The sequence below is a fragment of the Elgaria multicarinata genome, chromosome 1 (genome assembly GCF_023053635.1).
Source record: "Elgaria multicarinata webbii isolate HBS135686 ecotype San Diego chromosome 1, rElgMul1.1.pri, whole genome shotgun sequence".
In the NCBI taxonomy this organism is placed as follows: Eukaryota; Metazoa; Chordata; class Lepidosauria; order Squamata; family Anguidae; genus Elgaria; species Elgaria multicarinata.
Window position 1 is genome coordinate 27,520,949 of NC_086171.1, and position 138,672 is coordinate 27,659,620.

Here is a 138,672-nt window from a genome sequence, read left to right on the forward strand (position 1 = left end):
CAAGCCTTACTGCGACTATGCAAGTACTACTCAAAGCTTCCATAACAACGTGCCCCTAAGATATAGCTTCTTGTGAATCTCCTAAGGAAGGATGTGAAATTTGGGTGAGATGCAAAGTGCCAAGACATTGAAGGAGATCAAGCATTCCCTTTCCACCCATACCCAGATCCTGAAAAATGAACAATTGTCACTAAAGATGTGTGTGAATATGGGATTGATGCTGCCAACCTAGGGGGAAAAATGAGTTAGAGATCGCAGATGCATTTGAACTTCAACCCCTGACCAAGGGTGCGTCTTCATGGCACCGGGTTGGCACCGCGTCCCATGGAAACCCATGGCTTTCTCTCCCCTGGGGTGGCATTGGAGCACAGGGTTTCTGGGTGGCCATCCAGAGACCGTAGATGCCCCTGCCATCTTTCTGATGGAAGGTGACCAATTGCAGGTCGCCTTCCACCAGGCACTGCCAGGCCACACCTCCACTGCGAATCTGGAGCAAGGCTTTGGGGCTGTCTTGACGTTGTCTTGCATGTCCTCGCCTCGCTCTGGAGAAAAAAGTCAGGGTAAGTCCCTGGCTTTTTTTCTCTGCAGCTTCGGTGGAAAGCCCCAGGGTGGGTGCGTGATTGCAGCTGCATCGTATAATCACCATGCATCCACCCTCGGGCTTTCTGAACATTTAGACAGCCCCCTGACTCAGAAGAATTTTTCTCAGTTATTAATAAGGACTTTAGCAGGTTTCCGGGCAATGTGATGTTTGTTTGTTTCAATGAATTTCTAAATGGGGTGTAAAATGTATGGACTTGGACTTTGAGACAGGGTTTCTTCTTGGAGCTAAAAATATATATGATTGGTTATTTTGCCCATCTGCACATAGCAACAAGTGGAATCGAATGATAATGGAGAAGGTGGCATTGCACAAATCACTGCAATGGGAGACGGGCAGGATCTATGAGAGAAGACCAAGTACTGGTCGGGTGAAGGGCATAGGCGTGCACATGGGGTGTTCTGGGTGTGCCCAGGCACACCCTAATTTCCCAGGGCCACCTCCGCTTTCCTGTGCCCCCCCCACTGCTCCAATTGGAGCAAAGGAGGGGAAAGTGCACTTTTGGGGGTCTCTGGAAAGTGTGTAATCCCCCCATATCACGCTAATGGCAGCCGCTATTAGCGTGGTGGGGGAGAATTGCACACTTTCTGGAGGCCCTGGAAAACATGCTTTGTCACACACACACACACACACACTGCCTCGATTGGAGCAGGGGAGGGGTGAGAAAGCATGCTTTCTCCTCTGCTCCAATCTTTAAGGTGCATACCCTAATGAAATGAGCTGTGGATGCATAGGGTTGGTTTTGCAAGAAGGTGGAACCAGAACACTTGCAAACATATCAACACATATTCCATGGCCTGTCCATAGTAGACAAATGGATTTTGAAAAATGTGTCTCTTTTTGAAGTATGCGCCTTTAGGGTATCTGTAGTTTGGCCCCCAGAATTAAAGCTCCCACTGTGTTCAGAGAGAAAGGGAAGGAGACAGATGGAGGAAGGAAAATGGCAAGACCTTTTTCTTTTTCTTTTTTTTTCTTTAAAAGAAGTGTTTCAAATCCTGCCTAATGTGCCCTCGTTGCCCAAGGCAAGTTATAAAAAGGCAGCTCACCATCTCCAGTCATGCATGAGGACATGTTCCCTGTACAAGAAAATCACTTAGAAGCTTGAGGTTGCAGCTTGGAAAATACATTTCTGCTTTTTTTAAAGGAGGGCAAGCAATAAGGTTGTTTCTCTGTTAAGATAACAGCACTTCAAGCAGCATGACAGCACGGGCATAATTAATGTTTACTTATAATCAGCATCTCTCTGTGCCAGCAATCATGGCAGGCTGAAACGAAGCAGGGGGAAGGAGAAGCCCTGCTGCTTTCAGCTGTCTGGAGCAATAATTACACCGTGCCACAGCACCTCTGGGAGTCTGGCACCATTTATCCTTCCCGCCTCTCCTCATTGGTCACCCGCCACGCGGCAATCCCTAAAACAGCCAATCCGTGCCATCATTTCCATACAAAAGGTGGAGAGAATGGCAGGGCCGGGGTGTGTGGGGTGGGGGGGAGGCCCTGTCGACAGAAAAGCCGGGGCTGTTGCCTTAAATGAGTTTAAAAGGAGCTCCAATCAAAGAGGTAAATAAATAAATAAATAAATACCCATAACAAGGCTACTTAATCTTATATAAATACAGGAGAGATGCAAGTGGAGGAGCAGAGAAGAATCAATGCCTCCTGTAGGGTTTCTCTAGAGAATAATGATTAGCTCGGCACAGCACAGATTGAACCAGTCGCAGGGCTGCTTAGCATTCAGGCCTGAGCGACTGGGGCGCAGAGTCTCCGGCTAATTTGAATTTGTGGGTGGGCTGCCCCCCCCCCTTTTCCTCTCTGTCTGCAGTGAAAGCAGCATCCTTCCCCTGGACAGTGATGGATAAAATCAATAGCCTTCTAATCTGCAGCCTAGATGCCGTTTCATATGTAACGTAACTGATTCTTCAGGCAGAACAACACCCGGTTCATCTTCGAACACTAAATCTGGTTTTGCATGAACAGAAGAACTAACAAGTAGTGGCTATGAAAGATGTGTGTGTTTTCTTTAAGCATAAGAACTGCTTCCCTTCTCACAGGTACTATGTCCTGTCCTCCTTCTGCAGTTAGCCTAATTTACCATTGTGAGTGAGCTAAGCTGGTACAGCCCTGGCTATGCAGGTATCACAAGAATGCCCCCAGCCTCTTCATCGCCAAGGTTAGCACAGTCTCTTCAGAGGAACCAGCACCATGCCGACAAAGACCAGGGATGGGGGCGGGGGGATGTCTCTTTTTTTATTGTGAATATCAACCAAACAGAACAGAAAATACATCGGGAAAACAAAAAGCTTCATCTCACGTACCTGTTTCCCTTGAATTATCTCCTACAGCGCTAAGCTGTTGGCGTTGTTGTTGTTGCTAAATCACACCCCGGGCGGCAGCGCTCCTAAGATCCTTTGCAAAGGGTTTAAGGGGGAAATGTAAAAAAAAATCATTAAAAATCAACGGATGACCCAATCAGATTCAAATATTGTATGCTTAAAGCTCTCCTTAATATCTATTACTGTGCCAATTTTGATGTCTTTATCTTTAAAGCTTACACAGATGTAAGCGTTTGTTTAATTTTTCTTTAAACCTAACAAATCCTGCTCCTGCACCCCCAGTGGCCGCCTGGAAAACAACAAATGATTCACTCCAAAAGTAGTAGCAAAATAGGGCAGGTCTTTTCCCTTTATAGGACAATTAAAACAGGATGCATGGGAGTACTTCACAGTCAACGCAGATTATAAGCTGGAAAACTTCGGAGTCCTTTGCATGCAATTCGCAGTGATTGCACAGTATAACGCTGGTGTGATAAAGCTCAAAAAGAAAAATACACACATGATGTGTATAGCCCTGCCCTCTTTTATATCTGGCCACTCTAGTATAGCTCCTGCAGCTTTGACTGTTGTGATGAAGAGGGAATTTCACCACGTGCTGCATGCATACAAACGACACCTGCTGAAATTCCCTTTTCAATATAACTGTTGAAGATACAGGAGCCTTGTCCCCCTTTCCACATCAGGCCTGTGAAGGTGTTGAATAATGAAACTGCCCTGGCAGATTTGCGCAATTAAACTGTCATGAATCACTGCACCACTGCAACGTCCTGGGTGTTTTCATGTGCAAACTTGATGTTGCTCTAGCCTAGCATCTTGCATATACTGTGCTAACCATAGGATCAGGGAATAACGTTCTGAACACTTAAATCTTATTCCTACTTTCAGGTGCTATTATTATTATTATTATTATTATTATTATTATTATTATTATTTATATAGCACCATCAATGTACATGGTGCTGTACAGAGTAAAACAGTAAATAGCAAGACTCTGCCGCATAGGCTTACAATCTAATAAAATCATAGTAAAACAATAAGGAGGGGAAGAGAAGGCAAACAGGCACAGGGTAGGGTAAGCAGGCACAGGGACATACCAAGACACAACTGCTTTAAAGACTTCCTTCCACAATATAGACTTCTATGGATCAACTCTTCACCTCTGTGAAAACCTGTCACTTTCCCCTTTAGTCAACCAATTTGTCATGAATTTCTATATTACATTGTTAATTGGAATGCAAGGCAACTTAACTAGGGGTATCATCAGATGGGGGGGAAATCGCGTTTCCTTCCCGTCGCTCTTGCTTCCTGCTGCTCTTCCGCTATGGGAGATGAGAAGAATCACACAGAAGAGGAAGGGGAAACAAGCTGCAACCACGCGGCCCATTCAGTGTAGTGGGACAGCACCCTCTAGTGGGCGTTTTATACCGAGACTTCTCTGCACATGGCAGGAAATGGCGACCAATTTCGTTATAACGCAGAAGAGTCCCATTTTGTTTGGACTATTTAACTATGTAAAATATGGCAGAAGGAGCGGGAAAACAGTGGGAGGCACGCAGGAGGCAGACGGTGGCGTGAGAGGGACCCACGGAAATCTGTAAGTGCCCAGCATGCTATAAAATGCTCATCTGATGACACTATAGGTTACTCTTCCCCCTCTGTCTTCTGTCGGGGTATGAATTGCTTCAGATCTTCTTAACTCCAGCAAACAGCATCATGTGCCTTCAGACCATTTATTCCATTTTCCCTTTGAAAATATACGGAACTTTCTTTAAACTTCTTATTTTTCAGCAATAGTAAGGGAGGGGTCAGGCAACCAAAAGTAGGGACAATTCCTGGAAAATAAAGACCTTTGGAGCGTATGCAACATGCTGAAAGGACAATGTCCAAATGTTGATTGTATCAGAGGCCCCAAGAGCGCCCCACTTTGAATTCTGGTAAGCTGCCCTGCCAGGTTTCTGCCACCAGTTTCCCTTGAGGCTTTACTCCAGAAAGCTTCAAAAGGAAATGAAAAATGGCCCTGTTCAGATACTCAGAGAACTTCAGGTTTCTGAGGCATTAAAAGAGAATAATGATGCTGTGAACAACAGCTTAACATTCAAGGTCTGATCATAACCTCTAAAGAAAAGGTTTTGCAGCCTCTGGAGAAACAAAATGGTTGAGCTGTTTTGTGGAGGCTCCTCGAGAAATGACTTTTTCCCAAGAAGAAAAAAATTAATTTATCATAGCCTCCTGGTTCCATGATAGCAATAAGCATATGCTGGTCCAAATCTCTTTATCCAACAGCTCCAGATATATATTTTGCACAGATAAAACCATTAAGATTGCAATTTAGAGACATTTTCTTTACCTGTATTTTAGTACAGTGCTAGTTAGTTACTTCACTAAATGCAAACAACAGGCATGAACAGGACAGCCCATCAAAATCTGAGCAAGTGGTCCATTATTTTGACAGATCTGCATGGTGACGTCACTACAGTTCCTACAGAAACCTTCCCCAATCTGGTACCTTCCCACTCCTGCCATTCTTGATCATTGGTCATGCTGACTGATGGGAGTTGTAGTCCACAACATTTGAAGGGTAGAAGGTTGGAGAAGGCAGACCTACAGAAATCAGGCACTGCTGTTGCTGAGGGCTATAAAACATGCATGAGTGTTATTAGATTTCTAATATGCCTGTTCAAGTGAGGCATGAGTTTTAGCTCTTATATGTTTTCAGTCAAACAAATATCTGCCATTATTCCTTTTCCCCAGCTGACAAAGTTTGGAAAAGTGGTGATTCCTTTTTTCCAGTTTTGGTTTACTGCTGCTCTGTGTTCCTGAGACTGTGACCATGCAAGGATTCTCCGTTTCCTTCTGGAGCAGAGTTCTATATGTTCAAATGGAGCAGAGCTCCTTACATGCTTTGACACCCACCACCACCACCACCCAGATTGAAAAGCATTAAGCCAATAATCAGTCATAGTCAGGTCATCAGGACAACCACTCTGCCTAGATGCCATATATAAGCATATCTAGTTTCTACCCCACAAGCCAATCAGGGGGACCACGAATTGACTGTCAACTTAGATCAGACCTTTCCAAACTTTTCATGTTGGTGACACACTTTTTAGACACGCATCATTTCGCAACACAGTAATTCAGTTTTACTAGCAAACCAGAGGTTAAACTAACCCCTTATAAGAGATACGGACACATACATAAATTGTAATACGTTCGCGCGACACACCTACACGCTGCAGCCGACACACTAACATGTCACGACACACAGTTTGGAAAGCTCTGACTTAGACACTCACAGCCAATCAGTGTGCAAATCATCAGCAGGGCCTGTAGGGGTGAAAGAGGAGCTGCTGCCTTGGTCTTTTGCCACCATTTGCAACAAGAGAATGAGTTTAAATGTTAGTTTTTCTGTGGGGATTTGCAGGAACCAGGAATCCCTTGATGCTCTTTGGCCATGCAAAGCAAAGATTTTGCATGTTCTCAGAACTTGCTGGCCATGCTTACTCCTGAGTCATCCAGTCTTGAGTAGCTACACATAAGATGGGTTTTTGTACTGTGCTGCACACACTTTTACTTCTAAAAAGACATGTCAAGGGGTCGTTTGGGGAAAAACTCTGTTTTTGCTCTGTACAAGCAAAGGGGTGCATTTTGGATGCTCTCGGGAATTGCTGCCAGGTCTAAGGGCTGTTTTCTGTGTGGCTCTGAGGATGTCATCACCATTGTCATCACTATCACCACACACTCAGTTTTATAAGTAGATTCTCTTAGAGTCTCCTTTCGTAATGGATTGCTATAGGGTTCCAAAGACCCTTTTTCTGCATTGCTCTGGGGAAATTATAATAATCATTTTGTGTGCCATAGGACCCATTGCTGCAAGAGGACAGTGTGGGTCAAAAGAAGCACTTTTGTATAGCTGTGTGGATCCTGCTCCCCACACACACACACACACTCATGATCTTAAAAGCTTATGTGCCTCAGTTTCCCCTTTTGGTGCTGGCTGCTGGGAATCCAAAAGACTGCTCCACTTTTGGTGAGGCCTTGGCTCTGCCAGACCAGCCCCAGTGTGCACCACTCCTACTGTCTGTGGTCCTGGGAAGATAGAAATGAAAGCTAGGACTAAATAACCCTGCTGAATCTCCTATATCTGTCAGGTAAATTGCAGAATAAGGAAAGGAGCTGTTCCCATGAGAACTAAGGTGCTGTCAAATCAAATTTGTCAATAGTGGAAATTCTGGATCACAGAATAATGCTGAATTTTCAAAGTCATAGGACATTAATTCCCTTCATGTTTGGGTTGTTTCTTTTCTTTTCTTAACTGTTTGGGAACTATCATCCCAGAGTGCAGGACATGGAATAACAGGCCCAAGTTACACGAAGTCAGATTCCGGCTGGATATCAGGAAAAACTTCCTGACTGTTAGAGCAGTATGACAATGGAATCAGTTACCTAGGGAGGTTGTGGTCTCTCCCACACTAGAGGCATTCAAGAGGCAACTGGACAACCAGCTGTCAAGTATGCTTTAGGGTGGATTCCTGCATTGAGCAGGGGGTTGGACTCGATGGCCTTATAGGCCCCTTCCAACTCTACTATTCTATGATTCTACTTGGTCTATTACCAGCCTGAGTAAAAACAATGGGTTTTTTTTTTTTGGTTTTTTTTTACTTATTTAAAACATTTGTATCCTGCCCTACATCATTAAGATCTCATGGCAGCGTTTGGGCGTTAGGCGATACGAGGCATTTTTGGTGCCTTAAAAAAGGAATGCAGATGTCCATTCAAAAGCAAATTAGAACTTCAGGAGTGTTCTTTTATGACAGTGCTACAGCTAGAGTCGTTAAAAGGTAGGATGCCTACAAAGTAGAACTCACTATTCAACACACCGTGGGTTGGATTCAGACAGTTATACTTAAGAGTAGACCCACTGAAGTCACTACAGGCCCCATCTTATGCATGTTTAGATAGGGGAAAGTATGCTGGGATTTTTAGGACTTCTTTCTGTCTAAACATGCATAGGGTTGTGGCCGAAGTCCAGCTAAAGTCTGTAAAAGACATACCGAGTAGTACAACCAGAATGATGAACTGGATAAAGTGTTGGAAGGAACCAACTGCTGACTTCCCATTCCTGAGGCACTCGAAAGGCCATGAGATAGAACAGACATACCCCAGTACCACCAACTAGGTTCGTTTTGCCAGAAGGAAGTGGAGCCACTTTTAACACCATGCCTCCAGCCCCATTGTGGCTATACAACTCAGAAGGATACAACGTTCGATGGGATTGAAAAAGAAAAAGGGAGAAGTGTCTGAAGATGCTGTGGACAACTTTATTGTGAACAAGCCCAACATGTTTCGGTGTCTCTTGCTTTCTCTTAGGCCTTCTTCAGGGGGTTGTAACAATGTCCGGAGAAATTATTTACAACAGGTTGTCTTCTGTTGCCAGTGTTGTTCACTTTTTCTTGTTCATCTTGGATGCTTACTCGCCTTGCACCCTTGATGGTATTGAAAGGCTACTGAGAAATCCAGGGAAACCAAGAGGGTCAAACTCCTCCCATCCATACCTGCCACAAGTCATCCACCAGGGTAGTCAGGGCCATTTCCGTACCTTATCTAGGATGGAAGCCAAACTGGAATGGATCTAGTCTACATTGATAACACAATGTTTTTTCAAAACAAATTGTAAAATGAACCAGCTGCTATTAATTTTACTATTAGTTCATAATTATTATTTATTTATTTATTTACTTAAGGATTTTTATGCCGCCATTCAGCTAAAAAAGGCTCTCACGGCGGCTTACAAAAGTATTTCTTGACATAATTATCCTTTAATTCATCTTAAAATAACGTTCTGGACTGGCCAATAACTAATTACATCTACAACATTCAATAAAAGGTGCTCATTATTAATAAAATTGACCATTCTAAAAAGGATTTTCTCTTGCTCTTCAAGATGTTAATTTGTCCATGCCTGTGAGAGCCCATATCTTTACAATCCATTCTTTTAAATTTTATAATTTAATAATTCCCCGTATTAGCAGAAATTAGTCTAGCAGCTGTTACCACATAGCTTGTTAATTCTCTGGATTCCTTTGTATTGAAGTTTTTGTATATGTTAAAAGAAAAAGTAATGGATCAAGTCTTCATATAACCCAGTAATATTTTTTTATCTTTCTCTAATAATTTTTTATCTACTACATATGATAAAAAAAAAAATCCCTTACCTTTTAAATGCTTCCAATAATTCAGGTTATAGTTAATATTAATTTTGCTTGTTACTGGGATAACATAAGTTATCATTTCAACATAAGTTATCATTAACCATCCTTTCAAAGCAATTTCTCTAATATATTATTATTATTTATTACATTTGTATATCGCCCCAATAGCCGAAGCTCTCTGGGCGGTTTACAAAAATTAAAACCATGAAGAACATAAAAACATATATATACTTAAAACATATATATTCATAAACATATATATATATATATATATATATATATATATATATATATACACACATAAACACACACACACACACACACACACACACACACACACACACACACACATATACTTAAACAGAAGATATTTTCCTAATGGCCACAGATATCCCGAAATTTGCATTTGAATATTACCTCTAATGTTCTATGCAGATTTTTCCATATATTCGTTCTCTAAACTGTTCAATTTCACATTCAGATTTTAATCAAATATATTATATTGGGTCCAGATTTAATCATACTTTAGAGCAGAACTGTTGAAAGTTGGTCATGACTAACTTGTCACATTTCTTTCAATGGGTCTACCCTAAGCATGACTAATTCTGGATCTAACCCAATATATATGTATTATAACAAGTATTTCTATATTATTACCTTCTGAAATTTCAAAACTGCTCAGTTTGCCAATTTTAAGTCACTCAGATAGAAAAGCCTGAATTTGAAAATATTCATACCACAATGAACTTCCGCAATTCCAAATGCTGTTTTCATTTTCAAAACCTATTATTCATTAGTAGGTCTTTATACCAAAGTGAGGAATTTCTAAAATTAGTATATTTATTACATTTACATCCCACCTTTTTTCCTCCAAGGAACCCAAGGCGGCATACATAATCCTCCTCTTCTCCATGTTATCCTCACAACAACCCTGTGAGGTAGGTTGGGCTGAGAGTCTGTGACTGGCCCAAAGTCACCCATTGACCTTCCATGGCTGAGTGTGTACTAGAACCCAGATCTTCTGACTCCTAGTCCAACACTCTTGCTACTACACCACACTGGCTCTCAGTATACGATACTCTACAAACTGAATACATTGTCAGCAGGATTAGAGAAGTACTAGGGATGATATGTAAAAGGTTAAGGTAAAATGAATTTGCATTGAAAACCTTTCTCATTGGGATAATTGTCCATTCACCCTTTTCGGCAAAGCAAGCTTAGGGTGCAATCCTATGCATATTTAGATAGAAAAAAAAGTCCTACAGCTCCCAGCATTTGGCTTGGGGACGCATGGATGTGTAGGACTTTTTCCCTGGCCTAAACATGCATGGGATTGCACCCTGAAGCACTCTTTACCTGTGCCCTATTGAATATAGCGTGATTAATGTCTGAGTAAACATGCATAGGGCTGGACTCTTAGTAAGACAGACACGCAATCATTTTAATAGTGGTAAATAGGAAAGGAGAATTGTTCCGCATTGAGTACATTTGATCAGCTAAGTACCTCTCGTTTCCAGTCCAGCCTCATTAGAAGGCAACTGCAGGCCTTATTCAAGTCCTTTTTACGCTGTCTGCAGGCAAAGAAGCAGACCTAGAGCGCTTGCCAGGCAGTGCACATTCCTGACTACATTCTCAATGAGGAGATTGTACAAATAAGGAAGCAAACAATCTCCAGTCACGCTGACTTTCAGTGCAGGCGAAATAGCAGGTGGGCGGATGAAGAGATGGAGGAAAATCTATGTGTGCTTACCAAAAATGGGAAAGGAATGAAAGGAGTGGTTCAAAAACAAAAACAAACAAAAACAGTAAAATAAAAGGATCCAAAAGCCGTATCAAAAGAAGTTGCAATGTTTCAACCCAGTTCTCTGCATGTTTACTCAGATGTCCGTACTGCCAAGTTCAATGGACTTCCATACTTTTCATTTCTATTTATATCACTGGGACCAAGTTATGCACACATTTAATTGTCCCACTGAAACCAAGGCCACGTAAAATGGTGTAACTATGGCTTCATTGTACCCTCAGCTGTTCGGGCTGGAATCCTATGCCAACACTTGGGAGTAAGCCCGACTGGACTCAGTGGGACTTACTTCTGAATAGACATAGAACCGTAGGAATCATTGAAGGGGCCTATAAGGCCATCGAGTCCAACCCCCAGCTGAATGCAGGAATGTATAGGTTTGCAGAGTTAGTTGCCTTTCCTGCTGGGATAAGTCCAAATTTATTTCTTCCTACTGAAACAAGTTTCAATTTACTTTTCCGTACATTGTCAGTGAGAACACAAAATCTTGGGAGTCACCTTGAAAGGTGGGTACCTGAAGGATCCATGAGATGAGAAGGATTCAGAAGACGTCCATGGTAGGGGCAGCCTCTAGGTTTCCGAAGAAATTGTCCAGGCTACCCGACTCCATTGTTTCACCTACCCTCATCACTTTTGATCCAAAGATGGAATCCAACAAACAAATACACTTGTTTGCTTTCCAATAAGCTTTTTTTATATAGCACCTCAGCAGTAGCAGAGGGATACAAGTGCTAGAAGCAGCTCCAGCACAGGCTCTCCCACTGCCTGAGGCAAGAGAGCACATGTGCCACTGCATCACAGCCCTCAGCCCTTCCATTACTGCATTGCGCCCCAGACCCACTTTCTCTTGTTGCTCCCACGTTGTGTCACTTCTCTCTACTGCACCACATACACTCCTCCTTCATGGAGTCCTGACTCCACATCATACCCCCACCTCTTCTCGCATCGCACCTTCCACCCCTTAACTTCACTGCTTTGGGTGCCCCCATCCACCGTACCAGAGAGCCCTCCAGATGATCTCCTGGGACAGGGACATGCCTCCCATAATGCCTGGCTCTGAGGAAAGACCCCATAAAAACTGGGCATTAGAGCCCAGATGGCTTTCTAAAGAGCGGCACCAGCTGCTTCCTTGGCTGATGCTCTTCAAACGCCAGCTGTTCCAGACAACCCCACTGGCCATTCTCTTGCTGCAGCAAATGCCACAGTGGTGGAGCAGCTGGCAGGGCTCGCTTGCGTGTCTGCTGGAGGTGGCAGTGATGGGCCCACCTGGCAGTGGCAGGCTGGAGTGGTGAAATTCACCATTCCGCCACCTGAGGTGTGGAGGGCGTCACTGCATCTCAGGGGAGGGCCAGCCCTGAATGAAAGTGCCCTGCGTTCCATATTCAGTGGCTACAAGTTAAATTTGAATTTTGAAAACTACACAGTAATTGTATGCACATATATTTGTGCAAGCACTGTGATTATTTTATACAACTGAACACCAAAACCCATAGATCTTCACATCAACATATTTCCACTCTTATGAGATTTTGGTGTGCCCAGAAAAAGCAATGAAATTCAAGTAAAAAATACTTCAGCCGCTAGCAACATGGATATTATAAAATATGGCCTTCGGTATTTAAAGCTTGCAGTTCCAGAGCCTTGCATCCAATACCTCCCAAGAGGAACATGAAGAAGTGGACGGATTGAGATGCCTCTCACCATGTCTCTAGCATACATTTGTTCTTTGGGATGAATCAATATTGAACTGTTCATTTACAAGAATGTACACATTGTTAGGTTTCTTTCTTTCTTTTTTTAAAGTCATTTGGAAAAAACTGGAGTGGCTTGTTCAATATTCATACAAACAGCTGTGGAAATATCTTGACACTCTGGTACGTTGTCCAGCCATCTGTGTGAACAAATTGAAACAGAGGAATAGTGTTTTGGACTTCAGGAAGAGTTTTCCGTTACTTGCGTATACAGTGGTGGCCAAAATTGTGGACACTTCTTGAAACTTTCATGTTTTGCAACTTTGCATGCTTATGTTCTGTTTCACGAGATTCAAATGTTTATATATTTATTATTTATTTAGGATATTTATATACCGCTCCCCATTAGAAAATATATCAGTTGAAAGACCTGATTCACGTAATACAACAGTCCTGCTTCTTTTCCTGGGTGTCAGATCAACTCTTTTCTTTGGTTCCATTGCTCTATTTATGATGTACTTATGTTCAATTTTAATTTGAGAAATACTTCAAATATTCACACAATCTCCACTTGTGCCTCAGTTACAGAACAAGCAGCAAAACTGACTTTCCCCAACTTGAAACACGATGTATCGCAGCTACTGCTATGTGATTGGCCAGTAGGGTTTGCAATTCCAATCCGTTTCTTCACTCTATCACACCTTGTGTTTGTTTTTAGACTAGAGTAAGCATAACATTTTTGTACTGCAGATATATGCATTGCTTTTTGTATTGAATTCAGCATAAATTCTTTCAATTGATATATAAACATGTGAATTTCGTGAAACAGAACATTTTCTATAAGCGTGCAAAGTTGCAAAACATGAAAATTTCAAAAAGTGTCCACAATTTTGGCCACCACTGTAATCTGTGCAAGTTTGCTGCATCTTGATGCCAAAAAGTTGCACAAGTAACCATGGAGAAAAGGCATCCCTTTGTATAACAAAATACTAAAAAATTCATTCTAGAGCAAGATGTTGTAGATGCAGTTGTGTGCAATAGAAGCTTATTTAGCCTCAGACTACAAACACTGCAGCTTTAATTGCTTAAAGCTCCACCTGCTCTAGCTGGTCCCTAGTAAAGAACCTGTAGGACATCAGTGGTTTCTAAGCAGCTGCCCTCTTAATGCTCACTTTGTGTTACCTCTTGTTCTTCGCAAGGAGCAGGGATAAGAGTATCAAAAGATGGATTTTTGTGTTCCCGAAATCAAAAGGTTTCTTTTGCACGAGCAATTTTAAGAGGCAAGATTAAATGGATAAACACCCTCTCTACAAGCCTGAATCAGAAGAGAAAGAGTGAGCGAGCGAGTTTGTTCTGCATGTGCAGTAATTCTTGCTTTTGTGGCACTCTAAAGGTTACCGCACATCTGATTAGTCCGCAATGAACAATGCAGGTTGTAGTCAAAGCCAAGTGTTGTTGTTTTAAATCAAGCAATTAAATAAATCAAAATGTAAAATTCTAGCACAGCTTTTCTAACTTATTCTCCATAGAGATAAAGAGAATCTCTCTCTCTCTCTCTCTCTCTCTCTCTCTCTCTCTCTCACACACACACACACACACACACACACACACACACACACACACACACAGATCCCTTTCTAAATGGATTGCTTTACAAATGCTCCCTTTAAGCAAAATTGAAATGTAGAAAATATTCACTTAAGCTTCATTATTATGAAGACAGGCTATTTAGTAAGGGCTTGATCCAGCAAAAAAAACAGCCTCAGCAGCTGCTCACACAGCCTTGCAATTGTGGAAGCTCATTAAGATTCCCTGGAGCAGTTCTCTTCTCTTGCATGGCTTTGGAATGCCTCATTAGACATTCAGTAACCGGCCCCTTCTTCAGAGTACTGTGTCCAACTCATCCTAGCCAAAGTTTATGCCGTATAAATTAGTGATTTCAACAGATTGCTGCTCTTTTCTGAAGCTGGTTACTCACACAAAAATGACTTATTGCGTTTAGTAACTACAGAGAGTTCACTCTGGAAAACCTAGTTTAGTTCTGACCACGCAGTTCTTTCTAAGCTGTTCTCATTTATCAAAGTCGGTTAAGGAGTCAGGAATCTGCACAGCCACAATACAGGAAAGGGTGCTTAAAAAACGGAATTTGTATAAGGGGTTTTCAATACTACCGGTGGCTGAAGTGCAGAAACACATAAAGAGATTGCAAGACAATTTTTAAGTGATTGTTTTAAGCAATACAAACACAAGTCAATAGTTAAATGTACATTTTTAAAGTCAAAATAGCATCAGGTTCAGTCTTGTTGCTCGACCTCCACAATAATCCATAGTGACTAAACAAAGTTACTTAATTTGCAAGAGAAGTTTATGTCACTAATTAGTGGCTTCGCTCCCCTCACTCCAAGGAAAGCAATGATGTTATTTCCAACAAAGCAAGCCCCCAGTTAGCAAAACTCATTTGTTCTGTGGCACAGCCACACTTCAGGACTATAGATGCTGATGTGTTAGAGCTGACAGCTTTGATATGTTAATTTCAATATTAGGCAGAACTCGAGTTATTTCAAAACACTAATTTATGCCAACACTTTATAAGTCCAGTTTGGGGCTTGCAAAAGGATTCCCCACCCCTACAATACATCATACATTTATCATTGCTTCCTACTTATGTATTTTAAGAAATAGAAAACGTACATTTATAAAGCCTTTGAGAAAACATAGTGTCTTGTCAATTCCAAATAATAAATTAATTTCTCGCACAATATGCACCAGTTGACAACATACATTAAGCGTTCAGGGATTCAGGCGAACGATTGCCACAGTACAGTGTAGCCTCATATGGCATGTTTCATCATTTCCAAGCCACACCTGTAGTCCATCCAGCTGATCCAGTGCACTGTGACAGGCAATAGTGTCCAAGGTCTCAAAGGTCTATCCCAGCTCCACTGCTCAAGAGCGTTTTGAAACGGCAAGGATTGAACCTGGCACCTTCTGCACAACAAGAATGTTATCTATCACAGTTCTGTGGTCCTTTCCCTGTTGTGGCTTAAGGGGAGAAAGAGGGTAATTATAGGCAGTTGCCCTGAACCAGAATTGAAACAGAATGCAAATTAGAAATGTCTAGTCTCTGCTTACGCTAATTGCTTGAGTCAGATTCAATTATTGTTGTCTAAGAATGCTGACAGAATACATGGAGAAATTTAGCTAACATGGGACCCTTACCTGTCTTCGCTGACTAGGTTAGAGACTGGGACCATTTAGGTTAGAGAGATTATCAGTTGTTCCTCTAAAGGAGGGATTTTGGAGGAGAGTGAGGTGGTGTTTCTAATTAAAACGTTATTGTTTGAGCCAACTGACTCAATTGAGCTTTCTGTAACTTGGGAAGCTGAATGAGCAGCTTCAAGCATATCTGAAGTATATTTCTAAACTCGTTTCTGCCCCAAAGCCTGAATAGGAACACAACTGAAAACATTTAGTAGGGCTGATGGATGAGCTTTTTTTGCACCACAGATGGGGAACATGTGGACCTTCAGATGTTGTTGGACTGTGACTCCCATCAGCCCTCACCATGTACTGAAGGGCCACGTGTTCCCCATCCCTGACTTAAGGGATGGCTCTGTCGATTCTTCTGGATATACCATTTACTACCATTGATCATCAGATCCTACTAAACCAACATGGATAAACAGTGAGTGCAGGGAATTTATTGCATTTACATCCACTATGCCACACTAGCTCTGGCATGGCTATGTTCCACTTGTATCTCACTGGGCAATTTTACATTTGCCATTGCTAGGTAACTTCTTTTCTAAACCCATGGTGGTGATGACTGGCAGATTGTGCCTCTGAGGAGATCTGAACAATTTGTGGATTGGGAATACAAGTTGACCTAGAGAAACAAATTTACAACCTGGCATTATTCCTTGAATTGGCCTTGCTCCTGAATGGCCAGGTAACTGTGGTTAGAAATTATTTTTTCCCCGGACGGACCAGCTGTGCCCTGCACAGGGACAAGAATTTTTTATCGTCATTCATGCCATGTTAAACTAGTAGAATGTTACTATCGTCCACTCCACATGGGATTGCCCTGAAAGACAAGTTACAGGTGGGGCAGAATACTACAACCAAGCTTCGGCCCAGCTAGTTCTCAAACAGCAACACCTAAAACAATGCACAGATACCAAGAAACAGATGATTAGTGAGTTTGTACCCGCAGTTTCAGCAGGGCATAATATTACTCAAATCTGGAGCACCAAATTCCAAAACAGCTAACAATTTTCTTTATTCAGATTCCACATAGCAAATGTCAGATACAGCAGTTAGTCTAGAAAAATACATTTAAAAAAAATCTTCCGCAGACCATGTCTCCTGTAACAAAAATCTTCCGAAACTTATTTTACAAATCAATCTACATTATTAATGTGAAAAGGAATCCTGAAATTTAGCTTTTTCATTATATCCATACATCTATCTATTCAAAAGTAGGCGTTGCTATTTATAGATGTTAGAATTTGTATTACATTTATCTAATGTAGCTCCTGTACATATTAAATAACATCAGAGGCTCTGCTTGTAGTGCATTAACCATGTAAGCAAGCACACTCAGTATTTTCCAGTACCATTTGCATTACAGTTATTTGCATGCAGCTGTAATTAGCATTTAAAAGTGCACAGAGGGTTTTTTCTTTCCAAGTTGCCCATTTCTCTGTGGAAACCAAGAAACCATTTGAGGCATCACAATATGATACACATGATTAGAAATGTAGGGCTAGAAAGTACTCTGAGACTATACAACAGTGTATATAGATATATTTTTTAAAAAAGTTAGGGCTTCAGTCTGTATTTACATCCAAGTTCACTACCACAGATACATACCAAGAATTCAGAACAATGTTAAAATTAACCTTCAAAGTTAGGATTGTTTAAATATGATTTAATTGCAAACAAAGTATAGCCCAAAACATAACCTGAAAAACAAAACAACTTTATTAGTTGAAAGGTCTGGTTCATGACAGACCATGGTATAGCCTTGGATATGTGTACCAGTTCTGCGTTTGAAATAATACTAGTGTGCAATCAAGAGAGCCAGCAAGAGTCTGTGCAACAAAATCAAAACAACAACATAAAAGCAAACCTCGTGTGAGGAATATACACTGGCCACTGTTACCATCTGCTGAAGTCTGTCAAATGAATGTAGAAACCTTGTGGACAAGATACAGAACTTTTCTTACAGGTTTAACATGTAAGCATATCATGTAATAATTCACTAAATGCCCGTGGAGGTTTTCCAAGTCAGTTGATAGGGTTAAACTTCCCCAAAGCAAGTGGCAAACCTAATATTAAAAACCAATTTTAAAATGCTATTCCAGATTATCCAGACTGAGATTTACGCTTAGCTGCTCTCACCATGGAATCCAGTGTGTACATCTATAATAGACCTGCAGTTTAAGTGTTACTAAAATGTATGAATCTTAAAATATTCATAACATTAAGTGTAAAGAATTTCAAAGTTTTAATAGCTTCCACACACAAAAAATCAGCTTTTTTTTTTTTTTAAATCACACTCTTCCCTCTCCCACAAAAGTGCAAAAACATCAGGTTGCTGCTTGGTCCACAAATTCATCATGTAAAAAAGAGATGCAGTTTCTGTCAGAGCCAAGTTCTTCTCCTACTAGGGTCAATTTCATCGGAGAAATTCAGCGTCCAAAGATGGAGTTCAATTCCAGTAGGATTAACTCTACAATCTGGTTCTGATACACAGTGTGCACTGCTATGTTACAAGTCTCTTTCTCCGGTTTTAAGAGGGTTGGACCAAAAACTATGGCTATGCTTTGATAGGTCATTCGGTTCTTCTCTCCATTTTCTACAATTCTAAGAAAGAAAGAAAATGCACTTCAAAGCAAGTTCACATCATGAACAGGATCAGAGTCATCAAAAGAACTTCCCTCATGTCTAGCTTTACATAAATATTCTACACCAGAGGCGCTGATGTGCTCATATATGCACAACTCCAGCCAAGCAATGGCTGGCCACCCTCTTCTGTGTTGTCTCACCTGGAGCATTCCCAGAGCATAACATTAAAAGACAGCTTTCCCACACATCAGCTCCTCCCCTTCAGTGCAAATCAAGTCATTTCAAGGACAGCGAAGTTGCTTAATAATGCTGGCTCCTCCCCATCACCCTCCTGAAATCACAAATTTACACCACCCTGAGCTTAAAAAAATGTTTGTGCTCATTTTTCTAGAAGGTAGATATGAGGGGCTGGGACTGGATGTGTAAGGTGGGCTTTGGAGGAAAACAGAAAATTGTTTTTCTTCATTTGTTCATATGAAATATTGAGTAAGTCACATTTGTTTTCCCTGTACTACTTACCTCTTGAGGTGTCTGAAGAGTACCTGCATGGTATCGTGATTTGGCTTTGGCAACTGTTTAATCAACTCTTTCACAGCATGAACACGTTGTCTAGGCTCTTGTTCTGGACAGGGAAGGAAAAAGACAACTTCTATGCACATTGCTTTTCACTGTTTATGGTAGAATGTGACATTAGCAAATATGCACTACCACCTACTGGTCAAAACTGACACTGCTACTCAACAATAAGATTATTGAGTGATTGTGCGTTGGACTGTTGCAACACTAACTTCTAAAAGTTCTGTAGAATCTTAAAGACTAACCAGTTTATTGAGGCATGAGTTATCATGAGCAATAGTACACTTTACCAGATGCATGAAAAAGGAGATAGGTAATTATGGCCTTAGAAACAGAAAAGAAAGAGGCTGAAGATAAAAATTATATACTTTTTTTTTAAAAAAAAAAAACGAGATTTGTAGTACATGCCAACAGTGGCCTGCTTCCTTTTTACAGAGGCCAGTTTCTAAGCAAGAGAATAAGTGGATGCAATTAAAACATAAAGAATGGTGTCAGAAACCATTTCAATCTCTCAGGACTTTCTGTAGCAGATGTTAAATTAAGCTGCCATATTAGAATCCATTAGCAATTTTGATGCCATAGAACTTGTTTTCAGTGAATCCTGGGAATTGCCAGCTCATCTCAGAAAATAACTGTATCTCTTTAGTGTTCATTTAGACTATTCATCTTGCTATACCTATTCCATTAAAGGTGACTGTTAGTCAGGAGTGGGTCAAACCCACATTGTTTGGATTCCATATTCATTTGGCTGGATTTATGCTCTGCATAATACTATGAACACACCTTCTGCAATCTCTTGAGTTGCTTGATCTTTGGCCTTACTTCGTGAAGAAAAAAGGTTTTTTTTTTCATTTGCCAACATTCAGGGTACATATACACCTACCCACTTAAGTGAGCACTTCATGCAGGTGAGCCATGAATGTATCTGACCATGACTCATTTCACAATAAATGTGTTAGACTTTAAAGTGCCACAAGGTTTTCTGTCATTTCCTTTCCAATAATAGTAACAATGCTTACTATTTATATAGCACTTTTAAGAGTGCTGAAAGCATCTCACATATGTTCCTGAAAGGTGTGTCACTTTTATTCCAGTATTGCAGATGGGTGGAAGGTGCTGCGATTGACAGACTAGGGTTTACTTAAGGCGAGCTAATTAGTTCATGGCCAAGGTGAGGTTTAAACTGCGGCCTTCCTGATTTGTAGCTCAGTCTCTTACTTGTGTACACCCTCCAACACAACTACTGCCCTGAATTTGCTATACAAAACTATCTTAGAGTGAAAGGTTTCTTTAGTAAAGACTTACTGATCGCATTGACAAAGTCATTGAAATGACTATAAGTGAATAGTGGTTCTGGCAATTCTCTAAAAAACATTTTCAGAGCTCCTGTAATGACATGGATATCTTCCCATTTGCTATCATTCAGGTCCAGTTTTTCATCTGAAAGAGATAGAAACATAACTATTAGCTTAGATACAGACACAGCCATTACATCATAATGAACTTCCATAGCCACAGTTTATACTCTTGAATGCAACATCCAGGTATAGGCAAAGATATTCTGAAAAAATATTCAAGCTAAAGATTAAAAACATATGAGATGTGATTCAGTTTCGCTAAGACCCAACAGAATATAGTCCATCTATTTCATAATCAAAATATAATTTGTTAGGATCTGTTTTGTTAAGCACTTATAAATCAACTACATATGTGAACCTTTTGCGATTAGTAACTGTTACGTGCAGAAACTTACCATGGTTAACTGCAAATCTTAGCTTCTGTATTACTGCAAGATTGCCACTAACTCTGTACAATCCATCAACATCCAATCCTAGAACAAATTAAATGTGTGTTCAGTAAGTGATTTTCCTACAGCTTATTAGGACTGACACCATAGATGAAATTCTCTAATATTTAAAAGGAGACGCACAATCGAAAACTTCAAGAAGAAATACAAACTTATGCGTAATACAAGCTAGGACTTAGTTAACCCTGTAGGATAGCTCAAATCTATTTGAGAGCCCGCTTCATTCAGCAAGACCATGGAAATATGGAGGATGACTGCCAGGGTGCTGCCCATTATTTTTTCTCATGGTCTCCTGTTGCCACCAGCTGTTAAGGCTAGAACTCATGGTCTCCTGTTGCCACCAGCTGTTAAGGCTAGAATTTATGAAGGTAGTACCATTTGCATTTGAAACACGTCTCCTCATTCAGGCCATGTTGAGTGAACATATGCTATTTGAATTTGGGATAACAGGAAAAGAAGTTCTCTCACACATTTGCTCACCCAACAGAAAGGAGAAGAAATGGAAAATGGAAAGACATAGTTTTCTAAAGACTCAGGCTCCCAGCACAGAACCATCTCACCCCCAGCTGCAACATCTTTTTGAGACTGGGAGCTTAAGAGGCAGGCTCCTTTGGGGGTGTTATGTATTTTAACCTTTTTTTCTCTTTCTTTTTAAATTTCTTTTCCTATGTTTTAAAATGTATGTTTTAAACTTTGTAATACCGCCTTGAGGCCCAGTATTGGGCAAAAGGCGGAATAATAATAATAATAATAATAATAATAATAATAATAATAATAATAATAATAATAATACACCTCCTCATTCAGGCCATGTTGAGTGAACATATACTATTTGAATTTGGGATAACAGGAAAAGAAGTTCTCTCACACATTTGCTCACCCAACAGAAAGGAGAAGAAATGGAAAATGGAAAGACATAGTTTTCTAAAGACTCAGGCTCCCAGCACAGAACCATTTCACCCCCAGCTGCAACATCTTTTTGGGACTGGGAACTTAAGAGGCAGGCTCCTTTGGGGGTGTTATGTATTTTAACCTTTTTTTCTCTTTCTTTTTAAATTTCTTTTCCTATGTTTTAAAATGTATGTTTTAAACTTTGTAATACCGCCTTGAGGCCCAGTATTGGGCAAAAGGCAGAATACAAATAAATATAATAATAATAATAATAATAATAATAATAATAATAATAATAATAATAATAATAATAAAAATAATAATAATACACCTCCTCATTCAGGCCATGTTGAGTGAACATATGCTATTTGAATTTGGGATAACAGGAAAAGAAGTTCTCTCACACATTTGCTCACCCAACAGAAAGGAGAAGAAATGGAAAATGGAAAGACATAGTTTTCTAAAGTTTCTAGACAAGAACTTTCCAGCAGTTGAGGAGGAACCTGAGCTGAGCCCAACTGGTTGGTTTTTTATAGATCATACAAAATGAATTATTATGCCCAAATGCAGGGGAAGGCAACATGGCACCCACTGGCACCACATCTTCAGACACCTTTCTTGACGCCCACCTCCCACTTTGTTGTTTTTTTAATAACAAAGTTTGTTACTGCGACTGCTTCAAAGCAAAGTGAGAGTTCTACCTGCTTCCATCTTATTTTCCCATGAAGCCTCAGGGCCACATGTGGGGCTCTGAGACTTTCTTAGGAAATAAGGCAGGCTTTTGCAGGCCAATGTTTTCCTCTGCAGTGTTTCTCAAACTGCTAAAAAGGTTGCCTATCCCTGCCCAAATGTGTGTCTTGGACATAGTATTCACATACCCTACCATGTGAAATTTTACTAAGACTTGTGTACTTTTTAAAAAACAACAACATAGAATTACAAAGCAAGAAGTATCTTCCTCCTACCATGTTCTTCAACGTGCTCAATACAGAGCTTCACAAATTTTGGCACAGTGCTGTTTTCTCGTTGACACAAACTGCTTAGATTGCAACCAAATACTTGATCTGAAGAAAGAGAAAAGGAAATATAATTTATAAGCAACTGAGTTGAACTTTTCAGAATGATATAAAATGAGAACTAATGGAAATGTTCACTAAGTTAATGAAAATCACACTCTGCTTTTCTTAAGATTTCTCAGCTCCTAACATTATATTATATTCAAAGTCAGAACCAGCAAATTCTTCAAGTATCTTCCGTGATTTATTAATAATTTCCCACTTGACATTTTATCCCTAAGTCACAAATTGTAGAACAATTAAATGACTGTAGCATTCCCATAGAATCCATTTCTGGAAGAGTTACCCACTGTAAATGTTCAGGGATAGAGAAGTACAATTATTAGAAGGGCTTCAAAACTGATAACACATTTTTCCAACGCACATTTCATATGCTTGTATCAAGGAAAATCTGAACTATCAATAGCATTTCATTCATTTTATTATTAAAACAAGCATGTTAGAAACTCCACTTTTGCTTTCCCAGGTTTTGTGTTCCAAGTCAAGGTGCCCCAGAGGTGCGCAGTGATCAATTCATAACCCTTAAGAACATTAACACTCAACCCTTTTAAGCTTGACAAGGCTTGATTACAGAAATTAATGATAGCAGACTTTTTGTCCTGGACTGTCAGTAGTGATGTCAAAATTCAGATCTCTATGGCATCTGTTTCCACTAATGTCTCCAAAACCTAAGGTTTTTCATTACTTTTTTTCAGCCCTGAGAGAGGTTTTGTAAAGCTTATGCTAGCCCTTGGCCTGCAAGAGGCAACCCTTTCCCTACCAAGATGATATCCTCTTTTGGTCTTGTCCAAAGACAAAAAGGGATATTCAGGTCTGTTTCAGCAACTACTATTTCACTTTCAATCAAGCCAAGAGTTATCTTCCTCTGATGCAAAGACGAGAAATGCTGAATTCATGACAAAATTATGTTGTTGATGAAAACATCCAACATTAGGACACTGACCAGGACTCTGAACATATGGGTAGCTTATAGTATTTTATATTATGGTTTTATACTGTTGTTTTAGACTTTGAATGGTTTTAATTTTTGTGAACCGCCCAGAGAGCTCCGGCTATTGGGCGGTATAGAAATGTAATAAATAAATAAATAAATAAATAGTTGTAGGTCAAACACTAGGCTTGATGGTCTCCTAACAAGAGAAATTGATCTATAAATCAATATGGTTGTTTTCAGAGGGTTCCTGTTCCTTCCATTTTGTGATGGTAGAATAACTATGCCTGCAGAGTTAGGTCATGGTGGATGTTTGTGTATCATTACATTGGTGTCTGTTCCTAACCAGACACAGCATAGAGCCACACAATGTCCTCTTTAGCCCTGTTTTCAATTTTCCCAGGACCTAGGACTCTAGAAAGTCTAAATCTTGTTCTTTCCTGTTGGACAACAGGCATCACAGAATGTTTGTACAGGGACTATGCAAGCAACCCAAGCCACATGGCTAGACGGCCATGCCAGGTGAACAGGGCAGGAAGGCACAATCTCACTAACAGCATGTCACCTCTACTCAGGAAGAGGACTATTCAATATGAAAGAATCAAAATAGTTATTTAATACCAAAGTATATTTAAGCTCAAAATCACTCTACAAAACAAAGATGGAAACATGCTTCTACTGAATTATCCACCACAGGAAGACACTTTCCTTTCATGTTTGTACTTGAAGGGGTCCTGGTTATGTTTTCCTTTGGGATGGATGTAGAGATCACAAAGAACATCTTAGCTTTAAAGAGTACAAGCTTTATTTTTTATCATGAAAATTTTCTCTGTATCTATTTACAACACAGATCTTCAGTGTGCACCTACCCAGGATTTAGAAATATCATGCTAAGGGCCACCACCTCTCTGCCATTTCCTGAGGAAATAGTTATCCTACTCAGACCTATGAAATCAGTATTAATAGACTGATAGCCAAGAGATATTACAAAAACAAAAACAACCCAATGACAAAAATTACCCTTGATGTAGCCCTTTTCCCGGACTGCTTGTAATGTGGGCCTGCGGGTCAAAAATTTCTTCAGTTTTGTTTTGGTCTTCTTCTGTTCTGAACAATCAATGCTGCTAGATAGCTTTATTGCTGGAAAAAAACCAAATGTACTTCATATTAAACAAACATTTTAAGCTAAATATTTTGTCCTAATTTATCAAACACAGCCAGTGCTAAAGATGAAATTGGGCCATATATTTAATTTGAATAAGCTCTGCTTCAGGCTGTCAACTGTACAGACATCCATCTAGACCATTTCCTAATGTTTGTGGGAAGATGCTGAACTCCAACACAAAGACTAACAGCAGAGCTGCAATACTACCCTTTATACAATCTGTTAATACATGTATAAGGTTCACACAGCACAGCAAAGGTGACTAACTGAACTGCACAGAAGCTATTTTTCCATGAAGAGTTATTTGTATATGCATGGAATGCAAATACTCAAAAAGGTATAGCTGCAGCTACATTCATCCAGAAGGAAACATGACAGAACTGACTGTTCCATCTCCCCACTTACCCAGCTGGAAGCTTCGTTCTGTCACTATGCCAATTGACTAATATACTATAGGTAAATCTTTAAACCAGGAACAAAATCACTGTGAAAAACAGTGCCCTTAACCTAATAATCTGATCCAAAAGGACTCTGGGATCAATAACAGCAAAACCACTAAGAAGCCTGGGAGCAACAGAGCCATATTTCCTTTTTCAATCCCCTCACAATAACTGTCAACCAGGCAGCCAAAGCAATCTAAGTTCTGAATCCTGGTCTGAAGATGGACTAAAAAGAGTCTAGCTAATCAGCTTTATCCATGATCACTTGGAGCTGCCTGGCCACTGCCTGCTTGACTAATCTGGTTACAAATGGGACATCTGACACTGGTCTATAACTCCTTAAATCTTGAAGATTAAGAGGTTTCTGAAGAAAAAAACCCTCATTGCTGTCTCCCTCAAACTTGAAGGCATCTTACCCCCTTTCAGATATGTATCATAACCACAAATAACTGGGTTTTTAGCTTCTGCTCACTAGCTGGAAGAAGCCTAGATGGACAAGGGTTGATTAGACAGATTGCAACACCACATCCTCAAGTGTTAACAACTGAATTTCATCATAAGAGCTGGAGCTGATATGGGTGATATCACCCAATTATCAGGTAAGGTTTTCCAGGCACAAAATGCTATACTTACATATAATTCCTCATGGTTGTGAAAAACCAAAATGCGCAAAAAGCATAGATGTTTTACTTTGGAACTGCAACTTACAGCGAAGTTTTTTGGAGTCTTTATGGTCCTTTTCTTTGTCCTGTTTTTCTACCCCAGGAGAATCTGGCACTTCATCATCTAACGCTTCATCAGACTCTATAGTCTATTGAGAGTTAGAAAAAGATTCAATTAGTCTTCTTCTTATGAAGTTTAACAGCTCCCCTAATTAATACACTTTATTTTTAAATAGTAACATTCTTCAAAGAACATCTTAAGTATGATTTCAAGCTGCTACCATATAATTTAATGAAACTGAAATACCATGATCTTGAAATGGTTTTCATTTTTGACAATTAAACATTAACTTTCAATTGCCACCTGATCCATACGGTGCCTGTGAACACCTGCTGCAAGCAGAACTTCCTCTGGTGCAAGCTAGTTGTCATTGTACACCAAACAAGTCTGCCAGACTATAGTACAGATAAATCTTACATTGACTACATCTGTACTACCCTGCAAATGTTATTTAGTGTACTACCCTCTCCTCCCTTTCCCCTTCCTCATCCCATTTTGTGATCCATGGCTACATGGGTGTTGGTATTATTAATATATATCACCATATATAAATATATATAGCATGTACTTGGGTGTTGGTATTATTATTATTTATTTATATATATATATATATATATATATATATATATATATATATACACACACACACACACACACACACACACACACACACACACACATCTATCTATCTATCTATCTATATCTATATCACCATATATAAATATATATAGCATGTACTTGGTGCTGTACAAAATATGAGGACGTATGTGGAAGTGCTTGATCATGTCAGTGTATCAATGGGTAGAATGCGTAGCCTTTATCTAGCACTTAGTATTCAAAGTCCTTCACATACACTGGATAGAGCAGACTCACTGAAATGAGTGGGACCTAAGTTAGCCATGACTAACTTAAGTTTCATTTATTTCAATGGGTCTACCCTACATAGCACGAACATGGAATACGACCCACTATCTCAGTACTCCTTACAATAACCTTGCATTAGTAATCCCTACGACAATCCTGTGGGATATCATCCCTATATTGCAGATCAAGAAGGGAGCTGAGGCAGCATGGCTTGCCTAAGACTATCTAGTGAATTCATTGCATCGGGGTCTTGGGACTCACGCTTTTGGCTCAATATTCCTGTTCTATGGCTATAATACTGTATCAGCTAAAGTGACCTTGTCAACATGGTTGTACTTAATAGTGCCATCTATTCCACAAGACCCCCAATCCTTTCTCCTGTATGTACTTTAATATTCCTTTTCTTGAAGTTCTATTCTGTCCTTCCTCAGAGGAGCTCACAGGAATGTTTTAGACCCATCACATAAGTTAGGTTGTTCTCACTATACCACAGTTGACTGGAATAAATTTCCAGATATTGTTCTGCGACAAAACCAATCTCTCTATTTAGGATACAATAATGGTACAATTAATGCCCTTGCTGTTGCTTCCTACTCTATATAGGGAACCAATATTTGCAAAATTTGGCCATGAGGACATATATAGAAAGACTCTCTTGAGTTCCTGGGAGGAATAAGCACAAACCATGCTAATTTTCTTACTCAAGCCCTCTCCTTCCCCCACAATAAACAAATTTCACAGAATTCTGTGTTCAGCAGTAAACCTATGGTTGTGTGACAGAAATCTGGGTTCAGGAACTTGTCTCTATTTTCAGTGAAGGTTTCTAAAAAAAATGCGTGGTAAGTTCATATCTTTGATGCTAGGTTTTCCACCATTACTGAAAATGTGAAAGCACAACAACAACAACAACAACAACAACAACAACAACAACAACAACGGGCGAAAGGAGGGAGCCACAAATATGGGGTCAGTTTCCGTGCACCTTTAAAAAGAGTTACACAGGTAACATGCCCAGAAAAAGCTGTATCAAACCAAGTTCAGGGGTGTAGGGAAACATACTGGTATGATGTGAGGCTCTATATAAGGTATACACTGATGGTGCATGTTTGACAGTCTCTACAGTCAATAGAAATGGATCTGGAAGGTTTCGCAATCTTATGCTGGACTGGAAATACCTGTTGACAAAAGTCTTTTCAGGCAGAAAGCCAGAGTTCGGCAGTTAAGTCAATCTAACACCATGGCCTGCCAGTCTTTGAAAGCTCTATTCTCTCTGTTAATGTCAGGTATTTAGCTGAATCATTCAGCTAGATGTAATCTGTATTGGCTAGTTTCTCGTGCCAGGTATCAATTCCAAAAGCCACTGGCAGTGTCCCAGTGAGACTATGTACTTGCAACCTGAGGCCTGGGACAGTGTTTCCAGCATATTGCCAGTTTCGTAAAATCCATTTATTAAAGCTACAGTAAATAATTAATATTAACATTAAACATGACTCCCCATTCTTGTCCCCCCCTTCTAGGATTACAAAAATACTACCTTTCCTTTTATCTGTAAAATAGCTCAGTGTCACAGTCCAGTATATATTTACTATATGCAAGTCTTATGAAAATAGTAGCTAGACTTTTATTTAGAAAGATATAAATCAGAAGTAAGCCTTTCTACCCTATCTTATTTCATCCTCAAATCTGAAAACAATGTATACAAGCCCTGAAATTCAGGAGCACTTAGGACAAAAATAGAAAAGAATCATACGGAAGTTTCTCTCAAGGGATTTTTAACAGTATCTCCAACTAATCAGAATTTCATTTTATGATGAACCACATGCAGGGTTTTCCAGAAATAAAGCAGTTCAGATCCTAAAGTGCAAAACATGTCCCTTAGAAAAGTTCTGGAAAGGTCTTTTTTGCCAGTGACTGAAACAAGACCAAGCACAACTGAAGAGCCTATAAGTATACCAAACAGAAGCAATTAGTACTACCATGCCAATATGGTATGTGTAATGTGGTAGAGGTCACTTCCCTTTTTCCCACTGAGACAGTGCTTAACCAATAAACATGAAGTGCCATCACGTAGCTGAGAAGCCCGCTGCAGAGCACCAAAGATGAGACCATGCCTTTAGAATGATCTAAAATAGGGCTTAATGTCCAAACTACATGTTACATATGAAATAGCAGCCCAGTAGCCCCTTTTGGGGCATGAGAAGCCACTTCAAGAAAAACTGTAATGTAATTTTGAGAGAAGAAATAGAGGTCAGAAAAAAGGTTAAGTATAATACCTTCCAACACTTTCCCACTCCCTAACATCATGCTCTCCAAATAGCCATCAGGCTATTATTACAAGTCTTTGCATATACGTAGTGGGTAGCCTGGCCCCATCTCACAGCTGACAAGAGCTTTGACAGGGCTTCTGCACAGCCCCTTGTCCCTTCCCATAGAGCTAATAGCAAGCTTAGTGCTCCAAACATCCACCCAGCTCTTTCCCCTCTACCATTCAATTACCCTGGCTTATAAAAAAAACAAAGTACAGTGCAATCAATTTAAAAGCAGAACATTTATTTAAGTATTTATTCCAATTCCTGAGTGTGGGTTTGCTAGCTGAAGAATATATTTTAGATATGTATTGGTCTTAATCCAGAATTGTGAACCATATTACAAAGGGAGATTGTATCAAAATGTATGCACCCTTCTCCTCTGGTACCAGTATCAAAAATTGCCTCAGCCTTTATTCTGCATGAACTTTCAAGAGCAAAGGCTGAGTCAGTTCTATATTCTGGTTTGCTATTGCTTTAATTGATTGTTTCAGGCTGAAATAGTTGTCACAGAGCCAGCACACATTTTCAAGCATGAGGCAGGAAGGGGTGGGGAGAAGTTAAAGTACATACCTGATTACTGATAGCATAACCGAGAACTTTAAACCATTCAGTAATAGAAATATCATTATCCGATTGGATTAATAGTTCTGTCCCTTGTCGTGTTTTCAGCTTTAAAATAAAAGAAATCTGGGCATTAGAATTAAAGTACATATTTAATAAACCCCATTAGGATTATACTAACACATGTAAACCCCATTACGATACTAATTATATTACATGCCATCTATTCTAAAATTATCAAGACTTGCTTTTTGCCACGATGGTTTCCAGCATTTTACATCAATAAGACAAAACACTAAGGCAAGCCAACAATTGTAAGATTTCTGAAGTTTTATTGTAAACATTTTTCAGAGCCTGACTCGGCAGTTTTCCCTTTCTGTAGTCAAGTTAGCCCCCAAAATAAAGTCTAGCAGAATGTGGAAAAGTCACCTCAATCACGTTCTTCTTACTGGATTTCTCCTTTGAAGCCCATTCAATAAATCCACCTCTGAGATCCACTGTGAACTCCGGCTTAGACTGGTTGACCCCAAACTTCTGGGAGGGAGGAAAAACACCGATGACTTATTTTATTTATTACATTTCTATACCGCCCAATAGCCGGAGCTCTCTAAGGAATTATTTTCTTAGAGGGCTGAGGTATTTTACAAGCATTCTGCCTATGTGATCATGATAAGGCTGCATAATCACCCCAAAATATGGTCTGCAGCATACTATCGCTACTTCAAAGACACATCTTGGTAGCATGGTTTCAGATTTATGGTTTAAACATATTATTTTCTTTATCTTGTCATCTCCTTTGTTCATCCTCTTGTGTTTGCTGCATGATCTCCACGCCTTCCTGGAAATGCAGGATGTGTTGGCGTGCCATGAAATTGTTGCTAGAGAGTGACCAATTGTCAAAAGTTTTCCTTCCTCAAAGAGGACGGAATGGGAGAAACAAGAGAAGAGAGATGTGCACAACACATCTGGGCAGTTAATTTGGTCGCAGTTGTTTCCTTCTCAAAACAGTCCTCCACAGCTCTAAAGTGTTGTGGCATGTTCACATATGGTACACAGAAAATCAAACCCTCAAGATTATAAAAACGTTTACTTATTTCAAAAATTCTACCCTGCTTTCCATTTAACACTTCAAGGAAGCTCAAATTAAATATATTGCAAGCTTCAGTGATCAAGGGACACCTAACTCTAATCAATTACTGTGCTAATATTCCAAGTTCAATATGATCTGTGTTTAGCTGCAGTTTGTTCACCTATGCCCAGTTTGGGTGACATGAGAGTGAGCAAACAATTTGGAGCTGATAAGTGGAAATGCCATGGTCCACCAAAGAGTTGACTAAATGCAAAGGGGGGAAGGGAAGTTAATTAAATACAATTGGTAATTAAAATCTATTATCTTCCAGATCCTGCTTAGAGAGTGAAGAACCAATCATATATATTTTTCTGTCTGAAAGTTATTACATATGGAGTTCATTTTGATTGCAAACCTATGCAAAAGTCAGTTAGTAAAGCACTGGTGTGAATCTAATATAAATTTTAGCAGGGTAGAACTAACAGAGTATCTTGCAGAAGACAAATGAAGCAGAGCTGGATAGCTCCACCTACTTGTACCTGTAAAAAGGAAACTTTATGCTACCAGAGCTAGTGACAAGAGTGCAGGAAGTCTTAGGAACTAGGCACACCCCCTCTTCAAATTCCTGCACCACCAGGAAAAACCTTGCATCACTGCCTCTACTGTGGCCCTGATGCTTCAATGGAATGTAGAGGAACTCACAGCCTTCAGTGGACTGTCTATTTTTGTTTTCTCTTAACTGTCTTTGAGAAGCTTGGACACTTCTGACAACTTATAGAAATGAAATAAAATAAATAAATAAACTTAAAAATGCTCACTAAGCCCTATTTTGAGTTCTCCCATCTTGAAGAGTCACTTACTAGTTTTATGAGTAGTGGAATAGAGGAAGGAGAGAAAAGGCATTGTTAAGCATAATGAAATGGATTCTTTGGAAAATATTATAATCTTCAATGACTTACCCAACTAGTCCCACTTCCTTGAGTCTTGGTGAACAATAATGAGTAACCCTGCAATACAGCCCATGATGACATCCAATTCTTTCTATAAAAGAGGCAGATATTTGCACACAGTCAAGTACATTTATCAAGTGCTGAGATCTACAGTGATAAAGTGCCAATTTGATTTGCTCAATCTATAGGCACGTGAAAGTTACATAAAAACAATGCTAAATTATAAACATACATCACAGTAGTTCCTACTTACAGAACACGTAGACATATACTATTTATTCTCTCTCACACGTTAAAATGCTCAGTTGTAAAGGTAATATCTTTGCTTTTCAACATTGACAGGTATTCTATCAATACCACTGTAAGAACAGTGATATGAATAGCACAGACATCTCATTTCCAAAGAATTGCAATGAAAATTAAACTAGTACTGGGAGTAGGCAGAAACGTAGAACTGTCCTCCTAACCACATTGCTTGGTATAAGCCAGACTGTAGTCTTGAAAATGCTGATCAACTCTATAAATTCCATTGAAATCGTAATACAGGCCATGATGGATTAGACCAAGAGTCTATCTAGTGCAGCATTCTGTTCACACAGCAGGCAACCAGCAGCTGCCCATGGGAAACCCACAAGCAGGACATGATTGCAACAGCACCCTCCCAGCCATGTTCCCCAGCAACTGGTGTACATGGGCATACTGCCTCTGATACTGGAGGAAGCATAAAGACATCAGGACTAATAGCCATTGATAGCCTTCTCCTCCAGTGGTTTGCCCATCTCCCTTTAAAGCCAGATTGTTGGCATTACTTCATCTTCTGGAAGTGAATTCCATAGTTTAACTATGAACTATGCTTTAGCTTTTCTAAATCTTCCACCAATCAGCTTCATGGGCTGGTTCTGGATTCTAGCATTAGGAAAACATCTCCCTATCCACTTTCTCAACATCATGCATAATTCTGTACAGCTCTAACCTGCCTCCCCTTACTTACCCTTTTTCTAAACTAAACAAACTTTTCCTCGTAAAGGAGTTGCTCCACCCCATTGATCATTTTAGTTGCCCTTCTCTGCACTTCCCCTCCCCCCCCAATAAGAGTTTTTTTTAGGTGTGGTGATCAGAACTGTACACAGCATTCCAAAGTCAATGATTTTCATGATTTGTAACATCATTATTTTTTAAAACAATACAAATAAAATAAAAGATGACCACTCTTAGAATATTGTGTACAGTTTTGGTCACCACACCTGAAAAAAAGATATCGTAGAACTGGAAAAAGTACAGAGAAGGGCAACTAAGGGACTGGAGCATTTCCCCTATGAGGGAAGGTGACAACAGCTGGGGTTGTTCAGCTTGGAAAAAAGGAAGCTGAGGGGAGACATGATAGAGATGTACAAAATCATCCATGGTATGGAGAATGTGGATAGGGAGAGATTTTTCTCCCTCTCCCATAATACTAAAACCCCGGGGGTCGTTCCATGAAGCTGACTGGTGTGGAGATTTAGGACAGATAAAAGGAAGGACTTCTTTACACAGGGCATAGTTAACCTCTGGAATTTACTACCACAAAATGTAGTGATGGCCACCAATTTGGATGGCTTTAAAAGGGGGTTGGATAAATTGCTGGAGAAGGCTATCAATGGCTACTAGTCCTGATGACTAAGTACAACCTCCAGTATCAGAGGCAGTAAGCCTGTATACACTAGTTGTTGGGGAACATGGGTGGAAGGGTGCTGTTGCACCATGTCCAGCTTGTAGTTCCCAAATCAACAGCTGGTTGGCCACTGTGTGAACAGAGTACTGGACTGGATGGACCCTTGATTTGATCCAGCATGGCTCTTCTTATGTTCTTATGATCCAGAGTAGTGCTCTTCAACTGGTGAGTTGCATCCCAAAAGTTGGTTTCAAAATCACAACAAAGCTGTTGCTGCCATGTTTGGCATGGGGAAAACTGTGAAAGTGGGTCCAATGTTGCATATTGGAAGTCTGATGTGCATCTCAGGTCTGGACCAGTCGAAGACCACTGATCTAGAGTTTAGGCTATTGGGTGATTTAAAAATGTAATAAATTAATAAATAAATTCATGGTGATACTTGCCGAACTTTTTTCCCATTTTCTGTAATTTTTGTTACATTTAATAATCCATACTTCTCTTGGTCCTGGTGAAGAGAATGAAAAGAATCAGTTACAATAGGAAATAATCTCTCCTCCTCTACAAACACTTTCAAGAAAAGATTAGTGGCATGCCTACTCAAGTCCCACTGAGTTCAAGTCCAACATAAACACAGGATTGCAGCAGGACAGAGAAATTTGAACCCTTGGCAAAAGCTGATTGAAGGAGGTTATGATGGGGTGAAAGTGCCCCTCCGCCAGCAGAAAGGATCTCTGTTGAAGGGGCAGTCTGTGCTCCTGGATGCCTCCAGTACGCTTGCAAAAAGCTCTGGAAGTATAGGATTACCACCAGCAGTAAGCCCCAGAATGGTGTGTTTTGGGGCAGCCTTCAATCCAGTAGACCCAAAGCCCCTCACTCTCCTCAAGACACCTCCTATCTATAGCTGCCTTGAGGTGGCATAGGAAATTTTCCTTCCTTTAGTTTCAATGGAAGATCATTTTTAAAAACATGAAACTCCACCAGAAACTAAAATTAAAACACACACACATATACCACCTCCTAAGATGCTCAACAAGAGCTACCAATTTGGAAGTAGCAGATCACCTGCGACAATGCTGACCCCAGAATAGTTGTTTTAAATGGATATTGTTTTTATGCTTTCAATGGTTTTAAATTTTTGTATATTTGTTTTTAATGTTTACTGTTTATAACTTCTGTAAACCACCCAGAGAGCTTCGGCTATGGGACAGTATATAAATGTAATAAATAAATATAAATAACATAAATAAATAAAACTCCTCAATCCAGCCTATTTAGGATTGATCTGTGACTGAATTCAACCAGCATTCTAAACAAGTTCATAAAGTTACTAGATCACAGTGTTTTTATTAACCCATCTTTCTACACTTACTTATATTCATCATTTGTACCCAAAAAGATAAAACCATTTTTTTTATAGAACTTCTGTGCCTGGTTACCTGAAGGCACTTCTTACATTGGTGAACATTCCAATGGCTACTACATACAAACTCATCCTAAAAATATTCCTTAATCAGATTCTAACAATTAGGCTAGATTTCAAAGCTAAAATCTGAAAAATCATAGTGCATGTTCTAAAATTGATAATGACTCTTCACTCATGTCTTGGGAAACATAATTTATTCATATGAAGCAGTGTTTGCAATCTAAAATTTCTAGATCTACTGCAATCCAGCTATCCACACCTAGTGTTATTCCTCCCATAATTAAGTATTGCACGCTAAACAATGTAGGTACTGAAACTGGGTTTTTTTAAAAGTAAGAAATCCATTAAGACTTGCCACTAATGTTATTTTCCTCATATTAAGGAAATATTGAAGTTTTCACGTACATTTTTACAGAGAAGTCATTAGAGGTAACAATTCTAGTAGCCAAATTCTAATCACATGAGGTGCTTTATCACTTTGCAAAGAACTGATTAACATTACTTCATCTATAACACTAATTTGGAAGGACAGTTTGAAAGACTGAGCCATAAGAAGCAAAACTCTTAAGTACTTGTTCTGCATAACACAAATTTCAAAGTATCTGACACACATTGCTTGTAATTTGTGTTGTCTGCATGGATCATAAGATAGAAAGTAGATTCCTATTGACTACAATATGGGTAGTGTTACATTTACTAAGTATATTAGGGACAAATCCACACTAATACAGGATCACTTGTTGCTTAATTGGGGAATATTGAATCCTGAGAGAACCAGCATCTACCAATGGCTGAACTGCTTCCTCAGTCTTCCACCAGCCTACATGCACACAGTGGCCTGGTTCACACAAAACGACAATCTAGAGCAGCGGTTCTCAACCTGTGGGTCGGGACCCCTTTGGGGGTCGAATGACCCTTTCACAGGGGTCGCCTAAGACCATCGGAAAACACATATTTCCGATGGTCTTAGAAAACTGTATTGACTGAACTATGTCAAGTATCATCTTTTGTATTATTAAAGCTATTGTTATGTATTATTTTCATTAGCAAACCATCCCATGACAATGGATCGTGTAGAGAAGAACGAAAATAATTTTATGGTTGGGGGTCACCACAACATGAGGAACTGTATTAAAGGGTCGCGGCATTAGGAAGGTTGAGAACCACTGATCTAGAGTATAGGTCTGGGTATCGTTCCCACCCAAAACACCTCAGCTATGGAAGTTTCACAAACGAGACTCCGCACAGGCGCAGAGGCCATAGGTGTGATGCAGAGACTACGAAGAAGAACCCATGGTTTGTGGTTGGGTTGTAAATTCTACACTGTGGTGAGCAAGACATAGTGCAGATTTGATGCGTAGCAACAACCAATACTCAACCTGTATAATGGGTTGTCATTACATGTGAACCAGGTCAGTGTAAAGGAGAACAGTGCTGCTAAGAAGTTACTTGCTTAACCAAAGCTGAAGCCATGACTAAAGCTTGTGTACCTTGCAAGTATTCAGAAGATATACACCTTCTACTCCTCTAGATTTGTCTCAATATGCTGAACGTTATATATGTTAAAGCATTTATACTGACCACGGCTTGATGCTTTGGTGAGGAAGGAGATGACTCATTTGAAGCAATTGGAGAATCCTATAAAATAAAGATGTATTTAAGAAATAAAGGAGAAAATCCTTAAGATTTACATAAATTAGACATAATGCTAGAAAAGGTGCACAATACAATTATGTACAAGTTAAAAGAACTGACATTATTTTTTGTAAAGGTTTTTCTTGCACAGGACAATGACCTACTAATATTATCTATAAATAAATCATGTTTCAGATACTAACTTGCTCCTGATGTGTTGGGAACAAATATGCAGGATTATGCAAGAGAGGTTCAGAAGAATTAGTTGACAACTGTAAAGAAATACAAAAACTTTAATATATTACTGTTTCATAGACTATTGTCAGGGATGTTTTAAATTTATATAATGTGTTATAATCAAAACTAATATGCATCCTTTACAGATAAGTAGATAAGACATTGTTCACTACATGTTAATTTGTCCTCTGTACAGGGGCCCAAGAGAGAGATTCCTGAAACACTTGTTAACACATGGATATAGGAATGCCCTTGCAGAAACGGTTTTCTTCTGAGTGATACCATGAGTGATGTGACACATAAAGTGGCTTTGTTTGCTCTGACAGCAAAAAAGATTAGGAAGAGAGAACTAGACAAAATTGCCGTAAACTGCCATGGAGATTCAGACTGCTGAGTGAAAGCTGAGTTTAGTTATGGCAAATTCTAAGTTATCTGTATAATTTTCTACTGTTTGAAATATTTATATTACTGTATATATGTATAAATATTTCCTTTTGATGTTTTTGTCATGGCCTTTGGCTGGAACAATAAACGTTGAACTTGGTTGATAAGCTATGTGAATTAAGCATAAATTATGCATCTCACCCCACAAAAAAACTGCTACTTATCAAAAGATTACAGAAGCTGGAAAAAAAATTTAAGCATTTTTACTGAAGGCAGCCGATGATCACTCTTCATTAAAAAGCAGAACACAATTTCATCAGGGATAGCTGATATAAAAATAAGTGCTTTGTGGTTATATATTTTTTCTTACGTGAGTTTTTTCCAGTGCTAATAACCATTTCATTACAAGAAATCCTCTCAGAGTTTGATGACAGATAAAGTGTTTCTGAAATTCATACCCATCTTCATCCAAAATGCTTGTTTGAGTACTAAAGCACTTCGTACATATAGACCTCATTTGCACTATTACCGATGCTTAAACAAGCCATAGTGGCTTGTTACTTAGTCAGACCATCTAGCCACGTATTGGCAACAATAACTGGCAATGTCTCCCCAGGGCTTCGGAAAGGGGTTTTTCCCTAGTCCTACTTGGAGGTGCCAGGGATTGAACCTGGGACCTTCTGCATGCAAAGCATGTGCTCTTCCACTGAGCTATGGCTCCTCCCAAAGTCATCACCACCAAACTAAAGGGATGGCAAGAAACCTGCCTTTTCACTTTAAGACAAGGTACGCAGGGTGTGTGTGTGTGTTTAATACAAATTCTTGCTCAACTCCGCTCCCCCCACCCCCGGGGCTTCCGGGAGTGCAATCATTATTTAAAACAAGGTGTGCATTCCCCATGGCTTGTTTTAAAGTGAAAAGGTGCCTTTTTTTGCTGCCACTGAATTTTGACGGCTTTGACCTAATGCGTTTAGATTATTTCACATTGTTTTAAATCTTGATCTTGCACACACTGCCTTACGATGAAAGCGGTATGTGAATATTTTCCAAAAATAACTTCTTATAGTAGTCATTGGCTTCAGGGGAAGAAAGAAAAGCAATCGCCTCATTCCAAACTGACAATTCTATTACCAGAGATAGAAGACAGATTTGCCCCCATCCCAAATATGTCCTCAACCCTAGCCACTTTATTTTCTTCCATAAAATGAATAGTTTCCATTGACTTCTACTGGACAAAGCAAATACAGCCCATCATAGTGAACTATGTCCTATCAACTGCAAATGTGAAGTAAATTAAGTTTCTGAATCTAACACAAACTAAAAAAAATCACATTCATCAGGAGAATATATATATACCCTATTTCTTCGATTCTAAGACACACTTTTCCCCCCATATAAACATCTCTAAAAATGGGGTGCGTCTTAGAATCGCGGGTGTGTCTTAGGGTTTCTTTCCTGTTGGTGGTACTGAAATTAGTGTGCGTCTTACAACTGATGGCATCTTAGAATCGGTATGATGAAATGAGCTTGCAGAACACATAGTTAAGACAACGGCTGGAATTCTATGCCTATTTACTTGGAAGAAAGTCTCACTGAAATCAATGAGATTTCTGAGTAGACATGTACAGAATTGTGTGGTACAAGGATCAGCAGCTAGCTAACAATTTGGCACCAGTGATTCTGAATATTTAGTGCACAGTTATGATTGAAGGATATACAATGCCGCAAACGTGACAATAGAATAGTTCAGTGTGTTCTTTAGAACATTCCTACCTTGTCATTTGTGTCCAACATAATTGAGCTGTGCCTCCATTTTGTTAAAACTATTGGTTCTTGTAGCCTTCTGTCCAGACTCCTGCTTTTAATTATCTCCCTTTGCTGTTGTGGTGAAGCATTGTGCTAAAATGAAAAAAGAGGGAAAGCCACACACTATAAGTATAATCAAAGCTGTACTGACAATAAAAGCCAAGTAAAGTATTATAATCCACTAATAGCTATTTTCACACTATATACAAAACTGCAGTAGAGGGTCTATATTTCCCTCGTTTCATTTATATTCTTTTACTTGGTCAACAAAAATCTGCCTAGTGACCTGGGACTTTAAGTAGTCTTAAAATTATTCTACTGGTTGACCATAAAGGCTATGAATAAAACCTTGGAAGCCCAGATGATGCCTGATTTGAGTATGGTACAGCTCAGCCTCTGAAGGCACAGGACCACCCACATGAAGAAAAGTAGGTTTCCCAAATTACCATCAAGCTATTGAACATGCAACATTAGCATTTACAATACAGGTCAAAGGGAATCTAGATTCAAAGCAATATCAAGGTATGTCTGGGTTGGTCAGGAATGGAGACACATAAGGCCACTTTTGCATTCCATCTCCAGTGGACCTTATTCAAGTTTTCATATTCCCAAATTTAATTTTAAAGGAAGCAGGTTTACAGAACTGATGACTGCACAGTTAACTTTAAAAACTTGATAGAAAAAAGAACCCAGCTCTTGCAGTTGCTATGCCTACAGATAGAGGCTGACAGACTATTTTATTTAACATGTGAAGGTAATAGTTTAAACAGTACAGAAGTGAAGCAATCTTGTAAAATTGTAGTAAGCATGCGTCATATGCATATACAAAAACATGTTCATTCAATTTAATGTGCAAGGTGCAGTTGTACAGCTATATAAATTTTAGATATGCTTTCTGGTGCTGAGGAATTTGTACACACACACACACACACCACATATAAATTAGTGAAGTTGATGAGGCCTTGATAAACCTTCTTGCCTTAATCAACTTAGTTGAATGAAGAATTAGAAAGAAAACTGACACAGTGACATAACCTAATGAATAGATTAGATTGGCATGTATTATAAAACATACATTAAATTAGTTGCAAGACAACAGAATACGTGAAAGCAAAATAACAGCTTTATCAGCCAACACCAGAAAAACCTAGTGGCCTGCTAAATGAATATTTATTTGTAGCATACCACTATTACATTCTAGAGCTTCTCTGTTTTAGAACAATGCCAACAGCAATAATTTAAAGACACATATCATAGTAGTGAGATATACAAACTCTCTGTACACATCATACCACAGGATGAATTGATTTAAATCAACACGATTCAAATCAGCAATGAAAAAAGCTGTTTAAATATTGATTAAAATTATGTTTCCCATTAATATTCTTCATATACTTCCTAAGCTATGGTGAAAATCAGACCACTAAATCATGTTAATCTATAGCCATGATATTATTTACTCTGTGCCGATTTGCATGTCACCATGGGTTACTCTAGGACTATCTTGAGGGGTCGTTTAACCCTCAAATAACCCACATTACCCAGGTTTACAAGACACGACAAGCCGCTACACGCCCCTACCATGACCTGCATATTCAACATTGGCACAAATCTCCAACCCCAAAGGTTAATTATTGTGATGTGCAAACCAACCCAGTGCTTAATTCTTATAACCAGGCCTTGGAGCTCTTTGTCACACTGTATACATTTCACACACTTCCCTTTTTAAAAAATATAGCTTATATATGGACTTTAAAATAGTCCCTTGAATATTCCCATATAGTGCCTTTCTATATATTCCCATATAGTGCCTTTGTTACAGGTTGTAACAGTTTGTGGGTGTGTTTTAACCTATTCAGGGAAAGTCTTTAAAATATTCCCTTATAGAGCCTTTGTTATGACCAGCACCCATAACAGTTTGCACACTGGACCATTTTCTTGTTTCCAATGTTGCTCCTTTGACTTCAATTTGCCTTGGCTCAGCCCCAACCTCACAAAAACAAAGTAACAAACAAAAATAAATGTCCATGACTGATAGATCGAAGCAAGTTCACAATGGTTTAATAAGCTGCACACAGTAGTTTATTTTAGTAGTCCACGATGCCTTGCCACATGATGTGGGTTCAAAAAACTACTGTTCATAGCTTATTAAATTACTGTGCCTAATCTGATCCATCCACTTCCCCCCGTCCCTGTCCCACTGCAGTCCTCCCACCCCAGCAGTGACACTGTTTCACCCATTCATTATATCACAAGATGGACTACAAGGAGTGGAATCCCGGGGGCACCAAAAATGGGAAGGCAAAAATACACCCTTGGAAGTTTGCAGGATCAGGACCATACAGTCTCTCCTAGTCGGGAGGCACCTGATGCAATATCAAAACCCTGCGCAATTACATCCAGAGGAGAGAAAATCCCAGATGTACCAAAAAGAGGGTGGCACAAATAAAGCCTCGGAGGGATGCCAGATTGGGACCAAACTTCACAGGCTGCCTCCCCTAATTAGGAGGCACCCGATGCCCCTCCAAACCCTGCATGACTGTGCACTTTAGATATTGGGCTGGAGGGAAGAAAAAGAAGCATTGCCTTTTTTAAAGAAATTGTATAGACATAGCACATTACTGCTATGTCATGGAGCCACTGTTTCCCTGTTTCTATTAGAGAGAGTTGCCCGGCAGCAATCTGAAGCACTATTGCCAGGTGACTCTCTAGGTGAACCAACCCACTGTGCTCAACAGATGGCATAACCCATGGCGGATTAAATAACCCACTCTGCAGACCGTGGGTTATTTCAGGGAAATAAGCCACTGTGGGTTAAAAAAAATCCTGCCAGACGCACAATAGCCCACAATGGGTTAAATAATCGGGTTATCATATCATCGAACCCAATCTCAGAGTAAGGAAAGTAAAAACAACTGAGATACTTGAGCCCTGTACCACTAAGAAGCCCAATATGGTCATTGTGTATCTAAATAGCCATCTCTGGCTAGTTCGATTGTCACTCATTGAGAGAAATGGAGGAGTTTGTAGATCTAAAGAATCTTATGCACTTTTGCAAAATGACTGACCACAGTTTCAAGGTCAAGAACTTTTAATAGTTTTTTCCCCGCAATTGCGTTTGGCAATGTTAGTTATGTATTCATCACCCATGCTACTCGTCAAATAGGTTTGAATTTGCCAGAGGCATGAAAATGTTCATTCACATCCAGTACTTGATGGGAGGCATTGAGACAGTTTCAGTTCTTCTTGAAGAGAAGACAGTTAGACAGTTTCAGTCCTTCTTGAAGACTAAGCATTTGGTTCATTGTGTCAATTTTTATTTATCTTTCTCATTCATACTTCTCTAGAAATTTTGGAAAAAGACTGAGTTCTGCTTCAAGTTCATTCATGTCATTGCTATCATGTCTTGCAAATGGTCTGATTTTTTTCTGGTTCAAGAAAGTAATAGTATAGAATTGAAAACACTACCCCATTCAAAACATTGCAATTGTCTATAAATCTTCTCTTCAGTGCACTAATAGTGCAATCAGCAACAGGAAGAAACATCTTAATTCTAAAATCATGGTCAGTTTTTGGATAAATACTTTCTGCTGTGTTTATTTCAGTAACATAACTTTGAAATTGTTTTGAGATACAGCATAATTGATTTTGTATTTTGAATAAATTTTCTTCTGCAAACATCTTTACATCTGCAATAATTTTACTGATTTTTTTCTCCTGATACCTAAGATCTTGCAAGTTAAATCAGAGAATTAACAAGGATACAAGCTTGAGCCATGTCACAATTTGATTTTTGCAAATAATGTGATAGCACTTTGAGTTCAGAAGCACTTCACTAAAACGATTCAGACAGAACATTAAAAAAAACTATTTGGTTTAGAATGCCACAAACCTCTACACTTCTTTATTTGAGAAATTACTGATTATATTCAGAAGAAATTGCAGGAAGTATTGACTTAGAAGCTAAACATGATGCAATCGGACACACTCAGTGAGTGTCTGACAATCTTTTTAATTCAATAATTCTATTCCTTGCAATTCAAAGAAATGTGGATGCACATAAGAACAGGATAGTAATAGGTCTGGTTGTTGATGAAAGAAGTTTGCAACAACATCTATATTCATGCACACAGCAACAATAATTAAGTTCAGCCTGTGGTTGAATCAATGAACATAAACTTCTTGTGGCACTTTGTTCAGGAACAGTGCCTCTACCCCATTGAGTTTTCCACTCACTACACTGGCACCACCATAGATTGTGTTATGCAGAACTTGATATCTATGCCACAACATGCTTAGATGGTCTTTTCGTAACTCACTACCGAAAGAGCATTCAGTGAATGACATGGATGGAAACCAACAAAACATTTATATATATTGCCATTGCAGCAATTGTGGATCTCACTACTGACATTTGTTACTGTTTAAGTGTATTCCTAGTTTCATGAGCAATTAATGTGAAACCAGCTTCCTTCAATTCATGAGAAATTGACTTCCGAACCATTCTGCATATATTGTTCAACAATTCATCTTAAATGGAATGATGTGTGTGTTTTGCATTTCGAGGAAGTGTATCTATTTTAGGCTGGATTTTGGGACTGTGTTTTGCAACTACATGCAAGAATTTAAGAACATTTCCCGTTATCGCTTGTCTCACTTTCCCAATGTCTATGCTGCACAATTTTTTGTATGGTAGTGAACAAAATAATTTCTGTTGAAGTGGCTATATAATGCCTATTTCTTTATGATTCTTTATAATGACTTCTTTATGAGCATTACTTAATTGTGCTAAAACGGAGCCTCCTTAGAATTTTGTTTCTAATGTAGTCATTTTAATAGAGAGTTTGTTTGTAACTCTCCCATCCCAGCCTTTGTGGACTGCATTTCTATTATCTGGCCTTTTTCCTGTTGTTGTACCCTTTATGAGTAAATGCATTCTACAGTACAGGAACTATTCCAGTGAAATGGAAAGAAGCAAAGCAAAACACAGCATTTTCATTCACACTCTATTCCAATCAGGAGTAGAGTTTGTACCACACAGAGTTAAAAATTCTCCATGATTGGCCAGATTTTGTTGGTGGAAAACCTTTTAGCAGTGGTTGAATTGGACTTCTTTCTGTAAGCTGTGCCATGTCACTTCTACCAGGTATCTTTTTTTTTAAAGGAAGGCATTAACTCAACCACTAAACCAGCCCTGAAATACTTTCCCCTTCAGAATTATCTACTGTATTTCACAAGAATTGGATTTACTACTGTCAGATAATTCCTCCTCCCAGTCAATTTCTGATTCATTGAGTCTTTCTGAGGAACGCTGTGTTTCTGTAACATCAGACTTTTTCCTTACTTCTGTTGGGTTTGTGAAGTTGTAGTCTAATGATCCAAAAGATGAAACTCTGGAAGGTGAAGCACATTAAAATAAGGCTGGGTATTTTTTATTGCAACCAATTTCCTTTGTAATATAGAATAAAAGGAATAAGAGGCCTTGAACATGGTGGGCTTAGTTGATGAGTAAACATTCATAGGCTTGTACTGTAAGTAATTCTACCCAACCTACTTTTCTTACCCTAATGCTCTGAGGAGAAAAAAAAATAGACCTGAAGAAGATACAGATCAATTCTTTCTTCCCCCTCTCATTTTCCAAATGCCATGGAGGGAGGGGGGAGGAAAAGAACCATGGATGAGGCAGATTAATTCTTCCTCCTTTCCAACTTCCAAGTGAGGCCTTCCTGGCCCTATTAAGTCCTAGAAGGTAGCCACAGATACCCAAAGGGGCTGCAGGGTCCCTGAAAGTGTGAAAGGTAGACGAGAATGGGCTACCTAATCTTCTGGCATTACATTCACGATGCTTCTGTCCAACAACACACTGAAGACTCTTTGGTATCAAACAGGCCTCTTTATTAAGATGACTACATTAGAACACACCAACATCTTAGTCCTCAACAAATACACATACTAAGAGACAGACCCCACCCACACAGGCCACAATGGGGGTAAATTAAATTAAAATCTAACTAGCTTTCTTCACAGGGACAACACTAACTGCCCTACTATAGTCCATAGCAACCTGTTCTCTTTCTCTCCAAGCCTGAGGTTGTTCCTTTTTGGCTGAGCCTCTTGCAGCCTCCTCCATACCCTCTGTTCACATCTCTCAGGAGCTACCAACTCTCTTCACCTCTCTTCATGCACCTCTAAGTATGTGCGTGCTGCACAGTGTAGAGGACTGGATCAGGTGCAGGGCTCCTGGATTACAATAGGACTGCCTGCAACTGAGGACTGCAATACTGCCCATCCATTGGCCTCTAGTCAGCTCCCCAAATTGCTCCATTTTAGATGTTCCCACCACGTCACTGCATTTTTTCCAACTTCACTTTACGTGAAGGATCTTCATTCTACCACCCCTACACTCTTTGTTTGAGGATGCATAGGGCCAATTACAAAATACTAGGGAATTCTTCAACAGAGGTTGAACTTGAAGGTTCTGATTTAAGTCTCAGCTCAGCTATGCAGATTATTATTATTCTAATCTGCCTCCCCCATTTATTTTAAAGACTTGCAATTTTTTTAAAATGTTTTTTATTTTTTATACAATGTATGTTTTAAACTTTGTAAGGCCGCCTTGAGGCCCAGTATTAGGCAAAAGGCAGGATATAAATAAATATTATTATTATTATTATTAATAATAATAATAATAATAATAATAATAATAATAATAATAATAATAATAATAATATGCATTCACTAAGTGGCCTTAGCTGCCATCTTTCAGTCTAAGCTTTCATTTTGTAACATGGGAATAATAAAAGTCATTTATGTTGTAAGTATTACTGAGCTGAAGTATGTGAAGCACTATATAATGCTTACTGTGCTTTTTCTGGTACAAACTGACAGATCAGTATTACTACTCTTCCTTTGACAGATCGGTATCAATTTGCTTACAAAATAGGAAATACCATGCATCTATATGGATTTCAAATCATGCAAAGATGGGTAGTAAACATTCTGTGAATTAATTCAACCCATGCAACTGTCCTTGCATTATTATTCATGCCCTCAAAAGATTTTGGTTAGGGAAGGGTGTGGGAGATTTTTACAAAGAAAGGTGTATACAGATGTTAGAGTGCCTATTTCCAAAAGGATATTTGTAGTCAAATTAAGAACTGGAATTTTAGGGAGCCATGTATATTTTACAGTTTGTAACAAAGTGAGTATCCTGCTCTTATGGATCCTGCTCTTATTTACTTCAGTGGTACTGAACCTCTTCCAGCCCAAGGGTCAAATTCCATTTAGACAAGCTGTTGTGAGCCACATTCGTGGTGGGTGGGTGGAGGCTGAGGGTAAAGGGATCAGACCAAAAATTGCCGCATATTTTGGCATAAAGCTCTTACTGCCAGGAACTAAGCCTTGGAAGAGGCATTTCAACCTTTTAGAATTGGGGGGAGATGCACAAAAGCTAGGAAACTACCTGACAATCTATGGTTGAAGGAAACAGGTGGAGCTAGAAGAAGGGGTCATGGCTATCTGGGGAACTCTGGAGGGGCAGGTTAGGACACAGGTAGGTCAGATTTGGCCCCCAGACCTTAGATTGTACACCCTTGCTCTACTTGGCTGATGGACCAGGTCAAGGATTTTTTTAAGGGAGACGGGAATGCTATTTTACACCTCTCTTCATTTTTGATAGTGAATAGATTATTGGGTAAGAACTCTTGACTCACCTGTCTGCAGTATGCAGGGTGTGAATTCCCCTCCGTTTTTCCCCCAGTGGCAATTAGATCCATAGCTAATCCTCTCCCTCAGCTGAGAATGGCTGCAGAAGGTAGACCGAATATGAGCCTATGGTACACACAGAAGATACCTCCTGTCCATGCATTGCTCGCCCAAGCACTTCATCAATTCTGCAGTGAGCTCCCACAGAATGACAATGACAGTCAAGTCATATTAGGTCTAATTACATTTGGTCTAAGTAATTTACATACATAGTAGACCAAGGCTGTCAAGACTAAAATGGAAAGTTTGACATTCAAGTATTTTGGATTACTGTTTTAGAAAGATAGGATGGCTCCTTCTATAGCAGAATTCACTAATGCTACCAGAAGTAAAAGATAGGAGCAGCAATAGAGATCTTATACAGTGGGAAAAGTTGAGGTATTTAGCCCAATTATAATAGGCTGCTACATGCTATCGTAAGTCATCACTAGAATCCCACTGTGATACAAACCAAGCTGCTCTATAAACCATTTTCCTCACCAGATAGTTGTTCTCTACTACAGATTTTTTTTTACTAGACTTAAACCACTCAGAGAGCTTCGGCTATCGGGTGGTATATAAATAATAATAAAATAATAATAATAAAGATAGTCCAGTGAACTTTCACTTAAAATAGAGGCATATATAAGAAGGCTTTTGCAACATTTCTACAAGTGTATGAAGATTTTTCTATTTCCAAACCTACTTCCAAAACCACTGGTGACTGCAACCAGTATGAACAACAGAACTAACTGTAGAAGCTGTTCTCATTCTAAAAGTATCTAGCACAGATGTTTCAGTCTTGATAGTCAGGGAAACCTCTCTACCCTCCTTCTCTACTGCTATTGATAATTAGATTAAAATATTAAAGACTGTCTGCAAATTAGTGTAAGGGGGAAATGGATATTTTGAATGGTTTTCATGGATTTAATATGTGTAAACTGCCCAGAGAGCTTCGGCTATTGGGTGGTATAAAAATGCAATAAATAAATTAATTCAAACTTTTCCATTTCATTGCGAAGAAAAATCCCTCATGTGCCTCTTTAAGAAATCAGCAGTTGCCAAAGAAAACTAACCCTTGTATATCTTGAGTCTCATCACTCGCAGGGACAGTAGTATAAAACCCATCAGTTGACTTTTGAAGAGTTTTAGTGTGACAGTATTTCATCAAAACACAAGGCAGCTGTACACAGAGATGACCAATATGCTTTTCATAAGAAAAAAAATGTGGCTAATACTGAGATTGACCCTTTTGCACAATGTCCCAAAACACTTAGCCAATAGCAAATAGCCTAAGATTTTCAGAATGACACACAAACATTTATTTCCAAAGCTCACAATTAGTAAGCTGAAAAGAACCAAAACCAATATATGTGGGGAAATAGATAGATGAAGAACAGGTAAACATGGTATTAATATTTCAGAAGACTGAAAAAGGCCTGAATAAGCATGACTTTAGTTCCATCTTTGAAGATAAACAATTCCAGGTCAGGCCAGAACCTGGATGGGAAACCTCTTGAGGAATGTATGCAGTTCTTGACTCACTTAAGGGATGAAATAAAGTGTATCAAAATAACAAAACTTCAAAGCATTGAATGACCATTTACTCTCATCTTCCAAAATCGGATATTTAACAAAATGGTTTGACCAGTTATACTTACTGACATGCCTTCAATATTAACCTTTTCATGATATAGCTACTTTTAAAACTATGTTGTCATAAAAAAAAATTTGGGTCATATTCTATCCTCAATGCACATCTCAGCCGAATAGATCAGAAGCTCAAGGTCATCTCCTACAAGTTACGTTCACTTGTTTTGCAATTACAGGGTTGAAGAATGTTAACTTGCCGAAAAATGCAGGTTGCTTACCTGTAACTGTAGTTCTTCGAGTGGTCATCTATGCATCACACATATGGGCTTTGCGCCTGCGCAGAGACCAGACCGGAATCTCCAATAGCTTAGGGAAACGCTTTTGGGCGGGAACCCCTCCCCCACGCTACCGCGCATGTCCACGGGGTTCCCGCCCTTCCCTCAGTTTACAGGAGTCCGACATCGTGCCCCCATAAACATGAGTGTAAATCAATAAATAAGATAAAATAAATCTATAGTCAATTATGTCATTATCAAATATCACACCACCAAGAGGGGATGGTGGGTGGGTTGTGTGAATGCATAGATGACCACTCGAAGAACTACAGTTACAGGTAAGCAACCTGCATTTCTTCATCGTGGTCTCTATGCATCACACATATGGGCGAGTAGCAAGCTCACATACCTTGGAGGTGGGTTGGTGTACTATTTCAACACTTCCGAGAGCACCGCCCTTCCAAACGAACAGTCATGTCTGGATCGAGTGTCCAAGCTATAATGCTTGACAAATGTAGAAGGGGTGGACCAAGTCGCAGCCTTACAAACGTCCTGAAGTGGAACACCCCTGCTGAAGGCCACCGACGTCGACATCGCTCTGGTTGAATGAGCTGTCACAGGTCGATGTATCTCTAGTTTAGAGATAGAGTAGGCAAGTTCAATTGTCTCTACTATCCAGCGTGACAATCGCTGGCATGACACCGGGAGTCCCTTATAAGGCTCACCATAACATACGAATAGTTGTTTGGATTTTCTAAATCCTTCAGTTCTAGCTCTATAGAAAGAAAGAGCTCTTCTAACGTCCAGCATGTGGAGAGCAGTGTCTGCAGACGTTGTAGGGTTTGGAAAGAAGGCTGGCAAAATAATGTCCTGAGCCAAGTGAAAGGGTGTCACGACCTTGGGTAAAAAGGATGGGTCTGTTCGCAACACGACCTTGTCATTATGGAAAATTGTATATGGCGCATCAATTCTTAGAGCTCTAAGCTCACTTGCACGCCTTGCTGAAGTTATGGCTACCAGAAACACAGTCTTGAGAGTCAAGAGTCTTAAGTCCGTTGTAGCCATGGGCTCAAAAGGTTTCTTTATCAATGCATGGAGCACCACCGACAAGCTCCACGATGGTACGATGTTTCTAGTAGTCAGTATGGTGTTTTTCAAACCCTTTAAAAATTCCTTGGATGTAGGATGGGTGAAAGGCGAGAACCCTTCTACACCTTCATGAAAAGCAGTGATGGCAGCCAAATGGACTCTGATGGACGAAAGTCCTAAGCCTCCTTGGAACAGTGAGAGTAGGTATTCTAGAATCACAGACATGGGACAAGCCTCAGCGATGTGATTCATTTGCACCGCAAATTTAGAAAACCTCTGCCACTTAGCCGCATATGATTTCCTTGTCGAAGGTTTTCTCGATGCAGTCAAAATACTCTGTACCGTCAACTGTTCGATACCGGAGGTTATGGCAGTATTCTCCATGCCGTCATCTTGAGTGTCGAAAGGTCTGGGTGTCGAACTCTGCCTTGGTGTCGAGACAGAAGGTTCGGTATCGATGGTAGCTCGATGTAATCCCTTTTCGACAGCCGAAGAGCATGAGGGAACCATGGTTGTCGAGGCCACCACGGCGCGATCAGAATACAGTTTGTGCCGTCTGTTCTTATCTTGGCCACGACTTTTGTCAGTAGTGGGAACGGTGGGAAAATGTATAGTAGTCCCCCTGTCCAGGTTCTTGCGAAGGCGTCTCCTAGCGAGTTCCTTCCGCTTCCTGCTCTGCTGCAGAAGTTGGTACAAACTGCGTTTTCTGCAGTGGCAAAGACATCGACAGACGGATCGCCCCAATATCGAAAGAGGTTGCTTCTTACTTCGATATCGAGCTCCCATTCGTGATCGACGTGGAAGGACCTGCTTAGGGAGTCCGCTACGATGTTCTCCTTCCCCGCTACGTGGATCGCAGTCAGGTAAGTTCGTCTCCTTATGCACCAATTCCAAATCCTGAGTGCAGAGCGGGTTAAGGGGTATGACCTCGTTCCCCCTTGCCTGTTTATGTAACAGACAACAGTGGTGTTGTCTGTTGCAATCAAAACGTCTTTGCCCTCGATGATCTGGGCAAACGCCTTTAAAGCATTTTCCACAGCCAAGAGTTCTAGGTGATTGATATGATCCCCTTTCTGCAGAGGGGACCATCGACCTTGGACGGTGAGCGAATTGCAATGAGCTCCCCATCCATCGAGAGAAGCGTCTGTCGTGATGGTAAGCGATGGTGCTCTTTGCTGAAAAGGAATCCCTTCCAGGAGGTTTCCCATCGAAAGCCACCATCTCAACGACGCCCGGACCTGACTCGGTATCGAAAGGTAAGTCCTGCGAGCGTTGCGTCGAAGATCGAAGGTCTTCAAGAACCACCCTTGAAGAATCCTCATTCGCAATCGGGCGAATCTGATGACAGCGGTCGTCGCCGCCATCAAACCCAGCAATCGTTGGATTGTCCATGCCGAAGGTCTTGCCTGGGTTTCGACATCGAGAATCAGGTCTCGAAGTGTTTTTGCCCTCGCAAGCGGGAGGTAAGCTCTTCCATCTCGAGACGACAGAGTCACTCCTATGAAGTCTATCGTCCGCTGAGGAGTCAGTATAGATTTTTCCTGATTGACCCACAGGCCAAGGGATTCTAAAAGTTCTAGAGTCGTGGCTATATTCTCCTGGAGCGTGTGACTGTCCTCCGCAACCAGGAGCCAGTCGTCTATGTATGGATAAACATGTATTTCCTTCTTCCGCAGGTGGGCACACACAACAGCCATCACCTTCGTGAAAACCCTCGGCGCCGTCGCGAGGCCGAAAGGAAGGACGTTGAATTGGAACTGCTCGACGCCGATGGAGAACCGTAGGTAAGTTCGATGCGACTTCCTGATGGCGATGTGGAAATACGCATCCTTCAGGTCTACTACCGCGAACCAAACCCCTGTATGCAACAGTTGGAGAATAGAAGTGACTGTTGTCATACGAAACTTCCTTGGGGTGATATATTTGTTCAGTTGTCTTAAGTCCATGATCGGTCGAAGACCTCCATCTCTCTTCGGGACCGTGAAGTAACGGGAGAAAAATCCCTGGTTGAGCTCCTCTGTAGGTACGGGAGAGATGGCTCCCTTCGATAGTAAGGTCTGTACCTCGAGCAGCAGAGGAGGGGATGGTGCTGTTATCTTCACTCCCGAAGAGAAAGGAAGGGCATCGAATTCGATGGCGTAACCCGTCTTGATGATAGTGAGCACCCAGGAGTCGGATGTTATGAACTCCCATTGATGGTACTTGGGTGCTAGACGGTCTGTAAAGGGTAGTAGGCCTGGTACGGAGAAGTCAAAGCCGCTGCCTCTTTGAGAAATCCGGCTGATGTCTGCTTTGCTGGTATCGACCTTGATAAGGTCTCTTTCTCTGCATCTGTTGTTGCTGTTTTGGAGGTTGCTTGTCAAACTGGGGACGCTGTTGGATCTGCTGGTACGGTTGTCTAGTCCAGCGCCTTTGCTTTAATTGTGGTTGGGGTTGTGAGAAACCCATCTTTTTGGCGGTCGTACGAGCCTTATAAATCGAATCTAAAGACTCGTCGGTTTTGTTGTTGAATAGCCCCTCTCCGTCAAAAGGCAGGCTCTCTATTCTGGTCTTAGTTTCGTTTGTCAAGTTGGCTGATCTCAGCCAAGCATGACGTCGAAGGGCTATAGAACCCATCATTGATTTGGAATGGGAATCCGTTTGATGTTTTGCCGAGTTTAACTGTAGATGGGCTATTGCCGTTGCCTCAGTGTGGAAGATTCTCGCTAACTCCCGTTTATCTTCAGGCAGATGGTCAGATAGAGAATTCAATTTTTCCAGGATGAATATCTGGTACCTAGCCATGGTAGCCTCGTACGCAGAGGTTCGTATTCCAAGAGAAGATGAAGCATACACCTTCCTGCCCAGGTAGTCTAACTTTCTACCTTCTCTGTCAGTGGGGGCTGAGTGCACCTTCTGGGATCTTCCCTGAGCAGATTCCACAATTATGGAATTCGGTTTCGGGTGCTGGAATAGGAACTCGGCATTGGCTTCTTTGACTTTGTACATTGACTCTAATCTTTTTGATGTGGACTGAGCTGCGCAAGGATTTTTCCATGAGATCTGTGCAGTCCTTCGTAGTGTAGGAGGTAAAGGAATAGCTATGGTAGAGCTAGACTCCGTTCGAGACACATCATAGATCGGGTCATCGTCAATCTCTGTTGGCTGGTCGATATCGAGGCCTAGAGATTTTGCCATTCGGAGTACCTGATCTGAGAATTTTCCCACATCTTCAGATGCAGAGACAGGCTCATGAGCATTTACAATGTCATCAGGTGAAGGCATAGATGGGGCTACAGATACTACGGAGTCTGAGTCAGACCTGTAGTCCTCATCCGGAGAGTCTTGAGCCGCCCGCACCGTCTGATGTGCTGGCTGCAAGACCAATTCTTGCTGAGGTGAAGGAGCGACAACCGTAGCGGTCGGTATCGAACGATGCTCTATTCGCCCAACCCTACTATCACGGCTGCGAGGCGTATAGGATCGAGGATCTGGAGGAACCTGCAGGACTCTCGAATTCGGAGGAGGTTGTGCAAAATGTTCATATCGTCTGTGGTCAGATGGGTAATAGTCCCGGGGCCGATAATACTCCCAATCATAAGGGTAGTCACGTTGGTGTTCAGAGTATTGAGATACTCGATCAAAATCCGGACCAGGAGATCGGTGCCGTCGATCAAAAACCGGGCCAGGAGATCGATGTTGCCGATGTGGAACAAGCCTAGTCGACTCTTCCAGCTCAGTCGTGCACGGTACCTGAGCCGATGGTATGGATACAACCGATGTGGAGTCCCGAATTTCACCCTCCGACATGGAGCTCCTCGCAGTCGGTAAGGGTACTGGTAGCGGCAATTGCGTCGATACCGAGGTCGGCGCCGACCCGGTAGGCTCAGCGGGTATCGAAGATAGGGTATCGACCCTCGAGGTGGAGCATTTTTCAGCGTCCTTCCTCTTTTTCTTCTTTTTCTTAATCTGTTCCGCCGATTTAGGGGTCCGAGCCTTTTTCGAAATCTTCTTGGCTGCGGAAGCCGCTAGGGATCGGCCTGGCGTCAGGGGTATGGCCCTGTTATCCGCCATCAACTCCTCACCAACCACAACCGATTGAATTTCTGGGCTAAGGGATTTTTCCATTGCCCTCGAGGAGTGTTGTTCCTTACGCTTATGAGGCGTAGGTTCAGTTGCCTGCAGAGCCTTTTCCCACAGTATAGACCGCAGTCTATCTGATCTATTTTTCCGTGTTTGTTTGGTAAACGCCATACAATGGTGGCACTGTTGGACTTTATGCGCCTCGCCCAAACACAACACACACAGCGAGTGACCGTCCTTAGGTGGCAATTTAGCGCCACATTTCACGCACTTTCTGAAGGGGGCCCTTACGGCCATGCGCCTCAGGCGCCTCAGGCGATCGGTGATCGTTGGAAAAAAAGTAGGAATAACAGCAATATATATAGATATAAATATAAGAATTTTTTTTTTTTTTTTTTTTTCAGGTAAGACAAGAAAGAGAAAAAGTGCAGAAGAGAAGTCAAAAGCGAGGTAAAAACAGTAAGTAGCAAACAAGCTGGAGAGAACACGGTTTCTACGTCTAAGCACGATGGCGGACGACGAAGAACTGAGGGAAGGGCGGGAACCCCGTGGACATGCGCGGTAGCGTGGGGGAGGGGTTCCCGCCCAAAAGCGTTTCCCTAAGCTATTGGAGATTCCGGTCTGGTCTCTGCGCAGGCGCAAAGCCCATATGTGTGATGCATAGAGACCACGATGAAGAACTTGGTCACAGTACAAAGTTTTCAATTCAAATGCCTGGCCTTGCAAGCAACTTTGAATGTTTACGTCAAAGATATTGCTGGCATGTACAACAAATGGGAAAGAATTCAGGCATGAACTTTGATAGGAAATGTTTACAACGCCTTCAAGGACTTTTGACCAATATTTTGAAAACAATGAAGTGTAAAACCTATCGTTTTCAACTTTCCATTATATTTCATGCTTTTTCCAAAGTTCAGAATATCTTTGACACTAAACGTTGCTCAAATCAGCTCTCCCACCCACGCTCCAATATCTTAAAAAGTTTCTTCTTTACTTGTACTCTAATTATGAATGCATCAATACTCTGAAGAAGGAATATACAACACAAAACTAGTTCCAAATCTCTTAACTTCAGTTGAGAGAGACACCTGCATCACTTCTAGGAGTAGGAAGCAAATAAAAACAATTCTTCAAACATATCCTTGAATCCATAAGCATATTACTGATGACTATATTTTAAGTGAAAGATTGTGCCTTCACATATGGGACACCAACATAATCATTGTTTATGCTACATTAAGATTTTGGTTTCCCTGAGAAATAGGTCCTTAGGAGTCCAAGACATCAACTTAAAGTGCTTGTAACATGCCAGAGTATTATCTGCGGTTTCTCTCCTTCTTGAGCAAACACCACATTACAAAGACCCAGTTCAGGTTTAACAAACCATAACTTTATTATTACAAGCATAAGCCTGCAGCAAGACTTGGGCTCACACACTCCTTCCACTTCTCCCCCGCAGCCTTTGTATACTAGGGAAAGAGATTACAAAGTACAAGTGGAGCTCCACAACAAACGTTGCAACGTATCCTTGTTGCAGGAGGAATTGAGAATAAAACTGCCACTATCATACTGCCTTTATACAAATCTACGGTGCGACCATACTTGGAATACCGTATAAAAAGTGCAGAAAAGGACAACTAAAATGATCAAGGGACTAGAGCATCTTCTCTATGAAGGAAGGTTACAACAGCTGGGATTGTTCAGCTTGGAAAAAAAGAGGCTGAGGGGAGAGAGGTGTACAAAATCATCCATGGTGTGGAGAATGTGGATAGGGAGAGATTTTTCTCCCTCTCCCATAATATTAAAACCCCAGGGGTCATCCCATGAAGCTGATTGGTGGGAGATTCAGGACAGATAAAAGGAAGGACTTCTTCACGCAGCGCATAGTTAACCTCTGGGATTTACTACCACAAGATATGGTGATGGCCACCGATTTGGATGGCTTTAAAAGGGGTTGGATAAATTGCTGGAGAAGGCTCTCAATGGCTACTAGTCCTGATGGCTAAGTGCAACCTCCAGTATCAGAGGCAGTAAGCCTGTATACACTAGTTGCTGGTGAACATGGGTGGGAGAGTGCTGTTGCACCATGTCCTGCTTGCGGTTCCCTGGTCAACACTGGTTGGCTGCTATGTGAACAGAGTGCTAGACAAGATGGAGCCTTGATCTGATACCACATGGCTCTGCTTATGTTCTTCAAAACCATTTGCTCTTTGATTCTAGGAGAGAATATGAAGTACATGCTAAGATGTCTCACAAATTAAAAACTCATTCTTTGGAAAATTTGTCATATTTTAAATGCTAAATGAATGGTCCTTGCATCTTACATTTACTTTTTAATCACTTAAATATAAGACCTTTGGGATGACCTTTATTCAGGCTTTCTTCCCAAGAGAGAGAGAGAGAGATTCCCTGGATAAAAAGCTTGTATTTTTGGTATGACCTGCAGTGAGATCCATCTCTTGATCAAGAGTTAGAAATACTGTTGTATTTTATCTTGATTACTTACTTTCGGCAGTGTCCATTCTGATCGGGTTCCATCTGCATTGTAGTAGTATGACCGACCTTGTTCATCTACATGCCTTATCCACTACAGAAACAAGAATTAAATAAAATATTTAATACAAAACAACGAAGAACTACGGCCTTATATGTTTAGTTTATAAGTTTGTCAACTATGAGAACAAATGGAAATACTTCTAATTCTTTCAGTCAACTGAAAACGCACACAGCAAAAACTTCTACCTTTACTCCTCACAGCATGACACTAAAGACTCAAACCCTTTTTGATACTGTAATTGAAAACCTTTTGCCTCAAGTCTGAATCCTGTATTACAGAGGTGGGCTGACTTCAGCCTTAAGTACAAAGCAAGAATGCACACATAGCTACAGACATAGCTAACCATATTAAATTATCTTGAATATGCACTACTGCTTAAGTACATGAAAAGGGACTTGACAGATTGGATCAAATTCTACCTGGCCCAACATTCATTGAGATTCACAGAAACCAGCATGCATTAAGTGATGAAGCAAAAATGTACCACTGCCTATTCCTGCTGTAATAGAAAACATACCTATATTTCCAAGACAAAGTCTTCAGTGAAGCTCATTTGGACAAAATGTTAATTGCATCACCATACTTATAACATATTTAATAGGACACTGCATTTCATGAGATGTCATTGAAGGGGAAAGGAGTTTTCCTAAGGCTATGATTCTATATGTGTTGATTTAGAAGTCCAATTACGTGTAGTAGTGTTAAGTGTAATGATGTCTATCATATGATCTGGAGAAAAGTAACACTACTGTAACATATTAAAAGAAAAACCGTATGAAAATTTCATTCTTGTTGGTGGCAGTAGAGGAGTTTACTTTGAAATGAAAGTCGTACTACTACTGCTATACACAAAGACAAAATAATTTCCTGAACAAGAAGTAGAGGAGCAATCTCCCTCCTCCTTCCCAGAATAGTTATAACCAAGCTAAAACACTAAACACTCAGCATCATGAATGCATAAAAACAACTATTCTAAAAAGGACAGGAAAGAGAGAAATCCATTACAGTTCCTAATTAAGAGCCATATGATTATGAGTGAGAGATCACTCAGAAACATTTTGCAGCAACTTCCCACTAAAGATTGCATTTGACATATAATGCCAAAAAAATATGAGTAAACAATCTGCTTTGCATATCTCACTTGTAGAGCCATTTGTCCTGTAAGGCAACCATGTTTGCTTCTGCCCTAATGGAGTGTGCTACAATCCCCAAGGATAAGATCCTCAATACTTTTGTTGTGCATACTTCTGCTGTTCAATTTCTTAGGCCCCAATCATTTCTAGAGATTTTCCCTATTCATCAACAGAAAATACAGGCTTCCTTGTAGCCAAGCAGGCTGCTATACGCATTCTCTCCCCAACCATTCCTTTAATTCCCTAGACAATTGAAAAGCTCAGGAAGGAGAGAGTGGAGTTGCTCTCAGAGCCCCATGCTGGCATGTGATTCTCAAATAAAACTTCCGAGGAACCCATCATTTAAATGGAACGCAGCTAATGCCCAGTGTACTTTCTGTTCCTCTCCCTTTGATGGAGAAGAAGAAGAAACCATATCTGCTGAGTGTAACTGGGAGTGGGTTAGTTTCTGCTTTTTCTCTCTTCTCTACCCACAGCTGGGGAAAGATTCAAGTCCTTCCAAATAGATCTCTGTAATGCAGAGTTCTATTTTTAAAGGGTGCAGGGGAGAGCAACCCCCAGTACTATGCAACCTTCAGAGCAGATATTTATTCTGGAAGAAGGTTGTGTAGTCATTTCTTCCTCCTTTCTAGGAGGAGTCCAAGAGACAAGCAGCCTCACACATTGCTTCAGGAATTACAAAACAATGGAATGCACACAGGTCTGTCTTGCCTGATTGCCAGGAGGCCAAGGGAAATTGTTATTTTCAAGGTTGATCTGGTACCAGACCAGAGAAACCTGTCACATTTTTTTCTTTTAAATTATGCTTTTCAAATTCAGATATAACTTTTTACACATATAACATTAATAGGCCAGTAATGTATTACTGCCAAAGGGAATTATGTATCTCCTTCAAACACAATTACTCTTATTAAATAAGCAGTGCTCCTGTAGAGGTAAAATAGTTAATGCAATGTTATTCACAGTCCATAGATTAAGAAACTGATGGAATTGGTTTCAGACTTGCCAAACAAGAATGAGTTGGCAACATGTATTAAAAACTAAGATTTGCTACTGATTCATAAGAAACTTACAGGATATACAATGTTTATTTATTTATTTATTGCATTTTTATACCACCCAATAGCCGAAGCTCCCTGGGCGGTTCACAATAACCAATGATAGCTCTAAATAATATTATTTTCAGGACAAGTAGAAACTAACACAATACTATAAGAGCAGTTTCTTACGCAGAAAAAGAATAGTGGCTAGAAACAAGCATGAATTTTTAAAGGGGAGTGGGAGGAAGTTGGCACTAATCAACACTTTTCCACTACCAATGACATAAAATCACACTTATCTGAGTTCTTACCTTCTACATTTCTACCAATTTAGAAGATAAGTGATGAAGAAAAGTGTGTACCTTTTCATTAGTATAGTCACTGGTATATAGCATTTGCCCATGTTCATCCAACTCTTCTGACCACCCTTTGGGAGGAGAACCATACTGACTATCTGACTGGCTGTTACAACAACTGTGGGAGTTTTCTTGTGATGAAAGACTCTACAAATTATCAAACACAGAGAAGTATTGAGAAGTGATATTAGTTCAGATTCTGGAAGATGTTAGAAGTTGTCTAGAAGTTAAAACTTTAAATGAAAATGGAATTCTAATTTTACAGGGAGAAAGTGGAAATAGGGAGGAAGTGGAAACATACTTTCAGGGGGGGAAATATCTGATTACTGCTGACTCAGAGGAGATTCTTATGCCTTTTCTGCACATCAAGGTTAAAAAAGATTCATTTTAACTTAGTATACACTTAGACTGCAATCCATATCCTAGAAAAAGTCAACAGCAAAACTTACAGGCTCTACCAACTGAACTTTGCTATATTTCACTCCAATGACCCACATGGGTACAGGTACGCACTTTCAAAGGAAAATTAGTGGATGCAGTGATGTGTTTAACTCCCCACCTTTCCACCAATTTTTCTGTGCAAATGGCATCCTCACACCATTTTAATATTTCTTCTCAGCCATTCTCTCAAATCTGTAAAGTTTGTTTCTATCCTCAATTTTTTCCTAAGAGAAGCTAGAAAGAAAAGAGCAAGTTATTTGACAATCTCGTTTCTTAAATCTGATGTATGTATTAAGTTATCACTAACACTGCAGAAATTCAAGACTGTAATTTAAGCAAGACCCCAGCGGTATTCTGAAAGGCCCTTATGATAGAGAAGAAAAGGGGAAATAACCAAAAAGAAAAAAGGATGCAGTTCTCAATGGCTACAGACAGAAGAAAGCAGACTATGGTCTGAAGGCAACATAGGAGATTAATGAAAATTAAAAACTAAGATGACTCTAGGGATAAATGGAATAAACTAGATGATATACTGATGGCCCCAATATATCACAAAAGCATACAAACTGAAGCAACATAAATAACTGATCTATTGATAAAGGAGAAAGGAAAACTAAAATAATCAGGAGATAATGAATACTGAGGATTAGTGCTTCTAAATGCTGAAAGCTCTTCACATACAATAACAATCTCAAGAACTGATATACGAATCAGATGGTATTTGAATAATGTAGGGGAGATGGACAACTCACTTGAATTCAAGCAAAAGAACTCAACCAACACCTGACTCCTAAAATATTTGGAAGCATGTTCCACTGCAATCACTTAGTCCTCAACAGTGCCTGTGAAGACATGTACCACTCAATCTGTCTTTGGAAAATACACCTTATTATCCTTTCTGTAAAGAGTCAGCTCACCCACAGATTGACCACCAACTCCAGTAGCTATTTCTCTTCAGAATGTTACACCAGATAATGCAACAAGAAGCATACCAGCAAAGCCTGGCCTCCAAAAAAGGAAAAGGCAAAATGTTGTGCATAAAAATAAACCCTATACTATGGCTGAGTTGCAAGAAAGAGCCAGCATTAGCTACACTGAACCTAATCATCAGGGCTCAACCAGTATGAGCAACTAGCCATGGAGCAGTCACTTCATGGGAGCTCACTATTTAAAGTAATGAATCTCGATATGCCATGATTCCCCAAGTGAAGGGTCAGAGGCACACAAGGAGGATGCATTAGTTTCCTCACTCAGATCCCTTGTGGGTCAGAATAACACTCTCATCAGCCCCAACGGGAAAAAGATTACCAATTTCCAAGGCTAGGATGGGGATTAAGACCAATCCAAAGGGCTAATGAAGATCTGATGTGTTTGGTCTCAGGGTACCAAGCTGATACCAAAACAAGTACAGTGACCACTATGTCACTGATTTCACAGTTGCCCCCTAAAAGTTCGATATTAGTGAAATTCTAAAAAAATCTTGCTTTCTGTTGCTCTATCTTGACTGAGTTCAGTGCACCTGTACTTCCTGCTGCCTTGCAAGAATAATACTACTTTGATTGATACTGAATGTAATTGACTTAAATTTTAAATTTTGGATACTGTTCTTTTTGCCGATACTTTAGTGATATGGATTAGTTAAAAGTGGACTTTTAGTAATAATTGTTACCAAGATACCTTTTACCTTTTATATATATATTTAGGGGGAATTTAATTTTAGTTGAACACTGCAAGTTTTTTGTAAGATGCTCTGGGTAGGCATTCCAACAATATTCCAAACATAACATATTCATTCAACATAATTTCAAGAAGTATCACATCATCTCTCAGCTCAAACACTCAAAGATTTGTTAAGTGAGGTTTAATTTGTTTTGACTTTGGTATTAGGGAACTGAAATAAAAAGCCCAATGATATAGTTAATCAACTGAGGTAGAAAAAATTAAGACCACCTGGAACATTTCCCCAACGTTTGTCCATTATTTATGCATATATATCATTCACACTCCCTTTTACCATTAATTAAACTTACCTCTTGATCTACTTGGTTCAGAGAGTCTCCTTTATTTATGCTTGGATCCCGAGTCCAACGTGGGGGCTTCCAGGTTCTCTCCTGTGTTCCTTTGTTGTAATAGTAACAACGCCCTGTTGTATCTTTATGGGTCTCCCATTCCCCATTAATCTGGATTGGGGGAGTCGTAGGTAAAGGCGGGAGTGCAGATTGAGATATTTTCAGTTCTTGCAAGTTAGCATAAACTGGTGAATCTGGCCTTCCTTGGCTTGGTGGTGTTGTTGGCTGTAAAAAAAATCAATTGTAAATGACTTAAATGTTATGAAAGTATAACAGAAATAAACACAAACACTGAATATCTGGCATGGAACATGCAAAGTAAAGATTTAATGCTTTTGGTGAAGAAACATAACAACAATGAAGGGGAGTTACAATTTTAAAGCTGGTTTGTTGTTCAATATTATAGGCAATGTAATATAGCCAATAAATCTGTAATCTTACATGTCACTACAAGAAGTCTTGCTATAGCACTCAAACAGCTTATATGTGTTTGTCATGAAAATCAGTTTCATATGGGGAAAGCAGAACGTTTATTGCATAAAATGGTTTAGCATAGGCTGGATATTAGTGCCCAAGATTATGCCAGCATATGCTGCAATATAACATGTTAAGTTATTTATTTCACTTTAATTTTATTTAATTACTTCATATAAGTTTGTGCCAGATAAGTTAGAGAGAGTGTAAGAACACACCTAGCAAATATGCAGTAAGAAGGTGTGATTTACTAAAGATTTCATCTTAACTTTACCCATAATATCTACTTCTCTTCCCATAACATCTCCTTCAAAGTTTTGTGAATTGTACAATTACAACTTCCATGTATGTTCACTAACGGAAAATAACTGCTGACTATTGAAACAAACTTAAACTTAATGTTTGTTCTTGGTTCTAATAAAAGAACTCGCAAAGTGAGGGTGCACTTGGTGAACTCCTAATCAAAGGAGGAAATGGAAGTAAAAGCTTAACATAATTAGATTTATTTCTATTTCTCCAACATTAGCTTCTGACAGTTACTATGGCAAAGCAATCCAAGAAGACCCAAAAGCATGCATAGGTCTTTGTTCTCATAAGTTACCAGATGCCCCTGGAGTCCTAATGAAATTGTTTCTGGAAAAGGGAATGCCTTGTTTGTCCTCAGCAATACTAATCACAGAAAACAAATTCTGGATGTAGAATTCCCATCTTTGTTATTATGTCTTACAACCACTTTCCAAACCTATCCTGCACCAAATTGTATATGGAGTTTCATTTACACCTCCATGTTACTACAGCAACCCCCAGCATCAAATCAAAATATATTTTTAAATGGCAGCAAATTCTGCAAACACGTTATCAATGATAAATCAATCATGTTTTGAAGTTCTTATTATAATCCTATCCTACTCATACATGGGGCTTCCAGAAGTTTCCCATCCAATTTACTGATCAAGTCTGTATTCACTTACTGCAACTCTGCAACATCAGATACAGACAGATCATTCATTAGGCAGAATTTCAATTACCTTTATTTATTTATTTATTTATATTTATTTATATAGCACCATCAATGCACATGTTACTAATGGTTTTCTGATTAATTATTTAAATTAGACAGTGTGCATTTGCTTAATAATCAACTGACTGTAACCAATATAAAATACAGAACATTCTTCAAATACACGATTTCTTTAAAAATACTTAACAAGTAGGAGAGTCTGACCACTAGATGTCACTGTGGAGCCCAATACATTCACCAAACACTAATTCAGTTCTATTTTTATGTATGATTTGATCAGGCCTTAGTTTGATTACTATTTATTCAAACTATACAAAACCAAAATGAATATTTTCTGAGATTTTTTCAATAAATTGTCGGCTCCACTTGCAAAGCCAGTTGACCATGAATCCAAGAGAACATCCTAACAATTATAGTTATGATGCAGACCTACACTGCTGTATTCAACCCTGACCATACCAGAACAGAATAGAAACCACAGCGGGAATGGTTTCCCCCTCCCCTCTGCCACGCCTCCCCCTACCCCAGCACACCCCATCAAATCTGCTCCAGGGAGTTCAGGAACCCTTTAGAGCAGATTTAGAAGGTGTACAGGGGCCTACAGTGGCAGAAGAACAAAAAGATGTCAGCTGATGCAATGTTGGCTCACTGTGAAACATACTTTGCAAAATCAGGAGCCAGGATCAAAGGCATTCAGTGTCCCCATCCTCTCACCTTGTCAGTGTTAACAATTTGTAGAGTTACATGCATGCTGCTGATAACCAGAATATGCAACCCCCCAAACTATAGTTATGACAGTATGTGGTTAGCATATATCTCTATGAGAACTTTTAAAATCAATTTCCAAAGCACTACATACTCTAGAAATATAAACGTTGAAAGCAACTACTTTCTTCAAACAGGCAGGAAAGCACATTTTCTACCACAGAAATAGATAGCTTTGAGATTTAGATTTCTGATCAAAAATATATAAATCAATACATAAAGTGCATGAACTAATTGTGTAATTGCCGTAGTGGGCTACGCCTAGCATCTCCCAATTCCCTGCTCTCCTCAGCAGCTGAAGAATGCTGTGCATGTTTCTCTTTCTTATGCTCATTACTTCATATTAAAGGGGATGTCTCACTCCAGAGAGAGGAGGGGGATGGTTTGTTTTTTGTTTTACTTTTTTGATGCCCCAACATGTAGCAGAACTGGTTCCAGCCTCCTCTCAAGGGCTAGGTAGCAAACCTGATGCTGCCATACAGATGGACCCAGGTTCAGTCCCTAATATCAGAGGTCGCTGTGATAGAGACCTTGCCTGCCTGAGACTTTGGAGAGCTCCTGCCAGCCAGGAAAGACAATAAAGACTGGGCTGGATGGACCACTTTTCTGACTTGATTTAAGATTGTTTCATATATGGAAAGCATAAGGGTTTCAAGTTCTGGACAAAGCAAATTTGTTATGAAAAAGCAACAGCAGCAGGTATTATGCCTATTACGTGTTAACCCAGTGCGAATACTGCACTGATAATTTTCTTATACATATTCTCATATTTTTTCTACTATAAAGCCACAGATAATTTGTGGATTCAAAGGTAACAAATCAAGCCCAACATCGTTTTTTTAATGTTAGGAAATGTACAGATGGAGAAAGACTGATAGGAAGTGGATGGGTGTAAACCTTGGCTAGTCATCTAATCAAAGCTATCTGGACCCTTATTTCTCACTCACTAGCTTTCACAGCTGTAGTATTTTAACAGAAAGACTCATCACTGGTTTTGCTAAAATGAATGACAGAATCTGAAAGTTACTATGTCATTTTCCCCCCAAAATACACGATATAAGCCACCTTTTGAAGATTTGTTCTAAAAAGGTGGGATATAAATAATCCTACTAATAATAACAACATGCAAAATTGTTGGTTCTATTGCCTTCATCATTAAGGAAATGCATCAGATCAACAGTACCCCATAGCTGAGGTCACAAGTATTAATTGTTTAAAGCTGACAAAGCAACATGCAATAATTGGGCATTATTCACACACATTCACGTGGCTCAATTATAAAACCATGCTCAGCATTCAAAGGATCAGCTAAAACAGCAATTCTTTGGAGAACATTCTCAGTTAAAACCTGTAATAGGATAATAAAGTAGCACAGATCCCCCACTCATTATAGTGCTTACAAGATATACACCACACACATACTAAAATGTGTTCTGTCTATGCATGTTATCAAACAGCAAAACTGCAAATAAAAGGGTCCCCATTCTAGAACACATCAGTGAAAAAAGCTGAAGACAACTATCCATATCATGTATTACAGTCTAAAAGTTCTCTTCAGCAGAAAAAAAATGTAACAATTACTAGTTCCTTCTATAAGGCAGCAGTAGAGAAGAAGAAAAAAAACCATTAGTTCCTCTTTTAAGTCAAATATGTTTAAGGGTTTGAACATTCAGCTGAATATTGAAATGAGGAAAATACTGGGGTTTACTGAAAGCTGAAATGTAAGTTTCCTGACAAAAATCCTGACAGTGGCCACATCCTTCTTTCAGCTGATAGCTACTCTCTTATTTGGGACTTCTTTAGGAAAAGGTGATATATGATTCAGTTGTGAATGCTGAAGTATATTAGAGAATACTTATGCTTTTAAAACTGCACTTTAAAATTCCTAACTGTAATTTATTTCATCCATACATAATTACACAAACTACGTTATTGCTTGATATATAAGACTAGCAGTACAACTATATTACAGCCAATACTTGGCTGCAATATAGTACCGATTAAACGTTGAAAAAAATTCTCAGCTTTTAGGTGCCCAAATATTTTGCTTTCACAAGAACAGCAATCTCCTCCCCCTCCCTATAACACATTATTTTCATTAAACATATATTCACTAAATGTAAGTTTAAAACTTGTTATTTTTAGTAAGTTCAATATGCTATGTGAAGAACGCGACCACCTGCCTCAGCCATTATGGTCTTGTGCTACTTAGAAAGGTTTGGTAAACAGTACTTAGTATTTAGTAACAACTGCCGTTATTAAGCCTCAACAAAGAGGAAACTAAAACTCCCATCAGTGCAAAGTTTTGAGTTACTTTAATTCACTTTTTAAACATATACAATGTGCTTTTAAAGTTAGAAAGCACAATATTTTCTAGTGCTGCTATCAGCATTCATACTCTGAATCACCCTTCCCAACCTTGGAAGCCTCCAGTTGTATTCGATTGCAATTCTCATAATTCCTAGCTAGTATGGCCTCTGGCACTAAATTGGGAAAGGCTGCCCTAAATAATCTGTACATTATAGTGCACAGTAATAAAGTCCTATAGCTTAACTTTTCAACTGCAAGTTTTACAGTCAATGAGTTCATAAAAGAGCATGGAATATGTATAGCTATCTGGGAATGAAACATGAATATGCTACAATCTATAGAAACTGTATGGAAATGTTGAGTTTGAGAAAAATGCAGCTCAATTTAAAATGCTCAAATATATCTGACTCTCCTTTCAAGCAGACTGATACATAATAGCCCAGTTCACATGACATGCTGGGCTCACTGTGGGTTATTTAACCCTACAGCAAACCAAGGGTTATACAAAGTTATGTTACTGTTTAACTTCGCGTAACTTTCAATGGACAGGTTCGCCAGACACACCACAGTCCCACTGGGAGTTGTATATTCAAAATGGCACCCGGCACACATTACAGCTTATCATGGGTTAAATACCCCACGGTGAGCCCACATGTTGTGTGACTAGAGATTAATGATAGCTTACTGGAGTCCCCTTAAAAATATACCATTATGTTTCCTAGGGGTTAGATTACTATTGGAACTTCCCCTTTCCCCCCTCAAATGACATTTAGCAATGTACCTTATCAATTACCAATTTAGCAAATTTTAAAGGTTTATAAAAAAAAACAATTAGTAAATTATTAGCTAAAATTGTAAGTATATTTGAATTAAATTCAGATTTAATTTTAAACCAGACTGGATTTTTTTAAAAAACACACACACACAGATAAAGACTTACTAAATCAAAATTTTAAAAGAATAAAATCAGTTATAAAACAGACCTGATACTTAAAACCTTTTTTGATCTCCTCTGTCTATTCTAAAAATATTGTTTACTTGGCTCATTTTAATCTAGGTTCTCTCCTTCAAATGTCCTTTCTCTTACCTACAGTAGATCCATCTAATTGATTTGTGTTGGACAACAAGGACATGAATTTCATTTATATCAGGCATAGCTCTGCACAATGACAATAACCTTTCTGTGTGCTAGGCCCATCAGCACAAGCAAAATATAGAAGTAGCTTAAATTTGCAGTCTGCTCACAAGCAAATTCCTGCAATCTGTTTACACAGCAACTTTAACAAGGCCTTCTGATCTTTCTTTTCTCACACCTAAAACTATAATCAACCTGTAAAGCTTTTTTTCCCCTTTAGTGTAACATACAGTACTGAAAACTTTATATTTGCTAGAGAGCAATGAACTTTTAAACTGATTAAAGAAATTAAAACTGTAAGAACTGGAATTACTAATAAAAGGGAAGAATGGATGATTACAGTCCAACGGCTTTAAACCTTCTTGCCGAAGTGCTGACTGAATAAGAGATTAACACATTACATTTGCTTTGCCCCCTTGCAAGTTCAAATCTTCACTTTCATTCAACATTGCCAGTAAATCCTTGACTACATTCCCCAAACTGCTGATATACCCTGACAGAAGCTGTCACAAATGTAAGTCTGCAACCATGACTGGGGAGAAGCATACAGATCTAATAAGCACTCCTCCTCCACAACTTCATCCCTACCAGTTACTTTTTCCAATACTGTCTTGCAGAAAGTAGGGTCCAAGGGTTTCACAGACTGTGGCCATAAAATTCCAGTAACCTACTGTTGTTCTTGTCTTGGAAGTTTACTAAAGGCCAGAATTTTGCATGCTAAGGGTTTTTCGCCCTTACAAGCCTTACTCGTCCGCACAATTGCTTAGTGAAATAGTTCAGGAATTGCCACACTGATGTGCGAATTGGGTCAGTCACACACACCTTTTCACATACCCTAGCAGACTGGCCTGGCTGTTGAATCTTTCTTCAACAATGCAACAGGACAGAATCTTTCTTCAACAATGCCGCAGGCCAGCATCCTTCACTACACCCAAAGGCAATAGGCTTGTTTAGGGAGTAATACATACAGCTGTGTGCTCCAACAGAGTGCAATGCATAGGGAGGGAGCTCAGAAGCAGTGGCAGTGGGGCGCTGCTGCTTCCCCCTACCCAGCAGCCACCGCCTGAAGCAGCCACCTCACTGCCCAATGTTATGACTGGCTCTTACAGTGTTACAGTTCATACAATTATTTAAATATTAAAATTATTTAGGGCTAGAAGCAAAAAAACCAGAACAAAAAACTAGCACTGACTACAAAGTAGAATACATTTGTTAAGCTATATCCTTCAGCAAAGAACTTAGAATGGCTGGTTCAGTTATATCAATATCACAAGTACCCTTGTGAATACTTGTAGAATCCCCACTTGCTATTTTCCAAAAGGTGTTCACAAAACACCATTATTTTCCCTGTGAAAAATAAGCTGGCACTTTTATGTTAATACAGATATGATATTTATACGGTTAGTGCTTATTTTATATATTCAAATTTACACAAGCACATAGACAGAATCCCACAATCTGCCAGCCTGCCCAGCCACAACAGGAAGTTTGAACAGGAAAACTTAGTCAGCAGACTTACTTGAATGCTTTGCATTTCTAGCATTGCTACATCTTCCTTTTTCATCTTCATTCACTTATTGTTGAGCCAAAATTTCCTTCTGAATACACAAAACAAATGTTACCTAAAGAAAGCACATACGATAGAACGAATCTACTCCTAATAATGAAGCAAGAATCTATTTTGCTGGAAGAGAAATACTGGCGCAAAACTAATTATTACCCACATAGAAAGCCAAAGTTCAAGAAGTCCACTCCTTGGACTCCAACATAAAATCAACAGGCTACCTTTGGTATAGCATTTTAAAAACACTGATACTGAGAGTAGCCTATTATGTTCAGCCTCTTAAAGAAGTTACGAAGAGCTTGTGTCTGGCTAGCCATAATAAAATAATCTACAGATGTCAGCAATTTTCCTTTTACCTCTAGCCTCAATTTTCCTTGTACCTCTAGCCTCAATCTCACATTCAAGCCATAAGAAGCCTCTGAAATCACACAAGACAACTTATTTTTATAGAGTCAAGATTTTTCCGTATTGAATAAGACCTGTATAGGTTATCTTATTCTAATCAACAAACGCTGATTAGTATGATTAAAGTACCTAGAATTTTAACTATTGTACACAGATAAGTCACAATCTTTTAGCTTTGAAAACTGGACTGCTTTTGCTATATCTACCTCTCTTTGGTTAACTCAACTAGATCGCTTAACAATAAGGAAGTGTGCTAGTTATAATCTAGGAAACAGACAGGAAAGCCTTCCTTGTTAATGTAGTTACAATAGAAAAGCATAATCACACTCAATGAACATCTGCTCAGCAAAAAATTAGGCTAGCCCACTTCCTCATTTCCATCAGCTTAACTTCAGTGAGTCTGTTAACACATTAACTGTTTTCCTATCCACACATCTGCCTGGTTTCATAAACAGTAAATTTGTCACAAACCAGAAAATAATGAAAAACAGGTCATCTACTGATGAGTAAAAAAAAATACCTTACAGAAGATTTCAGAGCATTAGTATGTAAGTTATCAAGCAATGCTGTAATAGACTACGTCAAAGGAACAATCTAATGTTAATCTACAAATATAAACTTCATTCTTAGAAGTTCCACGTAACTTATTCCTTACACTGAAATTAATACATTTACAAACACATCAGCCTCAGTGTGTGCTATTATATTTGATGACAAGATATTTTTCCTAGCATGAATTTGTAGCTGAATTTACAAAGCAACCTATGAATAATTAAACATTCACAGAGATGTAAAATTTCCAGAAATTTTGATGCCATGGGGAAAAAACATTGGTTTCTGAAAAATTGAGGGGGGGATGCAATATTAGCACTTTTACAGATTGAAAGTCACTTTGTTACTTTAGGAACATAAAATGTAAGTTGGTTTGGCATAAAATTATCTCATTTGGTATATTAAAAGTACAGTGTATTCAAACAATTATTACAAATTGAATTTTATTTTTTCCTCTTTTTTTTGGTAACAAATGGAGTTGCAAGCTCCTGAACTGTAAGAAACCTCTTTAGTTTTGCCAGTTTATGAAGAGCTTGCAAAAACAATTTAAAAACAAAACAAAAACAGAAGAAAACATTAGTAACAAACATTAGTAACGTATTTCTTCGGTTCTAAGACACCATCGACTGTAAGACGCACACTAATTTCAGTACCACCAACAGAAAAAAAGCTTTGATTCTAAGAAATAATAAACGCACCCGCGATTCTAAGACGCACCTCGTTTTTAGAGATGTTTATATGGGGGGGGGGAAGTGTGTCTTAGAATCGAAGAAATACGGTAACAAAGAAAATCATTTATGTCTCTGCTAGTCCTCCACAGTTGTCAAGCAAATATAAAGCACCCATTCATTCCCATAAAAACAACTGAGAAAAAGGAAGGACCAAGATTCAATGAATATGCATGAAATTTAATCAGACTCATTTTCTGACCTATAGCTATCACTATCAGTTTCAGTCTCTGCTTCAATGGCAGTGCCCCCAGAGGCAGAAATGCATCTTGCTCTTGCATGTGAAAGTTTATTTATTTATTTATTTATTATTTGAAAGTTGTAGTCTCAGGCCTTAGGTAGACCTAAGGTTTATCCAGGGATCGTCCCAGGGTCATCCCTGTTCATGTAAATGACACACAGGATATCCCGGAGGCAGGCAGGGACGACCCCGGGATAAACCTTAGGTCTAGATAAGGCCTCCGTTTGCAACCTAGGACTTGCTTGTCCTCAGTGCAAAGAAACTGCAATAATCTGAACCTGTACATAGTTTTTAGAAATCATTTAGAGAAGTAAATACATGAACACCTTGTCTTAAACATTTTACTCATCATGCTAAAATAAAACATCCCATAATCCATTTTTTCTTCATTTTTTTTTCAATTTTTCCAATTTTGGGAGGGGGGACAAAAAAGGTTTCAGGGAAAAAACTGAGAAAAAATGTCCCCCCACAAAAAAAAAATCCAGTTTTTTTCCATGCCTTCACATCTCTAAGCATACGGGGCCGGTTTGGACATAATGGCAAAACAGAATTTTTTACAATTTCATCTTATCTGGCATGAGCAAACATGGTGGTGCACCCTATTCATGGTTGGTTTAGTGTTACTTCTGAACTGGAATACCTGATTTATTGCTCTCCTAACAAGCCAGAATCATAAACCAGGGTTTGTTCTGGGCTAACAACTGTGGCTTGTTAGGAAAGGAACAAGCCAGGAATACTGGCTCAGACATAACATTAAACAAAGCATGCAAGAAGGCTTCCTGGCTTGTTTAGCCTCTAGCAGGAAAAGCCAAGTGGGAGCAAATGAACACCATGCACTAACACACTTGCTTGTTCCCAGTAAGTCAGATTTTTTAAAAATTCTGGATTATGATGTCCGAACCAGGCAGAGCTCTTTTCTGTAGCTTCAATTTAACTATGTACAAATACACTTTATCCATAAATATATAAAAACCTAAATAAGTTAAAACAAATTAACTGAAGTGCCTCTTTAGTTCCATTTTGTCTTAGATAACAATTAATTGAGACTCTTTCTTTGCATTCCCTACAGAAAGTCAAATAACTGCAGAAGACAGAGTAATAAAATGGAACAAAAACAGTAAAGAATGCAGCTGAGAATCAGGGATTAGTAATGAGATATGGAATCTCTCTGCTTTCAAATCCATCATTTTTATCCATAATATTATTTGTGACAGAAAGAGACTACCATCTGTCACTTGATACAAGATAAGGATGGTTCCCATCTCAGTTCCTCAAAGCCATATGTCAGCATTAACAGTTTTGACCATAATTAGCATACTTGCTTATAGAATAAAGAACAAGACCTTACCCATATCTCAAATATAAAAAGGAACATATCCACCCAGTGATATAGAAAGTGTATTGATTTTCATAAAATATCAATATCTCTGTGAACTGTTAACAAAGACATATTAAAACAATTCATGGTGAGCATGATAAGCAAATTTAGCTGTGTGAAATGTGATTACTGAATATTAAGATTGTAATGCCAGCATGACAAATGTGTCATTCACAATGCTCAATACCTTAAAAAATTGTTTTTGTATCTGACAAGAATTCTTAAGGCCTGTCTAACAAACCTACTTGTCTCTCTGAAGAACTCTGAGTATACGTTCTACCTTTATACTCCAATTCCCTCCCCTCCACCACTTTATTCAGCGACAGAACAAGCTAATCTTGTATAAGCTACAGGGCAGTCATTACCAGAGACCTATGAAAAAAGTCACTTTGAGAAATTCACATTTCAAACAAGATTTTATTTGAGGAGATAGTCACTCAAAAAAGAACAACGTTGAGCACACATATAATTAAGAAATATTTACAGTGTTATCTGCAAGGCTCTATAGGTAAACGTGCAGGGGCAGTAAAAAGTCTATTTCCAAGATCATTATTACCAAAATTCACCAAAGCAAGATATAGGCTTCCTAGTGATAATCCCTTTTAGTGCTTCACAGTTTATGCAATAGTCAATTACTAAATAGGATGAAAGGCAACAATCTTTGCATATAGGTCAGTGTCTATATTTGTAATGACTAAGTGAGCTTTCTACTAATAGTAACTTTTCTATAAATGGGAAAAGGTAATGTTTTAGCATGGTCTATGGGTAGATCTTACATAAGCATAGGTAAGCACAAGACAAAATTAGGGATGGGCAGACATTTATTTCAATTGCATGTCTTCATTCTTAAGTCAGTGCTATCCTGTTTCTTCATCATCATGGTTTTGTTGTTTTAAATGAAAATATACATTTTATTCTAAAAATTTAAAAATGGTACATTTCTTTGAGCCAAGAACTGCATTACAAAATTCAGAGAAGCGCAAAAACTGAAGGGATAACTGTGTTCCAATCCACATATTTGTCCAGCAAGTGGACAGTAGGTTGGCTCACTTAAAAATGTGGACTGTAAAAATACTCGAACATCTCTAGACAAAATATGGGTTACATACTACCAAAACATCTGTGTGGCACCAGGTTGCCTATCCCTGCTCTACATTGAGCAAATTAACATGAATTTCTGAAGTGACTGCATGTACATCAACATGACAGGTATATTCAAAACAAACATAATTTTAAAATGGAATAGGATAAAATAGTCTAGATGTAATGGTAGCCAAATCTTTGTTCAGATATCTGTACCATCTGTATTGATAAAGAACAGGTGACCATAAACCTACCTGCCTGGGGCAAATGCTAGTGGTTCTCTTGCAAGAAGGCATTCTACTCTCAAACTCTCAAACATACTGCAATTTGAAAGCACCAAATACAGCAGGAATATTTTACACTTTCTTTCTTCTCTAAATCTCAGGATATGTGAGTTGAGACTCCCCCTTTCTCCCTTACTGCACACACAGACTGGGTTTGGACAACACAAGAGACAACGGTTGATTAAATAGTCCACAGTTGATTAAATAGTCCACCATTGACTATTGTGTCGTCTGTCAAGCATTTTCCACACAACAGTGGATTATTTCCCAGGAATAACCGACGCAAATAATCAACTGTGTGCAGAGTTCACTATCTGCACAACCATTGATTACTGTGTTGTCTGGCGGGCTCTGCTGACTATTTCATGTGTCTACAGAGTCGCGAGGCAAGAGGGGCACAAACCCCTCTGTGCCATTCTGATATCCACAAATGGATAGTGTAGAGTGGGGTGGCGGACCAAGACATTTGCCCGACGCTGTCAAGGGCAGCATCAGGCAAGCATCTCCCTCTGCCTTGCTCTCCATTTCTGGATATCGGCAGAGGGCAGAGGAGACGCTCGCTGTCTCCATTCATGCCATGCCAATATCCACAAATGGGCTTCAGATATCAGGCTGGAGAGATGTATGGATCTGTCCTGCAGCTGTAACACCAGACCTCAGGAGAAATCCATCCATGGTTTGACGTTACAGCCGCAGGACAAATCCATACACACCTCCTCCGCAATATTCAAATGGATATTGGGGTGGAGGGGGGGATTTCTCCCATGGTTTGACGTTACAGCCACAGGAGATATCCTTACACTCCTCTGCCCCAATCTCCATTTGTGCACGTCCCAGGAAGCACATGGGGAGCCACAGAACACAGCGCCCCCTCCCCAGGCCCAGGATGATCAGTGGCTCCCCACGTGGTGCTGGTTCCCATGAGAATCCACCTTTGTGTCGGGTCCTCCCACCATCAGAACAGGAAGGGAAGAGTGTAGGGCCAAGTACCTTTCAGGGTGGGGACCTGGCACGAAAGAAGATTCCCATGGGAACCAGCACCACCACTTGGTGGGGTGGGCAGAGTCTTGTATGTGTCTTATATCCAGTGTAGTTCAAGTCAGGCCACTGACCCATCTAGCTCAATGTCATCTATACTGACTGACATCAGCTCTGCAGGGTTTCACACAGGAGCCTTTCACGGCCCCAACTGAAGATGCCACGGCTCTACAACTGAGCTATGGTCCTTCTCCAGAAATGTAAGGAAAGGGGATTTGTAAGGAGCACAAGCAGAAGCAAAGCCACTATTTGTGTATCCCATACAAGAATACATTTTAAATAAATCGATTTTTTAAAAAATAAAATAAAATCATTTCTATCTATTTCTGTATGAGAATTCAAACATTTCACCAAAATGACAGATAAAGCACAGCTAATTACAATTTATCGAAATCCAAAGGACAACTAAATCCATTACCAAACTGAATCATAATCAAAACCTAAAAATGTACTCAAAGAACAGCAAAGGGGTCTTGCCAAAGTCAGCAATTTTCCTGGAACACCCCAGGTAAGAGACTAGGGCCTGGGCAGATATAATGCTGATTCTAGGTAAACTGTAGTTTGCAAAGATGGAGCCAGCCTGAGAGACATACACTTCCATCCCAACACACTCTCCCAACTCTCTCAAAGTTAAACAATTTTGCCTCAATGTGCAGAAAACCAGTTATGTAAACCACATTTTTTTCAAACCATGGGTACAATCTGATTTAAGGGGGAACCATGGGATGTTGTGTCATTTCCATGTAACAAAAAATAGTTAAAATGTGAAACGGAGAAAATAATTGTAAGAGTTGGGATATGCTTGTTCATGTGGGTGGTTCCCAATTTACAGTTTGCTAGACGCTAGCTTTGCATCTGCACCAGACCAGAACATTATTGAGGTTTTATTAATTAATTTAAAATATATATAAAGGGGTGTGGGGAAAAGATGTCACTTCTAGCCAGTGCCATGACACAGGCTCTGAACACCAGACCCGGCCGCAGCTACTCCCTGCTCAAGCCAAGCACCACCGCTTGATACGCCTGAGGCAAGGGATAAAAACCACCTTCCTCCAAACTATGTGGAGAAAGGGCTTTAAATGGAGAAGGATTTTAATATATAAAATAAAACACTGGAAGTTATATATGTGCTGAGGTGAATGATTGTCAGAGTGGGTGCTAAATGTGTAAATTTCAAATGATAAATGTCAGACACGTGGGATTTTTGTGGTAGTTAAAAACAAAATAATTAAAATTTATTTTTAAAAGTTCACAAGCTTTGTTTCAAATAACAACACTTAAAAACCTTTTTGAAATCTTTCATCCAATCCTTTCACTCATTCACATACACGCTTTCCTTTTTCTCACACAATCAATCTTGAACTTTCTTTATTATCAGTATTGATTAATATACATCAACTATGTCCACACCACACTCTGAAGACACTACTCTTTACACTGACCCTCAAATTTCCCAGAATTTAAGTACCCTAAACACAGAGAGCACTAAAGACTCTAAGAGTACCTAACAAGTCCCTCACAATCCCCTCAGTCATTCCCTTACATATTACTCCTCCCCCTCCCAAGATATTCTAACTCCACCCATTCAGGCCAACATTCTAAACTCACCACAGACTTACAAACTGCAGACATACATTTGGGAACTGACTTGTGGGGTGTAACGCCACAGCCAGGTTTTGTGTTCTCTGGAAAATATGAATCTGCACACCTTTCCAGAGCAATGATTATTGACTGGTGAACAATCGGAATTCCGTTCTGCCATTGCAAAAATCCAGACTAATTTAACATAACATTAACGTACACCTGAAATTTTAATGCTGTTCCTGCTTTTTCCTTATTCTTCCAACAGATCTAAAGAGAAACTGAACGAATGATGCCTTCATACAAAAAATCTTGCTGCCTCCAAACTTTAGTATGCAAGGTCTCAAAACACCTCAAGAAGTAGGTGAGTGTTTATTCCTATACTGCTGAGTTACTGAAATTGAAAATAAACTTGTGAAAGTTCAGATGAGACTGTATAGCAAAAAAAAAATCTTCAAACGTTATTTATTATGAATTCTCTTTACAAATGTAAAACAGAAACTAAAAGCAAGCAACTTGCTCAAGATCAGATAACAAAGCTGTGACAGTAAATCTTCACACACAGGAACAAATGTGCAGCAGCACTCCATACACATTCCTCCTACTGAAACACAGACTGGGTTTGGACGAAACAATAGTCATCGGTGCCCAACTCAACTGGCAATTTAATATGGCTGAGTTTTAACATAAGATTACGTTTTCTTTTCTAGCATAAAAAACCCAATGCTCCAAGTGTTTACCTGTAAATAGTAAACTAATTATTAAAATCTAAGAGATTATTTGTTGGGTCAAGCAAAGAAATTAAAGAAATCTGGTATATATTTATACTAAATATAATAAGCTATAGCATGGCCTCTATGTATGCTAAAAAAAAAAGTATACAGCAAACTGTTCTGCTATTTTTCAAAAGATTCCAGATACTTTTTGATGCAGACTTCAGACTGTGCTGTTATGTCACCAGTTTTATTTATTGCATTTTTCTACTGCCTAATAGCCGAAGCTCTGCACACGAATTGACCTAAAACACAATCATCATCTGCAGTTCACTGTACAGTACACACACATTTGGCTTAACACTTTCAAGGCAAGAATATCCAGCCTGGAACTTCATGTTCTGGCAACAAACCATAAGAACAGCTTGCTAAGCCCTTAATTTCTCCACAGCTGATTTCTGCTAAACAATGGTCATTATTGAAAGATTTATCAAAAATGCGAGGGCTGTTCCAGTGAATCTATTTGGCACTTAAAGCACTAGGTCTGCTTGATCTAGAGGAAACAAGTTTGCTTACTCTTATTCTGACCTAAGTCTGAATTTTTCTTGTTAATTCTTTCTGTTCAAATTGATCTGTTTCTTGCCTAGCAATATAGAGAGACAGCATTCTCAAGCTAGATACTCATTTACGTTCACCCCCAAAGTAACTCACATGACATAATTTTCATAACAATTGCCATCTGAGTATCCATTAGTAAAGCTAGGACCAGGAGCCTATCCAGACTATGAACATGCTCTGTCAGGGTGTGCTATTTGAGAAGAACTATTTGCCATATTTGGTTGTGACCTATTTGTACCTACACAATTCTTCTTGAATTGCATATGGATCAGTTCTCACTGAACTGGTAGTCTTCATACAAGACATGTGCATGTAAAGTCCCATGGCTCTTGCCTTTAGGTTATCAAATCCTGTCAAACTTGTTCATGACAGATTCCAAACACTTTTATTTGGAAACACCAATATAAGCCAAAACCATTCCGAACTGGCTGATGAGTAGATGTTTTTTATGTGGTACTACTAATATGTTTTATTTGATCAGTTAATTTGAATTAATAAAATAATTTGGGTTGCAAATTAAATGCATATGTTCAGTATTCAAGGGACCCATTCACACAATGGCGATAAATTGAGGGTAAATTAACCCACAATTTGCTATGGTGTGCACTGCAGGGTTTTTTTTTTTACCATTCAACCTCCAATTGGCCTGATTGGAGGTTGCTACGTGATGTCTGAACTCGGACACTCTGATCCAATTCACATGATAAAAATAGCTTACCATAGTTTATTGAAGCCACAGTGGGTTGCTGGGCATGTCAGGTGGGATTTGAATATTCACTACCCAGCTGTGGCTTGTTGTGTCATGAGAACCTGGGTGGCAGGGGTTATGAAAGGGTTAAACTATTGAAATAAACCATGCTGAACTGTTCAATCATGCGAATTGGCCCTCTAGGTTAATAATGAGATAAACAACCCACTGTTAACCTAACTAAAACTTTATCAAAACCCTCTTAGGGAATTATGAACTCAAACAGTGTCAACAGTTGATGGCTGCCTAATGATAGCTGGTGATGGCAGTCTGATTCTTTTAAGAAATAAGCTGCACTCTTTACAAAGGTTCAACTTCAAGGTTGTAAACCGCCCAGAGAGCTTTGGGTGTGAGGCGGTATATAAATGTAATAAATAAATAAAAAAGGGAATGACACTGTCACTACAGAAGGGCAGCTATTCCCTCCATAATGTAAGCCTGTGCCTGCTATAGGATATTAATGGTTTGCTATGTCTTCATGACCCCATGTGGCTGAAGCCTACTTATCAGAACAGCTAGTTTCAATTCATAAGATGAAGTATATGTAGTATAATAAAACTGCTATTTTATCTTCACCGAAGATAGCTCTACAGCTCAGCAATATAGCTAAGGGCAGAATTATATATTACAAGGCAAACAGAGTTCCAGTCATGTTTTGCCTCATCATGCTAATGCAGGGCAAAGATGTTTGCAAGAGAGGCGCCTAACCCTTCTCATACCTGCATTCCCATTTCAAACAGCCTGGTGCCCCACATCTAGCTTGCTCTTTCCACTAACCTTGCTCCAAGAGTGAAATCAGTAAAACTGATGGTGGGGAGAAGTCAGAGGGGTACTTACAGGGTAGAATCAGTTAGAACAGGAAGGATTAAATACCCTGTCCTCCTGTACACCAATTCTCCCCTACAAGTGCACCCTCCACTCCTGTGTTACCAAGAAATTATAGATTTGGGAACATGCATTTGTCAAGGCAATGTGCAGTTTTGCTCTAAATTCGTCTTATAGATGGTTTTGGTAAGAAGCCTGTCTTTGACCTGCTGCTACCCAAGCTTTCTATCCTTCCCTCCCATTTTTTTTATTTCTGCTTTGATTTAGATATTAGCATTCACAATAATGTCACCAGGTTTTGCTCATAATTAATCCATAACTCATAATTAATCCACTAAAGCTAAGGGTATTTTGCTGAATTAATATAGAATGACCCAAACAAGTATGACCCAAAGCAGCTAGAATCTACTGCATACATTTTTATCAGTATAGTTTGGAAGCTGCTCCTGGAAGGTGGTAAGAACAACATCCAAAGTACCTTGAGAATAAATAAAACACGTTTTCCATCAAGCCCAGAGCCCAACACTGCCCACTGACAGATGCTACAGAATGTCAATACTTCATACTTCACTTTGTGTTGACCGTTTCAAATTTATTGGCAGTTTAGGATGACCTTTCTGGCAGTTTTAAAAGCAAGGAGGATATTTACTTAACCATAACAAGAAATGTTCCCTAATCCTTTCTATCATTTATTTATTTATTTCATTTATATCCCACCTTTTTTCCTCCAAGGAACCCAAGGCGACGTACACAATCCTCCTCCCCTCCATTTTATCCTCACAACAACAACCCTGTGAGGTAGGTTGGGCTGAGAGTCTGTGACTGGCCCAAAGTCACCCAGTGGGTTTCCATGGCCAAGTGGGGACTAGAACTCAGATCTCCTGACTCCTAGTCCAACACCTTAGCCACTACACCACATTGGCTCTGTCCTCTGTTAAACACTCATCAGACCCCTGTAAAACACAGATTTCTAAGAAGGGTTAATTTCCTAGAAATCATAATTTAGGGGTTACAGAATTCTACTTTCTTGGTCCCTACATTTGAAATTAAGAATTGAGTGTGTAAATAGTAGCTTATTACAGAAATGATGTTTCAGAACTTTGTTTTAAAGAGAAAAGCTTGTATTTGAAAAAAGAAAAAGAAGAACATTTACTACACTGCATCTCAACTTACCTGCACTTGTTCTGTGGAACTGCTGCTAAGTTCATCTCCAGATTCTGAATCTTGGTGGGTTTTTTCTGAGCTTTCTCCGGCTGAGTCACAGGATTGTTCTTGCAAGAAACTGGTCTTTTCTATTTCCATACATTCAGAATAAGGAAAGTGGGACACAGAAAAGGTCCTGTTCTGATTGGAAACTTTGGGTAACTGTAATTCAAAAAATTTCCCATTATTTTGGGCAAGGTCCAGGCTCAGTCCAGTATTCTGTCCTGGGCTACTGCTTGGTCCCAGATTTTGATTGGCATCCCGAACTAGGCCAGATACTTGAACTGGAGGTGTTTTTCCAAAACTAGAAAGTTCTGGAGACTTATTCACATTTTCTGTTGACCTCTGTAAGCCATGCATAGCTTTTAGAGAGCTGTTTGGCAGTCCACCTAATTGCTTAATAGGTGGCATTAGTGCTTTGCGAGTTACTTCTTTGACATATTGTGCTGGCACATAGAAGGGCTTGGAAATTTCATCCTTTTTAACTTGCCACCAGTCATCATTAGTCTTTTTCACTAAGATGTATCTCTCCCCTTGTTTTATCACAATCCTTTTGTCTTTTGCTTCATACTCATAGTCATATTCAACTTCAATGTATAATGGACCTGGAAGAATTTTTCCACTCTTGTCGGCCATCTTTTTTAGAAAGCTATATATTCACCTTTCCAGGTGAAAGGTGAGCCACATTGTTTTTCTTCCTTCTGTCTCTTAGCAGAGCTGTAAGAAAAATACAACATATTACCAGACAATCACTTCATAAGTTTCAGCTACAAATTATTTATTGACCAATCTCTTATTTTGGATATACAAGCTAACCAAATTTTGCACGCAGCTCTTTTGCAGAAGATCCCCACAGTTAGAATCAATGATGTTTGTTGTCAAGAAAATTTTGAATAGGAAATTTAACTACCATAAATCAATGGAGATTTAATCTAGCATATTTGATTTACATTTATTAAACAAAAGTCCTGTTAATTTTACACTGCATAAATACTTGGAAAGTTTTTCCAATAGCCAAAAGTAGTTGAACTGAAATAATTGATAGGGGTGTGGTAATCAATGAAATGCACTTTTGTGTGGCTTGAATTGCAACATCCAAACAGATTCAAAACTTTACTTGAAAATTATTTTACTGAACATTATTTTTATTGGAATAGTTGTAAATATTTTAAGACATGGCAACCCAGTAACATACGCTTGCTTTACATTATTTAGACTTTAAGAAAAATAAATAAAAGCACTAACTGTTAGCATACTGATTTTAGCATGCCCAAAGAGTGCATATGCGTGTGGTGGTGCTGCAGAGGGAGGGGTCATGGACTGCAACTTTTATTTTACATGCAGCTATTATTATATCCATTCCAGTTGCTCGATCTGACTTATTTTATGAAACAATGCATTTCTAAAATTGGGGCAATTTTCCATAGAGAGTGGGGGAAAGCAGGAGACAAAAAGGCCATATTTCATCAACTGCCCTGTGCGAAGGATACTGATAACTTGTTATGTTTTGATATTGTTTACTTTTATTTGAAAGCCACATTGGAAGCATTTGGCTCTCCCACAGAGGCAGCTGGACAACCATCTGTCAGGTATGCTTTGGGGTGGATTCTTGCATTGAGCAGGGGGTTGGACTCGATGGCCTTTAGGCCCCTTCCAACTCTACTATTCTATGATTCTAAAAGGTGGAATATTAATTATATTAAATGAATATTTCCGTGGAAAATTTTCTACTACACATCAATTAGAATCCATTTTTAGATCCATTCACCCACTTATTAAATGTTGAACTATTAGATCTGCTCTAACTATATTATCCTTTGTTTTGAGAACCACCGCATTCTAATCGAAGGAATCTGATACATATGCCTCCGCTGAAGTGGTGCACAGGACTTTTTTTTTTTTTTTTTGCCCATGAATCCTGTAGGTATAATATAATAGTTTAAGGGCGCAATCAGTATGCATGTTTACACAGAAAAAAGTCTTACAACATGTCTGTCTGGGGAATGCAGGTACTGGTAGGACTTTTTTCTATCTAAACATGCATAGGATGACGCCCTAGATGATGTAACAACTTTTCAGGAAGCACAAGTAACAGCGAAGAGGCTAAGCCTATTGTTTCAGTTACTTAGCAAAATGGATCAGGTCTTTTTTTAGCTGAAGACAATCACTTGCTTACGTAGAGGATTTATTTACCTCAGGTATTATTAAATCTTGGAAAAAAGAATTGTTTTGCTTATTTTTCCCTCCCATCATCTGCTCGCAGGGTTTCCTTTAGTGCACTTTTCTGAGTTTATTAGTGACTAGACCTCTTTCAATAACTTCACTTCCTCCATCAATATCACAGATCATTACCAAAAATATTGGACTTCTGTTATCCAACTTTATCATTAACATTTCCTGGACCTCTATGATTCGTAACATACCTTCTTTAACCATGCTTCCACACTCAGGAAACAGCATTAATGGGGTGACATTGTGCGATATTGACACAATAATCATTTTCAGTATGTGCTTTTTCAGTATCTATGATGCTAGTAGATACAGTAGCACATAGCTATATATAATGTCCCCAAATCTATATGTAACTTCCCAAAATTCTGAAGTAATTCAAACTGTTTTAACAGTGGTTAAAGATTTAAAAAATCTTATATGCAAATCTACCGATCCCCAGCTGCAGACATTTGCTGAAATTGATGGGTTAGGATCTGACATTTAAGACTTTAGAAATTCCAGAAATATTTATTTGCCAATTTTCTTACATGTACCTTGAGGTGGTGCACATACAGCTCCCAGGCAGTCTCCCATGCACTCAGCACACCCAGATCTGTTCACTTCAGCAATTTTCCTCTATCACTGGGGTCAACTAGGTGCCCATGAAATATTCTCTTGGCATCTACCAGGCTCCTTGACCTTTTCTGATTTTTTGAAATAGTTTTATATGTCTTTAACTGGGAAGCACCGGCATCCAGTGCCATCTTTATTTCCAAGAATGCCTCTAAACCCCATGTGATCCCCAGAGACATTCTTAGAAAATAAAAATGGCAGGTGGCTGCAACCAAGTGCTGATCCCACCAGCCATCAAGAAAAAGTTAAAAAAATTAAGCTAAAGGGAGCAAGGGGTAGTTATTTTGCCTTTGCTCTCTACATTTTGCTTCATTAGTGGGGAGGGAGTTAGCTGGTTTTGTTTCTTTGTTTTAGTGTGTTTTTGCTTTGCCCAAATTGTATGGATAGGTGGGTGGGTGGGTTTTACAAGGGGTATATGGGATGGGGGAGAGTATATTTCTCTGAGCATCACCATTTTGCCTTCTGCGAAATGGGTATTTTGTTGTGCTTTGTAGATGAAAATATGTTATTTGGCATTTGTAATTCAGATTCTCTTCTGTCCTGTACTCGGTTTCTTGGCCAAGTTAGTTGTCTCTGAGCCTCATTAGTTTGCCTTCTATGAAATGGGTGTTGGAGCCGTAAAGAGTACATGCAAAATAGCTTTTTTGTGTTTAGAACTGAGACCCCAACTCTACAGGGTACTTAGGTTCTCAGGCAAGTAACTTATGTTTCAACCTCACCAATTTATCTTATGGAAAATGGGTATTTTGTGACTGGCCACAGCCACCATGGCAACCATTCTGTGAGTGTCCATGATTACTATCAAAATTCCAAATGTGCTCATCAGCTCCAAAAAACTGGGGACCCCTGTGCTTTGACAATGTTTATATATTAGATTTTTGTCCCAGTATTCACTACAAAGATTACCAGGATGGTTAACCAAATCAGTAGACTTAAACCAGCAATGAAACCAGTTAAAAATGCTCAGCCAATAAAAGTCCAAGAAATGAAAAGGTTGATCAAGCCAACTTCCCTGAAATAATGTTTCATAAGTGGGTCACCATCACAGAGAAGGCCTTCTCCCCAGTCACTATCCACCTCAACCCTGTCAGGAGAGGCACATGGAGAAGGGATTGGGATTCCTGCATTGAGCAGGGGGTTGGACTCGATGGCCTTGTAGGCCCCTTCCAACTCTATTCTATGATTCTAAGGGCCTTTAAAGATTATTGCAGTACATGGGCAAGTTGTTATGAAAGCATATGGTCCTTCATGTATCCAGGTCCAAAGCCACACAGGGCTTCATGATGAGCACCAGCACTTTGAACTGACCTCAGAAACAGACCAGCAGACAAGGGGGATATCTTGACAATGGCACATTGGTGCCGCGAGCCCCCAAAACCCTGTGCTTGTCCCCACGCCAAGGAGTGAGCGTGGGGTTTGTAACCATGGGAGGGGAGGGAAGTGCCACTCTGCAGCACTAATGCAGGAGCCCTGTTGTGCCTCAGCTTTGCCCTCCCCAGTTCCCCCCTTACCTCATGTGATAGAGTTGGGGGAAGACTTCGACCTTCATTCCTCCTTCTCTCCAGGACGCACGGAGGCGTTTCAGCAGCCATTTGGCTTGCTGGTCCACCTCCTCCTCCCTGACCAGCCAATGGGAACCTATCATGGGTCGCCATCTGCCAGAACATACCTCCGTTGCAAGTCTGGAGCAAGGTGACAGAAGAAGATGTACCATTGTCACCTTGCTCCACAGAAAAAAATTAATTCGGAGCTTCAGGGGAAAGCCCTAGGACTAACTGCAGTTTCTGGACCATCTTCAAAGAAAGCTGTAATGCTTGCCCCTAAGAACCTTGGAATGTGGGCTGGGTTAAGTGGAAGGGGCATGCAATGAAGGGAGGAGAGAGTAAAATGCCAGCTTGAAAAGAGGAAGACGGTTGGTGGCTCAGAAGAAGAGGATGTAGCAGGAGAGTGGAGGAGGAGAGTGGAGAAGGAAATTCGGGGAAACCTACAGCATGGTGGTGAAGAGAAAGGAACAGATAAAGCAGCCTGCAGCTAGAAGAAGAATGCACCTTCACAACAGACACTGGCAACAAAAGACTAAAAAGAATTGGGACAAATAACTCTAGCAACAATGACACTGCACTTCACAGTGAACTGTGGCTTAAAGTTAGAGCTGTTCATATTTGGTTTATATCTGTTACTTGTTTTCTTAGCATTGTTATTTATCAAAAAATCTAAAATTAAGTAAATATTTGTCTCCAAAATTATTGAAATCTGCCCCTCCGCATCCTAGTTGCTGAAACATTACTCAGCCACACATACAATGCATTGGAGTTGTCCAATCTGGAGGTTACCAGAGAGCAGATAACCAGACTGTGGTTATCTAACAAGGAGTGCCTGCTCCTGAAAGAGCAGCTTCAAATGGGATTTATCAAGAAGCCACAATGCACTATGTGTCGGTTTGCCCAGGACTGTCCAGAAGCTTCAGCTAGTAAAAAACATAGCAGCCCACTACTAGATAAAGAAACACATTAGTTTAGTTACTTCCAATTGCATACCAGGCACAATTAAGAGCTTCAAGACCTTCAAGATTTTGTTTTTAAAAATGTTTTTCAGGTCTGAGTTGCTAATTATTATTCCGCTGTTAATAGTTTTTGAGGCTGTACTTTACTTTTTAGGATGCACTGTTGTATTTTAATTATAATACTGTATCTTAATATTGTATTTTACTCTGTTTTTTGTAAGCTGCACAGAGAACATATGTTGATGGACATCCATATAAATATGATAAAGTAAGTAATATAGATAAACAAACCAAAGAACACATTCTTAAGTGTACCATCTGTGTACCAAATTCAAACATAGAGAGAAGCATTCTTGGTAACTTCCCTATAATTATGAACTCCTATCTCTTAGAGATCTTTCAAAACCCAAATCTGACAACCTCCAGTAATCCTGCAAGACAATGTAGTCATATGACACAACAGCCTACTGTGGCTTAATTTACCCATGGGGGCTGTTGCATTGTGCCGTGCACATACAAATGCCCAACTTGCCTTGGCTTGTCACATTGTGCAAACCCAGACAGCAGGTGTTGTTTGAGAGTTACACAACCTTGAAATAACCCATAGCTTGCCTTAGGGTTAATTAAGGATTATCTAGCCTTCAAACAACCCCTGCTGCCTCAGTTTGCATGATAAAGCAAGCCAGGCACCCAAGGGTGCCATGCAATGGTGGACTACCAAGAAAAATCAGACACACCAAAACAGCTCTAGACAAATAGGAATTTCTGTTCCATGATGAAAATGCACCGTTGAACATGCATTTAATTTTTATTTACTTATTGATTTATCATGACAGTTACATCCCACCCTTTTGCTCTTGCAGAGAATCCAAGGCAGCTTACATGGTCCTCCTTTTCTCAATTTTGATCCTCATAATAACCCTGTGAGGTAGATTGGGCTGAGAGTCAGAGACTGGCCCAAATCACCCAGTGAAATTCATAGTTGAGTGGGGAGTAGAACCTAGGTCTCCCAAGTCCCAGTTCAACACTCTAATCACTACACTACACTGGCTCTCAATAGACAAGCAACATCCAAGATGCACCTGATTTTATATATGCAGTTCCTTAGCCAGCAAGTGATATGCATTTGGAAGCTTGCTTGTCAATCTCTTGGATCGGGATACGACTTTTCAATAAACCCACTTTGTAAACTTTTAACATACCACTAGAGATGCTTGCTTATGCATCTGAAAGACAGCAATCATAAGCTTCATAAACTAGTAAGACTAGATCTGGACCATGAACCAGAGATGAGCAGGGGACGATATGCCAGTGAACTGGGACTCCCTATCTGTACCTTATATTACTAGCTCTTTATTTTTAATTCTGTTTTGCACTGAAAGTTCCTTTATTTTAAAAAAAAAAGTATCTTCAACAGGCAAATTGTGATATAGTCCAGAGGGAAGAGAATGTTATAGGAAGGAGCACTGCACAAGCACAACTCATCGCATTTCCAATTGAACGCATATTAAGAACCTTGCTGAATTGTGACCAAAATTTGCAGACTTGGGAGTAAAAAAGCTCTGGAAATAACGCATCTGTCTCCTATGAAGAAACACTGTAACATTGTGGGGCATCAATAATTAGTATTTTAACCACCATCTCCTTTTATAAATTATTTCTTCCTGTCATTTTAACTCTTCTCCTATAATCATAACGGATACTACAGAAACAAGGGAAACAAGTCCATCAACAAATTCCACATTTGACTAGCTGAATGAATTTAAAGTCAAATGTTAAGTAGCTTCCCCAAGGAAGAAACACATTGGCCATGTTTGCACTTTATAGTAAATCAAAAATCTTTGCTTAATAATCCAGAAGATACACAGCAACACACAAGTACACTCCGCCCCCTTTCCCATGTGTGGGAAAACTAAACAAGCCACAGTTAGCTTTTGCTTCTCATTACACACAGACAAGAACTGTATTTAAATGCTCCCAAATAAACCAGGATTCATAAACCAGTTTTAAACCATGGTTTGAAGCTGCTTATGAAACATGGCTTGCTTGGGAGCAGTTAACCATAGTTCTAATTCGCATATAGCAGGAACCTACAGATAATTGCAGCTTCTTTGTTAGTTTTCCTGTTCATGTGAAGGGGGAAGCAAAGGGACTATGTTCATCTACACACTTCTCATGCATAACAAAATATCATACATATTCTTGTCTTAGCATTGAGAATGGGAAATTTGGGAAACCAGTTTGTCAATAAATGTCATTGACTTGTCTATTTATTCTGCTGTTGAACACAGCCCTCTTTCTGTTTGCACTTGTGTTATTGAAACAGTCAGTACCTTAGCCAGTGTACATGCGCAAAGAGCATGTAATTTCACAGGTTTGAAGGTGCTATCTAAGTCACAAAATGTATCTCTTACATGTTGCTTCTTAAAAGCCTTGTTTTTAGAACACTGAAGAGAGTATCACAACCTGTTGCCAAGTAGTAGAAAGAGAACTGAGGGAGGGGAAATGGGAGAGAAAAAAAAAAGAATTGTGCTCCATCAATATTATGAGCATAATAAGGCTGTAATCCTAAATCTCTTAATTTCAGAAGTAGTTCCAATTGAACTCCATGTAGTTTTATTTCTGAGTAAGCATGCATAGAATTGTCCTGTAAGTATAAGAACCCTGGTTTTTTTAATACAGAAAACTGCATTATATACTAATTTGCACATTTCAAAGAGTAGAGCTAATGTAGGAGGCAATGAAAGAAAAGTACCATGACATTAAAACCCACACGCTTCACTAAACTAATGCAAGTCAAGGAAGGTGGAGGAAGGTCTGAAATTAGTATTAAAGCCCTACTGTTCCTCTGATTTTTAAAGCAGCAACAACTTAGCACACACACAAAAAGTACAAACATCTTTGACATGTTGAAGAATACTAACTCCAGGGATTCCAGGATGAGACAGATTATCAAGATCCATTTCAATCTGGCTTCAGATCTGTTTATGGAACAGAAACAGCTTTGGTCGCCTTGGTGGATGGCCTATGCCAGGAACTGAACAGAGAGAGTGTGACCCTGTTGGTTCAGGTGCTTTCAATACCATCAGCCATGGTATCCTTCTGGCCTGCCTCACTGGGATGGGACTTCAACGCATTGTTTTACAGTGGCTCCATTCATTCTTAGAGGGACTTGTTCGACTCCTTGGCTATTGACCTGAGATGTTCCTCATGATTCCGTTTTGTTCCCCATGCTATTTAACATATACATGAAACCATTGTGGGAGGTTGTCCAGAGTTTTGAAGTTCAGTGCCACCAGTATACCGATGACACCAAACTCTACTTCTCCTTTCCACCCAATTCCAAGAAAGTTGTTTTGGTGCTAAACCAGTGTCTGTCGGCAGTAATGGCCTGTATGAGGGCAAACAAATTGAAGCTTAATCCAGACAAGTCAGAGGTGCTCCTGGTCAGTCGAAAGGTAGATCAGGGGAATAGGGATTCAGCTTGTGGTGGATGGGGTTACACTCCCCTGAAGACACAGGTTTGCAGCTTGAGTATACTCCTGGATTCAGCCCTGAGCCTGGATGCCCAGGTTTCAGTGGTAGCCAGGAGTGCATTTGCATATTTAAAGCTTGTGCACCAGCTGCGCCTGTTCCTAGAGATATCTGATCTGGCCATGGTGACACATGCCTTAGTTACATCCCATTGGATTACTGTAACATGCTTTACGTGGGGCTGCCTTTAAAGAGTGTTCAGAAACATCAGCTGGTTCAAAGAGTTGCAGTCAGACTGCTGACTGGGGCTGCTTACATGGGGCATACAACTCCCTGACCTGTTACAACAGCCCCACTGGCTTTCCGTCTGTTTCCAGGCATAATTCAAAGCGCTGGTTACAACCTATAAAACCCTATTTGGCTCTGGTGCAGGTTATTTGAAAGACCATATTCCCCCTTATAAGCTTGCCCATGCCCTGAGATCTTCAGGGGAGGCCCTTCTCTTGGTCCTGCCACCATCACAGGTATACCTGGTGTGAACATGGTAGAGGGCCTCCTCGATGGCTGCACCAAAGCTGTGGATTTCCTTTCCCAGGGAGGCTAGACTGACTCCCTCCTTGTTACACTTTCGGAGGCAGCAAAAAAAAAATTGTTTCAGCAGGCCTTTGGATAATAGTCTGGACCTATTAAGGCACTTATGTGACATTTGTCTTTTAATCTTTTAAATGTTTTAATGTTATAAATGTTTTAAATATATTTTTAACTTTTGTAGATTTCTATTTATATATTTGAACTTATATGTTTTAAATTTTGTAAACCTGCCTTGAGTCCCAGTATTAGGGAAAAGGTAAGATACAAATTATTATTATTATTATTATTATTATTATTATTATTATTATTATTATTATTATTATTCCTTCTCCGTGAGCCCCTGCCAAAGGAAGTGAGGCAGGTGGGTACTAGGAGGGCCTTCTCTGCTGTGGCACCCTGGCTGTGGAATGAGCTCCCTAAGGAGGTTCGCTTGGCACGTACACTATATTCTTTTAGACGCCAGGTGAAGACCTTTTTATTCTCTCAGTATTTTAACAGTCTATAAATTAATTTTAACTTTGCTGTTTTAAATTTGTATTTCTGCACTGCTGCTGATTTTATCCTGGTTGTGCTTTTATATTGTATTTTATATCATGGTTTTATACTGTTGTTTTATACTTTGAATGGTTTTAATTTTTGTGAACCGCCCAGAGAGCTTCAGCTATTGGACAGTGTAGAAATGCAATAAATAAATAAATAAAACTATAATAGTCATATGTGTATGTCAATTGCATTTTTGGCTCCCTCCCTAGAAACTCTTTAAAATATAATTTAACTTCATTTCCTCAGTTAATGTAATGTTAATCAAGAAGCCTAGGTTAAAAAAACAGAACTTTACATTATGTTTAGGATGATCTAACTTCAGTCTTGTGAAAATTGAAAAAGAATTACTACTATTTATGTAACCCAAAACAACACAATCATTTGGTTCTTATACCACAGACTCTTGTGTTGGCAAACATTATTCCCTACAGCTGCAAAGAACACATTAATGATGTTGTGAGACAAACAAAGTTAGTCATTGAAGCCGTATTGGAGGACATTTAGATCCCCGCTGTCATAAGTTCTTACCAACTGAAGGCCAGATGAAGTAAAAGCTAGCCAACTGTCCTCTACACAATAGATGTTTTCTCTTACGTTGTGACTTGTCAGCATCTCAGGAACAAGCTTTAATTCAAGCACATTTCCATTAAACCCATGATTTCTGGGTATATTAACATATGGGAGCAAAATGTACCCATGGCATGACAGCTTTGTCCTAAATTTCTACATATTGTAGTCTCACTTCAGGCAAGGATTTTATTCAAAAGAGGAATGCAAGACAACTTTAATATCAAAATTTCTGACAAGCATCAAGAACACAGGAGTCATCTGGAAAAGGAACAGCAGCATTTCTAATCACCATGGCAGAAAAGCAAACATGCCATGCAATGCCAAGTCCATGATTTTCATAACATTCCCTTCACATTTTCTCAGGGAAATCAATTTCACACACTAAAATTTCATCAGAATAATTTTGCTTGACAGCTTGTATGACTCATTTGTACTCAATTTTATATGAAATAGTTTCAAAATAAGCATAAAGATAAGAAACCCACAGATGGTAAGCACAGACAGTAGAGACCCGTTACAAAAAAATAATCTAACCCTCCCTGAACACCCCACACCTCAAAAATGTGGTCTTCCCTTAAATAAAAGCCAAAGTTTACCTTTAAAAAATTCTTGAAAGTTAACTACTGCCTCAAGTTTACCAACTTTTGAATGCACAGCACGATTAAATACCAAACAACTTTTAAAACCTATTTTTAAAAACTAAAAAAAAAAAACTAAAAAAACAATTAAGGGCATGCAACTTATCAGCTTCTTGCCTCTCTCTGCTATTTTGTTAGGGTGCTGACTACAATTACCAACTATAAATAGCTAGGAAAAATCTGTGGCTAATACACTATTGTTGACTCAAACAAACAAGATTGAGTCTAAATCATTTTAAGGCCTGTACAGGCAGTTGCTGGGACAGCAAGAATGCAGAACTTCCACTCAAATTAGTAACTAATATCTTCACACACACACACACACACACACACACACATCACAATTTATTGTAACTAGTGAAATGAAGTTACTTGACACATTCTTGCTTTGCCCTCTGTGTTTATTATTTGGCAAACTATACAGAGGTATGTAACAATCATATAAACTATGCATATACTATAGCTTTCCAATTTTGGAACCCTTCCTCACACAGGAAACTTTTCAAGATGAGTTGGGGAAAGGCAGCGGGGTGGCATCCGATCCGTGTATAAACAGCACAAACATTAAGGCTTCCGGGCATAAACCAACCATTGGCTGATAAGGCAAAAAGAAAGACGCCCCGTGGGGACGTCTTAGGACTTCGGTTCTTACATATTTCCGGAAGGAAGCAGGTTGCACTTGTCGAAGAAAACAATCAATTGAAAACTGGGCCTAAACCAGGAGACCGATGGGAATATGATTCTTTTCACCTTATGTTTTATACACATCAGATAATTATAGAGAATCAAAAGTCAACACACACAAGTTCAAGAAAACTTTGCTAAAATTGTCCAATGAAGATGTGGCTATGCCTTGAAGACACACCTCAAGAGGAATTTGATTTTAATCATTAAACCTTTTCAGTCATAACCCAGCAAGTGTTGCCATGGGGAACTTGACAAGAGCACCCAGGCCTCCACCCACCCACCATCAGAGACACTCAAGTATCACGACAAACGGGCTATTGCGCGCGCGCGTGCGATTGACACATTAGTTACCCTTTAAACGCGCCTGTCGTTCATCCCACCAGGATAATTAAAAGGTGGGTTTACACACACACACACACACGTTTCAATACTCCACTTATGGAATGGAGCCTGTCTTAATGACGGGAACACGGAAAGGGGGGAGAGCTACTCCGGTTTAATTAACACAGGACACGACAACAGTGTGATCCTGAGGAAAAAGTGGAGCGGAGAGAGAGAGGCTAGAAGGAAGTGGTTGGGTCTGTCCTTCCACCCTCACGCAAACAAACGGACCTGAGGGAGGGGAGGTTCGGCGTGAAGCTAAGCAGCGCCCCCTCCCCACAGCGCAGCAGAAACAGGAGGGGGCCGAGGACACAGCCTTCGCCTCAGAGCACTCCGGTCAGACGCGCCCCCCCTCCCGCCGCCCCAACCGTGCCCGCCCCCCGCCCCCTAACTGAAACAGTGCCCCCCCCTCACCGAAATTGGGAGGTCCGGGTCGCACGGCGCTGCTCCGACACCCAACGCGGCGGTTATACGACAGGCTCGCGCTGCTTCCTTCTCCTTCCGCTCCGCCTCTTTCCCTCCGTCCGTGCGCTCGCTCCCCTCCCAATTCCCCTCTGCCAGTCCCAAAGCCCCGCCCCCTCAGCTCGGCGCCGAGTGTCAACTCCAGGGCACCGCGCTGCCCGGCGTCAGAGGTCCCCATCACGTGCAGGGGTGGAGGGCGAGAGGCGGGGCAAGGGTGAAAAGGTGGGGGGAGGGGAAATAGGCGGGAAAAAGGTGATGGTCTTCTGAGGCAAGAGGGAAACTTGTTTGTGTCTGTCTGTCAGTCAGTCAGTCACTCAGTCCAGGCTGTTTGTGGCCAGGAATAGACGAATGTCAAAAAGTAAAGCCCAGTCGAAAACACGCACAAAACCTTCTCGGTGTTGTTGTCCTCTCCCACACGAGATGATACTAAGGCTCAGCCAAAAAAAACCCTCAATTCTAAGGAGGGAAACAAATCTCAAATTTAATTCCATATATTCCCTAGGTGAAGACCTGTTGCTCCGCTAAAGCAAAGGCGAAGTTTTGTGGCACCTTAAAGGTGCAATTCTGCGTATGTTTAGACAGAGAAAAGTCCTACAACTCCAAGCATGGCTGGCTGGGGAATGCTGGGAGTTGTAAGACTTTCCTGTCTAAATATGCATAGGATTGCGCCCTAACAGATTAACAGCGCAATCCTACGAGCTCACTTTTTCAGAGACATAATGGAGTCTTTTTCTCGGTATACGGGGGAAGTTGTAAACGGTGCTATGAAATGCAAGAAGTATAGCCTGACATGCCCAAGCTAGCCACCGTCTTTTGCGCAGCTGCCTCGCGGTGTCACGGAGCGAAGGGCTGGAAATTTTAGGTAAAAACTTCCCCGCTTTACAAAACATCAACTGCCTTCCCGCAGGGCTACACAGGCTCAAGCCTGTAGTTGAGCAATCCACTATACATTGCTAGTCAGAGTGTGTTGACTTCAAGCCTAAGGATACAAGCATACCACAAATCACTTTATGCGACTTATTTAATGCCTCTTAGGATGAAATCCTATACATACTTACGCAGAAATAAGCTCCACTCTGTTCAATGGGGCTTACTCCCATAGTAAAGGCATTTTAAAGGGTTTACTGTTTTAAATGTTTTATTGATTCAGGTTGTATTGGTTTCAGTGGGTTTTTTTTAGCATATAACGCAGTATATAAATGTTAATAATAACGTTGCCTTAGGCTGAAATCCTATGCACATTTACAATGGAACTTACTTCTGCATAGGATTGAACTGTTAGGCTATGATCCCATACCCATTTATCTGGGAATAAGACCTCTTGGATTTAATGAGGTTTACTCCTGAGTAGACATTATAGGATTGTTCTGTTACTCATCTTCTTGTACTCACAGTTTTAATCAATGTAGTTCAACCATGAGATCCTAATCACAAATAGTCCCATTGCTTGGGATAACATGGTTAAAGCAGTCTAATTTGGTTATTGGAACTGAGATAACTAATCCACATTTATTGACTAGAATGGGATTTAGGAAGTAAGTTCTCTTTGATGCAAATAGATTTACTTCCAGGCCAAAGAGCATTTAACAGTGCAATCCCATACATGTTTATTCAGAGGTAAATCTAATTGTGTTCAATGAGAGTTTACTCTCTAAGAAGTATGTTTAAGACTGCAGCCAAATATGATATCTTCAGTCTTTCAACACAGATTTATAAGTGAAAATTCTAATCTTAATGAGAGTGAGGATAGGATCTTTGGAGTTAGTGTTATTTAATAATTATCAGTTACTTTGATCTTATGTATGTGGCTTTAAATAGACTAGGATTGTTCTGATAGTATTCAGTGATTTGCCTTTTTTGTGCTGTTACAGATGAATAATTCACTTCTTTCGCTTTAGACATGAGTTTATTTATTTATTTAAAGTGTTTTTATCCCGCACCTCAGCCAAAAAGGCTCCCAGAGCTGCTTACAATCAATCAGTAAAAAAGACAGTCCCTGCCCTGAAGCTTACATTCTAAAAAAAAGACATAACACAGGAGGAAAGGGGGATGGGGAGGGAAGAGGGGGGAAAGAAAAAGAAATTAAGGAGGCTGTTTAGCAGGGGGACATCTACACAGCGTTCCGAAGGCGCCCCGAAGCCCCTTGAGGGCGCCCCGAAAACGCTCATGTAGTACGTGCCTTAATCGTCCCCAAAAGAGGAGGAGGAGGAGGCGTGCTTCGGCAGCGCAGACTGCGGGCGGGCTGCTCCAGGCTCCGTTTCCCTTTAGCCAGCAGGCCCTGCGAGAGCTCCCAGCAGCGGGGCTGGGGCGTGGGAGGGAAGAGAGCGGACGGGCGAGGAAAGGGGGAGGCCCCTGCGTGGTCCCGGGGGCGTGGGAGGTGCCCTCCCCTTTCCTCGCCCGTCCGCTCTCTTCCCTCCCATGACCCAGCCCTGCTGCTGGGAGCTCTCGCAGGGCCTGCTGGCTAAAGGGAAACGGAGCCTGGAGCAGCCCGCCCACAGTCTGCGCTGCCGAAGCACGCCTCCTCCCCCGCCTCTTCTGGGGATGATTAAGGTACGTACTACACGAGCGTTTTCGGGGCGCCCTCAAGGGGCTTCGGGGCACCTTCGGAACGCTGTGTAGATGTCCCCCAGGACTGATAGGAAGGCCCTGCTCCCCCCTCTCATCTCCCAATAGAAGGCAGACCAACAGCTCCTTGTTCTTCCCCACAGGGGAAGCCCTGGGGGGGGGGGGTTCCAACTGAAGCGGGCCCTGATGTTCTCTGCCTGCTCCCATCTCCCTTGCTGCTGCTGCTGCTTCCCCACAGGGACAAGATGACTGTTAGCCGGGGGGGGGGGAGGGGTCCAACTGAAGCAAGCCCTGAGTTAGAAGAACTGTGCGTAATTTAGAACTAATTTTTACTGAGGTCACAGTGGTAAACTTGTGAGTTGTACCACATTAAACTGTGAGGCTCATATGACCGAATGCTCCCACATACAAAACATAAAACCATAAGAGCCCAATCCACTTGTTCAAAAAGTGTGTTCGATGAATGTGCCTAGGGAGGTGGCATAACCTACAGGTATTCATTGAATGCCTGAGCAGATCCATGTATGTGGGTGATGATCTATGTGCAGAAACATTTTTGCATAGTGCAGCATCCCATCATGTGAACCATCACAGCCCAGACACAGATATACCACCTCAGTAAGAATTAGGCCTTAAAGAGAAATTGGAAAGGGGTCATTCATAAAATATATCCTGCACCAGGGGGTGAGGGGAAGACAGTGAGCAGAATTGTGATATGAGGAGGGAAAGGAGCGTTGAGTGAAATTTAGATTTTCCTTTTCTGATGCACAGAAAGAAAATTAGTTGGTGCCAGTAGGTACAATTTGTTGGTTTCCGTTTTTCTCATTTTTCACTTATGTGGTCTGAGAACATACAAGCAGGAGGAAAAAGCAGGAAAGAAGTGTGAGAATCTCTTAGGCATTCTTTGTGCTGTTTCTTCTCAATGCTTTCTACATTCTGTGGGCTGCACAGTGTTTGAGTTCTTCGTTCATGTTTACTTAAGCTGGTATCGTATCACTGAGGATGTGTTCACACCTTCCATCTCAAATAGGAACAGTTGGTTCCAGCAATAACATCAGCAGTGAAGAACTCTTCTGTTCTGTTCTCACTTCCAGCTCACTGTGGAATAAACTACTCTTGTTCACTATGACATGATGGCATCTACCAAGTTTAAGTACTTTACTGCTTTTGTTACCACTGGTGTACTGTTGATTGAGAGGGTAGATGCAAATGTACCCTAAGTTAAATGAGACATAAGAAGCTTAAATGCAAATGTATGGATATAAACAGCTTTTGAATTGCATTGTTTTCAGCACTAGGCAAAGGCTTTTTTTCTAATTTATCTAGACTTTTGATGGATTATTTTAATGCCACAAATTCATCAGCTCTTTTATTCTTTTGTGGTTTTATGATTATTTTTAGATTTTATTGTAACTGTTTTATCTGATATTATATCCCACCCTAGAAAGATATATACAGAAGCACCAGATATAAATTTATGAAACAGATAAACAAAATGTTCCCCAGATTATTGTACTAGTACCCCAGACATACACAACACAAACCCAAAATGTCTTATATTGGGTCATCATAATAAACATGTTGATGTTCCATATGGCCAACAATCCTATTCTTTAAAGAATAGGCTTCCTATTCTTTAAAGAAACAATTTTTTTCTAGTAATTTGTAAAGAATTCAGTTACTGTGCTGCACAGAGCTCTCAACTTTTCTGAAGCCGTCTCAGAGCTCCATCACACCAACATTTTATCACACTCTCATCATGCCTGGTTTGCAGTTTTGCTGAGCGGGACTCACATGACATTGTGCCTGTCTTGCAGTTATCCCGTCTCTTCCCCTCCATTTTTCATCTTTTCATAGAGTGGGGAAAGTCTGGTTTATTTCTTCCAAGTGAGATTAAAGCACCCTTCTGCCCCTGTGTATAGGCGTCCTCACACTATGTCCTTTGTTGGGTGGGTGTGCTTTGAACGTGTGCTTGCTGATGAAAGAGGAGGGCAAGGTGGTGGTGGGTCTATTCTTTTAAAAAAGAAAGATCTGTAATTGTGGTTGTTTGTAAAGCCCCCTTTATCTCGCTAAAGTGCAGCTGGTTGGTATAGGGAGCTCAGCTTCCTCTTTCTCTCTCTCCCTCCCTGAGACAAACGTACAGACAGATAGAGGAGGGAAAGAGTTGGGAGCCAACACCGGACCATGGATCTGCTTCGTCCCAGTCTGTGAGTCTTTCTCCCCTCCCCCACCCTGGCAAAAAAGGAAAGAAAGCCAAGCCCTCATCAATGCTAAGTGAAATTTAAAAACCAATATTTATTTATTTTACTAGCCGAGATCTTGGTCGTCCTTTCTGCCACCACCAGCCTTTCCTTCAGATGCTGAAAAGGGACAGATTTGGGGCCGGGCATGGGTAGTGGTGCTTGTGGAGAGAAGGAATCATGTGGATCAGAGTGTAATTGCTTTGCATAGGGTTTTCGGCTGTGTCTGTGTGTGAGTGATAGAGAAGTGTGCTTAACTTTTCAGTTTGTGATTTGGGGGGGGGCTCATTACAGGCAGGCAGATGATGAGCTGTAATGACTAGACCAAGTTCAAAAGTCCAGAGTGGAGGAGGGAAGACGCCCACGTCCATCACAATGTCTATCAATGACAGGAACCAATGAACTAGAAGGGGAAGGAAAGGGATAGGGTGGAGTGGGAAAATGAACAAGTGAAAGGAGGTTTCACCAATACAATGGCGATGCCACAAACGCACGTGAAAGGGATCATTAGCTTGCTGCACTAATGAAACGGAGGTCAAAATCGTGGGTGCATGCCAGGAAAAAAAAGTAGGTGTGATGGAGCTCTCAATCAGATAACATCAATACCATATTTCTTCGATTCTAAGACGCCATCGATTGTAAGGCGCACACTAATTTCAGTACCATCAACAAAAAAAAAGCTTTGATTCTAAGAAATAATAAACGCACCCGCGATTCTAAGACGCACCCCATTTTTAGAGATGTTTATATGGGGGGAAAAGTGCGTCTTAGAATCGAAGAAATACAGTAGATACACAATAAACCTTAAAGAGACAATGCACTTATTCCCACACTCATAATCCTCATTCTTGACTGTAACCGTGGTTTATGTATGTGTGTAACAACATTTGGCCATAGTCTTCCTTGTCTCTCCCCACCTCTCTCTTTAAATTCAATTACAGATAACATGTTTTGCTTGCAAAAGTTCCTGGGTTCAATCCCTGTCATTTCTAGGCAGGGCTGGAAAGGACTCAGATTTGAAATCCTAGAGAGCTGCTGCCAGTCAAAGTGGATAATACTGAGCTAGATGGGCCAGTAATTTGCCTTAGTATAAGGCAGCTTCCTGTGACCTTCTGTTATTCCCTACTATCTATTTTAGATTATAAACTCCTTGAGAATAGGGACCTGTCTATGTTGGCTATGTAACTCTAAGGTACTATGGTCATCCTCATCATCAAGGTGAGTTTGGGAGCCCTTTTACACAGAGCTTATATCGTGCAGTGAAGACTAGCTGCCCACAGAAGTTTGTGGGTCCTTTACACAACGTTGTCAACCTCCAGGGCCCCTCTCTTGGTTTATGACCTTTATCCCACTTTCAAAAAGATTGGAGATAACAAGATAATGGGCTTTATTCCAATCGATCTAATGTGTGAAATGCTAGCATTGTGCTATAATTCAGCCACAGATGGTGTTGTGTAATGGAAAAGATAGCAAAAGGAAGATTACAATTCAATTCAACTCAAATCACGTGTCCACTGTATAAAGGAGCCCATCGTAATTAGGGATGCTACACGTATCCGACTGGGTCTGGGAGTCTGGCAGACCCCCCACAAGCACCACGTTTGGACCCAAAACAAGTGCGGACCCCTGCCTGAGCACTCACCAGGCCAAGTCTTAGAAGTGGTTCATACAGCCTGATGAGCAGGGGCAGGCAGCGATGGGGCACGTGCCTGCCAAGTCAAACACAGGTGTGGTCGCTTATCCCAATTGTATTCCCAGAAAGAAACCAGAAGCAGAAAGCCTCAGTATGGATATGGGATTTCAGCCTCTTGTGATGAACCCCTGTGAAGCAGGACTGGACTTGCTCTTCTGCCAATGTGTTACTGCATCAATTGTGGCCAAGAATTCTGAGGAAAGTGATTGTTGTGTAACTCAGGTCCCAGAAGGCCTTACGTTTTGAGCAATATATGGTCAGTTGCCTCAGGTGTCCATTCCCTAGTTTGTTCATTTTCCTTTCAGTTTTCTTACCAATCTGCCTTTTGTCTGTTTCCCCACTCCATTGTTGAGTGTTGCCATCTCATCTGCTGAGAGATCATTCCACTTCTAAACTTCACATGTGCCTTTCTGCATGAAAAGCCTTACTCACCGTGGTTAAAGCCATGGTTTAAGGTGTCTTCTGAATACGGCCCAGCTTTCTGGCTTAACCACTGTGGTTAAAGCTGTGGTTTAAGGTGTCTTCTGAACGGGGCCACTGAGGAACAGAGGCAGGGGATTGTGAAGACTATGTGAAGAGAGTCCACGTTTTAAGAAACAGAATATCCCTGACAGCAGAAATCTGAAATGTGTTTTCCCTCATCCCTCCGTGAAATTCTGCTACAAATCTGACCTCCAAATGCTAACATTCCCTTCTCTTCACCTCCTCCTCTTTCTTTTTCATTAAATTTCCTCCTACTCACATTCTCTGCTCTAACAAATTAATTTAAGACTCAGCTCTTCAGTAACAAGCATCCTATTAGAGCCAAAACCATTTAAAGCAACCCTTTTCACACACATCCATTATGATTTCTGAACAGTTCCCGAGGAATTTTACCTTTTTGTATACTTTGTTTCAGCAATGTAGTATGGCTATAAGGACATTTGATGATATGATGGTGCAGTTTTGAATCTGTAGGGAGGGTTATATGGGAGTCCTTTCAGAAATGTGATCCTTCACCAGCATTCTGAAGTGACACAGCCCCAAGAAGTGTGCCATGTGAATCTTCTGAAACTGTAGATTAATGTCTCTATCGTCTTCCAACATGCTCCTAATGCTACAGTACAACAAAATATCTTACTTGTACAGCTGGCAGTACAACATATTAATTGAATATTTATAACTATTGCTATAATAAAAAAGGAGGAATGGAAATGCCACCCTGGAAATGCTATCAGCTACCAATAGAAACGCAACACATTGATGGTGCTATATAAATAAATAATAATAATAATAAAATACCTATGACTGTGTATCTATGTGCACTTTAGAATGTTTTTAGGATGTTTTAAGGATGTTTTAATCATGTATGGTATGTTTTTAATCAGTCTTTAATGTGTATTTTATATCATGTTTTTATACTGTTTGTTTTATACTTTGAATGGTTTTAGTTTTTGTGAACTGCCCAGGGAGCTTCGGCTATTGGGCGGTATAAAAATGATGATGATAATAATAATAATAATAATAATAATAATAATAATAATAATAATCAGCTCTGCTAATAATTAGGACTCAGATACTGAGCATCATCACACAGGGGGAAATTGTGTTTCCTTACTGCCGCTTCTGCACCCCCGCTTTTGTCCCTCATTACTTTCTCATTCTTCCCGGAGGGAAAAGAGGAAGTAAACAAAGACCACGTGGCCCATTCACGGTCCATTGGTATCACGCCACTTTTCCTGCACACAGCAGGAGAGCGAGGCACATTCTGTTCTTTAAAAAATAAGTCAGATTAAAAGGGGTCAATTTTGCTACAGAAATAAGAACGGAAGGAGCAGTAGGCAGACAGTGTCGTCTAAAGGGCGCTCACACATAAAACACTCTTCTGGTGAACCTCATCATCTCAATATTGTTATCCTGAAATAACAACTGCTGTATACACAAACATGAGGATTCACAAAGTTTCATCATCAGCCTTTTACAGACTATCCTGGGCCATTCACAGGTCTCTGTTTCTTTGTTGAAGCATGAACTCCACCCAGCACAGATAACAAGCACATTATTTCTTACATGCCCATTTATCCCAGGGCAAAATAGAGATGAACCAAAAACCATTGATCTTGTAGTTGACGTTCATCAAGGATTAGTATCCCAAAATAAAGGATTGTATAAATACACTTCAATTACTAGCTTTCGTTTTCTATATTTACAAATGCATTAAAATACATAGAGCACATCTGCTACTACAAGCTACTACAACCTTAGAAAAGTTTTTAAATTGTCATTGTTTTGAATCTTTACATCACTACTTGGCACAATGCCCCTCTTCCACCACAAATTCCCACTGGGGTCTATTTTCCCTTGCTTCTTGACCTGAGTTGACCCTGTTGTCCTGAATTATCCTGGACATGGCTGTCTACTTTTGCTGCCTTTTTACAGGACATATATAACATTTTTTTTATCAGATTTGCATGAGTTTAACTGCCATAGCTTCCCTCCACGAAAAAAATCATGGTAACTATATTTTGGTAATGGATATTCCTTGTTAAGAACATAGGAAGAACCTTGCTGATTCAGACCAAAAGTCCATCTAGTCCAACGTCCTGTCTCTCCCAGTGGGTAGCCAGATTCTGCACACAAAAATAGCCCCAAACAAAGAAGTCTTTCTTCATTGAGAAGGTGCTCCAGTACTCTGCTGACTTGGTAGCCCTTTTCTGCACTTATTCCAGCTCTGCAATCTCCTTTTTGAGATGGAGAAACCGGAACGATACACAGTATAGTATTCCAAGTGTAGCCACACATTTGTGTCTCTCCCCGTCCGAAAGATTAAAAGTCCCCTGGGAAGATATAACACCTATTAAACCACAAAGCAAAAGAAGCCTTGCTGTTCCATAAGCAATAATCTCAAATCCATAGTTGAGCAAAATTCACCATTTTGTGACATTCCTGTTGGTCCTAATAAAGGTATGGCCAACAATGGATTTTGGATCTATTAAACTAGTTTATGTTAGAAGTATAGATAATCATCTAGTCCTGCTGTAATGATGAACAATGGTTGATCATTGCACACATAAGCATCATGCTTCTGCTCCTCTGGAGCAACCCTGAAGAGACCAAAAGCTTTCACTTCCAATGTCATTAACCACCGTTTAGTATTATGTGAGCCCAAACCCTAAACAATAGGGTGAAATCACATTTTGCATATATAATGTGGTGACTTTATGCCATACTGCAGCCCAATATATTTGACATTGTTGTATAATGTCTCTTCAGCTAGAGCAAACTCAATAATAATTTTTGACATAGGAAGTGAAAGAGGATAGAAAAATGAATAGTGGTTTTGGTTAGGAACCAAAACAAACCACTGAGTAGTTTCAAGTTCAACATTGAACCAAATAATAGTGCAGAGCTTTCAAACACCACAATCTTGGTTAAATTATAATTATTACTCTACCTATAAATCTACTGTTGTTGGGGAAATTGCTATTGAAACTGAATTTTGTATTACATTTGTGGCATGCTCACGTTGGAGCAGTTAAATATTTATACTGCCATTTTTCAAATAGTATGGTGCAGTAAAAGATCTCCAACTTACACTGTCCTTATCACAGAATCAGTTGTATTAACTTCAGATTTCCCAGCTTATAATTTTAACAGTATATGATGAGGCCAGGAGAAATTGGGTAATATTCTTTATAAATCATAGGTTTCCTCAATGTCACTTGGAGGGGGTGACAACTTTGAATTGATTATAGTAGCAACAGTAGTAGTAATGCTTTGATTCATCTATTTTTCAAGTGTTTAGACTGCATAAATTAAAAATCATTGCGTTAGATCCAGACCCCATCATGTTTGGAGTATACCCATTAAAATCGGTGGGACAAACAAGTAATGATTGACAATTCACATTGATTTTAATGGGTCTACTCTAAGTATGACTAGCAGGGAGACTTCCCCTCCAACTCCTTGCTTTCCCTTCCCCAGGATGGTGTCAGGTAATCCCTGACGCCAAGAAGGGAGAACAGGGTTTCTGGGAAGCCATCCAGAGACCGGAGCCACCAGAGACCGGAGTCACAGAAAGCCTGGGTAGACTTGGGCTCGCCAGCTGAAGTACAAGAGCAATTTGGATTTGAACTTCAAAGTCCATAAGAAACTTCTGTTAAATTAAGCCGCACAGCTATGTTTTCGTTATCATAATCTTTCTAATGGAACCTTTTGGTTCCAATTATTGGTTTGGTTTGGTTTTAAAAAAAATACTTCCAATGTTAACAGAGAGATAGACCCTGGCCCTTTCTACACCTAAGGATTATCCAGGAAAATGGAGAACTCGTCCCTGCCTGCTCCCAGGATCCCCTGTGTGTCATTTGGATGCACAGGGATGATCCCAGGATGATCCCGGGGGAAAAGGCAGGTGTGGAAATGCCCCCTATTGCTGATAGTATGTGATATTTGCTCAACTGTTGTGACAGGCTAGGCAAATCCTGTGTGATGTGTATAATTAAGGCATGCTGCATATTATGCTTGCATATTTTTATACTGATGTTCTTTCGTATCATCAGATTTTAGATATGTAGCTGAAAAGACTAAAATCGTATTGATCATTTAAAGCGTGGAGTTAGAAAAATGGGTGGCAAGTTAAGTACAAGAGCTTTCAGATAGTTAAAGCAATTAAATTAAAGGGGTTGAACTGTACATGCTCCATTAATCTTATCATACCTTCAATAACAGCATTAACATCTTAATTGCTCTTGATCACTAATAAAATAAGGAAGAAAGGAGACACAGAGGGCACTGAGGGTAACAGCTGTGTCTTGCAAAAGGCACTGCCAAGAAGAGATATGTGAAGTTGGGAGACATAATCAGTTTGCAAAACAGAAGAGAGAAAGGGGGGAGGGGGGGACACATCAATTGTGAGGATCATAAGTGTGAGCACATTTTCCCAGTAAATGAGTCCTATAAATTCGATCTCGGAAAATAATAAAATACCTATTTAACTTCTTCATATACATTCTTATTTTCTAGCTGCTCTACTTAGTACAGATGTTCCATTGACAATTATGCAAATTGAGTTCTGCCATGAACTCAAGTTAAAATCTTTGTTTATCTCCACATATTGTTGGGTTATTGTGCCAGAACTTTTCTCCTTCTGGAACTCTGTTTGTGCTCAGAAACAAACACACATCACGCAGGTCTTACACAGCAGAGCTGGTTTATTTCCTTCAGGCTTCTGTGCAGTTCAATTCAGATCAGTTCAGATCAGCACACTGAGGCATACACAGAGAGCAGTGATCATAGAGCAGTGATCAGTAAGCAGTGATCAGTAACATTTTACACAAGTGAGAAACTATATACAGATCTACACAATTCTTATCTACATTACATACAGCTGTGATGAGGCTAACTTAGAATCTTGGCAAGGTTCCCAGAACAGCCTCTATCTCAAGGTAATTGCCCACAGATAGACTTTCTCTGTTTAACCCTGAGATAGCCATACACACACAATTTTAATGACTAAGCAAGTATTTCTTTTCATATACTTAACAGTCCTCCTCTTGCGCATGTTGTTTAAATTGTGTTACAATCTGAGACCCAGCTTTAAAAGCATCTCTTTGTGTTTTACCATTGATACGTTCCACCTGTCCTTTCTCATTTTGTTTTACTTTGAATACCCATTTACAGGTAATGGCTTTACGACCTTCAGGTAAAGGTACTAGCTCCCACGTTTCATTTTTTTCCATTGCTCTGATTTCCTCTGACATTGCTTCATGCCAGCCCTGAGCTTCTGTAGGTTCCATTTCCTGAATTTCCTCAAATGAAGTAGGTTCATAGGCTATTAGTAAAGCTCTATGAGAAACCTGTTTGCTTTGGTATTCATCTGAGTAACGAATTGGAGCTTTGCGTTCCCTTTCTGATCGTCTTGGCATAGTTACAGGCATAGTTTCCTCCTCTACAGTTTCTTCCCCCTCCCTCTCTTGCTGAGATTGTTCAGGAATTTCTTCTGTTTCTACAGCTTTCTGTTCTACAGGCAAACTTACATACTGTTTTGTTTCCTGCATTTGTTCATGAAAAACTACATCTCTGCTCACAATTACACTTTTGTGATATGGAGACCACAAACGATAGCCTTTTGTTTGTGTATCATATCCCAACAGTTTACATTCCAAACCTCTTTGAGCTAGCTTTCCTGGTCTGTTTTCTTTCTGAACATGAGCAAAACATTTACTTCCAAAAACCCTTATATGTGACACTCTAGGTTTTCTTTTGTAAAACATTTCATATGGGGTTTTTTCATGTACAGAGTGGTAAAGCCTGTTTAACAAATAATTTGAGGTGGACAAAGCTTCTGCCCAGAACAGATTAGACAATCCTGACTCTTTCAATAGAGCTCTTAACATGTTCTGCAAGGTTCTGTTTTTCCTTTCTGCAACTCCATTTTGAAATGGTGAATATGGAGCAGTAAGGTTATGTTGTATACCCTCATCACTGAGGAATTTTTTAAATTGGTTGCTAAGAAATTCACCTCCCCGGTCTGTTCTTAGATTAGCTATAGGTTCTTTAAATCTATTTTTACTCCACTTAACAAACGCTTTAAACTTTCCAAAAGTTTCACTCTTCTGTTTTAACACATACACAAATCCAAATCTACTGTAATCATCAACAATAGACAAGAAAAATCTGTTTCCTCCTTGACTTGTCTCAAAAGGACCTGCAAGATCTGCATGTATTAATTCAAAAATTCTTTTTGTTGTTCTCTCACTATGTTTTGGAATGTTTGACTTATGACACTTGGTTTCACTGCATACATTACATTCTACATAGTTAGAACATGGTTTGATTTTCACCCCTTCACACAATTCTGGAATCTTAGAAATTATTTTATAGTTAGCATGACCAAACCTTTTATGAGTTAAATGGATACACTCTTGGTGTGGTTTGCAATTGGCTATTGTTTTTGTTGTGACTTTGCTGGCTACAACTTCATTTTCTGTACAAGTATTAATCACATACAAAGAATCTTTCATTATTCCCTGCACACACACCTTGTTTCCCTGTTTTATAGTACAATTTTCTTCAGTAAAACAAACCTCATACCCCATTTCTGTTAACTGAAACACACTTAGAAGGTTTGTTTCCAATTCTGGTACATATAAAACACTTTGTAGTTCAACTCCCAGACAATCAAAATATACATTACCCACACCACAAATCTGGATTTTTGTTCCATTTGCAAGGGTAACACACTTTTGCTCTGAAGTAGAAGTTTCCAAGGTAACAAATGAAAGTTTGTCTTTTGCCATACTTATTGAAGCCCCAGAGTCCAAAAACCAAGGATTCATTGTCTCTTTGATTCTTGCTAGAAGACACTTCTTTGTTGATTCAGCTTCATTCATGTTGTTTTCTTCTCTCCACTTTGCTGTCAACAGCTTTTTCTTCTTGTTGTTGCAATCCCGCCTTAAGTGTCCTGTGGAACCACAGTTAAAGCATTTCCTTGCCTTTAATGCAGCCACCACATCAGAAGTTTTATGGCTTTGTTGAAATTCAGCCACAGGATGTTTAAGGCTCTGTTGTTTTGAAGCTTGTCTTCTTTCATAGGTTTCCAGTAGTTTTCCAGCTACATACTCGAGGGTTAAATTTTTCTCCTCTTGACTTTCCATCATGGTGACAACCGCGTCGTACGATGAATCAAGACTTGACAAAATCACATAGACTTGGTGTATAGTTGTAAACTCCATCCCTCGTGCCCTGAGTTGATTGAAGATTTCTCTCATGCTTTTCAAATGGTTTGACATAGACTCCCCTGGTTTCAGCTTCATTCCATACAGCTTCCGGGTTAGAATTATTTTACTGCCCGCTGTTTCTCTTTGATATACAGCTTGTAGCGCATTCCAGCACTCTTTTGATGTATTCAAAAACTGAATGAAGGAAATTTGAGAGTCTTCCACAGCTAATGCAATAACTGCCATTGCTTTTGCATCGTCCTTAAACCATTTAGCATTCTGTGGATTTGCTCTATCTGGTGGATCCTCTGTGACTACATACCACAGTTCAGCCTGAATCAGATACATTTGCGTTTTGTAAGACCATAATGCATAGTTAGAGTCATTCAGCTTTTCTAACAATTGATGCAAACCAGACATATTAGCTCCTGCCATTTCCTCTGCTTTAGGAATTGGTATCTCACCGTCCTCCTGCTCAGAGTCCTCCTCAGAGTCAGCCGACTGAGATTTTTCCTCACTTTGCAGCACTGGCTTTAGCTTGATGTCTTCCTTCATCAACAGTTTTCTGTTTTAGCAGACTCCTGGTTCTGATACTGCACCGTTCCCATCAAGTTCTGGTTCTTCTGCCTGGATTAGGCTGGCGTAGGCTGGTCTAGGCTAGACTGGCTCTAGGCTGCCTGGACTGGACTGGGCCCATAACCTTTGTTGGGTTATTGTGCCAGAACTTTTCTCCTTCTGGAACTCTGTTTGTGCTCAGAAACAAACACACATCACGCAGGTCTTACACAGCAGAGCTGGTTTATTTCCTTCAGGCTTCTGTGCAGTTCAATTCAGATCAGTTCAGATCAGCACACTGAGGCATACACAGAGAGCAGTGATCATAGAGCAGTGATCAGTAAGCAGTGATCAGTAACATTTTACACAAGTGAGAAACTATATACAGATCTACACAATTCTTATCTACATTACATACAGCTGTGATGAGGCTAACTTAGAATCTTGGCAAGGTTCCCAGAACAGCCTCTATCTCAAGGTAATTGCCCACAGATAGACTTTCTCTGTTTAACCCTGAGATAGCCATACACACACAATTTTAATGACTAAGCAAGTATTTCTTTTCATATACTTAACACATATTTGGTTTGTACTTGGCTTCATACTTTTGTCTTAAGTCTCCCACGTCTAATACTATGGGCCATACTACGTATTATATTAATCACATTTTTAAAAAAGAGTGCTTAACAATGCCACTTTTATTTTGAAAGAAAAGCAGCTGTGGGGCTGTAATCCAGTACCATGCTCCCAGTCTATATCTGGAGGCCACGCTGGTTTCTCAATGAAATTTACCCCCTCCACTATCGTGACCATATGGAAAGGAGGACAGGGCTTCTGTATCTTTAACAGTTGTATAGAAAAGGGGATTTCAGCAGGTGTCATTTGTATGCATGCAGCTCCTGGTGAAATTCCCTCTTCATCACAAAAGTTAAAGCTGCAGGAGCCCTGCCCTCTTTTGTATCTGTTCAAGAGGGCAGGGCTGATGCAGCTTTAACTGTTGTCATTAAGAAAGAGTTTCACCAGGTGCTGCATGCATACAAATGACACCAGCTGAAATCCCCTTTTCTAGACAACTGTTCAAGATACAGGAGACCTGTTCTCCTTTCCATATGGGCACCCTACCCTCCACTGCTAATTGACTTCCAAAGGTGGTGTTTATTGCAAATAACAGTTTATTCTGCTTACTGAATACTGGAATAGCAAGCGCTTTGGTTTAGAGAGTGGACTAGGATGTGTCTGGGAAGATATAGAAAAGGTGGGGGAAGGAATATGTGTGGGGGGAGAATGATTTGTTCATAGCATGTAAGGAAGGCATATAAGTCTAAATTAAAATGCTTTCTCTGCCCACCCGCCCCAATTGTCCTCTTGTATTTAGCAATAGGAAATCTGGTTTTGGTCTTCCCTGGGGAAGCTGAAGAGAAGATGACCTGAATCCATGCTAAGAAGCAGTTTATTAAAATAAGCTGTTGAAGCCTAACCCTTAGTTAGAAACAACTTTCCTTATCTAATCCCTGCAAAAACTGGTGCCTTTTGAATTTTCAGTGGGCTGCCCTAGACCAGGAAGAATATGAGGCAGATAGGCAGGTGGCAAGAGAGAGATCAAGTGCAAGACTATTTATTATCCAGCCTTACAGTAAATGACTAACACAGGAGTTGCAGGATGTGGTGCCATTCTTTTCCAATCTGTACACAAGACAGGAGGGTTGAGACACACATTACAACTGGGCACATGTTGAAGCTCACCAGGACAGTGATTCAGTGCACACTCGGGTGAGAAAGGTTTGCTCCGCTTACTTAAGCCGCTGATGAGCAACCGGTGATGGTGAAGCAATCTAGCAACCACCTTGCCACATGTGTCTGCCTGCAAGATATGTCTGCTTGACTCTTATGTTTGGCTAAACGGTGGGTTGTGGGAATTGGCCCTTTAGGAATTATTGGTAATTGTTGCTGAATGCACCAGAAGATATGTACGGAACCTCAGATTCACATCTAAAGATTCCAGGGTATGTTCAGAAATCAAATAAGAATCCACCAAGCTCTTTAGCATGATTTTGATGTTTGTGCAGACTTGGAAGATAGAGACCAAGTAGCTAAGTCCTCCAGTAGGGCAATGGCAGCAGGATTCGACCCATGCATAGTCTACAGGTATGCTTTTCCATAACAATCGGTGAATCCTGCCTACATATAATATTTTATTTATTATTGCATTTACATCCTGCCTTTTTTCCTGCAAGGAACCCAAGGCGGCATACATAATTCTCCTCCTCTCTACTTTATCCTCACAACAACAACAACAACCCTGTGAGGTGGGTTAGGCTGAGAGTCTGTGACTGGCCCAAAGTCACCCACTGGGTTTCCATGGCCGAGTGGGGACTAGAACCCAGATCTCCCAAATCCCAGTCCAACACTCTAGCCACTACACCACACTGGCTCTATAATATTGCTGGATATGTATAGTACATGCTAAATTCTTCTCCAATTCCACTTTCATAAGCATTTCTCTAGGTCTCCCAGATATTTTGGTGTTTGCTTACCTTTACTAGCACAAGAACAGTTACTGAATCACTCATAATCAAGCCAAACATGCACACGCACAAAAGCAATGTATGATTACTGGCATACATCAGTGCTGGCCCAACTAGAAGCCCATGGGCCTATATCCAGCCAGCTATTCTCACACTACTCTCACTGGACAGGTCCCCATCCCAACAAGGAAGGAGAGGTCCATGAGCCTGGAGGGGTGGGGCAGACTCTGCCCAGTCAACCTGCTCTGAAAGTGAGAAGTTGATGTTATTGTTGGAGGTCTGATCGCTAAGTATCTTGGCTGGAGAAAATCTGGTCTTCCAGCAGGGGTGTTATTAGGTTTGGGCCTATGGGGCCCAAGCCCTGGATCTGTTTCCCAGGGGTCCGGATCTATTCCACAGAGCCCTGAATGTCCATTGGTTGCTTTTCTCTTAGCTTAACTGCCATGGGGGGGGCGCAGCTTGGGAGGGGAGGGCTTTTATATTGTATTTTATATTATGGTTTTATACTGTTGTTTTATACTTTAAATGGTTTTAATTTTTGTGAACCTCCCAGAGAGCTCTGGCTATTGGTCGGTATAGAAATGAAATAAATAAATAAATAAAACACGCCCCCTACCTCCCATCTTCTCCTGCATGGCAATTAAGGTTAGTTTGGTTTGGGATGAGCTGGCTCAAGGTGCAAATTAATGGAATAGTGTGTTTTATTTAAAATTATTTCAATAAGAAATGAATGGGCTGGCTTTGCATCCTGTGAAATTTAAATAAATCCTGGTCATTATTTCTAAATTGGCATATATGCAATAATTTATTATTATTATTATTATTATTATTATTATTATTTTATTTGTATCCCGCCTTTTGCCCAATACTGGGCCTCATAATTTCAATTGCATAAATTAACTCATGTAGATTTCATGCAGATCTGCGTCCTATGAACAAGGCCTGCTCTCTCATCTCACACTATTGCCCCGCTCGTGCTCTTCGCTCCTCTGATGCCATGTTTCTCGCCTGCCCAAGGGTCTCTACTTCCCTTGCTCGGCTTCGTCCATTCTCTTCCTCTGCCCCTTACGCCTGGAACGCTCTTCCAGAACATTTGAGAACTACAAGTTCAATCGCAGCTTTTAAAGCTCAGCTAAAAACCTTTCTTTTTCCTAAAGCTTTTAAAACTTGATTTTGCTCTGACTTTATACTGTTAGTTTTACCCTACCCTGTGCCTGTTTGGTGCATTCTCTTCCCCTCCTTATTGTTTTATTGTGATTTTATTAGAATGTAAGCCTATGTGGCAGGGTCTTGCTATTTACTGTTTTACTCTGTACAGCACCATGTACACTGATGGTGCTATATAAATAAATAAATAAATAAATAATAATAATAATAATAATAATAATAATAATCTTAACCGCCTAGCAGAGCCTCTATCCTCCAGGCTGAAAAGATCAGCCATCCTGGCTTTATGGTGATTACACAGTCACAATGGGCCTGATATTACTTCTAACTCATTTTGCTTTTCTGCAGACAAGGAAGCCACCATTTCCCACCAATATCAGTGCTTTCCTGGCAGGGAATGTCTTCCTTAAACCCTACTGGTGTGGCATAACATATAACCTTCTAATTTCCTGGCATTTCATGGAAACAGCTCGATAAAATAATTTTACAAGTGGAGAATGACTGCCAAATTCATTCTTCAGTTCTGAGTGTTCCTTAACAAAAGGAAAAGTGATTCAGGTTTCTACACCCAGCGATTTAATGCCCTCAAACCTTTTACATAACTCCCACTGCTATTGTATAAATTAAATCTAAAACCCTTTGGGATGAAAAGCACTGCATAAATGAAAGGTGGTGTCATTTTGAAGGTTATAAAGGATCAGATACAAGATTGCAGTAGGAGGTCTACTGGGATATCTTTATAGAGAATTTTTAATGACATTTTGTCTATTTTAAGATTTCATGTTAACTTTCAAATGACCTGATTCCTTTCCCCAAAACATAATGTTCAGAAAGTACAATCTCTAGTTGACTTTGGCGATTTGCTTTCCTCCCCTTTTTATCTCTTTATGTTGTTATCTCTAAAATTCCAGCCTTGGGCCAGGTTTGAGAACTGGGAGCAAAAGGCTAAAATTCAGAACTGGGATCCAGCTAAAGCAGGGATGAGCAGCCTGTGGCCCTCCAGATGTTGTTGGACTCCAATTCTGATCATCCCCACCATTGGCCATATGGGCTGAGGCTGATGGGATTCTGGAGGGCAGCAGGTTGCCCACCCTTAAGCTAATGACAAAGTCTAAACAAAGAAGTCAAGTCCCAATCAGACTCAGCACAGCAACAGAAATCACAATGGGTATTAATGATCAGGATCAGTGCATACGCAAGCAAGACCCAAAGCAGAAGGACTCCAGACTCAAATGCAACAAGAGAAATACAACAAATAGTCTGTTGCAGCAAAAACAACAAAGATGTATTGTGACCCAAATTAAAGCCGAGTTATTGATACAGACAGGCTCATTGTAAAAAGGATTTCCATTGCTTACTTTTTCCAGGAGAAGTCCCTTTCTTACTGAGAATCAGTGAATGACAACAGAATCCTACATATGTCTATTCAGAAGTAAGTTCCATTGCATTCAACAGGGCTTATTCTCAGATAAGCGGGTCTAGGATTGCAGCTGGAATCAGTGATTTCTGGTCTGTTTAAGAAGATATGATAGGACTTTAACACCTCATTATTCCCAATGCCAGAAATTGAATCAGTGCCTGGTAACTAATGGTAACATGCTGCTTAAAACAGAGATATTACTAATCTTAGTCGATATTGTACACCTTGTGATCATTTTCCCTAAAAAGAAAGTCTCTGGCTGATCACTCTGTGACCTGATGCAAGGTCATCCAGTGAACTTCTGAGCAGGGATTCGAACCCAGGGCTCCCCAGTCCAAGAAGGTCCCCAGTCCACTGTATTCAGTTGTACTTCTTCCTAGGTAGATTTCCTAGACTGCAATCTCACTTATTTTTAAAAAGCTGTCTAGTAAGCTTTAGATGTCAATATAAGAATCTCTGGGGCCAACGCCTCTCCACTCTGCTCAGTTCGTTGGCAGCTTCTTCCTACTCACCTCTTTATAGCATTACTTCTGCCACCTCCACACATCAAACAATACAATCCCCTCCTCCTCTTTCCCTTTAACAGCCCAAGAAAAAATTCTGGTTAGAGAACACAAATTCTTGAGATTTTCAGCAGAAAGTTTTCAACTATTTCCTTTCCTGCCATGTCTATCAGATGAATAGTTTTAAAGTGTATGTACCCCTTTTTTGGTCACAAAGAAATGATGTAATTTGTGCGTGCATGCATGCGCAAAGTTAATCCTCTGTTGGCCATCACAGGACCAGAAGAGAACCGAATAAGATAGAATGAGTCCTCTAACGCAGGGGGCATTAGAGGACTCACACCTTTTTGGAGTGTGAGCACAATTGGAAATTTGAGAAACTGCTGTGAGCACCACCACAAAATGGCTTCCATGGAGAATGTGGCTAGTCACATAATGGCTGCCGTGGGAGCCTGGCTAGCCAAGAGGTAGGTGTGTGTGTGTGTGTGTGTGTGTGAGAGAGAGAGAGAGGCTAGAGGCTGTGAGGAAGGGGAAATGGAGAGAGTTGCTTCCTGGCCGACCCAGTCTTCTTCCATCCACACAGACCTCTCCTCTTTGCTCTCCCCCCCCCCCCTCTCTCCATTCCTAACCTCTAGCCTTGCTGTTTCTCTCTCCCGGCCACTTTCTTCGCCATTTCTCCCTCTTCCCCATCACTCGCCGCCTTCTTTCTCTCCTGCCCGCGCCTCCAGCCTTGCTCTTTCTCTCCCACCTACCCCTTTACCTGGCTGCTTCTCTGCACTCCCGGCCTCTAGCCTCGCTTTTTCTCCCCTCTCTAAACCTCTGCCTTCCTTTCTCTTCCTGCCTGCAGAATAGCTGATCAGTGTGGCAGGTTCAAGAACAAGGAGGAGAACCTGGCACCCTAAAGTTTTTCCATTTTTAATTAAAAAACCTTTTTTTTTTTAAGGAGGCAGGGAGTGAAGAGCTTTGTGGGGTGTCACTGGGGTGCCTCTGCACATTGGGAACCCCTGCTCTAATGTGTCCTCCTTCAGCTGAGTGGGGAACTCGGAGCTCTTGGTCTAATTACATGAAGCTCTCAATGTCACCCACCTGTCTGGATGCTGTGGGCCCAAGCTTGGTCCAGGCCACCCCTTTGAAGATCGTTTCTTCTGGTGTGTGTGTGTGTGTGTGTGTGTGTGTGTGTGTGTGTGTGTGTGTGTATCACACAAGAGAGAATGAGGTAGAGAAGGGGTGGAGTGGCACAGGGAAAGAGAAAGCTATGCAGACTGTAATGCTTCAAATTCCACCCAGAGTTGCCAGGCATTGAACCTGGGACCTGCTGCACTGCAAGGCATGTGCTCCACCACTGAGGCCCCACCCTACCCAGCAAGGAGGAGGGGGGGGAGGGGGAGGCAAAACCAGGTGGCTGATAGCAAGGGAGGCCAAGCAGCTCATGCCATCAGTCCCTGTGGCTGAGACAAGCCTGTTGTTGCATTGCTTTGTCTTTTGTTTATTTCTTTTAGCAATTGAGATTGTAAAGTACCCTTGAACGCCTTGGCCTAAAGGTGGCACAGAGATGCAGTACAAAAGGAAGAAGGAAGGTGTGGCTGGACGTAGAAGAAGCGAGGGGAAAAATAGGAGGCAATATTGAAGAATATGTTATTTTGTTAGAAGAAGGAAAAACTGCTACGTTGTCTCCTTTTGCTCTTTACTCATAGGACAGAAGGAGATGCAACAGATGAACGTGCTGCTGCTGAAATTGGCAGCCTGGTGTCAGGGCTGGGTTGTGGGCAGCAGTCTGAGGTGAGCCAGGGCTTGGGAACCCAAGGCTAGTAATCAGGATCAAGGAAGAAGCCAGGAGTCACAGGACCAGGAGTCACAGGACTGAAGGATAACCGAGGATGCAGAAACAGGCCAGAGATCAGGAAGACCATGCTGCTCAAGCAAGACTCATATGGAACAGGAAAACATTTATGCTTCCTGCCCAGCAGGGCCAGCCCTGCTATTAGGCAGAGTGAGACAGCTGCCTCAGGGGGAAACACTCAGGGTGGAGATGAGGTATTGGAGGACAAAGCTGTGTGGGCCATGTAGCCTGCCCTTGCCTTCCAAGCTACCTTCAAGAGGACACTGTCCCATACCAATTCTAAAATAAAATCCTGGCCAATCAGCTCTAAACATGGAAATGGGAGGCACCATCTTATCCTTTGCCTCAGGCAGCAAAATATCTTGGGCCAGCCCTGCTGCACAGAAGGATTCAATTCCCTTTCAGCCTAGAAACTGCAGAGAGAAATACCACTGTGTTCCTCTACTATTGAGACACAACCACACCTTTGTAATACCAGCAGCCATTAGTATAATCCCTACCCTCATGCCTATTTGCATGTCTAATAACCAACACATTTCACACTGAGGAAAGGGTTAAAGACTGCCATATCTAACTGACCGGGAAGAAGGAGATCAAGATAGAATAGTTATGAGCCTATAGAGCTGAGCAACAACAACACAACTTTTCCACATGCATTTCCATAATTTCATGGGTATTTTACACATTATATACATTAGTTTATAAATGTACATATACATACATCTGCCCAAAGTTTAACATGGGTTTGGGAGGTGCCACCCATTGCAAATACATGGTTAATAAGTATCTCGATGTAGAAGTACATATTGGGTTAGCGTTAAAACCATAATTGATGGAGGCAGCTCAGGGAAAGCCTCTTGAATCCATAAATTGTGAAATCTCTTCAGGTTAAATTACCATCCCAAAGTATTTACTAGGATTTCACAGCTTCTTACTAAGACACTGCTATGTGAATTGTTACTAAAGTTCATTTTGTGTGTAAGTCCAAAATGTGCTTAATTCATAAATCTGCAGTAGCTTCTCTTTTTCTCATCTCTTGGACTAATCCAAGTAATTTGGTTTCCTCGCCTTGTTGACAAACTGGTTTCACTGACCTTCATTTGTACTGCTTGACATTATTTACATAAAGCACTTTGAAATTCTAAAAGGGAAAATGCCACAGAAGTGCAGTGTATGAAATTTTGTTTGGTACAGTATTAGCGATCCCAACTCATCTGTGCTGAATCAACACAGTAAACAGCAAATCTTGCAGGCCTTATTAGCCCAAACAATAAAATAACAGGAAGCAAGGCAGCTTTAGCTTGGTGAAACTAGTTTACTTACTTCTCTGTATTGTGTTGTGGGAACAACAGAAATCATCTAAGATACTTCAGGGCTTGACTTGGAACTTTTATTAAAAACTGTCTAGATGTAAGATATAAACTTACAGGTGCAAAACAAAACAACTAAATGCCTATCTTAACTCAACTAGTCTTTGTGGGCCCAGTTCTGTCGTAGCCTTGAGCTTAGAGCCAGAACCTGATTATTGCTGTATGTGTATACACACACCAATTTCTCCAAGCAGTGAGAAATTCCAGGATGCAGCACTTACCTGAGTTTATTCTGCAGAGACTTATGGTGATTTGTAATATTTGGTTTTTTTTAGATATATACCAGTTGAGAAAATCGGTGGAGGTGTAGCTTATACACTCCAACAGTCTACTGCTTCCACATCAGGTATTTCAGAGAAAGCCAGAAGCCGAAGATGGTGTCATCTCTGCAGACAACTCTGCTTCTGTCTTCAATCTGCCTCAAACAGCAGTTTTCTCCTTTTGAGCAAGCTAAACATAATGGGATTTTTTCTGAGTAAACATGCATAGGGCTCTGTTGTAGAACAAACTAAAAAAAATCAGAATAAAATTACGTTTCAAATTGCACAACAAGATTCAATTTTGATTTAATTTATTCTTTTGAACCAACTTTTCTTTCCATGGCCACACAAAATGACTTACAACCTTAAAAACAACACAACACTAGAATTTAAGGATCGATAACAAGCAAACAATTCAAGCTAGCAGATAAAACCACATCTTACACAGCAGACTAAAAAAACAAGAGGAGGAAATTAAACAAGCTTGGTGCCACTACTGAAAATGTTCTGTCACAGACATCCGGATATCTAGGTAGGATCTACACTGTTTTAAAGCAGTTTATAACAGTATTGATAACTGTTGAGGCCCATGACACACTCAGTTTACAGTTTTCAAACTGATTTTGAATTTTTTTATCCTGCTTGATGTAGATCTGGCACTAATCTCACATGAGGGCAGGACCATGAATAGAAGCACTGATGGCGATCTTAACAGCTGGGCAGGCTCCTATGGCAGCAGACGGTCCCTGAGGTAATCTGACCCCATGCTGTTTGGGGCTTTAGAGGTTAAAACCAACAAGTAGAGCCTGGAAACTGATTTGCAGAGGATGCAAACAATATGAGTGCAACAAACACAAAAAACTAACATTACACCCTGAAGGTCTGACAAAATACTTCAGCCTGCTTCCTGAAAATGGGCAAGGCAAGAAGCTAGACCTAAGGACTGGATGAGAGAGCATTCCACGAAGAGGGTGCCATTGCAGAGAAGGCCCCACTCTAGTCTAATGGATGCCATACATTAAACAGTTGTACATCCTTTTACTATGTATGGGCAAGAAACCGAAGAAGCATGTGCGAATAGGCTGGTAAACCAACCAGTCCTGCAGTACTTGAGGCCATAATCCTCAGCCTGTTTGCGAAACCTCTGTGTTCCAATGGACTTAAAATGGACTAAAAACATCCACAAATGTTGAGGACTGTAGTCAAAACAATTGAATGTTACTATTGTTTTTTTCCAGCTGAAATAAATCAATAATGAGAGAAGAACTGCCCTTCAAAGGCTGAAGTTGTTTTGCTTCCTTCCCCAAACGAATTTTGTTGGCAAGTTTTTTTTCCCTGAATTGTTTGGGAAAGGCATAGATCTTTATGTCTAATTTTTAAATATATGTTTTGTCTAAAGGACAAATACTTCTAGATCCCTTGGTGAGCAAATGGTAGCAAAACTCTGTTTTGATATTATTAGTGGTTGCATAAGGAGACCTGTTTTGGTCTAATCACAAAACTGCACGTACAACAGAATATTAAAAACAGGAACTTTCCATGCCAAAGAAGACTAAAGATGTAAAATAATGTCTTTGGTGCCTTTGACGCACAGCTAATCTAAGCGTTAAAATGAAATTGAAAATGAACTGACTTGCTAGTGGAGCCATCCCCAACCAAGGGCTATGCTGGCTAGGGATGTAGCCCGACACATCTAGAGGATGCCAGGTTGGAGAAGGCTCTGGCAGTGCGTCTCTTGGTTGCAGTATGGGTGTTTAGTCGTGTTTTTCCCTTTTCTGTGCTCAGAACAACACATTGGCTTACCTAAATAAACATCAATGATTCACAGTTTATATTTTTCATTTTATTTTATTTAAAGTGATTCACAGTTAATGAAGCTAAGTTCACCTTAAATGGGGTTTCAGCTTCGAGGGTCTACTTCAGACTATCAGCACCACCCATGACAGCCAAATCCCATTCCTGCCTTTGATGCTGTGATCCTGTGGCTTCCCTAGAGCCCCGGTGAATCCTTGCTGCCGGGCACTGCTGCTCCAGATTAGTGGGCACAGGCATATCTCTGCCCTGCACAAGGGGACATTTATTTGCACAGCACTGGTGTTGGTCACCTGGTACCCAATTTTATGCTTTGTTACAGCTGCACAGCACAAGCTGTTAGCGATGTGATGTTTGTGTACAGAAGCTACACATGGAACAGCACAAATTAGAGGAACCCCTGCAGGAGTCCTACTTATCATAGCTCTGATGCATAATTCATGTTGATGTTATCATAGCTCTGATGTATAATTTATTTTGCTGTTACTTTCTCCACTAGGTTTCCTTGTGCTTCTGCTTGGTCACTTGTGTAAATAATAATGGCTCTCTTCCTCATATCTAAAATAGGAAAGACGTCTTTCTACTTGTAGCACTTGAGAAAATATTTATTTAGGAGGCAGGGTGGCTAACACCATTCCTCTACCAATAGGTTTTTTTTTTTTTCAGAAGGTGTTATCAGAGTGACGCACAGGTTTGTGGTACGGTCATACAGCAAGGACATCACTTGTGGACTGCAGGGTGATGGAGATCACAGAGTGCACTAGCTATGGCAAGCATGACCAGTATTGCAGTCATGTGCAGTGCTCCAGTATCTTCCTCTTGTCTTAGGGTACTTTTGAGTCCAGAATCTGGCTCCCTGCCTTGGAATCTTAGATGGCTATCTCCACATAAAGCCATGTTTTATTTAGTAGGACATGCACCAGCAGATTACCTAGAATAGGGGCGGGCAATAATTAGATCTCTAGATGTTTGGGACTTCCATTCCCAAAAGCCCCTGCCAGCATGGCTAATGGCCAGGAATGCTGGGAGTTGGTCCAAAACATCTGGAAACCTTCTGCCCAGCTCTGACTTAGAAGACTAGTCGACCAATTGTCCAAGACAGGAAAAACAAGAGTTTTAAAAAGGTATGCTGAAGTAGCTTGGGATCCAGTAGTTATTTCATGTTTCTCAATATTCTATACCTATCTATCTATCTATCTATCTATCTATCTATCGAGTAGCTGAATATATGGAATGAGGATATGGGAGACAAGTAGCCCAAGTAAAAGAAGAGTGTCAACATGTTCAGATCTGGCTGTTAAACAAAGGCAGTTGTTAAAAATGCGTCCAGCTGAGCTTTGCTCATTGTTGTCCTCGAAACATCCCATTTAAAAATATAAAATATGAAGCTAAAGCTTTAGTGCCAGAGTAGAGAACAACAGCTATCATAATATTGCAGAGGCACCTGTGAACATTCATTCCCACTAGGCCACACAGCTGGCTGAACATTCTGACAATGTTCTTTTTTTTATTGTGGCAGGGGAAGAGGTTGTCTCTTACATGTAAAAAGATGCACTTCCTAAGACTTGCAGTGCTGCTGTCCATGCAATATGCCTCACACATGTGTACTTTTTGTAAAATAGGCATGCAAATACTCTTACTTTTTCTCTCTGTTCTTGTTTATTGTTCTGCCAAAATGTGTTTTACAGTTTATTATTCCAGTTTTGTTTCTTCAGTTCAAGCAAACATGCCTAATCTCATAAGGGAACAAATCGGGCAGTCTGCATTGAAAACCAGGGCTACACATTTTAGAACACATTTTATAAAATACTTTTCTCAAACGTAAAACATTCCGTGCAAAACATTGTGTTGATTGGTCTTGCTGTGCAAACATTCTCATCACACTTTTGAATTGAAAACTGCACTAAAGCCAATGAAGTAGCTATGAAAATGTGAGTGCCCGTAGTTGTCTGGGGTCAGCTTTGTCAGTGTGGGTGCTACTGCCAATTCCTGCTCCCCAACTTGCTGTTGATACTTGTTCACCTGTCCTGACCAAGCTTCTACTCTGGATCCACTCCACCCTCAAGTTGACTGTGTCGGATGATGCACAGGCCTCTCTGTAGCGAGCGTGTTTTTTACCCTAAATCTGATTCTTTTTTCCAAACTCATTTTCCCATCACTGCAGATTCAGTGCAGTTTGGGAGTCCAGGTGACCTCAGCTGGCTTCAGCACGAGTTGGTGGAAGTGGGTGCTGATTGGTCAAAGGGAAAGTTGCATGGGGCTGAGGTGTGGAGAACAGGGAGCTAAACATGGCTACCTGGAACTAACACGGCTACCCAGAATCCTTATTGGGAGCACCTTGCGCAAGGGTTCCCCAAACCTGGAACAAACAGCGATTGTTAGGATCACTCTCTCCACAGTACGTCTTCAGGTGGCAACAGGCTAAAGGACAAGATTGCAGGAGGACCAGCCAACTGAGTTGAGTAACCACTGACATACTGCCAAAAACAATGCATCACCCGCTTAAAAATAACAAAAGGGGGTGCAGATTTGCATAAAATGTGCATATGCTCATACATCTAGATGAAAATTTAGATACAATTGCTATAATTTTGGGGGTATCCACTTTGTGTGGCTATTTTGTGCACTGCCTTGAGAGAGTTCCACCCTTAAAGGCAGCCTAAAAATAAATAACTTAAAGAGAAAACAATATATTTCACTGGAGTGGGGAAGACCATGACCAGGTGTCCATCATCCTAAAACCTCACAAGAGAGCACCTTTACTTGAAGGCCAGAGCAGGTCAGGCGGCACTCTGTGACTCCTAGAAAGGCTTGCTTGCTGACCTAAGCAACCAGGTGACTCAACCCCTGCCCTTGTTGGCAATGGGCCACCTTTGGACCACCGGAGGAGAAGTCTTGCCTTTGGCTTGCTTCATCCCACTCCAAACGTAATAGAGTCTGGGCCCAACAACAGATCATTAGGAATTAAAAAATCATTGCAAGAATACTTTTAAGGTTTAAAAATCGAATCTACAGCATTTTAAAATTACGAAGAGTCTTGTGGCATCTTAATGACTAACACGTTAATTATGGCGGAAGCAGCTTTGCATCTGATCAAGCTATTTCTTTTGTTGTTTTTCCTGCAAACAACTATCTGAATAATTAAATGAATAATTGTTCAATTTTAAATCCAGCTCAACTGATAAGTTTTCTTCCAAAATGCAAAGTATTTAAAAGAAATGTTAATTCAGTCAGCCCAAGTCTGGACTGTCAGACTCTAAGAGAGGAAGCTTTGTGGGCTATGAGTTCACAAGGCTATGTGTAAGGCCTGCATATTGCTATTTCTCAATCAAGCGTATTTTCCTTTCAGTCCTGGGTCTGTCAGAATCCAGCTTTGTAGGCTGGTGTTGTGCTTAATCAAGTTATCATGCTTTAAATATGCAACTCAGCTCGCCAGAAATACAAAGGATAATAGCTAGAAGTAAATCAGCCTGAATCTGGGGCATTTGGGTTGCATTACTTGTAGTTTTGTATTCAATATGACACCTCAAAAGTGTTTCCTGTATGAAAGTCAATACACCACATCCTGGCAGAGCACCTGGCATTCTCTGTTTTAATGCAACAATGTCTTATTTTTATTTTATTTTTTTGCTCTACATCATAAGCTGTCCGGAGAAGTGCTCTTAATATAAATAATCTAAATTATTTATAAATAATCTATAATTTAGAAATAATAATCTATAAATAATCTAAATAAAATAATGTATTTTCACCCTTTCTTTCTATCATCTAGGTAGCTATCTTAGAGATAGGATAGATTTACATATACACATTAGAAGTTTGTAACAGAGACCCATTAAGGAAGACTTTAGTATGCCATTAGGAAAAGAGAAGAACAAACAAAAGAAAAAACACAGGAATAGTCGGTTACATTTATTAATTGGATGTTGCCATAATTGTTGTTAAGAGATGTTGTTAAGAGAACAGCAAGATTCTTACAAGGCTAAGCTGTGTGAAATCTGGGCTGAAGGAGCACACTTTACCCTGGATGAATCACACTGGAGACTCTGAGTCAAAGGAATAAGAAAGCTTGCATTTTATTGCTGGAAATACATATTGGATAGGAGAGTTCCCAACCCAGGATGGAGGGAGACCCAAAAGATGTCTCCTGTCTGAGAGGCAAGAGCAAGAAGTGATATCAGCAATCCTAAGAGTACCAGTCTAGTAATAGAAGGATGTTCAGCACAGGTCAGAGGATGGTCTCAGAAACTTGAAGGTCCTCTCTCTATTCTCTTTGCTTTCCCTTTGAAGCTACCTGAGTTGCACCCACACTTCCAATAACAACTATGGTCATCCCCTTGAAGAGAAAAGACCAGGTCATGGGTTGCCACTTACACATTCCCAAAAAAGAGCACACATTTTTGCATAACATTTGTGTATTCTAATCTAGATAGATGCAAATTTAGAAATAACTACTGTAATGTAAATAAAAATAAAAACTTTGGAATTATTCATCATTTTCTCTGATCCATGTTTAATGTGCTCACTTTTTCTTTTGTAATACATTGGATATTTCTTCTCTGTTGTATTGTGATGACCTAGTGTTATAAACAATAAAACTGAATTGATTGCTTGATTGAAAAATACAATACATTTCAACGTACTGGGGAAGACCATAACCAGGTCTCCTGTATATGCCTGCTCAGTCTGCTGTCCAAAGGGGTATCTCTATACAACACCGTTTTGATAGCTGAATCCCTTTATCAAGCAACAACCCATGCAGGTGCTGTTATACCCACAAACACCTATTGATTAAAGAACAACCTGCCACGAAGAACTATCTTATGGTACTTTAAGCTTGTGATGCATTTTACAACCTTTGTCATACATCTTCAATTAGTGCATCCAAAAATATTCAAAGACCAGTATAATTTAGTATTTTGGACCCATTTCCCTAATTCTCCTGCAGTTCTCAAGTGAAAGCAGTCTTCTCCAAAGAGCAGCAAACATACACACAATGAATAACATGAACACAAATCATATTTTGCAGGCTCTCTAGATTCCCCCCTCCAAAAAAATAATAATAATGTGAAAACGCATTGTAGATTCCCATCTTTTGTTCCGGTTTAAAAGCCAACAAGATGGTGAGAAACCTGCCTAGTCTAAATCCCATCAAGAGGATTATAGATGAATTATGCATTCCTTCCTTCCCTGGTACATGCAGGGCTCTAATAGTTTTCATAATCAATTATTTATTATTTCTGTATCGCAGTTTCTCCCAGAACGTAGCTTTTCTTTTTCTTCTCTCCGCCCCCATTGCTGCAGTAGAAGCTCATGGTTTCATTGTAAAGTTCACACCCTACTCAGACACACCATTAGAACATTCCATTTGTCCTGCTCATCCACTATGACTTATTGCCATCTGCCGGAAAGACATGGCCGAATAACATGTAATAGCTTCAAGATTCCTGGAAGTCAAGTCACAAGAGCTCAAACAGTAAACAGAATGAATGCATCTCTTTTTTCCTGTCACCCAGGTTTCAAAATACAAATATTGTACACTTGCATGTGCGTGCACCTTTCTGCTGGATTCCAGTTCTGTGAGTTGCCGTTCACAAGTCAGCGACTCACGTATCTGGAATCCCAACAGAAGGGTGCAAACTCAAGACTCTTTTTTTTTTTTTTTTTTTTTTTTTTTTTTTAGGCAAAGGCTTGGCAGCAGATTTCATCTGCTCTATAAACCAGGGGGAAAATATATGCCCTGCGGGACTGTGAGTGACTCACAAAACACCCATATTGCCAGAGTGATGGGCTCATTACGTGATTTTTTCATCACAGTCCATTATGATTTGAAAAGGGTGGAAGGCAGAAAATATTTTCTCTCAAAGCTCTTTTCCCCAAATTATGTAAGCATTGTGAAAGTGCCCCAAACAATGTAGGTTGGAGAAATATCGCTACCATTAAAAACTCATTCATTTTGGCTAGAGGAACACTTTGTATAATGCTTCAAACACAATACATCCATTATGTGTAGATTGGAATACAGGGGCGAGTGGTCCTTCTGCAACACCCAAACACCCCAGTTGTACAAGCATTATCATATTTGCACACAACAGCCAGCTTGTGGGATGAGTGATTGTACGTTGGCATTTTGGAAAAGGAGAAGGGGTGCACGCAAATTTAATAGGAGACATGGAACAAGCAGCTAGATCGAAGAAGCAGTTGTTGGTTGCATTCAACATTAAATTATGAAAGCACCATCTATTGTAGGACTCTCTGATTTTCATGCATCACTGTGATTTTAGTACTGTGGTCACATTCAGCCTTTCCTCTAAACTTGTGGCCCTCCAGATGTTCCCCATTGGCTATGTTACCTAGGGTTAATGGGAGTTGCAGTCCAAGAACATCTGGAGGGCCACAGGTTGCCCACTCCTGCTCTAAATCTAGGATAGGGAAATATATCCTGCCTACTAGAAATCACTACTCTGGCTGTCATGTCAAGACAGCACTGTTGCCAGTGCTGTCAGATGGTGGCTCACTTGGAAAAAGGGCTATATCTCAGTGGTAGAGCACCTGCTTTGTATTCACCAGGCACCGGAAACAATCTCTGGCATCTTCAGGTAGTGCTGGGGAAGTCCCTTCTCTGAAACAATGGAGAACCACTAGCCAGTCAGTGGAGAACTTTGGAAGGAAGCTTCCTGCATGCCAATACTATTAGTAACCAACAAGGAATGGATCCTGCAGGAAAACACTAGGTCTGTACTATCCAATCTGTGCTAACAGGACTGTATCAGATATTTTCTAGTGTGGAATATGCTAGACAATATGAAGCAGATCAAAAGCATTTGGCCACTATTATGAATTAACTTTCTGTATTTGTCTTACAGTGTTGTCAACATGTATTGTTTTCTATCTGCCACACATTTTGTCTACCACGGGAGTCAGTGCCTCTAAAATGTATAACGAGCCTCTGACCTATACCCTGATGAAACTGCTATTCAGAAAATGTTGCAATTTTGATTGCTGATGAAGCTTGGAAACGGCATATTATCCGGAATTACCGTCTAGTTATAATTAATGGAAGCTTTCTACATTTTCTCCTGTCTACAATTGCAGAGTCATAATTTATGAAAGCCTTCTATCTTTTCTTTGGTTACAATTGTTAAGGCTTTTTCAATTCATATGTGTATGCTCTATTCTTGTTATAATTGAGGGAGGGAGGAAGCAGCAGCCAGGCACCTCTCCACCGTACCTGGGTCCAGCTCCAGCTGAGAGCCCCCTCCCTCCTGCTACCAACTGTCACTGCAGAGGCCACCAGTGAGGGCGGAAGCAGCAGCCAGGCACCTCTCCACCGTGCCTGGGTCCAGCTCCAGCTGAGAGCCCCCTCCCTCCTGCTGTCAACTATCTCTGCAGAGGCCACCAGTGAGGGAGGAAGCAGCAGCCAGGCACCTCTCCACCGTGCCTGGGTCCAGCTCCAGCTGAGAGCCCCCTCCCTCCTGCTGTCAACTGTAACTGCTGAACTTTGCAACTAAGATTGTAGTGCCTGAATTTGCTTTCCTTTTCCCCCTCCTCCCTCCCAATCCCCTTTCCTTTTGTGTCATGTCTTTTAGATTGTAAGTCTGTGGGCAGGGACTGTCAAGAAATACTTTTGTAAGCCGCCGTGAGAGCCTTTTTTGGCTGAATGGCGGCATAAAAATCCTTAAATAAATAAATAAAAAATAATTAATGGAAGTTTTACGTCGATTCACAACTGTAAAGGTTCTTTCCAACTGCACACGTATTTAACTCATGGCACTACACTGTGTAACAAGTCCTAATGTTATGTAACCATTGGATATTCAGGCAGATGATTATTGTCTGAGGTAGAATGTAATGTTATTATAACTCCCACTGATTTATTAAAGGACTATTTTCCTTTAGATCTGCCCCATGTTGTCTAGCATATCCCACACTAGAAAATATCCGATACAGTCCTGTTAGCACAGATAGATAGTACAGACCTAGGGCTCTTCCACACCTCGTACTGAGGGCGCTTCCATGCGCCCCCAGTGCGACCCCAAAGCGATCGTGTACTTGCCTGGCGAAGAGACGAGGAAGAGGCGTCCTTGCTGCCGCCGCCTGCCACCTCCCTCCTCGCTGGCCGGGTCGGAGAGGTGGTTGGCGGTGGCGGCAGCGGCGGCAAGGACGCCTCTTCCTCGTCTCTTTGCCAGGCAAGTACACGATCGCTTTGGGGTCGCACTGGGGGCGCATGGAAGCGCCCTCAGTACGAGGTGTGGAAGAGCAACTAGTGTTTTCCTACAGGATCCATTCCTTGTTTGTTCCTTCATTGAGGGCTCCTCCCCTTATTTGTAGCATAATACTATTAGCAAGGCTCCTATCAAGTATGAGCTGCTAACACGACATTTTATGGGCTGCTAGCGCAACACTGATATTGCCCAAAATACGATTACACTGCTTGTTCAACTATAATTCTTCCACTGCCATAGTTATATTTAAGAGCCTTTAATTACACACACACACATTTTAATGGATGGCTAGAGCTTGTTAGGTTTAGGGAAGAGGCCTAGTAAATCATATTTGGAGAGGGGTGCTATTCCTAGGGGCTGTCTTGACAGCGGCACATTGGCGCTGCGTCCCCCCCCAAACCCCATGGCTTTGCTTCTCCTGGGTTGTGCCAGGCAATACCCACACCAAGGAGCGAGCACGGGGCTTACAGCCGACCCCCAACCCTCCCTGGCTTTCCCTCGCTTACCCCCTTTAAAACATTTTAAATCGGAATCGCAGAAGGCTCCTCTGCAAAAGGAAAACTCTTCTCCCCATGCCAAAGGCAGCATGGAGCTTGCTGTCCCACCCCATGCCCTCTGCCCAGGCAGACAGTGACCAATCAGGGGTCACCATCCATGCAGCCATGGCTCCACATCAAGGATGGAGTGTGGTTAGATGGTTGAAGGGCCGTGCTCGCCTCACTCCATCCTGAAACGTCGGGGTAAATCCCCAACATTTAGAATGCAGGGCTCCTCTGGAAAGCCCTGCGATGGCTTCTAGGTGGTTGCTGTGCTGTATAATCAATGCAGCACCACCGCGGAGCCGCTTCAGGGCTGCTAGAGTGTATAGACAACCCCCTAGTCTATTGGCCTTGGCCATGATTGGTCAAATTCGTCAGAACGTTTATAGCCCAAGGGAGCTGCAACAGCAAAATGAGTCTCTCTTATGCACCTTATTCTCCAGGAGCTATAGAAGTGAATCTTTACTTGGTAGGGTATGATTTGAATGGTTATACTAATTAGTCCCTCCAATTACGCTAATGCCCCACAATGGAGTATAGGCCAGAAATATAAGCATTTCTGGACAATGAACATATCAGATCTCAAACAGGAGGAAATTACCAGTCCAACAGGTTCCCAGAACCACAACTGTGGAGAATTGCAGCTTGCCCACCAATGCTTAAAATGCAGGGATATTTAGACGAGATTTTTATATCTGCAAATCATGACAATTCCAAAGCAGTGAATCCTTCTGAGTATGCTGGAGAGCAAACCAGGATGGAAATGATAGCGATGTTACCTCATAAACTGAGAACGTTCTCCAGAATCTTTCATAGTTGATGAGTCGCAGCAGGAGCTGAGATCCAGATCTTGCTTTTGACAGGTGTTCATTAAGAAATCCAGCATTCACTAAAGGCCCCCATTTAATTCTACAATGCTCAGATATTTGGCACTTTACTAGATAATTGGCACAAGGGGAGCACAGCTGAATGCAGCCTTCAGCATCTGTACATTTGACTCAGCAGCAATTCTGCCAGTGCACTAAAATGGCAAATTCAGTGAACCAAGGCCTGTTCGGACTAGTATTGCAAAGACAAATCCAAGGGAATGTGTTACTTCCTTTAAAAATTTGTAATGTTTTAATGTACTTGCTCAAAAAACAAAGTTGAGGGTCTATCTGTTCTCCACACACTCCCTAACTTCAGGTTTACAATTTCTAAAATAAAGCACACACAAAAAAAGGACAAATAGCCCATTCAAAAGTCAGCTTTCCCAGAGTATTTTCCCTCAACATCTGTTCTCATTATCTGGCACTTATGTGCAAACGTTCTTGGAACCTCACAACTAATTTTTAATCTCCATGAAAAGCAGCAAGGAAGGAGGCTGGGAGAGAGACATTTATGAAGAGAAATGGAACTCTTTAAGTCATAAGAATTTTGCTTCTTAACAGTTCTATTTTTGCTCACTGGGGTGGCAGTTGGAGGGAGGGGAGTAGATGAATTAAATTATGGCCTCTGAATGGGAGGGCCTGGTTCTCCACTGTTTTGCAACATACGCCCATATGGTATTCTTAATTGGGTACTTGTGATGGCATTAACCATTAGGCTAAGTCAACCAAAGAGTAAGGGCACAGCCAAATTAGGTTTTTTGATGTGATGCAATTATCTGGGAGTTCCCCAGTGTGTTTGAAGTGTGCCTTTCCCTAGATTCCTGGAAAATTGTCTGAAGGTCATAAAAGAGTAAATACCTTCTAGAGAAATTAAGTGGGTAGTAAGTAAGAAGACTGATATATATTAGAATACATCCATGCTATTTGTACTGATGAAGGATTTAAGGGCAGGGCAAGATGCTATTGGCTTTGAGAATAAAGGCATCTCAACAGGGCAGAGGATGGGAAAACATGAAAATGAGTCAACTGGTCACTTGTAATTTTTAGGTTAGTTGTTTTGGAATTTGTAGAGCAGCAGGTTTTTGATTTGCACAGAACCCTTCTTATGGTGGAAAAGGAAGCGGGTCTGGGAGCATTTGTAAGAGTCATGTACACAAATCCTGGCAGAGGGACTGAGAGAAATCCCTGGGTAGGGACACTGGTAGGCAGACCACTGAAGGAAAGCTAGTGAAGCAATACTTTTCCAAAGTAGTCCCACGGTGGTTGTTTGAGTCCCAAGTAACCTTTCAAAGTAAGAGAGACAGGATTTTATTCCTAGTGTTCTAATAAATAAGCATGCACTTTTCTTGGGCCTTCAAGTATTTAAAGCCTTCCACATGCTCCATCATTGTAATCTTTACAACAACTCCATCAAAGCAAGGATGGCGAATGTCCAGGGGGCTGTCTATATGTGGGGGGAAACCTCATGATGGCTGCGGATCTGCACTGAGTCAGTTAGATGATGCAGGCTCAGCTTCGCAGCCACCACGGGACTTTCCCATGAAGCTGCAAATTGAAAAAGTCAAGGATTTACCCTGACTTTTTCAATCAGAGCAACATCCAATACAGCTCTTTGGCCATCTGATGTTGCTCCAGGGTCAATTCAGGGCAGTGGAAGGTGATTGGCAATTGGTCACCTTCCACCAGGAGGAGGGCAGGGGTGGCTCCGGTAGTTGGATGGCCACCCAGAAACCCCACGCTCCCTCCTTGGAAAAGGGAAACTGTGGGGTTTCAGAGGGAGGGAGTGCCAACCCGGCGCAGTGAAGACAGCTCCCAACCTGCTGGCCAAATCAGGCAGACCAGGTCTTCCAATCCAGTGTACAAAGCTCTCCCAGCTGGACAAGGCCTCTGTTCTCACCATACAACTCTGCCTTCCCCTCACACTTTTGATCATAAATTGACTTTTTTTCCCTTTGAAACAGATATTGCTAGAATGTGATCTGTAATCCTCCAAAGCATTCTTGTCCTCGTCACAGGGATACATTTTTCTCCCTCTCTCATAATCCTAGAATCCAATAGGGTCATCCCATGATGCTGATTGGTGGGAGACTCAGGACAGATGAAACGAAATGCTTCTTCACACAGACCAGAGATAAACTATGGAATTTGCTACAATGTAGTGATGGCCACCAGTTTGGATGTCTTTAAGATGGCTTTAAAAGGGGGTTGGATAAATTGCTGGAGAAGGCTACCCATGGCTACTAGCCCTGATGGCTAAGTGCAGTATAGCAAATCAAAAACGGAAAATTAGAAGCATGCTATGGTCAGTGACTGGCCAGGTCTTAGTTTAGTGTCAGCCAGGCCTCCAGCGGAAGGACGTTTAAGAACTGGGGTGCCACACCCACGTTCTACTCTCGCATTTCCACATAACACACAACTCCCAACGATGGGAAGCAGAGGAGAACAGATCTTAATACTTGGGCAGATGTTCTTCTCCCTGCTCTTATTTCACAATTATTAGGCAACTGGGCAGAGCCTTTGAAGCAGCAGGTAGCACTGCCATAATTTCCAAATTGGGGGGGGGGTTAATAAATTTTAGCTTTATAAAATGTACCTAAAAGAATCAACCAACTGCCTATCATAGACAATAAACACGGTAAAATTTAATTTGGAAATATACAAAAATTATCTGCCCCATTTGAAAATGAGTAGTTGTCAATCTAACAATGGGAGGCAAAGCTCTTGTTGCTAAGAATAACAACCATGTCCCTTCTACTGAGTTTCAATATACAGACTAAATATACAGACTACAGAAAAGAGGCCATTATCTGGCACTGTGAGAAGATTCTCCATGATGGTGAAGGAGAAAAGCTAATCAGAGAGGCTCAAGCCTGTTACTTTCCTTTCCTCTACCTGAACACAGTTATGAGCCTCTTCAATTAATTCAAACAGAAAGCCAATACTGCCCAAAATTTGCAGTTCCCTATTCCTTCCTTACAGTTTTATAAGCTGCGACCTCAAAATGTATAACCCAGCAATCTCCCTGCCTGAGTTACTGTATAGGACAATCCGTTGTTCTCTCTTCACTCTTATCTATAATGCATTCCTGAAGGTACAGGACCTATATAAAGAAATGTATCCCTGAACTACCTCTGAACTCTGGCTTAGAATTAATTGCAAGGTTCCTTGACAACATGAGTAAGTAACACATGGGGATTTGATAGCGTTGGAGCTAGATAAATATGGTTTGGTTGAAGAGCTTTATGCTACATGCGTAGCAGAATCAATGGAGAGGGTGTAAAAGGCAGGTCTTGTGATATATCTGCAGGGCACCCCAAGTGCAAATTGTAGGTTTTATCAATCCTGAGACATCTTTAGCTGTGACAAAGGCTTGGAATACATTAAATTGTATTCTTTGCAGCTTGGCACAATAGCCAAAGATGCTATGATACAAATAATATGCAAATAATAGCAAAGATGCAAATAATAACCACGGAGTCTCAAACATTATATAAAATTATTGCATTCAATTCTGAATTATAAAAGATAATAGCAAACCCATCAGTCACACACATATCACAAAATAATATTTTGGAAAAGAAAATCAATATTAAAATACTCTAAAGTTGCAATCCTATACACACAAACTTTTACAGTGTATAGGATTGCACTGTAAGAATTCTGAGTGCATGACTTCAGAAGATCCTACTATACACTTTGTGATCACTTCTATGTTAACTTTAGAGTTCAATGCTCACTTTGTTTTTAAAGGCTGTATGAGAAAGCTCATCCATTCAAGCTGTATAGACAGGGCTGGTGCTACCATAGAGGCCACTCAGGCGGCTACCTAGAGCGCCAAGCTAAGAGGGGCGCTGGGAGCAGTGCAGCACTCACGCGCATTGGCTGTGAGCCAGCCTGGCCCGAGGATTCAGCTGGGCCTGGGCGGGTGAGATAGCGCCCCACGCCCGCCCAGCCTAAGCGAAGCCAGGGACGCTGGGGTGGGGGTGGGGCTCCACATTTGGACTTCTGCCCGGAAGCCGCAATGTGGAGCCGCCACCCCACCCAGCGTCCCTGGCTTTGCTTCGGCTGGGCAGGCGCAGGGCGTAATCTCGCCCACCTAAGTGGGCGAGATGGCGCCCCACGCCCACCAAAGCGAAGCCAGGGATGCTGGGCGGGCGCGGGACGATGCGAGGCAGGGGGTAGGGCTCAGTTCGCTCACTGTCGCAAGCGGCTGGGCCTCCAGCACTCACACCCCAGCGCTGAAGAAGACAGCAGTAAGCACCAGGAGGTGGAGAAGAAGAAAGAGAAGAAGCGAGTAAGGTAAGACTGCGGTGTGTGTGTGCGTGTGACAGAGAGAGAGAGAGAATGTATGGGTGAATGGGGTCTTTGAGTGAATGCATGTGTTCATGCGTGTGTTTGTTTGGAGTGAGTGATGCTGAGTGTGTGTGCGTGTGAGTTGGGGGGGATGATTTGGAGGTGTTATTCCTATTAAATAATGCATTTTAGACCCATAGACGTTCCTTTCCAATTTGTTTGCTATAATTGCCATGACATACTTCTTGCGCTTTAAAATACATTTAGTAGTTTCAAGTTTTGTGCTTCTTCTTTTTTCTATGAAACATATGTTCTTAAAAATCAAAATTGGCATTTTGGTGTGGAGGGGGTGAAAGTAGCTCACCTTGCCTAGGGTGCAAAATAGTCTGGCACCGGCTCTGTATATAGACTGTCAAAGAATTGACAGTCTTCAATATATTTATCTTCTTAACACCAGTATGGATAACAGAAAAGTTTCTATCCGAATTTTACACTGGGCCTGTTCAGACGACACTTCCAGCTCTGTGGTTGGCAAAACTGTGGTTGTCTGAGGTTAGCACTAACCAAAGGCTGTGCTGTCTCATGCAACACTTTAGGCCACGGTTCGAGCCACTAACCCTGCTGCAGATGGTCTGACTGTGGCTAGTGAGTGAGCAGGGCTTAGCAAAACGCGTTGCACAAGACACCTTAAACCCTGTTGCTTAACTAAGAGCCTTAACCAGCAGGGTTTAAGGCGTCTTCTGAACAGGCCCATTCTGGAAAGTCAAGCCAGAAGCTTTCTCCAAACCCAGGGGGATGACAGTAAAAACATGAAATAATGAGGGCCGTATCTTGGATGTCTCATGGCCGGCCTTTGGGGGATTTCATATCTTCATACGTATTGAATAGGCTGGAAAGAGCTGATTAGAGAACTCTCTTAGAGAATATATATATATATATATATATATATATATATATATATATATATATATTCCAAGGCCGTAGGCATGTACATAAATGAGATAACTTTCTTTTGATCTTAAGGGAGGCAAACATGGCAATGAGATAAGTGCTTGAGCAATTTTGTTCCGAGGCAAGAGAGTCTGACACAGACCACCAAAAGCACAAGACAGCGAAAACATCCGTGTTGCTAAGGCTTGGTATCCACTAGGAATAAAACATCTATTACATCAGAAAGAATAAGTAATGTGTTTTCACTTTAATAAGGAGCATATTAAAAAGGGATTTAATGTGCTCTTCACCATGGTCTCTAATCTTGCAGCTGTTAACACAACTGATTTCTTAAGAGTCTGACACCAGGTTTTGAGTATTGGAGCCAGCCTGTAAGCAAGGATTAGAGGGGAAGATTGGCATTTATATATCTTGAGACTGAATGGGAATCCTAATGGGAATCCAATGGAGTAAGAGTCTTTGCTTGCTCCCTTCAAGTGGCTGGTGCTTTCAGAAATTTGCCAGCACTGTCTGCAAATTTGTGTCAGATTCATATTCTTTGTGCCCTGTAACTTTTCTTCTTATTTCCGCATCATGCCCTACAGCAACGGTGGGGAACCTCCAGCCCACGGAGGTTCCAGATTTGGCCTGCGGAGAGTTGGGCACCTTCCACAGGCCTCACCCCTTGGAAGGAAATAAAAATCCCTGTGTTATCACCAACCTATGAGCAGAAATGACAAGGGGATCCCCACTGCTTACTGCTCCCTCTGCTAATGGGAGAGTGAGAGGGGTTTGTTTGTTTATGTATTTATTTATTACATTTCTATACTGCCCAATAGTGAAAGCTAGGCAGTTCACAACAATTAAAACCATAAAAGATAATATAAGATACATTATAAAAAATTAAAAGTTGAAAATAGGGTGACCATATGATAAGGACAGGGCTCCTGTATCTTTAACAGTTGCATAGAAAAGGGAATTTCAACAGGTGTCATTTGTATATATGGAGAACCTGGTGAAATTTCCTCTTCATCACAATAGCTCTACTAGAGTGACCAGATTTAAAAGAGGGCAGGGCACCTGCAGCTTTAACTGTTGTGATGAAGAGGGAATTTCACCAGGTTCCCCATATATACAAATGACACCTGCTGAAATTCTTTTCTATGCAACTGTTAAAGATACAGGCGCCCTATCCTCCTTTTCATATGGTCACCCTATTGAAAACAACAGTATAAAAGTAAAAGCCAGAATAAAAACCTAGCTGCAATGCAAAGATTTAAAATACTGCTGCATATTTAAAACAACAGAACTAAAAGGCCTGGGAAAATAAAAAGGCCTTCTCTTGGCACCAGAAATAGTGCACTGTAGGTTCCAGGTAAGTCTCTCTGGAACCTCATTCCATACCAGGGTGCCACAGCAGAAAAGGCCCTTTTCTTGGTAGCCTCTTCGTGATTCCCTGTGAGGGAGCTGGTCCTGCAAGTAGCTATCGATCCCTTTGCGTTCTCCGTCACTTTGACCCCAATTGGGATGTGAGTGGTGCACAAAGCAGAACAGGGACTTGGCAGCCCTTTGCAGGAGCGAGTCCTGCAAGTAGCTGCCAAGTCCCTTTGCTTAACTCACTGCTTGCATCCAAATTGGGATGCAAGTAGTGCACGAAGCGGACAAGGTACTTTGCTTTCATCAACCCGGTGATCTCCATATATTTTTGACTACAACTCTCATTGCCCCTGACCATTAGCCATGCTGGCTGGGGCTGATGGAGCTAGAGTACAACAACATCTGGAGGTGAACATGTTGGGGAAGTCTGTGAGAATAGGCAATACTTCAGAGGGTAAAAGAGAGAAGTGGATGGTGGATGGAGAAGAAAGTGAAGAAACGTCCGGACAGGTGTTGAAATAACATAAGGCATTTGGAAAATCCTGTCAGAAGACACTAATCCAATCTATTTGCCCTACCTCACAACATCCACAGAGTGACCCTGTTCAGACCACATGTTAAGCCACAGTGGTTAAACATTTTGGGCTAAACATTATGGCTTAATGTGTCATGTGAACAATGACTTAGCGTTTCATGTGAACCATTCCTAACCAGGTCCGGGCCTGATTCAAAGTGCTGTTACTAACATTCAAAGCCTTAAACAGCTTGGGGCCAGGTTATTTGAAGGAACGCCTCCTCCCATATGTGCCTGCTCGGACTTTAAGATCAGCTACAGGGATCCTTCTTCGTGAGCCCCTGCCAAAGGAAGTGAGGCAGGTGGCTACTATGAGGAGGACTTTCTCTGCTGTGGCACCCCGGCTGTGGAATGAGCTCCCCAGAGAGGTATGCTTGGCGCCTACAGTGTACTCCTTTCGTCGCCACCTTTTTATTTTCTCAGCATTTTAACACTTAATTTAACTTAAATTTAAAGTTTGCTGTTTTAATTCTATATTTTAACCTTTATAAATTTTTGCTGTGTGGTTTTAATCCTGGTTATGCTTTTTATATTGTATTTTGTATTCATGTTTTTAAATTGTTGGTTGTTTTATACTTTTCACGGTTTAAATTTTTGTGAACCGCCCAGAGAGCTTCGGCTATTGGGCGGTATAAAAATGTAGTAAATAAATAAATAAATAAATGGTGGCCGCATAACCCTGGTTTAAACACGCTCACTAACCATTTGCTGCAGCCTAACCATGGCTTAGCATGTTGTCTGAACAGGCCCAATATAAAAACATTGATATACAATTTTCAAAGCTGGAACACTATTGATCCTAATCACATTCTGTAGGACTGAGCTGCTTCCTTTATATAGGAATAAACTTACTTGAAAGCTTACACCACATACAACTGTTAGTCTTTAAGATGTCACAGGACTATCTCTGCCCAAGAAGTGGCCAGCAACTGCTCTGCAGCTGGAATAGTCCACATGAGAGAAACATAGAGACAGAAACAGACGGAGGGAAGCAACTGCCACTCCACACAGCCAAGACTCTTAACCAATAGTCAACTATCCTGGGGCCAAGAAAAAAATGAGATACAATTATCATGAAGATGTGTGTTGATTGTACTAGCTTATACTTAGACTAACAGAGTTGATTCCTGTGCTAATTTCTGAATTGGCATTAACTTAACCACTTCAGCCTCATGTGTGGAGCTATTTGTATAATGTCACCACCCCCCAGGAGCAAGCTTCCAAAATTTCTGCATTGTGTTGTTATTCAAACTCTCTCCCCAATGAGGTAATTTTGAAATATTTTACATGGAGTTGATTTCAGACAAGAATGTCACTTGGGAAATTTGAGGTTGCCTCATGACTTCTCATGTGGATCTGTGCCACAATGGAAGGCTTTTCAGTGGACATACAGGCGGGCCTGATGTATCAACCTTAGCCACCTTAGATATCAACATCTCAGTCAGCTCCATTTTCAAGCACTCCTCAGCTGAGGCAAACTAACCGCAGAGATCTCTGGGAAACTTTTTTTTTCAGCCAACCAACTAACCAATAAAGAGCATTTATATATCCTGCATTTCCATGTTTGAAAGCCTCTAATCATAATTCAGTGTGGTGTAGTGGCTAAAGTGTTTGACTGGGAGTCAGGAGATCTGGGTTCTAGTCCTCCAAGGAAACCAAGGCGGTGTACATAAACCTCCTCCTCTCCATTTTATCTTCACAACAACCACCACTCTGTGAGGTGGGTTGGGCTGAGAGCCTGTGACTGGCCCAAAGTCACCCTGTGGGTTTCCATGGCAGAGTGGGGACTAGAACCCGATTCCTAGATTCCCAGTCCAACACTTTAGCCGCTACACCACACTACACAAATAAGGCACTGCTACAGTAAGTGCTTTAAACAGTTAATTCATTCAATCAATCCGTTAACAAGGCCGCAGCAAACAGTTCCACTTCAGCAGTATTCTAAGCCCATAATTCCCTATTTCAGCAAGCCAACAAGTATGCAGTTGAATAGACAGGAAGTCACATGTTTTAGGCAACTAGGTCAAATGCCATCCAAAACTGCTGGAGTGAATTAATTTCTACAGATCATATTCTCCAAGACAGAACACCATCCATCTCTGTAGCTAAGGAAGTTTCTCTGTCTCAGAGTGTCATCAGACAAGTGTTTTATCCTACGCTCACTACTGCCCACTTACGGACATTTGTGCATCCTTTAGACGTCATTGACCGCCTTCTGCATGTTTTTCCGTCGCAAAATAGATCTCCTTTAATCCGGCTTCTTTTTTAAAAAAAAAAACTGAATGTGCCGCCATTCCCTGCTGTGTGCAGGAAAAGCGGCCTGATATAAACAGCCCCTGAATGAGCCATGTAGTCATTGCTGCTTCCTTTTTCTCTCCCCGTGTAAAAAGACCATTGCTATTGAGATGGCAGCAGGAGGCCAGAGCGATAGTAGGGAAATGCAAAAATCCACCTGTCTGTAGAAATTAATTCACTCTAGCAGTTTCGATATGTGGGAGATCTGGGCATAGGATGTGGTGGAAGCCTGAATGGAGATGCTGGCTTAGAAAAATGCACTGTGTAAGAGACGGTGAGGGATATTACCTAGATATGAAGGATAATGGGAAATAGGGACAAAATAATAGGAGTGAATGGACTGGGTTTCTCGGGCACCCACATCTCCACAAGCTATTTAATAAACACACACGAATATATTTTGCGAAAGTAACAGCAAAATGGCTTTGAAGCTTGCCATTACGTTTCAAAACCTAAGAGAAAGAGAAAGTGTAATTATTTCTTCAATTTCCTTTGATGTCTGAAATTTAACCAATTTTGAGCCATCTTGCCTATACAGAGCAGGTGTCCAAAGAATGATCTGAAGCAAAACATGTTGCCTTATTAATGCCTGAAAGGGAGATATAAAGTAGGGCGACCATATGGAAAGGAGAGCAGGGCTCGCCTTGACAAGATACAAAAGAGGGCAGGGCTCTTGCAGCTTTAACTGTTGTGACGAAGAGGGAATTTCACCAGGTGCTGCATGCATACAAAAGACACCTGCTGAACAGTTTTATACATCTGTTAAAGATACAGGATCCCTGTCCTCCTTTCCATATGATCACCCTAATATAAAGGGACCCCTGATATCCGGGTAGAACTGCAAAATTTTATATTTCCTTATTACTCTCGGATAAGATTCCTTATATTACCAATAAAGTAGCTAAATTTTGTGCAATTGCAATAACATGCCGTACCTTTTTAGCCCCTGAGTGTACCCTGTGATTTTAGACGGATTTGTTGATATAACTGTTATGAACTCTGATTCTCTAGATGTTGGTAAATGTAATGTGTTAACGTATTTTGTATAGAGTGTTTGTTAAATGTACTGTTGGTATTGGTCAATGACCGTAATAAAATATATTCATTCATTCATGGGACCCCTATATAATGCATATGAGCTTATGAAAAGAGTAGGATAAAAGAGAACAGCAACCACAAATACGTTTGATGGTATTTGTGCAGAGTTCTGTACACAAATACAT

At 40.5% G+C, this 138,672-nt stretch overlaps 1 protein-coding gene across 8 annotated transcripts; it reads right to left on the reverse strand.

Annotated features, from left to right (window-relative positions):
* Positions 1 to 17,308: 17,308 nt before the first annotated feature.
* On the reverse strand, positions 17,309 to 92,758 carry ARHGAP12 (Rho GTPase activating protein 12). 8 transcript variants are annotated; one of them, XM_063125310.1, is made up of 19 exons: positions 92,653 to 92,758; positions 79,978 to 80,724; positions 61,303 to 61,566; positions 58,838 to 58,978; positions 56,252 to 56,332; positions 38,951 to 39,076; positions 36,760 to 36,828; positions 36,503 to 36,559; positions 33,942 to 34,003; positions 31,857 to 31,938; positions 30,258 to 30,362; positions 29,838 to 29,936; positions 26,080 to 26,182; positions 24,787 to 24,906; positions 22,725 to 22,823; positions 20,815 to 20,892; positions 20,367 to 20,501; positions 19,005 to 19,107; positions 17,309 to 18,503 (listed from the first exon to the last, which is right to left on the reverse strand). In XM_063125310.1, the coding sequence occupies exons 2-19, from the start codon at positions 80,641 to 80,643 to the stop codon at positions 18,329 to 18,331; spliced, it is 2,565 nt and encodes an 854-aa protein (XP_062981380.1). In that variant the 5' UTR covers positions 80,644 to 80,724; positions 92,653 to 92,758; the 3' UTR covers positions 17,309 to 18,328. The 8 variants fall into 8 exon arrangements, with proteins under 8 accessions (XP_062981380.1, XP_062981389.1, XP_062981370.1 ...); XM_063125319.1 differs by having other exon boundaries at positions 30,258 to 30,359; positions 31,857 to 31,934; positions 33,938 to 34,003; XM_063125300.1 differs by having other exon boundaries at positions 31,857 to 31,934; positions 33,938 to 34,003.
* Between the last annotated feature and the right edge of the window lie 45,914 nt (positions 92,759 to 138,672).

Excerpts from the sequence above, each read along its gene's own strand:
- ARHGAP12 (XM_063125310.1), bottom strand. The coding sequence starts at position 80,643 with ATGGCCGACAAGAGTGGAAAAATTCTTCCAGGTCCATTATACATTGAA. Across the intron at positions 30,363-31,856 it reads AAGGAAGTGGGACTAGTTGG|AAGTTTGGGGTCAACCAGTC; the intron begins GTAAGTCATTGA and ends CCTCCCTCCCAG. Across the intron at positions 18,504-19,004 it reads CTCTTCAGACACCTCAAGAG|AATTGTAGAAAATGGAGAGA; the intron begins GTAAGTAGTACA and ends TTTCTTTCTTAG.